Below are 113,740 nucleotides of genomic sequence, written 5' to 3' on the forward strand. Positions count from 1 at the left end.
ACAGATGAGCAAACCAGTGGTAAATATAATCTGGTAAGAGGGGTGGTGATAGAACTGGCAGGACTGGAAGGGCCAGTGCAAACTCAGGTCAGGAAGGCATCTGAACGAGCACTGCAGCTGCAAAGGCACAAAAGCCAGATCATTCTTTTCCACAATTAGTTCCCTGTGCCTTGACAATAGGGGTCAGACTGGGAGATGGGAGATGTTGAGCTGCAAAGAGAAAGGAAGGGGTCTAGAATCTACCGACTGGGCAGTGAATAACTGATGGCAGTGAAGACTTACGTGGCAAGGAAGCATCAGGGAGACTAGGCTGGAGGTTACTGTAAAAGTCCAAGTAAGATATGAAGAAGGGCCTAACCTAAGGCAGTGGGATGGAAAATGACCATGACCTGATGATTAGGAGAAGATGCTGACATGGGCAGTAGGTGGATAGTGGTGCCATTCCCCAAGATGAGGACTCATGAAGAAAAAGACTGGTGTGGCCCGACAGGGCAGGGCTTGACTGAGGTCCTTGTGGACATCCAAGTGCAGCTATCAGGTGGGCAATTATATGTATCCCCTGGTGCTCCTGGGGAGTACTGAGTTAGAGGTGGAGATGAGGAGGCATTACTGTGGAGTCTGAAGCCACAGATTCAGTTAGCCAGGAAACTGTATGGAAATACTAAAAAGGGTGGAGAGGTACTGTGGCATACAAGGAAGAATCAGCAAAGGAAACCGTGTACACAGGAGAAAGAGCCAGGAGAGACTGTTGTCCCAAGAAGCAGGAGAGGAATTTCAGGGTCAGTTTGTGACGGGCATGTGGGAAAGCACTGCCCAGGTTTGCATCCTGCCTCTACCTCTTCAAAGACAAGATTCACTGCCAAGACATGATCTTGGGCAAACCGTTCAACCAAAGGTCTCAATTTTCCAACCTGTAACTTGGGATGAGTATCTCCAACTCTGGGGGATTATTGTGAGAGTTAAGTAAAATAATGCAATCCCTGTTAAAGACCTTAGCAGAGCACGCAGGAAATGCTAACATATGTGTGTTATATCCCTTTTTCTACAGAGTCAAATGCTGCAGGTGGGGAGCATATAATTAAGAACACAAAGGTAGGGGTACCTGCCTGGTTCAGTTGGAAGAGCATGTGCCTCCTGATCTTGGGGTCATGAGTTCGAGCCCCATGTTGGGTGTGGAGATAACTTAAAAAAAAAAAAAAAAAGAAAAAAAGAAAAAACCCCAACCCACCAAGGTAGATGCTGGATTGAACTGTGCATCTCCACAGTTATTTAACTGACCAAGTCACACATCCCTTTTTAAAACCCTTATGGGCAAGAATGAATGAGACAGTCTCTGGTCTTAGCTCCCAGTGTGGTCAGGGAACTGGACACTGTGCAGGGGGTAGAGGAAACACTCGTTTTTAGAGATAAGGTTTTTTTTTTTTTTTTTTTTAAAGATTTTATTTATTTATTTGAGAATGAGAGAGAGCAAGTACATGAGAGGGGGGAGGGTCAGAGGGAGAAGCAGACTCCCCGCGGAGCAGGGAGCCCGATGCGGGACTCAATCCCGGGACTCCAGGATCATGACCTGAGCCGAAGGCAGTCGCTTAACCAACTGAGCCACCCAGGCGCCCCTAGAGATAAGGTTTTAGAGGTAAGAGGGGACTGGAGGATGGGCAAGAAATGGGATCCAGGTCAGAAAGTGGGAATGGGGGGCGCCTGGGTGGCTCAGTCGTTGGGCGTCTGCCTTCGGCTCGGGTTATGATCCCAGTGTCCCAGGATCGAGCCCCACATCGGGCTCCCTGCTCAGCGGGAAGCCTGCTTCTCCCTCTCCCTCCCCCTGCTTGTGTTCTCTCTCTCACTGTCTCTTGGTGTCAAATAAAATCTTAAAAAAAAAAAAAAAAAAAAGTGTTAGTGGGTAACCCTGTCAAGTTTCTGTTTTGTGCACCTGGAAAAGCCAAACCCATGCACTTGCCCAAACAAGACTTGGCTGCTGCACCTTTGTAGGACACCCTCATCATCTGGGCTCCCTCAGGAGGTAGACTGAGGCAGGGGTGCAGGGAGGGGGGCGTGTGCACCAGGGGCCCACTCACCAGTCAGAGGAGGCAGGAGTCCATTCATTCGTATACACAGGAGGGCCAGCTGGGCTTGCTCCACAGGCTTAGTGACCAGATGGACACACTACTCTTGACTGCAGTAACTCAGATATAGGGGAAAAAAACTTGCTAATATTTTCCTTTGCCTTCTTTTTATATTCTATTTTATAATACTCTATTGACTTTCTCTTTGTAAGCTGCCTGAAATACATTTTGGAACAAAGTGAATATAAAGTGAGTAGGGGGAAAAAAGAGGAAAGACATTATAGTCTTATTTTTTAAGAGAAAATCACATGAATCTGGATTAGGTAATAATAAATGAACTCAAAATTTATTAAGTATTGTCATAACAACAATGTGCTCTCTTCTGCTTTTAAGATGAGGAAGATGAAGGCTCAGAGAGGTTAACTGACTTGCCTAAGGTCACACAACAAATAATCTGGATTGGAACTCAGTTCAACACAAAGTCTATACTTTTAACCCAGTCCCCCTAAAGTAGAGCAAACTCCTTCACCTCTTTGAGCCTCAGTTTGTGTTCTGGTTATCTACTGGCAGAGAACAAATCAGTCCAAAACTTGGTACCTTAAAAGGATGACAATCACTGATTACTGACTGGGGTCAGCTAGGCAGTTCTTACTTGGGTTCTCAGGTCAGTGGCTGGGCGGGACTCATCTTGAAGGCTTCCTCACTCCTGTCTGACAGCGGCTGCCGCTGTCAGCTGGCACATGGGGCTGTCAGGCCTTGCCATGTGCTCTGGGCTTCTTCATAGCATGGTAGCTGGGTCTTAAGACACTGAAGTGGAAACTGCTGGTTCTTGAGAACTGTGAGACTGGCACAGCATCACCATCACCGTATTCTGCTGATCAAACAGCCAGAGTCCAGATAAAGGGGAGAGGGTATAGACACCAGCTGTCAACAGGGCCAAGTTTTAGAACCTTCACATCTATAAAATCTACAAAATGGGCACAACTATATGATGAAGACCTGTTGTTTTTGTCAGCCCAAACCTCCCTTCTTCTAGCAACAGAACTCCTGTCTTCCTTCTGGAGATTCTCCCCTCCCCCTCCACACTCAGGCCCTGTGGCCATGCTCTGCCACCACTGAGGACCTGTCTGAGAACAAGGCCCACGGAGGAAGCAAAGCTGAGGAATAGGGAAGAAGATGCCTGATGACTCCTGAACCCCTGGGTCCCACTGGGTCTGAAGGATTATCCCTGGACCTTTAAATATGCGAAACAATACACTTCCTCCTGCTTAAGCACATACGAGTTCAGTTTCTACAACTTGTAACCAAAAGTTTGTATTACATACACCTAAAAAGGTGGTTGCAGAGATTAACTAAATATACAATGTGCCTTTTACACAGCAGATATTCAGGAAGTGGTTTACTGTTATGTGGCCACAGCTGTAAGGATTTATATTTGCCCAAAGTTTAATCAGTGGCCCAACTGGAATTCAAGCCCAGGATGCCTGATCAGAATCTTTTGCCTGCTCTACCTTCTATATTTCTGTGTTCTCACCAGATGGTGAGAAGTGTAAAGTATCTACTGTAAAGTAGATAACGTCCTGATGGGACAAAAGATGACCTGGCCAGTGTTGGTTAATACTGGACACTCATATACCCACATTTTCAACTCCTCACCTATAAAAAAAATGATCAAATTACCATGTTACTATTTCTTTAAGAGTCTAAAAACTATTAAAAACTCCAAATCCTCAAACAGCACTCCAGCAGCTGCTACTAAACATTCTGAATGGCAAATGAAATAAGGTCTGAGAGGGATTAAAAACAAACCGTGGCCCTGTTCAGAAGCTCCTCAAATTAAGAGTTCGGACTTGGCCATGTGACTTGGTTTGGCCAATAGAAGCTGACAAACATGACACAAGCAGGAACTTGAAGAGCACTTGCATCTCGGGGCTTACTTGGTCTTGCCTGCTAGATGCTGGGAACATATGGCCCAGTTGCCCCGCCAACCACTTGACAAGTGGGTGAGGTTTTCTGGGACCCACGGGCCCCTAGCCGATCTGCCAGCTCACTTCAGCCACATCAAAGCCCAGATGAGAGAAGTAGAACTGCCCAGCTGAGCATAGCCCAAATTGCCAAGCCACTCAATCAGAAGCTTATGTTTATTAAAGGTACTAAATTTTGGAGTGGGTTTGTTATACAAGTTAATAACTGATATAAGGCCCATTTACTATCCCTGATCTAGGTCAACCTCTCGTATAGATGAGGAAACAAGAGACCTAGGAAGGAACAAGACTTGCCCAGGGTCACAAACCTTACGGGCAGCAGTACAGGGAGGAAAGCCTTGGCTCACAATCCAGTAAACCCACTGGCTGTAATATTCCTTCAAGACAGCTGCCAGAATCACAAATGAGGCTTCAGATCTTCAAAACACCTAGGGAATATTAGTCCTTTTGGGCAGAATGTGGGATCACATTTCTTCATCTCCTTTTGGTTTTCAGAAGTTGAACAGATTAACAAAAACTGATGAGCAATGGAATGGGGGAGGTCTTTCCTGCCCCAGACATGGGGAGGATGGGCAGGTCTGTGCAGGGTTTTTGTGGATGTGAATTTCCCACTCAAGCTTTCCCATGGGCTAAGTAGTTCAGGAGCTTTTCTGGGGTGCCAGGATGGGGATTCTCAATCTGTCTAGGATATATCCTGATGGCAGGGTGATTACACAGGGCCTCTGCATAGGGCAGATGCTTCCTACCCTGGAAGGGGTCTTCCATGCTCTTCTGCCTAACATACTACAGAGGCCCACAGCCCCTCCTGTTCTACCTGTCCCCCAAGCACTGAAAAGTGAGTGCCTCGGTCAAGCACTACTGAGTAAGGGCCTTGTAGAGTCTGAAAATGTTATTACAGTGCAATGCGCACAGAGCACTAGGCTCTTGGGACGCAGGAACCCGGTGCCAGCCCTCAGTGTGAAGTCCACCAAGGTCCAAAACCCCTTCTTTGCACTCTGCCCAAGTTCCAGTCCAGGGTGGTGTACCAGGTAGGGACATGAAGACCTGTACACGTACGCAAGTGGGTCGGCTAGAACTGGGCTCTGGCCTTCTGAGCAGCAAGGACAGACTGTGAGTTCAGGGACTAGAGGGGTATGTTCCACTGAGGGCTCTTCGGGAGAGATGGGACACTCCCAGTGGACCTAGCCCCTTCCGCTGGACACCTTCTTTAGCTCTCCAGACTGAGCCTTTTGTTTTGAGTAAGTTCCCAGCGACTGTTTTCCACCCTGGGTCTGAATCTCTCAGAGACTGATGGCCTCAGTCTCTACCCTCTCTCCCTCTGCTGCCCAGGGTCCCTGGCAGGCACACATATGGGGACTGAGATCCCCCTGGGCAGCTAAACCTCCAAAAAGGCAGAAACACTGCTCCACATCACACCAAGAGGCAATGGCCAGCAGGGATGGGGGCATTTGGCCCAGCTGTGGGTCCAGAACTCTGGCTCCCTAATGGGCTGGCTAGTCAGGCCCCTGCACAGCTTGGGAATGTAGAGCTGCACTCGGGCTTCAGACTGCTAGCCGGCAGTCAGGAGGGCTGCCCAGGGAGGGAGCCATGAGACAACAAAGACTTCCCTGGGTGATTCCATACTCAGGGTAACCTAGCCTCAGCACTGTCTCAAGCCCAGCCTCTATCCTCCACCAAAACCTGGAGCCAAAGCCCAGTGGAGGTTTGATGGAGGCTATGCTGGAGAACTGCTAGTGTGAACTGGGATTTTCAGTAAGGATTCTAGTAGGCCTGGGACCCTGAGGAACACGTAAAGATGGAGGGAGAGCCCAAACCCCTTTGTGATGATGGGACCGAATTTCCTGTCTTGGGGAAGGCTGCCTAGGAGAGAATGAACAATTTCTGAAAAGCAGTAAGCTGATACTTCTCAGAGCTGCCAACACTAGAACAGCAGCTTAAGGGTGAGTGGGTATTTCTCAGGTGGAGAAAGTAGGAGCAAGAAGAGTACGTGCTACATTTTGGAACAAAGCCCCACACCAGAGAGACCAGCCCAGGTGGCCACACATTTATCACCCAGTTCACAGGACCGGGGAAGGTACTTTTAACCTATGAGTGACTCAAAAAGATCCGCTGTGGCAGGTGATTTCTCCTGGGAATCTGAACACAGGGAAATCGCTCAACTTGTGGGGTGAAGTTAAGACAGAAGTGGAAATTTGAAAGAACGTCGCCAGTTGTCAGAGAACAGAGCAAACACCTAGAGAGGTGGCCCAAGACAGGTAGAGGGAGGCACAGATATTCTAATGCCAACCTCCTACTGCCTGAGGTCAAATGGACTGGAGCTCCATTCCTTGCCGCCTAGGAGAGTGAAGGACCTGTTTTGAGTGGGCCAGGAAAGAGAGGTGGTAACAAGGGAGAGAGGCCAGGGCATATAGGATCGTGTACAGGAGTTGGGGTTTTGTCCTGATGGTGAGCAGTCAGGTAAGGGTTTTACAGGGAAGAGACATGACTCAGATAAAGCACTGTGGTGTCTAGTGGGAAATGGGGCAGGGAGACGCTAGACACTGTGAGGCTGGTGAGAGGATAAAGCCCGAGTGAAAAAAACACAGTGTCCCAAACTAGGACAGGGAAGGAGAAGAGGTGGATTCTAGAATCATCTCAGAGCTGGGAAAAACGAGACTGAGTGAGAAGCTAAGACCTGGACCTACCACTGTCTAACCAAAGTGGGTCACAACTGCTTGACACTTTAGCCACCGAAGTAGTCTCTTGGGGACCTGGATATGTGACCCTCCCCAACAACCCTATTGGCCATTTTTATCCCCATTTTAGCTGTGGAAGCCGAGACAGACCAGTGTTATGCACCCTGGACAATGCTCCCTGGCTGGAAAGTGCAAGGGAGGAAAAAGAATGGAGTGAAACAGACCAGACCAGACTCTGGCTCAGCAGGAGGGCCCGGGGACCCTGAGAAAACACAAACCATCCCATCTCAGAGCAAGTTGGGATCCAATCTCTTTATTGTCAGGGTACCCTCCCTGGGACCCTCCCCTCTCCAAACCTATAGAAAAACCCCAAGCCTGGGAGTGTCCTGGGAGGGGAGGTAGAGTGTGGGGAAACCTCTGTGCGCTGCCCTCTGGCCTGGGTGGTGCCAACAGGGAGGGCGTGAGGGGAAGGGTGGCCAATAACTCCACCTGCAGAGGATGCAGCACTGGCTGGGATGTGTGCGGGAGGAGATGCCTGCGGCCGGCTCTCCTGGGACCCGCTGGGGGTAGTCTCCAGGGGCGGGTGCCCAGCTTTAGGCCTGGTACAGTGCACGCCCTTCTCCTGCCGGTGGCCATCGTTCCTGTCAGGCTGAGAAAGAGAGAGACAAAGGAAAGACTGAGGCTGAGAGCAAGAGCCCCTGGTACTCTTGATAACTTGGGTTGGGAAGACAAAGGGGAGAAAGGTGTTTGCCATTTGCAGACAGACACAGGCCTGCACTCTGGCTCTGGCCTTCTAATTTTCTGGCCACGCAACCTCTGGTGAGTCTCTCCCTCTCCCCCTAAGCCTCCCATTTCCTCACCTGCAAACTGGCTTCACAAGGTCAAACTTAGCCTCCTTGGTAAAACCAACCAGGAAGCTCCCAGAGGAGACCGACTACAGATCTAGAATTTCCTAAACTGTCTGGGAAGATCTTGCTGGTAGAACAGCTCACAGCATGGATGTGTCTTATGTAAAGACACGTGTGCTGTTTTGAGGCCTTCCTCCACCCAAGCCTGTCTTACCCTGAACATGGCCCCAAAGGAATGGGGCAGAGCAGGGTGGTGAACACTGGGTTGTGAGGCCACACACCACCGGACTCAAACCTAGGCTCCACCAATTACCACCTTGGGACTGGTGAGATACATGCTACCACCCTGCTCCCCCCCACCCCCCCGTGCCTCAGTTCCCCCATCCGCTAGGCTGGCACCATCACAACCTGGCAGGGCTGGGACAGTTTCCTCCGGGCAGGATCAAGTTCCAGCCCCTAAGCCCGGCACAACCGTCCCTCGCTGATGATGAACTCTCCCTGCCCACGCAGGGCTGCGACTACCGCTACTGGAGGCTCCTAGTCATCTCCCATATACCGACGCCCATCAGAGCCCCCTGTGCTGAGCTAAAGCTGTTCCCTCAGATGCCTCTCCCTCAACCCTCCACAGGCTCAACTACGTATTACCGGCTCTTCCACCACACCCCTCTCTGACCACCCGGCTCTCCAGCCCATCATCAGGCTCACACTGGTCATGGTTTGTGCCTTCTTCCATCAGACTCAGAGCTCCTCAAGGGTGGAGGAGATGGGCAACATGGCTCGGAGTGCGCCGAGGGAATCCCTGCAGGGCTGGCCTGGCTAGCCCATCCACGGCTCCTGCTCCCACAGCCTACCAAGCTCTCACCACAAAGGAGCACAGTAGAATGGCTGAGGATGGGGGAGCCTTCCTCGCTGGGCATAGCACGAACCTGCCAGGTCTGCTTCACTTCACCCCGTCCACCTGGACCCCCGTACCTGCTTACTGCAAGGCCCCATCCTCCACGTCTGTGTCCTGGCTGTGCTCCTGATAGGGAGGAGGCAACGAGAAACCACACATCACTCACTACCAACTCTGAGTCATCCCTGCGGCCCAGAGCACATCCGGAGACCAAACTCCAACAGAGGGATAGACAGCCAAGGGGAATGGTTATGGGAACAGTCTCAACACAGCTGGCTTGGAATCCTGACAGGATGATCTGGGGGCCCTCCAGAAGAGAGAAGGGACCAGTCGAGGATGTTCTAGGTCTGGCAGGGGACACATTTCTGCATAGAAAGACCTTCTCAGACTGTAGCAGGCTGAAAGCCTAGTAGGCTGGTGAGCTCCCCATCTTTGGGGCATGGTTAGGGTCTTTATGGAGACTACTATGCCTAAGAAAGTAATTGGGTCAAAAAAAGAGAGAGGAGCTGGGGGCATGAGGAGGAGGACCTCATAAGTATGGTGGCCATGGGCCCATCTGTCCTTGGGCCAGAACCCCAGCTTTGATGAAAAGGAGAAAGTTCCAAACCTGGTGAAGAAGTCTGGGCTCTAATTCTGGCTCAGCCCCTATCAGTTATAAGGCCCTGAGCAAGTTACTCTACTCCTCTGAGCCACCGTTTCCTCACTGGGTAAAAGTCGGGAAGAGTAATACTTTGCACAGTGCAAGGCTGTTGTTAAGGTTAAATGAAGTTAGAAACTACAGGGCCTGGTGCTCACTGAGTGCCTGTTAGGTAAATGGATAAGCACACAACAGTTACCTTACATACTCAAGAGTGTGGTCTACCTTCCTACTCAATATTAAGCTCCTTGCCAATGGCTTCCCACTGGCACTCTGAAGAGTTCCAGTAACAGAGAACTCCCTCCATGCCTCCCTCATGAGACAGGCTCTTGCGCACTTCGGCAGTAATGGCTTTTAGAAAGTCCTTGGGTAGGGTGGATACCCAACCTCCCTGTGGCTTCCCCAGGCAATCCCAGTCCTGCCCCCTGGAACTCTGCAGACCGCGTGTGCTCCCCTGAGCCCCTGACTCTTCTCTCCTCCAACCCACGTGGAAACCGAATCTAGAGTGGGCCCTGGACTAAAGAGAGGTCTACCTCGGTCCTCAGTGGGACTTCGGACTGGCAGCTGAAATAGGCATTCCCGTGCTCTTCCGAAAGAGGAAGGAGGGAGCTCACAGGGCCACCAGCCAGCTCAGAGGCTCCCCCTCCCCTGCTGCCCTCCTGCAAGCCCCTCCCCTGCTGGGCCCTCACCAGCTCTTCCTCACTGTGTGTCAGCAGCCCCTCCTCATCGCCGTCGTCCCGAGCCTGTGCTGCTCCCTGGGGCGTGCCTGCCTCAGAAGCCGTGTCCTCCTGGGGGGCTGGCGGCCGGCTGCTGCCACCACTACTGCCCCCACCACTGCCACTGCTGCTGTCGCCCTTCTTCTTGCCATCTTGAGGGGAAAGGAGTGGGAAGAAGGGAATAAAGAAGGCTGCCCAGGGCAGTTACCGCAGCAGAAGCTAAGCCCCTCTCTGCCTTGCGCACTGTCCTCCCCACACTCTGCCCTGTGCCCCTGCTCACTGAGCTGGGCGAGGACCCCTGGAAGCTGACCTGGGTTGGCCTTCTGCTCCTCGGCAATCTGCTCCAAGCGGCCCAGCAGAGCGTCGATGTTGGACTTGATCTGTGTCAGCTCTGTCTTGATGGCCTGCAGCTCACTGCTCTTTACTGGGAGTGAAGGGAGTACAGGGCTGTCAGCCAGGGGCTAGGAGCCTGACACTAACGTAAGACCCTAGCCCCATTCTGTCAACTACAAAGGCAGGCCAGGGGCCGGAACTGTCCTCATCTGCGGTTCTTTGGCCAGGAAAAAGGCTGGAGCTGTCCGTGGCTTCCCCCCAAGACTTCTGAAGCCATGCCTACAGTAACCAGCCCACCTTTCTGAACTTGGGACCTTCTCCCCTGACCGTTCAACTCCTGAAATGCACTGGAGATGGATAAAAATGCAGGTGCGGTGTGCACCTGAGCAAGCGTATGTGTTTCTCCTCATGTTATAGGATGATGCCCTGATTGCAGGTGTATAAACGTGGGTGTTTGACCATCAGATTTCCTGGGTGCCTGACTGCAGCATGTGTACACCAGAGGGCATGTGGAGTAGTGGGCCTGGGCAGCCTTGTCCTTACTACAGGAAAGATGACACCTTCTCCTCCCTGGGTTCCATGTCACAGCACTGGACATTTCTGTGTCCGACCCAAGCCCCTCCTCCTCAAAGGTCAGCCTTTTCCTCTTAGAAATGAATAAAAATACTCACTTGGTAGTGTTAGAGCTGCAGAACTGTGGGAGATTTGCTCCTTCATCTATTTTCCAATGTAGAAATATGTGATTCTGTTAGTTTGCTAATGAAAAAAATAAAAATGATCTAGCAAGATCTAGTCACTCACACTTGATCTTGGCTGAGCCGGCGGGAATGGCCGTGGAGCGGGCAAAGAGCTTGACAGGTATGGTGGTTTTGACGCGCCGGACCAAGGGGACCGTGACCCGGGGTCGCTTCACAGGGACTGCCCTGGGCACTGGCACAGGTGACAGGCGGCCCCGATAGTCGAAGAGCCTGTAGGGGCAAATGGGCCAGAGGCTGCAGCATGGCCTGTGGCCACCAGAGGGCACTGTGACTCTAGACCAACATGTGGCTGGTGGGCAGCCTGTACTACACACCTCTGCCTGCTCCCAACAAGCCCTGGGGGTGAAGAGAAATGGCTTTTCCGACCTTAAAAGCTTCTGGGACTCTCATTCCATCCACCTTTCCCACCAGCCAGGTTGGGTAAGGCAGGTGGTAATGGTTATAGCCCCAGTTCAAGAAAGGAGCAAACGGAGACCAGCCCAAGAAAGAAGCCTTCCCTAGATCTGCAGTATTACCTGACCTGGCTTCTGCTCAGTCAACTGCCACCCCAACCACTGGTCAGTTTGCCAATGTCCCTAAAGCAACGCAAATCGCCAGCTGGGAACAGAAAGATGTGGGAATGGATTGGAATCCCTGTCTGCCTGAGCCTCAGTTTTCCTATCTGCTTCATGATGACGACTACCCCAATTCTGTGCCAACCCCCCACCCCACCCCAAGGCTGCTGTGAGGGCAGAGAATGAAAAAACTTGGTTAAAAACACACGTGTTAAAAGGTGTGATAGGATACTGAGACTCTCAAACCAGGAGCCTAAGATTTCAGGGGCTGGGCCCCCTTTAATCATCCCAGCCCTCTTAGTCCACTTCAGAGATGGAGGGGAAGAGATCAGCAGCGTATCAAGGTTAGGCAGCTCAATCAGAACCCTGGGCTCCCAGTTTATGTACTGGCCCCAATGTCAACACACAGCCCTCTCCAAGAGGGCTTCTTTTCCTGCTCATCAGACAGAAGCTTGTAGGCTGAGTAGGGGTCTCTCACACCCCATCTGCTACTATTACCTTTCCGCAGGGAACAGAACCTTAGGGGTACACTATGGGCTCACTTTGGTGACAGCCATCACTGGGCAGTTCAGTGCCCCATGGCTTGGCACTCCTTTGTTCAGAGAGCCCCTGCCCTGGGCTGGTGATGGCTGGAGATGGAGAGTCTCTGGGAATGGATCCAGTCCCAGACCCTGCATTTCTGCCCCTAAGGGGAGGGGGTGGCTCTGGCCTTGGTCAGAATCACTGAACCACAGAATCCCAGAGCTGGAGGGGCCTTGAGGGATCACTTGGTGCAAGCCCATTTCAGAGACTGGGAGGGGATCTGCCCAAAGTCACACAATCCACTCAGTGGCAGAGCTGGGATTAGCACCCAGGTCTTCGGACTCCCAGGCTAGGGCCCATTCCACTACACCACACTGTCTCCTGAAACCATTCAGAGGTGAGATAACCGAGGCTCAGAGAGGTTCTGTTCCTCCTTCCCACAGGCTGGGGGTGGGGGGTGGGGGTGTTGGAACAGTCCCATCATGATTTCCACTCAAGAATGTGGCTGGTGCCATGGAATGGAGCCCACAGCTCAAGGCTGGGGTCTGATGAAGGGTGGGCCATAGCCTAGCAGGGACTAATTCAGACCTCCAAAGGACCGCTGGCCTCGGCTATAAATGAAAGGCCAAGGGGCTCATACTGAGCTCTGAGGTCCCTTCCACCTGGCTGAGCACCTCCAATAGGAAAGGAGACTGAACAGCAGGAGCGTGAGGGCTCAAACTCCCTGTACCTACTCCTGTAACCTGTTCTGTAATCCAACTTGCTATGTTTATACGTCCCTTGCTGACTAGTCCCGTTGAGTCCCACCCTAGGAGGAGGAAGGGCAGTCAGAGAGCAGGAGACAGTGTGGGTTGGGGGAAGCTCTGACCTGGGCACCTGCAGAACTAGACCCTAGTTCCAGCTCTGCCACCCATCTGTGGAGCAGCCTTGGGCAGATGCCTGTCCACACCTCTGGGCTCTGGTTCCCACTTGGAGGACTGAGTGGGCTGCACCAGCAATCTCTCAGGACCCTTCCAGCTTGGCTGTTTCATGCCTGGGCACGCCCCTCCCCTGCTCACCTGTCGTAGAAGTCGTCCCGGTAGTAATCATAGTCAAAGCTGTAGCCACTGGGGAAACAAAGGGGAGAGGGCCGGGGCTTAGGGACAGCCACTCAGCCCACTCTCCACAGGCCCTCATCTCCAAACGCCTCCCCAGATTCTAGGCTCGGCACACTGTCACCAACCAGTGTTCTCTCCCTCTGTGCAAAGAGGGACCAATCCCACCCAGATGGAGAGAGACAGACAAGACAGAGCGCCCCACCTGTATATGGCAGATGCTGCTCTCTTTAGCCCCTTAGGTCTGTTGGGCTTGGGCTCTCCAGCCATGTTGATATCTGTGTGGAGGGAGGAGGCACAGTCAGACGCTGGTAGCACAGCAGGGTACCCAAACACACATCACCCTCATGCACGTGAGCAGCGACTTCTACCTGCTTACATGAGGTACACATGGACTGTCCTAACTTAACCAACAGAGGTCTCCACACATTAGACTCATACCCACACATCACAGAGACAGGCCTATTTACAAATCCATGTACATTCAGACACCTGCATGCATGTTCACAGACCTATCACTCACACACACATGCCATGGAAATCACATACATGCATTCTCAAGTACTCTCACGTACGTAAATACTTCAAATACGTATCTTCACACACATGTTCATGTATCCAGGTAATCAAGTCACACACAAAAATAACACATATACTCCCAAGTACTTGACGCCGATGTCCAATATACAGAACTGCCCGCATACAGATGAGCCACTGCACATTCAAACAAATGTTCTACCGAACATCTTTATACCTAGAATGATGCTTAGCATATGACAGGATCTCAATTAATATTTTGTAAATAAATATGCATATCTGCTTACACACACTAGCATATTCTGACACACATTTTTCATATATATGTACTAAAGATGTGTCCACATGTTCTCCACATGCTTAGTTACATCCACATTTCACACAGATATCCCTTCTTGAACATACATATACACAGAAGTAGGTGCATTGTACACACTCCAAGGTAGACTGCCACATGGTCACATCATATATATACAGCACCATGGCCAAAGGCACCTGCTTCACCTTGTGCTCCCAGCCCCTCTTCCTGGCTCTCATAAAGAGTTCTAACCTAAACCATCCGTAGCCCAATGTTCTAGGCTATGCTAGTCCACTGTTCCTTTTCTCTTAGGAATCTGCATTTTAACTGGAACCATAAAGCTTGTCATTAAGAGTCACCATGAAAGCAAAGACAAGACAGAAGCAATTTTGAGAAGCTCCTAAAATACTCCCTACAGGCAAATTTTATAACTACTTAATAGTGATTAACATTTAGATAGGGGTGGTGGGTAGTAGCAAGGGAAACAGAAAGGGGCCTAAGAGAGAAGCCAGAAAGTGAAGGCTGGAACCCGCTCAGGAGAGTACGAGGAGCAGGGCCAAGGAGAGACGCTTACCCAGGGTCTGCCCGGCCAGCACCCGCCCATTCTCTCCCAGCACAGCTGCCCGGGCATGGCGCTCATTGGCGTACTGGACAAAGGCATAGCCTTTGTGCACAGAACAGCCGGCCACGCGGCCATACTTGGAGAAGATGGTCTCCACATCCGACTTCTTCACCACAGCTGTGTTGAGGTTTCCAATGAAGACCCGAGAATTGATAGACTTGGGGTCATTCTTGTTGGTTACATTGCTTGTCTGGATCTTCAAGGACATGATGGCCACCTGCAGAGAGAAAGCCACTATGAAGCTGGGTCCCCCAGTTGGGCTCAAGGGCTACCCATGGCCCACATCATGGCTAACCTGGATGGCTTTCTGCCCTGCTATACATACATCTCTACAGCATCCAGCCTCCCCTTTTTATAGCTTACTGGATTGCTGACCTCATGGCCAGGTGCTTTATATATGTTCCCTCATTTGGTACTGACATGACAAGTAGAACCAGGCCATTTCACAAGGGAGAAAATGCACATTCAGAGGTCATGATGTTAGTGAGCGACAGGGCTAAGATTTGAACCCTGGTCTGCTTGAGTCTAATTCTTTTAAACCCATTCCTTCTTTAATGCTTATGTGAAATAAGTTACCCCATGCAGGATCTAAATTTGAAGATCTTCCATCATTTTTCTTCTGTTCCTTTAATGTAGAACCATGGCAAAGAAGTCACATGGAAATTCCCAAGTAATACCTGCTCTACCACATTATGAAAACTGCTCAGTCTGATCCAGACATTGACCTAGCTTTGGCTGTCTTTACTGGTACAATCATTTTTATTTTTTTTATTTTTAAAGATTTTTATTTATTTGACAGAGAGAGCGCATAAGCAGGGGGAGCGGCAGACAGAGGGAGAGGGAGAAGCAGGCTCCCTGCTGAGCAGGGACCCTGATGTGGGACTTGATCCCAGGACCCTGGGATCATGACCTGAGCTGAAGGCAGACGCTCAACCGACTGAGCCACCCAGGTGCCCCGGTACCAACCATTTTTAAAAAGGTGAGCTAAACAAGCCTCACTGAGCACTCACTGTAGGCTAAGGGTGGCATGTAATATTGAGTAATCACAAGATCCTATAAATAGTATTACTATTGTTCATATTTTACCAAAAAACAGCCCCCAAATGTTTTTTAACTTGCCAGGAATGAGCACTCAAACCCACGTCAGCTGGTCCCTACAGCCCTTTTTCCACCCCGCCCCCCAGCTCTATCACTTTCCTTCCCAGAGCTAAAGCCAATTTAAAAACTATAGTTAAGTAAACATATTTACCTGAGAATTGTTTTTAATAAATTAATTTTTTGAGTTAGTACCACTTTTAATACTGACTCATTCAAATTTGTTTGCTTAGAGATCATATTGTACCTACTCTTTGCTCTCCACACTCTGGCAATGTCTTTTACCCCAAGGGACTGTACAAATGTCTCCTACCCCTGACCCTGGACAGGTTACATCAGAGGACAGCTCCAGAAGGAACAGAAAAGGAGGCTTGATGACAGTAGGAAAGGCCTAACATTAAGTACTGGTACTTACACTTCCTGGCCCAGCCTTCTGCTCACTGGCATGGATTTGTACAACTCCTTTTTAGAACACTCCTATTTCAATACCCCTGCTGAGAGCTACTAGAGAAGGTGCTAAAGACCCCAAGCAGTATGTATAAAAATTCTCATCAGCCTAGGCTAACGGTAAACACCTGCCTACTAACCTAGTATCTGAGGGTAGAGGGAGCTTCTTGTCAGAGAATTAGAGCAGTGCAGAGTATAAACTGGAAAAGCCTTATCTTTTGTTCCACTAGCATAAGAGACCCTTTTCTTCTTCAATCCTTCCAGCCTGGAAGCTGGCATGTTCTGACCAGCAGATGGCACGGACTGCAAGGAAACCATAGGCTGGCCCTGAGAATAATTCTGAGGAAGAAACCTACTCCTATGGTGGGCTTGCAGTAGCTCCATGGATATACTGGGGTCAAGTGTGCGCCATCCGAGGTAAAAGACAGGGGCTAAAGAAGGCACTGCCATTGATGAAGGGACTGGTGCCAGCTCTGGAAAGGGTCTGGAAGGGACAGACTCTTTTTTGTTACTCAGTTTACTTTTGCATCCAATCATCATTTATTAAGCAGTGAGGAACACAAAAGATATCACCCATGAAAACACTTAATACTGTCCATGTGCAGTAAAAAAATGCTCAATGTATGTGGGTTCCCCAGGGCCCCCCATTCCTCACAGTCCTCTCTGATAATCCCTCTCCTACCTGGATGACAAGCCAATCAAAAGTTAATCTCTTGTCCATCCATGGATATAAGAAATAAGTTTGTGGGGCTCCTCCATGGCCATCAGATAACTCTCCTGGTTGGTTCAGCTCAGAGCCATGAAGCTTTTGCTCAGGGAAGGGCCACCTACTTTGGCTGGAGGGAACCAACCACTGGCCTGGGGTGTAGACCAAGAGAGAAAGACAGGGGGATGATGGTTTAGACCTGTTGATGACTACTATCTCTGCCACTGACCTGGCAGGGACATGATAGGTGCTGGGTTCCCTCAGACCTCTGGCAGGAGCCTCTACCACCAACTGAGCAGGAAGCATTTGCTAACACCTGTGTTTAGTGATACAGCAGGGTCAGCGCTCACTCCTTAGCTGGTGAGGAGCTTCAAGTTTGGCCATACTCAGTCTTTTCTCTTGTCGCTTGGGGTCTGGGACAATGTACATAAAAAGGACTTTGCGAATTTCTTAAGAAATTTGCATGTAATTGTAGGGATGTCTTTTACCTCAAGGGACTGTACAAATATCTCCTACCCCTGACCCTGGACAGGTTACATCAGAGGACCGCTCCAGAAGGACAGGAAAGGCCTAACATTAAGTACTGGTACTTACACTTCCTGGCCCAGCCACTTCCTGGCCCACTCCCAGAAGTTCAACAAATCCATAGTTGAACTTATCTGTTCTAGTAAAACTGCCATCGATGAGGCTCATTCTAAATGACGGTCAAAGTCAGCCTGGAGCACCTTCTGAACAATGCCAAGAAAAGGCAGCCAGAAGCCATGTCACAAAAAGGCTACAACAGAGAAGAGACCAGGGAAAATGTATGCCTTGGCCATTCTGGGTGAGGCATCTGCAAGGCCACAAGAAAGGTCCACCTGAAGCCCGCTCCAGGCACCAACGCCGCCCTATACTCCCTATCTAATCAGCCCTAATCTGCTTTCAATGGCAGTCTCCAAGGGCAGTCTGTGCTGCTCTTGTGCATACTCCCTAAACCCAAAGGGATAGCTATCTGTGGAGATACAGAAAAGCTTCCGTGTTTAAACATGTTTATGAGACTCCTGAAAGTGAGGGATCAAGTTGGGGGTAGGAAATGAAAAGTGTGCCCAGACTAGCTCTTCTGGAACTGCTAGGTTCAGGTACAGAATCCCAAAGAGTCAAGATTTCTAAATTCAGACATGGTCTTCCAGGTTGTTACGAACCTTAAAATTTGTTAGCTTCACTTATAACCTTCAAATATTTAGACTTATAGTATGTAAAGTCTCCATCTGTACTCTTTGTTCAGCCCTGCAAATGTTAGAGGCAAGCCTGACGAAGCCTGGGACACAGTAAGTGGCCAATAAATATTAGGGAGGAAACAGTAAGAATAATGTCCCAGGAGCATAGCCCTACCTTAAGAGGGGGTGGTGGGGGGTGTGCACGCACCACTGGGGGCTGAGGTCCCAGGCATCTCATTAAAAGACTAGAGTCTCTGACCCAAACACCCCCCTTCCCCCGACAGACCAACCAACCCCAATTCAATCTTCCTCACACAATTCTTTCTTGGTTTTTCCAGGCTTCCCCCTAGCTTAGAGTAGGAGCCCTAGAAAATATTGACATCCTATTCAGCAGAAGCTGCTTGACTTGATAAGCTATTTCCCCCTGGGCCAAGCTCTGCCTCACAGATTAGCTGTGTAATTGAGAGCAAGGTGTCTGCAGCCCCTAGAGGCCCCATGCTTAGCAATGAGCCAAGGAGAGGTGGGTAGATGGTGGTGGAGAGAGAAGAACGAACCAGACTTATTTCCAGAGATTTCTGCAGTGTCAGATTAGCAGGGACTTCAGTGAACAAGCCCCTCGCTCTGAGTTACACAGGGGAATGGACTTGACCACAATGACCCAGCCCATGAGGAGCAGGGCCAAGAACCCCATGGGTCCTCTAAGTCTAGGATTCTTATATCCCACTTTTCCTTTTGGGCCGGTGAGAGACAACCCTCAGACAGTGAGGAGCTGGGAGGGGGCAATCCAGATATGCTTTTTTTTTAAGGAAAACTAGGGACTGGCTCCCAAGTGTCTTCACCTTTACCTGCTAGAGGAACAACTGCTGCATAAAAGCTGGGCCTTTAAGCTAATTAAAACCCACCAGAGACGCAGGCTTTGAAATGCAATTTACAGCTGGAAGGGATGGGCTCACTTCTCCAAGGTAGTAAGAACAGAGGAAATTTGGCAAAAACAAAGTTTTTCCCAGTTGAAACATTTCAGATGGAAACTGTGTTTTAGAAGCCAAGAGCCAAGCCTGAACATGTGGTAAAGTGATAGGGCTTTGTACAGGTAGAAAAACCCTAAAAGGTACGACCAACCCTGAACTCTGGGTAAATGAGACACCCCCCTCCCCCCCGAACCATCAAGGTAAGAAGAGCCTCTAATTACCAGTGTCAGACTTTACATTCCCCACCATATTTAATCCTCACAAGAGCCCTGTGAGGAGGTATTTTAAATAGGGGAAGGAAGACTGAGAGAGGCCAAGTTATTGGTTAATACAGCAAAGCCAGAACTGGAACCCAAGTCTGTTTGACTCCACAGAGCCTATTCATAGAGATGCCTTGGGTACTGCTTGCCAAGGTGAGAGAACGTGTCACCCTGAGTCAATGACAGCCTCTCCTTGGTCCTCACCCCTTCCCCTTTCTACTACAACATCTCATGTTTGCACAGGATTTTAGTGAACAAAACCAGTGTATATCCTTGATCCAGACATTGTCAATCTCATCTTACAGATGAAAAGCTGAGGATCAGCAAGGTAAGTGACTTAAGGCCATCCAGCCTAGTAAAGGGAATAGCTAGGGGACTTGAATCCAGGCTTCTACACACCGTTTCAGGAACCATCCCAGGCCTCCCACTCTGCCATGTCAGCCCTTATGCCCTCCCAATCCTGGCTATCAGGTTCAAGTCTAGTCTTCAGCATGACCTCTGAGGTACTTAGCCATCAGAATGCCCACTGCCCCAACTCTTTAGTTCCTCCCTGGCACTGGATCTCTTCTTCTTCAAACACTAATTTCAAAAGAAGAGCTGCTGCTCTTGGTCCTGATGCCCCCCAGTGACTATTTAGAGCCTCTGTCTAGGCCAGTACTGCTCAATACCTCTGGCCTTATTCTCATCTCCAGTGTACAGATGAGGGTCACACCAGCTTGTGGCTAGACCTCTGCCCTTAGATAACCCTGGAGATACTGGGTGATTTTGAAGGAAAATAGCAGTCAGTGATGGTGAGGCTATTTCTGGAGAAAGCCAAGCAATTAGACTGATCAGTGCCCGGGGCCTCCTTGGTCCAGAGGCTCCTGGTTAACAAGCGGCCAAGGATGACAGAACGTCTATTAATCTCATTAAACTCACCAGGCCCCAGCTCATTAGCATTGCCCAAATGATCATTACTGACCAGACAGGACTAATTTTCCAAGGAATGCTCTTCAGTTCCTGACAATTCCCACTCCCATGAGAAACCCCAGCTCCCAATATGTGAATACTGAGGGCACCTAGAATGGGGGGGGGGGCGGTACAGGCTATAGGTTCAGGAGACTTGGCCCCTGCTCTGCTGTGTGACCTGCAACAAGTCATACAATTTCAGAATATCATCCTTATTCTGAAAACAGGACTCTCTGTCCTGATTACCTTTCAGATCTGATATAAAATCAAATAGGTTAATCAATGTGAAAGTGCTCTGTTGCATCTATAACATACTCTGAAAGATAAGAGGAATATAGCTATTATTACCCAACTCCTATCCCCTTCACTCACTCAAACATTTCTTAAGTATTCCCCTCTGCGCTGGCCCTGTGGAGATGGTGGGCAAGAGTGCTCACAGGCCTTGTCTTCTACTTCCTTTTCAACAAAGCCCTCCTTCCAGGAACCTGTTTCTTAACTGTTTCCTAACAACAAAGGGAAAAATGCACCTAAAATAGTAGAAACAGGAGATGTAAACTTGGAACATGTCCCTTAAACTCACTTAGCCTCAGATTCTTCAACTGCAAAATGGAAATTATACCAACGCCCACAGAGATAATGGGTATAAAGTGCCTGATATAATGGCTGGGACCAGTAGGTATTTACGGAAGAAACTCAAATGCCCTGGGCCCTATGAAAACTCTAGATCATCCACATTCCAGCCCTATGTTCTTTACCCCTGTCATCTCCCAGTGCTCCATACTCTGCCTGAGAACAGGGGAGTCAGGGGGTAGACGGCCTATGTATATGCAGGGTAGGGCTGGAAAAACTCTCTCCCTTGTCCTAGTGTCTGGAACCAAACCTAGAAATTTCATAAAGGTGCCTCCAACTCATGCCTGATTTGACAGGCACTACTATAAGGAGCTGGGTGGGGTATCAGGCCTTCTGAGCCAGTGACTCACTTCTCAGCTATACCATGAGATTTCTATTCCTATACTATAACATTCTGATGTATCAGCATGTGATAAGCGGAGGAGAGACCCTAAAGCAGAGGCAGGGCTGGGGCCTCAGTCACCTTTCCCCACAGTGTAGTCTGGGTATATACGCTATCTTCCCTGTATCTTGCACCCTAACTCTACCCCGACTGTGGCCTTAGGCTGAGGCTTAGTTAGCATCTGTGACAAGCAGCCCTTCTAACTATGTGGGGACAGGCAGCAAGGACTGGGTAGGTACAGCCCTGGGCCTACAATCCCCAATACTAAATTACAATTAGGGATCTAAAAATAATTGTCAACCTCTTTATTTTTGTCAAAGGAAGTCATCCACGCACTTACCTACCCATTCAATCATAATTATAGCTATCCTAATACTCACCGAGCCAACTCATTCATCCACCAACTGGTCTGGTACCTGATCTCAAGGAATTACCAGTACATCAAGGGGACATCCTCCATGACCACAAAGCACATGTGCCCGGGGCTGAAGTCCACTGCCCCAGAAGCTGCCCAAACAAAGCAGTCCAGGATATCAGAGAATGGAAAGGAGCACTATAGAAGGTGAATTCCAACTGGGTGGTGATGTGGGGAGAGGCTATGCCTGGCGGAGAAACTGCAGTAACAATGCACAAACCATGCCCCTTTCTCCTCTCTGCTCCCTGCTCTGCCCTTCCCCCTGTAAGTATATGCAGGGTAGGGCTGGAAATAAATGTCTGAAATAAGAGAATTTCTTCAGTGCTGCCTCCTCTTCCTTGATAGCTGCATACTAATTCTTGTCTTGAGGAAGAACAAAAAGGGAATATACAATTCAAAATGCAGCAGCTTTATACCAGGCACTGTGTCAGAAGCTTTACAGGCATAATCTCTCATAATCCTGACCACAACCCAATGAGGTAAGTACTAGCCTCCTCACACTTCAGATGAAGAAACTGAAGCTCAGAGACAGCTTAAATAATTTGTCCCCAGTTACATTAAGTGGCATGCACGATTAGGATAAAAAGACCCTAAGCTTATCTGGTTCTAAAGCCTGTGCTCTTCCTACTCCACTAGATTGCTCCCACTGACCTCCCCTCTTCCCATAGGAAGACTGATCCTGGCTTTGCCGGTTGATGTGCTACATGACCTCAGGCTCTGGAGCATGTGACCACAAAGGGCCCTTTCAGGGCTAACCATGTGACTGTGATAATCATTACCAACACTTGCTGAGCACTTACTACTGCACTCAGTCTTCTGCTATGGGATAGGTGATGGTGTGTATTGTGCTCATTTCACAGATGAGGAGCCTAAAGGTTAGAGCTTAGTCTTACACAAGCCAGGAAATGGCAGAGCTGCAATCAGTCTGTTTGAGCCAGAGCTGGTGCTCTAAGCTTGGCCCAAAATGGCTTCCATGCTCAGCATACCCTGTACCTGCCAGGAGGTCAGCTTCTAACACTTTCTGATCCTTTGGGCATAAATGCGTGGGGTCTTGCTGAGGGCATACTCTCATGTCCAAGAGCCAATAAGCACTTGCTGTGAGCTTGGAGAGTGGTCCCCCTCCCCCTTCCTACACCTTAAGGGGCCGGCTCCTCACAGTGATAATGTGGCAAGATTAGTCACTGCTTGCTGTTGGTTGATTATAGCTATTCTTTTCTGTAAATGAAGTTTAAAAGTCATCAAAGGACCTGTCAGCTGTGACTTATGAGCCTCTTTCCCTCAGGGAAGTCAGGCAATGACAAATGCCCCTCTCGTTCTGCCATCCATTATGAGTCGGAAGGTGCCATGTTCCAATTACTGGAGACCCCGATGGAGCTCATGGAAAAACCCTGTTCCGTGCTGTGGCCATTATTCAGGCCTGGCAGCGCTGCCAGCAGGGTTACCCTAGGCTCAGGCCCCACTGGGTAAGATGGAGTAAGAGCAGGTTTCTGATTCTGTGAGCCAGCCCTTACTATCCCTTGTGGGTTTACCCTAGACATATTTCGCAAATGAGTAAAAACATGGGTACCATGTGGGCTGTCTCAAAGTACCCAGGATCAAGACTGCCTAAACAAACAGACATGAGGAAATAAGATCATGCTGCCAGGAGGAGGAGGTGGGGAATACGACGATGCTCAGGAGGGACAGAAGACAAGACACTGAGGATGTTCAAAGAAAGTAGTGACTGAAGGGGCCCTTATCTAGTGTGATCAATTGCCTCAGTTCTCGATACTTGTTATATGCCAAGCCCTGTCCAGCAAATGCTGAGGAACCAAAGATGAATGAAACATAGTCCCTGCTACTGAAGGTAGATGAGATAATTAAGGTCTAAAGAAGTGACTTAAAGATAAGTTAGGGTCAGTAATGGAATAAGAAAGTAGGTCTCCAGACCCCTCGTGAAACAGAAAAAGTGGAGACAGGGAGCCTCCTTATGTGCCATGCTTTTCATGCAGAACATGGCACAACAGTTCAGAGTGCCGGCTCCTGGGGCGCCCGGCTGGCTCAGAGCAGCATGCGACTCTTGATCTTGGGGTTGTGAGTTTGAGCCTCCTATGGGTGTAGAGATTACTTAAAAAAAAAAAAAAAACTTAAAAAAAGAAAGCGTGCCAGCTCTTATTCAAGTCCCACCTACACACTTACTAGAGGTTTGACTTCTGGCAAGCCCCTTAACAAAGTCTCAGAAAAATGGGATTCAGAGTTGTGGTGAGGATTAAACAAGATAATACAAGTTATGATGACAGGCACATATTAAGTATCCCAAAATATTATTTATCATCAAGTAATTCCTGAAATAATTCTTTGAGGTAGGTATTATTAATTTCATTTTACAGACAAGAAGACTGAAGCTCTTTTTCACTTTGCCACACTAAATAAGCCAGCGTTTCTCAAAACTGTGTGGTGAAGAACCACTTTTTTGTTTTGCTTTTTAAACTTCCAATCCATTACAAATACATCTGTAAAATACAATAAAAATGTCAAATTACTGGTTTCTGGGCACTTATTCTCAATTTCTAGACTTACCACGACCCTGCAACAGCTGCAGACTAGCATCCATTCAGTGGGCTATACTCTGAGAAGCACAGCTCTAGGCAACTCTTACCCACCCGTCACCCTCTATGAAAACCAAAGCAAAGAAAGAACAGTTTATTTCATTTCTTGCAAGTCCTTTTAGCCCAATTCTTTTAGACTTTGGTGTTAGGCCAATTTACAAAAACGATCCTAATCTTTTTCCCTTTTGCTTCTCTCAAGAACGAGAGAACAGGGTAAGCAGGCCAACGATTATAAGTTCGAGGACTTGCCACCAAACACTTCAGGAGGTGATTTATCTTGGTCATCTACTCTAGGTCATGCTATATCCTGCAAGGGAGGATGATCTAAGGCTGTCCAAGAATGCCACAACCTTCCTGAGACCTGGGATCTGAGAGGAGGGTATATTCCTGAAGAGGCTGGTACTTCTGGACCCTCTCTCCCTGACACTACATGACATTAGGAAACTAGCCAGGAAGGGGAGGCACGTTGTACCTTTCACAGTCTTGTATCATGGCTGCTTACACTGTAGTCTTCCCTATCCTAGGGAGGTTTTTTTTGTTGTTATGTTATGTTAATCACCATACATTACATCATTAGTTTTTGATGTAGTGTTCCATGATTCATCGTTTGCATATAACACCCAGTGCTCCATTCAGTACATGCCCTCTTTAATACCCATCACCAGGCTAACCTATCCCCCCACCCCCTCCCCCCTAGGGAGTTTCTTAAAAGTAATATGGACAGATTCATTCTCCAATACCACCATATACCCAAGAGTATGACTGGCTGAAGCAGATGAGCAGCCAAGACACAACAGTGTACCTTGAAATCTTCCAGGTGCACGGCCAAATTGTAACCACCATACAAAACTTTCTGTTCTGAGCCTATGTCGTGCTATCTTTCAGCATAAACCAAAGTAGAGTGAATCATATGATACAGTGTAGAGAGGCGTATAACCTGCTGCTGTGAGGAGGGGCCCGTCACCAAGCAGGAGCCAAAGCCTGCATGTTTATTCCCACATAAGAGGCCATGTAATCTAGTCAAGAGAGCAGCCTCTGAGGCCAAAATGCCTTCATTCTGTCACTGAGCTAGCTGTGTGACATGACCTTTGGGTAGTGTCTTAAGTTCTTAATGTTTCAGGTATCTCATCTGCAAAGTGGGGGCAGCAATAAATATCTCTGGGGTTGCTGGAAAATAAAACTTAATGTGTTATAAGAACAGTGTCTGGTACATTACAAAGTATGCAAATATTAGCAACTGCTGCCACTATCGTTATTGTTGGAGCCTACAAGAACTCTTCCTTGTGAGTATCAAAGGGAAAGTGGTGAATTCTGTGATAATGTCACCCAGAACTGAATTGTGATGAAGAACACTAGCACTGTGGATGCAATAATTTCTTCAAGTGTGTCACCAAAATTCTAGTATTTGGAAATGTGTCTTGAACATAAAAGGAAACAGAGGAGTAGGCACTCATTAAGTGTTGAATGAGGGGCGCTTGGGTGGCGCAGCTGGTTAAGCGTCAGACTCTGATTTCGGCTCAGGTCATGATCTCAGGGTCCTGGGATCAAGCCTCAAGTCAGATTCCGTGCTCAGTGTGGAATCTGCTTGAGATTCTCTCTCCCACTCCCTCTGCCCCTCCCGTTCATGCTGTCTCTCTTCAAATAAATAAATCTTTTTTTTTTCCCAAATAAATCTTAAAAAAAAAAAAGTGTTGTATGAATAAATGAGTATCTAGAGTAAAGCAGCATCCCTCCTACCCCCACTCCCCTGCGAGAGAATACAACTTGAGAAGGGGGTCAGGAAGAGGTCCCTCCCTAACTAAAGGCCTCTCTGTACCTTAAGGCCCCAGAAGGCAGGTTAAGGCTTCTCTTCTGGGCAACAGGGCCCCAGGGCCCAATACTGCAAGAAACCTCTACTTACTGCTCACTGTTCTGTGTCTCTGATGTGACCTCCACATCCTGTGGCTACCCTATTCTGAATAAGGCTGCAGAAGGCTGTGCCATGGTAGTGCATGTATCCCCATTTTCCAGCCCACCTTAGAAGAAGTAAGGGACTCTGAGGAACACAGAGGCAGGCCTAACCCCTCTCAAGATAGGGCTTGCCCTAAGTTAAAACAGCAACAGGGAATTACTAGCTTTGGATTTCTGCTTGCCTGTGGAGCCCTGGGTCCTGAATTCCACCTCTACTAGCTGTGTGAACTTGGGAAGGTACTTCACTTCCCTGAGTTCGCTGAAGGTTCCCCATCTGTAAAATGGGATAAAAATCCCTGCTCTGCCCACTTGCAATGCAGGCTGTTGTGAGGGTCAAAGGAGATAACATATGGGAGTGTACTCTTTTACATGAAATGTGCTTCATAAATATGGGCAGGAATATTGCCTGGATGGACTGCTACTGCAGGTCTTCCTAGACAGAGGGACCTGGGCAGGAAGCCAGTCGGCTGGAAGCAGGGGGTACAAGGTGCACAACTTGGCACTGCAGCCAAGCACTGTGCCCCTCAGGTGTAAGGACAGTTGATTAAAATCCTTGCATGTGGAATCAATATTTTGCTCATTACAACAATCTTTCTCCTTGAAAATATTGAATGCCACCCCTCACGGCCCCACAAAATCTTGATCCTGCAGACAGCATATGCATTGACATATATATGTTTTTCTAATTTCCTACATTCAGACAGAAAGGAATAAAGCTGACCTCTCTCCAGGGTGCCGATCTAAACGCATCTTAGAGCTCACTCTAAGCATGACCCCACAGTGCCATATGTTTGGCCCAAACGGGACGACCACTGAGAATGATGTCACAGTCATAGCCACTCTGCCTTTGTCCCTCTGGTAACAAATTAACTCCACAAACATTACTAAGCATCTGTCTCTTGAGTGATAAATCAAGTGTGTTCCTGCCACCCCCTATTTAAGATCTTCAGTGCCTTCCCACCACCAAGATTTGAGTCCAACTCCTTTAATGTGGCTTAGAAGCCCCTTCATGAGTTAAGGCTATCAAATCCATACACAACAATACTCTAAGAGGTTGTAAGTCACAGACGCACTTTACCAATGAGTAAACCCCAGTTCAGACAGGCAAAGCCAGTTGCCCATGGTCATACAGTGAGCAAGTCGACATGAACTGGGTTCTTCTGAAGGGCTGGGTATCAGATTCCAAAGACCTTTTCTTGGACAAGGCTGTATGAGACAGGTGTGGGGACAGGGCATCATTTGGCTCAGACAAACCCTTCCTTTTCAGGGAGCTGCCTAGACACTGTCCCTTGCTGGAGCCTGCCAATCTGACCTCTTCCACCCTCACAGCTGCAGCATCATTAATAAACCTAGCATAATGACCAAAATGTTCATTTGCATGTAATATGGCACATTTGCATACCTAAGCTCAAGAGGCGCTGATGCCAGGAGCATCAAATAAAAGCCAACCAACAAACCACAACAACTTGGGGGGGCGGGGAGGGAGGGGGGAGTCCAACAAAGCAAGCATAATCAATACCTAAGGAACTTCTAGTCAGTTCAACCGATCATGACAGAAGCAGCTAGGGTCTTTTCCCCCGTCATCATCTTAGAAAGAATTAACTAACCCTTTCTGGTCCCTTTTCCCCTCAAAAAAGAGACACTACACTAAACAAGTTTCTACACTCCAAGAGCCGGTAAAAAAAAAAAGTTTACCCAAAACTTTAATAGAGGTCTCAGCTGTGGGAGCAAAAGCATGGGTAATGGAACAGAAAGACCAGGACTTAAATCCAGATCAATCATTTACTTATTAGCCATGTAACCTTGGATAAGTCATGAAACTCCCCGGAGCCAATGTTCTCTACTAGTATATACTCGCCCCATATACTGAATCATCCATCCCCTCATTCACATAGTAAACCAAGGCCTGCTAATGTGGCCTCCTAAAGATTTTTAGAATGTAGCCCTGTCTCCACTCTTACTACCACTCCCCAAATTCAATAAGCCCCATTTTTTAGAACTACCGTTTTTAATAACTCAGTTTTCTCTTGAGTGAACTTATTATAGTGTAGACCAGGTGTCAGGTGGTCATTTATGCTTCTCCCAATTTCTCATGATTATAAATAACATCTAAGGTAAAGTTTATTCTATATATTTGATTATTTCCTTAGGACAGATTCCCAGAAGCAGAATTACTGTGTCAAATGTATGAACATTTTAAGGCTCTTGAGATACACTGCCTAATTGCTTTCTGAAAGTGCTGTACCAATTTACACTGCTATTACCAATGAATGCCACTTTCTTTTTCTCTTAAGATTTTATTTATTTGAGAGAGAGAGAGAGAGAGAAAGAGCAAGAGAGCATGAGGGGGGTGAGGGGCAGAGGAAGAAGCAGACTTCCCACTGAGCAGGGAGTCAGACTTGTGGCTCGATCCCAGGACCCTGAGATCAGGACCGGAGCCGAAGGCAGACGCTTAACCGACTGAGCCACCCAGGTGCCCTGTGAATGCCACTTTCAGGGCAACCTCACCAGAACTGTGTATTACAATGCCGGGGGAGTGGGGGGTTAATTAGGAGGAAAAAGGCAAATCCTCATTGTTGTTTTCATGTATATGTGAAGATAACAGTGCCCTGTGTTTATTAGTTTTTGAGTCTATAGAGTTTTAAATGTTACAAATAAGTTATTATAGGTTCCTAGGCAGAGGGTAATATGCTGAAAAAGTTATTTATCTGCTCATTTATCAGAAAATCATTTATTGGGGCACCTGGGTGGCTCAGTCATTAAGTGTCTGCCTTTGGCTCAGGTCATGATCCCAGGGTCCTGGGATCGAGCCCCGTATCGGGCTTCCTGCTCGGCGGGAGGCCTGCTTCTCCCTCTCCCACTCCCCCTCCTTGTGTTCCCTCTCTCGCTGTGTCTGTCTCTGTCAAATAAATAAATAAAATCTTTTAAAAAAAAGAAAAACAAAATCATTTATTGAGCACATATTACTGCCAAACACTGTACAAAATATAGACATGAACAAAGTACCATCTCTGCCCTGGAGGAATTCACAGTCCAGTGGTAGAAAAAAACAACTTTTATTTCATCTTGATAAGGGCTATGACAGGAAGACTTAGAAACTCAAAGGACAGGAGAGAAGAGAGAGGAGGAAGTCAGAAAGGACTCATCAAGAAGTTCTGATCCTGTCCAGAGGGATGAGGTGAAGTTAGTCCACACACAAATGAGAGGGAGAACATTTAGGAAAAAGGAACATGAGCAAAGCTGTGGAACCTAAATAGAGTTTCCACATTCAGGGAACAATAATATGTACTATGGTTTGGCTGGAATGCAAGGAAAGCAGAGGGCCTGGCAGAGGCCAGATCAGAAAGAGCCTTGCGGGCCGCTGAAGAACCTGGACTTCATGGAAGCCATGACCCACTCCTACGTCACACGCAGGACAGTGCTCAGTAAGGAGGCACTCCTAAGTCCCTACAGCTCTTGAGAGTCTGAACCACACAAGTCAACTCCCTGATCATCCCATCAGTGTTGACTCCTTTTTGTCTGTTATCAGTCTTCTCTCACCAAGCACCATAAAACTTTTGGGGTACTTTTCACATCACCTAGCATATAATTAGATACATGGCAGGAACTCCAATAATGCTCATGGATCAATTAACTAGAGCTACCTCATGCAATAATACACACAACTCATAGTGCCCTTGCTGCCCTGGCATAGCCCCTGCCAATCTCAGCAGATGCTCCGTCAGTGCCTCTCTTGGCAATTGTCCTGCCTCAGAAAGCTACCTCCCCCTTCTTGCTCATTCTGCCAGTAAAAAAATGTGCCCGGGTACAAGAAGCTATAAAGTATGTGATAACTAAGGAGCACAAAGGGTGGCCGGTGGGGGCGGGGGGGCTGAAGGACATAAATCCTTCCCCATTGTACATTCCTCAAACCAAGGACTCCCTCAGCTCTGCCGGCAGTTTTGGAACACCACCACCTCCCCCCTCATAAAAATAAAATGGGTTTTTCCAATTGAGCATGTTAAAAGTCCCGTTTGAGTAGCTGCTGACCTTTCTCTAAGGTATTACCTACTTTCTACATTAATAACAGCTGCTTTGATGACAAGGATATTAATAGGATGATTATTTCAACAATTAATATAATAGTAAGTCATTCTTACCCTGCTAGTTGTGGTATGAGTCATGGGCAGTGGAATCTGATGTGCTGGCTAATATCCATCTTACGAGACTGTATTAAAATGGTCTGTTTCTGGGGCGCCTGGGTGGCTCAGTTGGTTGGGCGACTGCCTTCGGCTCAGGTCATGATCCTGGAGTCCCGGGATCAAGTCCCACGTCGGGCTCCCTGCTCGGCGGGGAGTCTGCTTCTCCCTCTGACCCTCCTCCCTCTCATGCTCTCTGTCTCTCATTCTCTCTCTCTCAAATAAATAAAATCTTTAAAAAAAATAATAATAAAATAAAATGGTCTGTTTCTGTGTTATCTCCTTTCCTACACTGACTGTGAATTCCTGATGGCAGGGACCACACTCTTTTCATCTCCGCTTCCCCTCTGCCTTTTAGGATAGGCCCTGGCCCAGAGTGGGGAGCTCAGGGAGCATCTGCTGAAATGAACTCCATGTACCATTGCCCCTGCCACCGCCACCATCCATGCCTCTTAAAGAAGCAGGCTGTACAGAGAACACAGCCAAAAGAGACTCGGGAGAGAGAGAAAGGAGGAATTGCTGCAGGGGCCTAATTCACCCCAGCCTTTAAGAAAGTCTGTTTTATAATGTAATAAATGATCGTTATGATTTATTATGTGATGATGCACTGCTAAGTATTTTACTTCTCATTCTTACAAGTCTTTAAGGTAAGAATTATAGGAAGGTCACAAGAACCCTTTCTGAGGCCCTTTCAGAAGAATGACTCTGGAGTCAGACAACCTGGGTTCACATCCCAGCTTTGCCATAGATCAGCTCTATGATCCTGGATAAATGACTTTCTCATTTGTAAATGGAAATAGTATTAGAGTATCTTCCCCATAAGGTTTTTGTGAGAATTCAATGAGATAATGTACAAAGTTCAGCACTCGGGAATTTCCTAAATTAAAGTACTATTGGCCCCACTGTTCCAAATATCACACTCTTATCGTTGAGTAAGGTTAAGAAAGAGATTGCTTCATCAGTAAAGCAGGACCAGAGCCAATTTCTGATTTGGTGACGGAGGCTAGGGCAAGGAGGAGTTCTCTGAGCACAAATCCACTGATATGATGGCCCTGATGAAAACTCTTCAGAAAAGCCTTTGTTTCCCATCCCCCAGGCAGATCCAGTCACCCCCTCCCCTGGAACCCAGTATCCTCCACAGATCTCTACATTTGCAGCACTTTTGTATTCACACACCTGCCTCTCTCCAGGAGACTCTGAACTCCTTGAAGACACTCTTTCATTAATCTTCACAATCCAAGCCTCTGGCGCTACCCTGGAAGCCAGTAGATGCTCAGAGAATTTCTGCTAACGAACAGGTGAAAGCATCCTAGGTGAGTGCTGTTTCAGTAAATGGTTTCCCAGTGTTCCTGACAGGGCAGCTCCTTAAAAGTAAACTGTACAGCTGGTGCTCATGAGATGAGCCCAAGTTCCTCACCCATCAGTATGGCAGAAAAACAGTTAAGACAATGATGGGAGAGAAAACAAAGGAGAGACAGAGCAAGAAGCTGGGGGCCACTGTGTCTTTGTTCAGTAGACTAGAGAGAGCAGAGGCTCTAAAGAGAGGTTGAGGGGCGCCTGGCTGGCTCAGTCAGTAGAGCAACCAACTCTTAATCTCAGGGTCCAGAGTCTGAGCCCCATATTAGGTGTAGAGATTAATTTAAGAAAGAGAGAGAGGTTGAAGCTGCAGCCCAGAGACTGCTGAATCTGGGCTTTCTGTGGGGAAAGATGTACAAGGTCCTCATCAAGCAGAGAGCAGCAAAGGCTAGAAACCTCCATCCCTGTCCGCAGTCAACGCAGCAAGGGAGACCCAGCCCTCCCTCTCTGAATTATCTGGTGACCCTGAGTAAGCCCAACCACTGGGTCCCACCATCCTGGCTTGCTGGAAAAAACACTGATCAAAGAGTTTGAAGACGTGAAGTTCATTCCTGAGAATATACTAACTTTTCATCTAATAAATATTTCTTGAGGATCTATTATGTCAGGCTTGCACTGTAATACAACCATGAATATATCACTAATTTGCTGTCAAACCTTGGACAAGTCACTATCCCTTCTCTGAATCTTAGTGTCCTCATATACAGGTGGAAGATAACCTCTGTCTAGAATTGTTTTGAGTATCAGATGTGGTCTGTAAAGTCTACTGTACAACTTTGCAAATGCAAAGGTGATGTTTTTATCTAGATCTGAACTAGAAGACTTAGCAAAATGCAAGGATAGCGCCCACTAAATGTCAAGGACAACTCCCTCTGCCAGGGTCTAGATAGAAATCCAGCAGCACACTTCTACCTGCTGAATTCTGTGGTGGAGACTGCAATGGAGGAATAGAAATTTGACACATTCTCTTCAAGCCCCTCTCGGAATCCTCCCCATAGTTCCTGGTGTCAGAGTGTTCATCACTGACAACTCCACTGTGAGCCTCTCGAATGAGCCCCTGGATACAATGGAAACTTCTTAAAGCAAGAACAGACTTAAAACCTTTTGGATTAGAGGAACCTTTCCAGACACTAAGCTAATGACCCAACCCCTTGTCCTTCAACTGTTTGGAAACATTTGTTGGCTATTAAGCCTGTTGTTCCCTAATCTTTCTGTTTACTGGGATAAACACATCAAAACCGAAAGCTTTATGCTCTAACAATACTCTGATTAGTGGTTTGCAGAATCCTCTGTAATTTTATGATTTGTTGGCCAGAAGAGGAAGAATGGTGGAGTACAAATAGTAGTGTGGCCCAAGAGCGAGTCAGGCATCCTGAACTTCAAACTTGATTCTACTGTGGAGTGGCTCTGGAAACTTGGTTACAGACCTCAATCACCTCATCCAGAAAATAGAGGAACTGGATCAGCTCAGTGATGCATGAACTATTCCATGGAAGATCAGTGTTACTCAAGATGTTAAGAGTTCCTCACAAAAGGGGCTCCAAGGTCAAATACAAATAGGAAAGTTGGCATACTCCATTCTCCCCACAACACACCGCTCTACCCAGAGTCATGTGCACACTAGGCCCTGAGAAGTCAGCAGGAGAGAAATGTACTTTGCATTATTCGGTCTATCTTCTCCCAGCTTATTAACATCTCCTCTGAGAAAGACACTCTAGGACACACCTCTGGGGTCCCTATCCACTCTAACCCACTGTGATTTGTATCAGAAGTACTTAGCCAGTGTGCCCCAGCACCCCTGCTTCCAACTAATTCAGTTCTCTCAACCCAGGGAGGCACTTAAATGATACCTTGGTTAATAGAAATGTATTACATATAGCTCATTTTACGGTAATGAGAGTACTAATTTTCAAAGACTCAGAATACAAGACTTAAAACACTGAAATGGAAAATCTGCAGTTACTGAGCTTCTAATACTTGTTCTATATCCTGTTGGCATTTTTCATTCATTATACCATTTAATCCTTAGATAACCGTAAGACATAAATATTGTTATCCTCCTATTGCAGCGAAGGAAACTGAGGCTTGGAGAGGCTAAGTAACTTGCCTGGTTATGCAGCTAGCAAGTGGTGAGCACCGGATTTCAAACCCAGGACTACTGGTCTCTCAAGTCTTGGTTTGTTTAGGACTCTGCCACCATGACTATCAGACAGTCACTAAACTTCCCTGGTCTCAACTATCAAATGAGAATGCTAATCCTTGCACTGCTTCCCTCACAAAGTTTCTCTAAGACTCAAAGGCAGTAATATGCATGAAAGAGCTCTGTAATGTATAAAGATATGAATATGAGGGGCATGTGAAACACTGTGAATAAATGTTAATATTTCCTTCCATGATTTATAAGGTACCTGAGGTTATTATATGCTTTTTATCATGGAAGTCAACTGTCCCAATCTCCGTCACTCACCACCCCACAGCACTCCTTAAAATTTTCCAGTTAAGATTTTGGATAAAGAAATAATAACAACAACAACAACAACAACAACAATAATAAAATTTTAAAATGAAAAATAAAAGGACTTTGGATAAATAGGAAACATGTTAATTTCTCAGCATCGACTACTATTTAGTCTGTCGAAGTCACATTAAGCAGCCAATCTGCGTAAGGAGTCAGAAGGAAAAAACAGCAGGGTAGGTAGGAGCCTGGTAAGAGGCCTGTAGACAGAAGAGATGCCAGAATGGCTGTGGGACGAGACTCCTTAACCTCATTTTGGAACATTCCTGGGAAAAATAGGTTCAAAGGGTCATCTGGGACAGCAGGTCCTAGAAGCCTTTGTATGAAATATATCCAGGAGACCAACAATGTGGTGTATGGGGGCGAGAGGTGGCGGGGTGAAGGGAGATGGGACCTTCACTTTGGGTTGGCTGGCTTCACCTTGTTCTAGGGTAGAAAAATACCTTGGCAGGGACCTAGGCACAGAAAGAGCAGTATACGGGTGTAGTGCTCTCAACTCGTCCTCTAGCCCTGCCTGGGATAACACCCTCATGATCCACATTGCTATGGCCATCTGCTCCCTCCAGCTTCTGGCAGACTAAGGCCAAAACCAACAGCAAAGCATTCTTGAAACTAGGCCTTGGCTGGGGACAGAGAAGTAAATAATACAAGTCCCTACTCCTAAGGAAAGCACTGGACCAAGATGTTTTGAGCCTAACCAGGGGCTCTCTTGTATAGCAAAGTCTCTGGTTCATGGGTTATATTCAAGAATTGTATGAACTGAATCAAAGGAGCCTACTTTCGGGGCGCCTGGGTGGCTCAGTCATTAAGCGTCTGCCTTCGGCTCAGGTCATGATCCCAGGGTCCTGGGATCGAGCCCCGTGTCGGGCTCCCTGCTCGGCGGGAAGCCTGCTTCTCCCTCTCCCACTCCCCCTGCCTGTGTTCCCTCTCTCGCTGTGTCTCTTTCTGTCAAATAAATAAATAAAATCTTTAAAAAAAAAAAAAAAAAGGAAATTTTAAAAAAAAAATTAAAAAAAAAAAAAAAGGAGCCTACTTTCTATGATTTAAGAATACCTGTTTAGTGTCAGGAGCCCTGGATTCCAGTCCTCGTTCTGGCATGAATAATTCAGTGAACCCTTAACTTCTGTGGACCTCAGTTTACCCATTTGTACAGAAGGCTCTGTCTACCCCCATAAGGTGGTATGTGTAGCCAATTAGATAATGGTTGAGACAAACACTGTAAATGGCATGACTTGGGATAGCAGAACTGAAGGAGCACTGGGACATGTGGTCTTAAAAATTCAGAGCCCTTGGGCGCCTGGGTGGCTCAGTTGGTTAAGCGACTGCCTTCGGCTCAGGTCATGATCCTGGAGTCCCTGGATCGAGTCCCGCATCGGGCTCCCTGCACGGCGGGGAGTCTGCTTCTCCCTCTGACCCTCCCCCCTCTCATGTGCTCTCTCTCATTCTCTCTCTCTCAAATAAATAAATAAAATCTTTAAAAAAAAAAAAAAAAAAAAAAAATTCAGAGCCCAATCTGGGAAAGACCTGAAATAAGCTCCCCTTCTTTCTCCCCAACCAACTTAGGTCTACCTTTCTCACACTGGAGATGTTCTTTGCCTTTCCAGTGATGGAAGAGGGAAATGTGCCACACAAGTAGGGGATAGAAAGGTTACCACCTTTCTACTTTCAAAAGTTCATTCGGATCTACTGTACTTGGATTTATAATCCTAGCGTTTGTTAAACAAAAGCTGTGAAACCATGAACAAGCCTCAATACCTATTTTAGTTTCCTCATCTGCAAATCAGGAGGAAGTTTCCTAAGTGATGACTATAGTTAAGATAATTAACGGTGGAAAAGTATTTTGTAACCCACAAAATGCCACACAAATGCCAGTTATTACAAAGCTGTCTTCCCATCAGTTCATGAGCCACACAGAACAGTGGTTATCACCAGGTGACAGGTGAGATAATCAAAGCCCAAAGAAAATATGACAGTAACATTCAGCTCTACTCCAACTTCCTCCAGCAGAGGAATAAATTCCTTTGATTTATTATAATATTATATTATTGTAATATATTATAATAAATTCCTTTAATTTATTATAGGAGTGTTCATTAGTTTGTTTGCCTCATTAAACCGACATATCTCTGAGGCAGGGAACTACATACATCTTATGCATTTTCGTACCTCCATGCTCAGCGTGGCACACCTAAAAGATGTTAAGTAAATGTTACCTGAATGATGACCAACACTGGTAGCAGAAACACATCCAGAACCCAGGATGCCTAGTCTAGGGTTCTTATAACCAAAGAGAAAGTGGCCTACGGGCGCCTGGGTGGCTCAGATGGTAAGCGTCTGCCTTCGGCTCAGGTCATGATCCCAGCGTCCTGGGATCGAGTCCCGCATCGGGCTCCCTGCTCCTTGGGAGCCTGCTTCTCCCTCTGCCTCTCTCTCTCTCTGTCTCTCATGAATAAATAAATAAAATCTTTAAAAAAAAAAGAGAGAGAGAAAGTGGCCTAAACCTCATAGATTTGACTCAACTTCTCCTCTCTTCCTCAATTCCCCCACTCTAGCAAGACTCAACTTTCCATTCCTGGAGAGTCTTTGGGCCTTTGTGTGTGCTGGTCTCCCGGCCTTAAACACTCCTCATTGGCTTCTTTGCTGAGCTAATTCCTATTCACCCCTCAGATTTGGAGGTCTTTCTAATCTAATACTGGGTCAGGTATTCCCTCTCCTCCCATGACTGTTTTGTTTATCACAGAATCCTGCACACAGATGTGTCAAAAATATCTCCTAAAAGTTAAATACTTGAATGAATGAAATACTGCATCTGGAAATCCACAGGAGTTGCAGGGAAAGACTCCTGGCCTGGAAGTCGGGAAGCCTAAATGACTCTTAATTCTAGCTCTACCACTACTGTGCTCGGTGATCTTGGGTAAGCCCCGGTCCTTCTTTGGATGATCCATCAATGAGCTATTATTATCTATTAATCATCTCAAAAGGTCCTTTCAGGACCGACAGCATACCCAGTCTTAGACACATGCTAAGTCTAGGGGTGTGGAACTTCAGAGGCCAACTGTGTGCTCCATAACATGCGAAGCCCAACATCCCCACTCCACAAGCAGACTAGGCTGTCAGCAGCCTCCCAGCCCGTTGGTTTACTTAATTCCTCCTGATGAAGTGCCAAGAATAAATCGTAGGTGAGCCGCAGAGCGTTTTAATGAGTCCAGAGCCTAATGAATCTTTTCCTTCCTGTGTCAATTAGAATTTCAAAGCTAGGATCCCCAAGGACCAATTTATTGGGAACAGAGAGAAGCCTTTTTGTTCATCAGCTGCCACCTGAGCTACCTGCCCTGGTCTTCTATGTCTGCTATGTAACAATTCTGCTTACTCAGATATACCACCTGGGGAGACAGAGACTAGCCTGAGAGGCTCCTTCTTGCCCAACATTTCTGGGGCCAGAACTTGAGGAAGGAAAGGAGGAATCCAGGGCATTTCTGGGGGGCATGGGGGGTGGGGAGGTGGTCAGAGAATCAGAGCAGCCCTGACTTTAATGCCACCTCCTAAAGATACTGGTCTTCACAGAGCTAATCGCAAAAGATCAACCTGCTGTTTGCTCAGTAAGTATCAGGTATTGGGTGGCACCTATTTACCTAAGTATTCTGAATCCTCACAACAACCCCAAAACTGTATCAATAGCACTATCTTACAGACAGGGAAACTGAGGCTCTGAGAGGTAAACTAAGAATTAGACTAAAAAACACAATTAGTAATTGGCAGACAGGGATTTTAACTCACAGCTATGTGATTTCAGAGACTGGGCTCTATCAAACCACAGCAGCCTTTTCCAGGGGGCTAACACAAGGTCAGGGGCTGATGTCATGAATGACAGAAATGGTCTGTGGGCAGCCACAGCCATGCTGGGACACTTGCCACCAACACACTGTCTTTTGCCCAGGCACAAGCAAGGGTGGCTAGGCATTGCTGGTCCTCTCATTCAATGGAGCTGGCAATCCCCTTATTCTCAGAACATAATCCAAGCAGAGTCACCATCAACATTATACCAAGGCTCTTACCCTAGAAATCTTTTGATTTATTTGATTTGAGAGGAGTTGCCAATCCCTGATCTAATGGCTCCCAGGCACCCAGTTCTCTGCCTCCCCATCTGGTCCTCTCCAAGTCATAAGTCATATAGGGCCAGCCCAATTACTACTGCTCAGTCATCAACACATTTTCCAAAGTGAGCAGGTAAGCACGTCAGGTTTCCAAATGGTTACAGGAGGAAATATTAAGGCTCTGGTGGGAAAAACATTTAAGAGTGAGGTCAAGAATCTTATCTAAGGGACGCCTGGGTGGCTCAGATGGTTAGGCGTCTGCCTTTGGCTCGGGTCGTGATCCTGGGGTCCTGGGATCGAGCCCCACATCAGGCTCCTGGCTCAGCGGGGAGCCTGCTTCTCCCTCTCCCTCTGCCTCTCCCCCTGCTCATGCTCTATCTCTGTGTCTCAAATGAATAAATAAAATCTTTAAAAAAAAAAAAAAGTCTTATCTAAGTTTACACAGCTAGAAAACAGCAACACTAGAACGTAGGTACACACTGAATCCTAACCTGACATCTATCTACACACACAAAAGGAACACAAGTGGAAAAAATGAAATTAATGCTTTCTACAATTTTTTAACTTTGAGAGAATTGTAGACTCATGTGCCATAATTATTTTTTTAAAAGGACTTAGCACAGTGCTTGGCACACAGAAAACCCCTAAGTGTTAGCTATTAGACAATTATAAAAAAGGGAGAGCATCCAGGATGAACCATAGAGGAAGAGTAAGTTTCTCTTTATAGAATCCTTGAGGTGTACACATATAAAACCATAAATAATCTTTCCAATGACTCCATTAAGCAGGTATTAACATCCCCCATTTTATAGATAAGAAAATTGCTCTCAAGGGTCAAGTAACTTATCCAAGATTACTTTGTCCCAGTATGTGCCAAAGCTGGGATTCAAATCCAGATATAGCCAACTCCAAACCCTATACCCTTTCCACATTGCTTCTCTGGAGATAAGACTGGGGCTGGACTTCAAAGACAGGCCTGGATATAGACTGGAGGATAAGAGCAGGCTGCTTATTCAAGTGTGGGGATATCATGAACATGGATGCAGAATTTAGCAACATGCTGTCTTTGCAAAGCATGATAGTTCAAAGACACTGGCCAGAACAGTAAATTCACATGACAAAGACCAAATAAAAAAGCGAAGGTAAGAGCACACAGCAGAGCGCCATTAAATGCTAGCTGCTCTTCCCAACTACATGGGTCACAACTTGATTCCCTTTTGATGGACACTAGGAAAGGGAGGCAGCATGCAGAAAATAAAAAGCCAGAGACTGGGTGGCAAAGGAAATCAAGCTCTGCCACTAACTAGATAGGTGGCCTTAGGCAAATCACCTGCCTTCTCTGGGTTTCTAATATCAGGGGGTTGAAATAAAAGAGTGTCCAAGGACCTCTCTAGCTTTGACCTTCCAGGAAGCAAGCCATTACCAGGTCATGTGTGCAAAGGTGGGTCTGGGAAATGCTAATTATGTGATAAAGAAACGTAGCCTGAAATGAAACACCACAATGGTGTGACAGGAGCCCCGGGCACAAGAGGAGAGAAATAGAGCTGAGTGAGGGAGGGGAGAAGGGATAAAATGAGATTCAAGTTAATCTTGGGTCAAAGCCAGAAGATAGCAGGGAGGCAAAGGCAGGGAAGCTGAACCAGGGTGGTAGCAATCCTGGCCTTGCTGATAACTTGCTGTATGGCTCTGGCTATTGATTACTCAGCCTCATTTTCTCACGGGCCAAATGCACCACAGGGCCCTCTATGTTCTAGCCTCAGCTGCTCCCTCTCCAACCTGATCTCCTGCTTCTTTCCCCTTCAGGGTGCTGCTCCAGCCATACTGTCTGCCTTCTAGTTTTTCTACAAACATGCTCTTACCTTGGGGACTTTCACTTGCTCTTCTATCACCTGAAAATGATCTTCCTCAGAAAGGGGTTCCCGGCCATTTTTTCACCCTTTACTCCTGCTTATCTTTCTTCATAACACATACAAAATGATAGAATAACTAATGATTTACTCAGTTTCTGTCTCCCCCACTCCAAGTTCCATGAAGGCAGTCTGTTTTGTTCACTTGTTCACTACCATATCCCAGCTCCACGAGTAGTATCAGGCATTTGCTGAATAGAGAACTGAATGGATGAATGGATGAACTGGTCTCGAAAGTTCATTCCAATTCTAGCATGCAATGATTAACATATGGCCTGTGAACTGGAGAACATCTCAGAAGTTCAAGCCCAAGTAAGCTTAGGTCTAACCTGTCCTTCTGGTTCCATTTTTAACATTCACTTTGCCTCAGTGGATCTTCACAAATTATCTCCAAATGTAATACACACACCCTAACACACAGCTACACACATACACAAATAGACAAATACATATCACTTAATTCAAAGATAATTATCATATGCTATGTATGAAACACAACACACACACAGTATTTCCTTAACCTGGAATATCAGACCTTACACAATTTAGCCAACTTACTGTTAACCTTAACCCTAACCACACTCCATTCCTGATATCCTCTACTCTGGCTACACTGGACTGTTTATACCCTTCTCTGAGACATACACATAAGCTTCTGTGTCTTTGTCCTCAATGGTCTCACTGCTTAGAAGCTGCAGACTCCCCTTCACAATTACCAAATACTTCTTTCACAACTGTCAAATACCTCATCTTTGAAGTCCAACTCCAGTATCACCTTCTGTGAAGCCTCCCTTAGTGTCCCCCTCCTCCCTCTTCCCAAAGCACTCCACAGTAAGATCTCCACAAGTATATGCTTCCATTATAGTGATCGTCACTGTAGTCTACTTATTTTACCTGCCTGTCATCTTTAATCAACTATGGGCTCCAAAGGCCTTGACCATGCGTTTGCCTTCTCCATATCCCTAAAGACCTATATCCCTGTGCCTGCCACAAATATTTATCAAATTGGGTGTTAACATGGCACCACAACTAAGAACACTTCCTAACCTTCTTTGGTAGACTCCATCAGGCAGTTCTTCCTTCATACTGTCCAAACTGGCTTCCCTAATATTTCTACCCACAAAGGAGTATGAACTCCTTTGGAACAAAGAGCCTGAGAAAGAAGGGGATAGAGAAGCAGCTGGAAAGAGTCTTTGCAGAGCCCTGAATGACAGCCTAAGGAGATTGGATTTATTCTACTAGAGGTTTTAGAAGCAGGAAGTAATAGGAGTAAGAAATGTATTTTAAAACCTATGGAGAGAGAAAGGAGGTTACACTTCAGGAGCAAAGACTGGAGGTGGGGAGAGGAGTTAATTGACAATTAAAATAGTCCCAGTGAGAGAGGATTAAAATTTGGCCTTGGGTGGTAGCAATAATGTTCAGAGACAAAACCACATAATGAAAGCAGTTACTTACTTCACCCTAATAGAACTCTGTGCTCAAAACTAACTTCCTCCAGATGGAACTATGTAACCTCTTTGCATCCAAGATGGCCCTGAGGGAAACCAGAAGCAAGGAAAAAGCCTCCTTGGCCAGAGGAAGAAGCAAATCTAGGAAGAGCAAAGGCCAAGCTCCAAGCCAGTGAGTAGAATTGTAGGAGAGAGCTCAGGATCTTACTGATGACTGCTACCAGAAGCTTCAGCAAGGAAGTAAAGTCTGTGCCCTGAGCAGAAAGGTGCCTTCCTGGGTTGGGACAGCTCTAGCTAGCTTTAATACATACAAGAGGCTCTGATAATTTTCAGTGGTGGTAGGTTAAGGAAAATTATCCAAAACTTAGAAATAAGGCAAAAAGATGACTGGGTGACCTTTTAAAGTCATGTTAGAACATTTTTTAATATACATCTCAGAGTCATCTGATGCTCATCTGATACTTCCGGAGAATGGAATTTTGTTTAACTTACCATTAGAGCCCAAATGTTTTGAAAACTAAAACTGCAAAGTTGGAGGTTAATGTGTAGAAAACGAAGATGGTGCACTTGTAAGCAGAGGAGATAAGGCCAAGGTTTACATTTTCATTAGGACATTAATCAATTTTGAATCTAATTTACCAATCTAATTTCAGCAATCCTTTTTTCCACTAACAACATGAAATCCAGTTTCTCAGCTATTCTCTTTCTGGTTTCCATACTCATGAATCAAACAAAACTTGACACATGCTCACCGTATGTATGAGAATTATGCCCTGACAAAGTACAAACTCCCATAGGTCTGCCTATCTCAAAAGAACCAGATGCAAGGAGGCACAAGAAGCCTGACATCCAGGCACAGGATGTTAGTCAAGTGCAACAGGTGGTCACTTAGGAAAGGACATAAAGCTCAGTGTAGTAGAAAGGGCACCAGGCTGAAAGTCAGGAGACCTGCCACTGTGTGACTCTGGGCATATTACTTATTGCCCCTTACTGGGCCTCAATTTCACAATTATAAAGGGTTTCTCTGTAAACTTGATGTCTGTTAGTTAAGGTCTCTTCTCACTCTGACATCTTAAAATTCCATCATTTTATGGCAAATGATCCTGGGGAAAATGCAGAGCCAAAAATATATCCTCTTACCCTATTCCTAAAAAATATATCATTAGAAGGGGGTCTCATTAAGAAGCCCCAGCAGTTGAGTAGCAACGGGTGAGGAAGGGGACAAATAGCAAAAGGCTCAGAAAGGGCAGAGACTAAGGGTCTGCCCCTTTTGCAACTGAAGACTGGGTGGGACCCAAGACCAGGGACAGAATCCTTTGAGGAAGGGCTCAGTCTCACTGGCCTTATCAAGACTAAGGATTTGGATTCTAGCTACTGGCTCTATCACATAAAGGCAGGTGCCTTCAGTTTCCTCATAGTAAGATCTCTGCAAGTCAAGTGCTTTGTAACTGAAAAGCAAGTACAGGTCAGACGACCTATTAGAACAATCTTCTTCCTAAATCTCTCATGTGTACGTCTCTTCTGCCAGGTCCCCTGGAGGAGGCCTATCAAACTTGAGATATATAGACCCTCTCTCTTCCTTCCCTGCATTTCAGATTTGTTGTCTCACTGCTTAGAAGCTGCAGACTCCCCTTCACAATTACTAAATACTTGTTTCACAACTGTTAAATACCTCATCTTTGAAGTCCAACTCCAATATCACCTTCTGTGAAGCCTCAATGCTTGAAATATTCCCCTCATTCAATTCCGAAAATGACAAGTACACTCTTTACGAGGGATTCAGAGTACACTCTTTATGAGGGATTTAGTGTTCCATGTTGGAGATGGAAATCTGGCCTCTTGCTTAGTGCTTGGATCTCTGGGCCACACACCTGGGTCCTGGAGAAGCTGGTGTGAGGCAGGCAGAGAAGAAACTCATGGGAAAATGGCACTGAAGGCATGGAAGATATTCCCATTATGCTAAAGCCACTAAATGCCTATTCCTGGGCACTCCTGAATAGTCTACCTTCGGGGAAGGCTAAGGCCAGAGAGGCAGTATGGTACTCAGGGAAGAACTTACTATAGGATCTATGGGGTTAGGAGGACCTGAGTTTAAACCCAGCTCTTTCACAAACTAAGTATGTGACCTCAAGCAAATTCATGTACTTCCTTGAGCCTCAGCTTTTCCCTCTGGAGCTATTAATAACTTAATGAATTATAAAGATTAAGGGAGATAATCAATTTAAAGTACATATCACAGTATTTGGCACATAGTAGACACCTCAATAAATGTTACTCCCATCAAGAGGGAAAGGGCAAATAGCAAAAGACGACTGAATGTGATTCACATGACAGGTAGGGAGGACTTGGGGACAAACCCCAGTCAGCAGCAGATCAGAGCTGCGAGTTGCTCAGAATGGGAATGGGCTGATTTGGAGAGTCTGATGTGCTATTCTAAGAGCATCTGGATCCTGTACCAGCCAAAGCAAATCAAAGAGAAGTGCTTATGGAGCGCTTGTTTCTAAAACAAGTGCGGGCTGTGTTATTGACACACGCCACAGGGGAATTGAGAAGGCTGTTGGCAAATATGTTAAGAAAGCTGACATGCTTTCAGTTCTAATCTCTGCTACAACATACACATGAGTACAACTGACCTTGGCGCTAGAGAAGAAAACTCTGGACAGAGACACAAGAGACCTAGGTTCTGGTCTGAGCTGAACCCTGAGCAGGTGACTTTATCTCTCTGTCCTCAGCTTTTTCTTTCCTCCTCCAAATAAAGGTAATTCTCTTGTGCCTCCTACTCTATTGTCACTCTGTCATCATTTTCAGATGATGATACTATGGCTCTGTAAGATTAAGCTGGTACTGGTAGGAATTTGAATTCAAAGTCTGCTGTCAAAGCCTATAGTCTTTCTACTCTCCTGCATTACCTCCCAATGTTAAATGAGGGGTTAGACCAGGTGGACCAAGGCATTCCTCAACTTGAAAATTTCTGATTCTTAGTGGCCTGAAACAGTGCTTTCAAAGAGCATTCTAAATACTCTAGGGCTAGACAAAGCTTGGCTTGTTAAGGCTTCACATATAAATGAAATCCTCAACACCACAGAGACCCAGAAGAAAGTGAACAATGAAATTTTAGAGAGCCCTAAAGAAGCCCTTGGAGAATACATCACCTAATTCGTTTTATAGATGGGGATATGAAGGCTACAGAAACAGAAATAGCTTGACTGGGAACACCACGATAGAGTTAGGTAATGAAGCACAAACTGCGTCCTATGCCTCATGGTCTCTCTCATACTAGGTATCTACTCAGTCTCCAACCTTCTGGGCCATTCTGATTCGCTCTGCTATTTCTTTTCCAAATGCTGGGTGACAAGCAGGTCACTGCCCCTGAAGCAGACTCCCAGACACTTCCAACACCTGCTCATTGCAGATAATGGCTCTTTCTAACTGTCCTTGCTGTACCCTTGAACAGGACTGAAAGTGAGGATTCTTTGACCCCCTCGACTTTTTGTTTCATCTTGACTTTGATGCCTTTGAACCACAGACCCATGTGCCTTTAGAGGCACGGAACTAGAAGGGACATCAGCAATTATAGGTCAACTTTCCACCTCATTCCTTCTTTTTAGAGTGGAAGAAACTGAGGCCCTGAGAGATTAAATGCTTTCCCAAGATGGAGTTAGTAAAACAGGGTTAAGAGCCTGGGTCAGGATATTCACCTTCCATTATAATCTGACACTGAACACATGGTATCAGAATTTATTTCAATCACTAGTGACTGAACACCAAACCAGCCCAGGCATGTTTTTCATCATCTCCTATTAGCATCCCAATAACCATACAGGCATTTTTGTTCCCCATTTTGCAGATGAGGAAACTACAGCTCAGAGGTACACAAGAAAGGTGTATACCGTAGGTAACTTCTGTCTCCTGCCCTCTGCACTTAGTGCAGTAACTCTTGACATATTATCCTAATTGGGAAGATGGGGGAGGGGGAGGCACTGAGAGAAGGGGGAGGCACTGAGAGAAGGGGGGCAGTGAAGATTCAGACAATACAAAATGACAGTGCAAAAGAAGCAATTTCTGCTTTGGTGTTAACATGGGTCTTTTGTAGGATAGTTTTGTTATTCTTCTGTATCTGCCCCATTAAATTGTAAATCCCCTCAATTCATGCCCTACTCATCTCAGGGTTCTAACACCAAGTTGCTTATAGACCTTGGTTTCCTGATCTCTTGTTTCCCAGTTTCCCAGCTTGGATTTTTGATCTCTTGGCCTTATTCTTAGGCTCAGGACCCTGCCTCTCTGCCACATCCTTAGAACTGCCCTCTAGCTGATCTGACCTATAGGACCTGTCAGTCCCTCTGCTGTCTGGCTGCTGCCCCAGTGGGACAGAAAGATCCTTTTTAGTTTTAATGAAAACTAGAGAAGGAAGGAGGGAGACACAGGCCCAATATAGCCCAGAGCCCTTTACATAGTATTCCTTCCCCGCCAAGTGAGCTGGACCTTATTGCTTTCCTGTGACAGCAACCCTCAAGAAAGCCGGCTGTTTCTGGAACCAGAGTAATAGAATGTGGGGAAAGAACAGGGACAGCTGCTTCTTATAGGAGTTGCTCTGGCGGCCTCCCTCAGATTTTCTCCACATAATTCTCTAGGAGCCATCTGATTATTACACTGGCAGACAAGGAACCTCCTGTGCCTTACTAAGCTACAAAGTCCACTTTGGTCAGACCTTCATCCCACACCTTGAAGGATAATAATGCACTGCTACTGCCCCTGGACCTTCTCAGACTCTGTCCCTGGTCCCTATTGCCAGAATTACTAACATGAATAGTCCCTTACATTTGTACAGTATTTAACAGTTTTATACAGCACTTAGTTGACATGTGCCTGACACAATTCGATGGCAGAAGTTGTTATTCTTTGTTTACAGATGAGGGAACTAAAGACCACAAATAAGTAACCAACAAGCCCAGGCATTGCTCAGAGCTCTTCCACCTCAATGTTACCTAAGGGATCTGCATTTAAGCCTTATTTCTTTAGTAGAATTAAATTTCTGCTTAGAATCTCAGTCATTAACTGGCAATAGAGGTATTCTGCAAGGTCTCGAAAGCCATCTTGAAGTCTCTGAAGTCTGCGAGGCGCGCAGCTATCTCCGCCAACTCCGTGTATCAGCAAAATCTCCTTAGAAGCCGGGGGAGCTCTGGCTTTCTGTGTGTCACCTGCCCTCCTCCTACATGAAGTTCAGGCCTGACCCAAATCCTGACGTGGGACGGGCAGGACTGAGGCTGCCCAGCACTAGGGGTCTCGCCCTAGCCCCCTCCCTCCCAGTGGTAACACATACAATGTAGACAACTTGTGCACCCCATTGTTTCTGAGATAAACCCTCTCAGAAGCTCTACATACTGAAGACCACTTGTTTGGGCTGCAAAGCACCTTAAAAAACAAAACAAAACAAAAAACCCTAAGTCTTAAGAAATTAGAAAAAGAAGAGCAAACCAGCCCCTAAGAAAGCTGAAGTTAGGAAATAATAAAGATTACAGAAAGAAATCAGTGGAACAGAAAAACAACAGAACCAAAAGTTGGTTCTTTGAAAAGATCAACAAAATTGGCAAACATTAAGTAAGACTGACCAAGAAAAAAAGAGAGAAAATACAAATTGCCAAAACCAGGAATTAAAAAGGGGATACCACTACTGATCTTACAGAAGTTAAAGGGATTATAAGGGAATACTATGAGCAACTTTTATTTTATTTTTATATTTATATGTATGTATGTACGTATGTATGTATTTAAGATTGTATTTATTCAGTTGAAAGAGAGATAGAACACAAGCAGGGGGTTAGGAAGAGGGAAAGGGAGAAGCAGACTCCCTGCTGAGCCAGGAGCCAGATGCAGGGCTCAATCCCAGGATCTGGAGATCATGACCTGAGCCAAAGGCCAACACTTAACCATCTGAGCCACCAGGCACCCCCATGAACGACTTTAAACCTAGAAACTAGTCAATTTAGATGAAATGAAAACATTTCAAGAAAGGCCCAAATTATCAAACATGACTCAGAAAGAAACAGAAAATCTGAGTAGACCTACAACAAGCAAAAAAAAAAAAAAAAAAAAAAACCCAAGAAACAAAAATTAAATTAATAATTAAAAATCTTCCAAAAGAGAAAAGCCCAGGCCCACACTGGCCTCCCTGATAAATTGTATCACACAATCAAAAAGGAAGTAATACCTACCCTTCACAAACTCTTCCAGAAAACAGAGGAGGGGGAAACACTCTCCAATTCAATCTATGAGGCCAGTTATTATTACTATGATACCAAAATCAAAGACATCACAAAAAAAAACAAACAACAACAACAAAAAACAATATTCCTCATGAACATAGATGCAAAAATATTCACCAAAATAGCAATGCAAATCCCATGCCATTTAAAAAGGATCATACACTCTGACCAAGTGGGATCTACTCTGGAGTACAAGGTTGGTTTGATATCCAAAAATCAATGTAGTGCCATATTAGTAGAATAAAGAACAAAAAACATAAATCTACAAAACCCAACATCCATCCATAGTAAAACCTCTCAGTAAATTAGGAATAGAAGGGAACTTACTTAGCCTGATAAAAGTCATCTACAGAAAACTCTATAGCTAATACCATACTTTATAGTAAAAGACTGAACACTTTCTTCCTAAAATTGGGAACAAGGTAAGAGTGTCTGCTCTCACCAATTCTATTCAACATTGTGCTGGAGGTCTTAACTGGTGCAATCAGGCACAGGGATTTTTTTTTCTTTTTTAACTGGATGTCAGATTATATCACTCCTCTACTCACAACAATTTAACAGCTTCCTGTTTCACTCAGAATAAAGCCCTGCATTATCTGGGTCCCTGTCTACCCTTATGACTTCTCCATACTCCACACTCCCTCTTGCTCACTCCACTTCCAGCCACCTGGGTTCCTTTTGCTCCTCGAACACAATAAGCATGCAACGGTTTCAGGGTCTCTGAAATTGCTGAACTCTATGCCTGGAATGTTATTCCCCAAGATACACACAGAGCTCACTACTTCAGATCCTGCATATTTCTGCACAGATCTATTTTCTCACAGAGGCCTTTTTTCATTGCAATGTCCCGCTCTGTTCCCTTACCCTGCTGCTTTATTTTTCTTCATACATATTCATTTGTTTATCTGTTTTCCTCCACTAGAATCTAAACTACAAAAGAGAAAACTATCTTCTTCACTGCTATATTTCAAAGCTGTGCCTGGCACATGGTTGACAATAATACTCACTGAATGAATGTCTTAAAAAATAAAGTTTTATAGGGGCACCTGGGTGGCTCAGTTGGTTAAGCGTCTGCCTTTGGCTCAGGTCATGATCCCAGGGTCCTAGGATCGAGCCACGCATCGGGCTCCCTGCTCTGCAGGAAGCCTGCTTCTCCCTCTCTCACTCCCCCTGCTTGTGTTCCCGCTCTCGCTATGTCTCTGTCAAATAAATAAATAAAATCTTTAAAAAATAAATAAAGTTTTATACAGGAGAATGAATAAAAAGAAGGCAGGGGGAAACCAGTGGCTCAAGAGGCTGAGAATGACCAGGGTTTCAGGTCTTTATCTATAAGAAAGAGCCAATATAGGATAATAGAAAAAACTCGGTTGTCTAGAGCTGGATTCTTCTGGGTTCTAAGCTTAGCTCTTCCAATCACTGCCTGTTTGTCTCTCTCGAAGCCTCAGTAATTTCTAAAATGAGAATATCACCACCTACCTCCCAAGCTGCTACGAAAATGAAATCAACTTATGTAGAGCATTCAGTATAGCATCTGATAATATAGTAGACATTATAAATAATTTAGCGTTTTCTGATACCCCCGGTCTCAAGAGGAACCTAGAACTACCTTCAAAATTACCAACTTCACTTCACTGAAGCACACAAATGTCTGCCCCTAAACTGAATGGCCTCCATACTCATTTTAACTTCTCTTTCTTACCATTCTTCTTTCATCCTTCCCTTACTGTTAGCTCTCAGCTCTCACCTCTTGCTGCTGTTAATATAGCAGTTCCTCCTCCCTTTTTGATATGCTGCTTTGAATCTTATGGGGGTTTAGAAACCAGATTGCTAAACCTGTTACAACAACATATAAAAATAGAAATAAATTAGTGCTGTGCAAGGGCTTAAGGATGACAATGCTTTGCTTCCTTCTTTTTAGTTGAAATTTGTTTTTAGTAGAAACTTGAGTATGTTAGATAAATAAGCAAGATACTTTTTTACATGGAATCATTCATATTTTGAAACAATCAATGATGGAACTTCTTCAGAGGGCAGCTGGTACAAAAACAGTAAGGTCCAAGCTGGGCACCCAGGCCATGGGAAAGCCAGAAGCTACAGAACTTAGGTTAACCAGACAATAAGAGGTGGCAGCAAGAGCCTGGAGATTCAGAGTAGGAGGGAAGGTTGGCTAATGTGGATTCCAAGAGCACCAGGTTGGGGACAGACCCCTCTGTACACCTTCACAAAGAAGGAAGAACAAAATGTCACTGTTAGAGAATGTAAAGAGAGTGGCCTAGATCACTGGCCAAGGGCAAGAGAGAGATGGTGGGAAAACTGGATGACCATGGCCTCTGACAAGATTATGAGGCCATAGTATAAGTGCCTTTTCCACTAGTAGTTGGGAGGGTGAGGGATGGAGATGGGCAGGGTACTTAAGGCCAAAATAGGAACAGCCTTCCTCTTCTGAGAGGACAGTAGGAAACAAGGCAAGATCTATGTGGAATTAGTGAGTGCAGACACATGCTGGGGATGGGCCCTTGAAAAGTGCTTTAATATCTGTGCTAGCAGTGGCCTGGGAGCCAGGCAGTGTGAGTGCATTTAAACCTGCACTCTGCAACCCACCTGCTGCAAATCATGCTGCCTATGCTGCCTGGCTTTGTTTCTGTGCCTTGGAATCCCTTCCTTTGTGGAAAGATTGAGCTTCAGGGAGAATCTGCACAAGAGGAGGAAAAAAAGGGCATGGAAGAAGACTGACAGCACAAATTTCCAAAGCAAAACCTTCCCTTTTCCCTTTGGGGAGTGGAGTAGCAAACAGGTCAGGGACTAAGGTGCCAGGGATACTTATAATGCTTTCTTCTCACTTTCTCTCATTTCAGTCATGGTGCTTTACAATTCACAGAGCTTTCCAACATGCATTTCTCATTTGATTCTCTACAACATCCTGCAGGCTGGTATACATACAATAGACATGTGGGGGTGCGGGGAAGCATTCCAATTTTCTAAATAGGGGAGGGGAGTTTGTCCAAGGACAAATGTTGAGAAAGAAGATAAAAATCCAGGTTTCCCAACCCCAGTCCAGCTGTCTAGGTCCCTATCTCTGCTGGCCCAAGTGTTTACAGTATCTCAAGTGTTACAGGTGTTTTCTTCTCCTTCTAGTTATATTGAGCCTGGGCCTCTAACTGCTAGAAAACTCTATCAGCCTCTTGGCTCCCTCACTAGAAATGCCACTGCCTCAGAAAGGACCCCCAACTCCTGCCTGCCCTGCTGGGCCCCTCAAATAACTAGACCTCCTTCCTGAATCCCTAAGGAGGTCTGTCTTCTTGAACCTTCTAAGAAAAATCAGGATTCCAGGGAGATTAGCAGTCCAAGGAAAGCCTGCCAAGTCAGGGAGAGCAATGGTATTTACAATAGACTGACCAGATCTAACACCAGCTTTAAAGATTCTCAGATGCGGGGGCGCCTGGGTGGCTCAGTTGGTTAAGCGACTGCCTTCGGCTCAGGTCATGATCCTGAAGTCCCTGGATCGAGTCCTGCATCGGGCTCCCTGCTTGGCGGGGAGTCTGCTTCTCCCTCTGACCCTCCCCCTTCTCATGTGCTCTCTCTCTCTCATTCTCTCTCAATAAATAAAATCTTTAAAAAAAAAAGATTCTCAGATGCGAACCTCAGGCAAATTATTGGAGCTTCCGGAGCCTCAATTCCCTCAGCCATAAAATGGGGTTTTGCCTAGATTAAATGAGACCCATAACACAATTGGTACTTAATGTGTTGATCTCCCTTCCCATCTTACTATCTATGGTTTTCCCTCTAAGTTTCCCCTGACTTCCCTTTCACACAGCCCCAGCTCTTTCATTCCATCCTCACCACCATTCATAACCACATTTTCCAGGACTGATAAAACTGGTTTCTGAAGTTGACCTAGGGGCTTGGTAGGTCACAGTCAAGACTGCAATCAGGAAAATTTCTAAGGGCTATGAGGTCATGTTAAGAGAGTTTATAGGAGAATGCGCTTAGCTACCAGGTCCAAGATAACTTCCAAGACAAAGCAGCTGGCAGAAGCCAGAAGGAATTGAGCCTGCTTTGCCTTATTCACCGCAAATGATCCCAAACCATCTTATGGCAGTTCCAAGAAAGCCAAGTTCAATTCTCCCCCCAGTAGAGGAGCCTGCCTATGCTAGTCTCTCAGACATGGAGTAGGAGAGTTAACAGCCTAGAAGTTACCTGTACTAAAGATAAAAATAAGCCCCAAACTAATTACCCTGTATCTTGGCCCAAGCTTGCCCAGAGTTTGCCCAAGACCCTCACTCACCAGTACCAAGGCTGAGCTCAGCCCACAATTTTCTCTTTTGGGTCACAGGGTCAGTACCAGCTGCCTCTGGGAACAAGGTTCACCTAAAACAGAGAGAGAAGTCAGTTAGGGTCCTGACAGGCATGAACTTAGGTCAGCACAGGCATTCCAAGTTCCTGCTCTCACATGTCTCGCATCTTTGCAAAAGATAGGTTGATTGGGTGCCTGGGTGGCTCAGTCGTTAAGCGTCTGCCTTCGGCTCAGGTCATGATCCTGAAGTCCCTGGATCGAGTCCCGCATCGGGCTCCCTGCTCCGCGGGAAGCCTGCTTCTCCCTCTCCCACTCCCCCTGCTTGTGTTCCCTCTCTCGCTGGGTCTCTCTCTGTCAAATAAATAAAATCTTAAAAAAAAAAAAAAGATACGTTGATAATTAAATACATTATTTCAAGTTATGCTAAGTGCTATGAAGAAAAATAAACCAGAGTAAGAGAGGAAAGAATGACAAGGAGTGAGAATGAGGCCTATTTTAGATAAAATGATCAGGGAAACCTGGGGCACCTGGGTGGCTCAGTTGGTTAAGCATCTGTCTTCAGCTCAGGTCATGATCTCAGGGTTCTGGGATCGAGCCCCGCATGGGGCTCCCTACTCAGCAGGGAGTCTGCTTCTCCTTCTCCTTCTCCTTCTGCCCCTCCTCCCTGCTCGTGCTCTCTCTCAAATAAATAAAATTAAAAAAAAAAAAAAAAAAGATCAGGGAAACCTTCTCCAAGAGGTAACCACCAGAAAGAGACCTGAATGAAGTGAGGGAGTAAGAGCTGCAAAGATCTGAAGAAAGACTGTTTCAGAGAGGGAGAATACCAAGTACAAAGACCCCGCAGCAATCATAGGCAAGAATAAGCTTGTTATGCTTAAAGGAACAAGAAAGTCAATGTAACTAGAATGCGGTGATATAAAGAATGAGATACTAAATACATATGGAGGAATTAATTACGATCCCTATTTTACACCTGAGAAAACTGAGGCTCAGAGGTTAGGTGACTCGCCCAAGGTCAAAGTAAATCAGTGGCAGAACTGGGAATGGAGGGGCAGTTGGCTGGCTTAGTAGAGCATGCGACTCTTCATCTCGGGGTTTTGAGTTCAAGCCCCACATTGGGTGTAGAGATTACTTAAAATCTTAACAAAGAAGAACTGGGAATGGAATTCAGGTCATCTAGACAACTCTGTCTCGATCTTGGGCCAGGTTCCTCCAGCTTAGATAACCCGGACCCCAGTTGGGACAAACTCTGAAGCACTCTAAAACTGGTCTCAGGTTTCTTTACTCATCCCCTCCTCTGTTGGTGAGGATGGTTGAAAAACAGAAATGGCTAGATTTACCTGGAATGTGAAATAGAGGAGACTCCAGGGTTAAGGAGAACAGTAGTACATGCCAAGCACTGTTGTAAACCCTTTTTTATATTAACTCATTTAATCTGCACAACAATCTTATAAGGTTGCTGTGTTATTTCCCCATTTTACTACTAGAGAAATTGAGGCACAGGTAAGTAAATTTGCCCAAGTCACACAGCTAACAGAAGGCAGAGCTGAGACTTGACCCCAGAAAGTCCATCCTCTGGAGCTTGCCCTGCCCTCTTAACCATACTGTATCAACTTCTGAAAAACAAAAGAAAAAAAAGGAAACATTCTCTAGTCATAGCCAATATGGCTCAGAGCCTCAATTACCCCCAGCCTGAAATCCTCTCCATTTACTTGCAGTCCAGGCTTCCTACTGAATATCAAATGAATGACTCTTGAGTCCCTCAGTTGGGTGGTTCCACACACTTCTCTAATCTCTAGCTACTGTGAGCAGAAAGCGATGATAACCATGACAATCGCCATTTAATAGCCACTAACGATGAATGTACCCTTTGAAACAGACTAGGTACCAGGCTAAGAATCTTACATGCACTATCTTATTTCAGACAAGAGAGTGACAGTTGTTCCAAGACATGGGTGAAGGGGTCTCTGCGGGGCTCCAGGCCCGGAGGCAAAGCAGCAAATACATGGAACTGAAGGATCTTTGTAGGCCCACGTCATAGGCCAAAGGCAGAGATACTAGGAGGTGAGCAGTAAGGGGAATAGACTATGAGCACCTCCAATTCAATATGTCAACAAACTGAACTCATCTCCTCCTCTACAGTTCAGCAAATGATATAACCATTCTTCCAAGTACTGAGACTCTAAATGTTCATACTCTCCAACCTCTCCTTTCCTCATGCCCCATTCCCACAACTGCCAAGTCCTCATGCGTTTTTTCGTTATTGTTCTAAGAGCTCTACATCCAAACAGTTCTTCTTTATTCCCTACTGTGACAACTTCCTCTTGATTCAGGATCTCACTGTCTCTTGCCTGCAAGGCTGGAATATTTCTTAAAATTTACTGACATTATAAGGACAGACTGTTACAGTAGCCTCTTCTCTGGTCTTTCAGTAGTCTACCCCTATCCCTTCCTGCTCTAACCACTGAGTCCACACTGCCAGACTAATGTTCCCAATGCCACTCCCCTGCTCAGAAAAGAAAAATGAAAAAAGTCATGGCTCCCAATCACCTCAGCTTTGCTAAGTATGCCTTCATCTGGTCATCATCTGCCTTACCTCTATCATGGGCTTTCCAGCTCTCATCCTTTTGTCCATGCTGTTGTTACACTTGGAATGCCTGTCTATTTGTACATATTCAAATCCTTCTTAATCTTCCAAGGCCTAGCAAATCTATAAAGTTATCCTGAACCCTTTTTCTCACCACTCTCTGTCATATTCTTGAATCATCTCTGTGACTACACCTGGCTCTGGCCTCATCATCAGCTTAAGCCTCAAAACCAGTTCCTCTGTTCCTTCTTGTAAAGATTCCTGCTGGTTCCAGAGAATGAAGACCTACTCGGTTAAGATTTCTCTTCTCATTCTTGCTACTCTTACTTTACTCGGGATCTATCACCTAACAAGGGACCTTGGTTCTAACCTGAGCCTCAGATTTCTACAAAATGGAGATACAATCCCCATCCTGATTATAGGACAGGGATTTTGTGAGAATCATTGCAGTAACAGAAGAGGAGGTGGGGGAAGAGTTAGGATGGGAGATTCCAGGCCAGGTCTTTAATAGCTCTTTCTTTCACTGCAAAACACTGAGCATATTTATAGAAGCCTTCTAGCCAATCAATCGAAAAATACTTCCTGGGGCGCCTGGGTGGCTCAGTTGGTTAAGCGACTGCCTTCGGCTCAGGTCATGATCCTGGAGTCCCTGGATCGAGTCCCGCATCGGGCTCTCTACTCGGCAGGGAGCCTGCTTCTCCCTCTGACCCTCCCCCTTCTCATGTGCTCTCTCTCTCTCTCTCTCTCTCTCTCATTCTCTCTGTCTCAAATAAATAAATAAATAAAATCTTTAAAAAAAAAAAAACAGAAAAGAAAAATACTTCCTGGGCGTGGTTGGTCATGGTCACAGCTCTAAGTTAGGGGTTACAGATGGCACAGGGATGAATAAGAACAGTTCTTATCCTTAGGCTCCTTGCATTCCAGGGTGTGGGACTATGTGAACTTCCTGCAAAAGGACTACTACTAATATTAGGCTGGATCCAACAGTACAAAGAGTGCTCCACGTATTGTAAAAATGAAGAAATCAGGCTGACTGGAGGTGGCCTCAGAAGTTTCACAGGAGCAAGGACTTAAGCCAAGCCTTGATGCAGAATGACAGAAAGACACATGCTACTATGCACCAAGCACTGGGCTAGCTGTTATGAGGTTAACCCTCACACTACCCTGTGAAGAGGTGATGGCGTGCCCATTTGATATCCAAAGTAACTGAATATGGGCAAGGTTAATTGTACCATTTAAGGTCAAACAGCCAGTAAGTAGCAGAGCTAGGATTTGAACACAAGCCTGCTTTACTTTACTCCAAAGCCTATATACGTTTACTTACTTACTTTATGATCCAGAGGACCAGATAAACTCTAAAGTTCTTTCTACCTTAAAAATCCAATGATTTGGGGCACCCAGCTGGCTCAGTCAGAAGAGCATGAGACTCTTGAGCTCAGCGCTTGATCTCAGGGTCATGAGCTTGAGCCCCATGCTGGGTATAGAGATTACTTAAATAAGTACAACTTAGAAAAAAAAAAAATCCAGTGATTTGAATGGGGGAATAGGGGAGGAGGTCTACTGCTGCTAATGTCTTCCCCATAAGACTGTAATTTTATTGGCAGGTTTAGGGTCTTATTAACTGGAATAGCCTAAGTATCTGACACAGAGCCTGGCAGGTTATACTTAGAAGACACTGTGAGTGAATGAATGAGTGAATAAGCACCTTCCCCATGAACCTTTGTTCTGAGGTCTAGAAGTAAGGCCAAAATCTCAAGCTCCACATTATGACTCTTGGCCCCAGCATCTTTAATACCAGCTATCTACTAATCTGTTGTTTGAAGGTTCCCTTTTTCCATTCTTGTTTTCAGGAGTTAAGGGAGAGGTGGGGAGAGGTGAGGAGAGAAAAGGATAAGAAGGGAAGTTGGGCGGATAAGAGAAAAGAGAGGGAGAGGAAAAGGGTGAAAGGAGAGAAGGTAAGGAAGGAGACAAAAAGGAAGGAATTGTCTGAGGCACAGACTTTGGGAAAGGTTTCTCTTCTGGTACCAGAACCAAGGATTTGTTTGTTTGTTTTTTAAAGAGCAGCCAAAGAATTCCTCTTTATAAATTTCAAATGAAGAGAACCTGCTTGTCCAAAACCCCAGACTAAATCTACCAGGAGGAGGTACAATGAAACTCCTCAGGGTTCCAATCCTCAGTTCTTAACCACTATCCTGCCCCAGCTCAACCTTCACCTGGTTTAGGCTAAAGCTTGCAGAGGTCAGAAGACATACCAGTTCTTCTGATACTCCTCTGCCCCTCCTCCAAGGGTTATTCCAGGCTAGTGAGCCTTGGGAATCCAACCTTCCTTATGGATGAGGAGACACTGACATCCTCTGGATGCTTCGCCCCAGCTCCCTGTCATGAAAGTTTTGTTGAACCCTAAGGGAAAAAGAATTACTCCCTTTCTGCTGAGTTCCTCAAATGTGTGTGAAAAAATTGTGGTGAAGATGTGGATGAAGGCAGCAAGGTCCCTTCAGAACTCTACATCCTGAGTCCTAATACAGCTTAACCTTCTTTAGGTCTGATCTGCAAATTATACACTCATACTTCTCCTTCTTCCTAAATTAGTAGAGAAAGCACTGGGCTAAGAGTCAGAAAACCTAACAGCTAGTTCCAGCTCTACCTCTGATTCGCTGTGTGACCTTGGACAAGTCCTTTTGCCTTCCTGGACATTAGCTTCCGTATCTGTAAAATGAGGGAGCCAGCATCTACTCTTCTGAAGAATCTTTTGAGGGATCAAGAGACTGGCAAGGACAGTAAATTTATTTGGTTTTATATGAATGGTAAAGAAAGAATGAGGGGATGGTCTCTTAAGAAAGAAAGAAAAAGGGCTATACCACCTTTTAGTTGAAGGGCCTGCTCTGACTGAAAGGATTAGGAAGAACTGTGGCAGACAGGCCACTGTCCGTACCTCCATCAAATGAGAGGCGCCAACCAAGACTTAAAACAACTCATGAACCACATGCATGTAAATCCCAACAGGTCCAAGTACAGAGAAAACAAGAACCACTAGAAGTCACATATTGCTCAGGAAAAGAACAAGTAGTAATAATCAATTCAGTGGTGAAGAGCTCAGACTCTAGAATCAGACACCTGGATTTGAATCCTACTCTGTCTCTTAACTACCTTTGTGTCCTTAGGCAAGGTACTGACCTTCTGTGCCTCAGTTTCCTTCATTTATTAAAAATGGTTCCTGCTTTGGGGCGCCTGGGTGGCTCAGTTGGTTAAGTGCCTTCAGCTCAGGTCATGATCCCAGGGTCCTGGGATCAGAGCCCCACGTCAGGCTCTCTGCTCAGCAGGGAGCCTGCTTCTCCCTCTCCCTCTGCCTGCCGCTCCCCCTGCTTGTGCTCTCTCTCTCTGTCAAATAAATAAAATAAAATAAATTTTTTAAAAAATGGTTCCTGTTTCATAAATGTTTTATTGGGAAAAATAAATGAGACAGCATGGGAAAGCCCACACCTAAGAGCCTGGCAAAAGTGACTCAATGATAGGTATTGTTATTCCATTGTTATTCCATGTAAGTACCACAAAAGGATGAATCAGAAGCAATAAAAAGGCCTAGGAGGAAAAAAAAGAAATGCACATTTGCCATTACCTATTACGTATCATGCCCTATGCCCAAAGCCTTAATTATTTTCATTTATTCCTAATAACCTTTTGAGGTCAATAAAATGATCCCTATCTTACAAGAGGAAACTGAGCCTCGGAGAAATAACTTGTCTAATACCACACAGCTAGGAAACAGAACTTACTGTAACCAAGGTCTGACTCCAAAGACTGTGTTCTTTCTACTATATACCTTGTACTTTCTCATGCTTAAAAATAAGAAGACCCTGCCACTACATATAGGCACCAATAATAAAATTTTAGGAAATGGACAAATTCTCCCATTTTGTACGTGATGAAGCAACTACTGGTTTTGCATGCCTGGGAAAAAGATGGGCAGGGGTCGAATGCAAGCGTACCATCAAGATCCAGACTTGCAGGACTTGGCTTACCAGACCTTCCCAAGGGGCTCTCAGCCAGTTGTTGCAGTAAGAGAGGAGAGAGGGACTATTCCCAGACTGGATACCATACCCAAAAGGATAATGTTCTAAGACTATATCAAACAGTCAAGAAGCCATGAGAGGTTCAGCCTGGGCTGAACTCAAATACCTGATCAAAACACCTAAAACTGGGAGGGAACACAATGCTAGGAACACCTTTACAAGACTCAGTATGTACTGTGTCCTGCATGTGCAAATTGTCTCTATTTCTGGGAAGCACTTTATTATGGCCCAGATGACCACAAGTCAGTATGAAAAGAAGCACTCATTCCCTTAGGTCAGGCCATTATTTTGGAGCATTCCAACAACAACAACAACAACAACAACAACATCACCACCACCACCACCACCACCACCACCACCACCACCACCACCACCACCATCATCATCATCATCATCATCATCATCATCATCATCCAGAACAAGTTCTACAGGAGTACACAGAAACCAGGAACTACAGCTTGCAACTAGGGGAAAGGAGCCAGGAAATGAATTAAGAGAAGATCTGGGGAAGAAGTGAGTCCTAGACATCAAAGGCTTTTGGGAGGGTGGGGAACCAAGCAAAAGGCCTGGGACAAGAAAAGGGAGTGCTTCAGGGGGCTAAGGAAAGATTTTGATAGAAGAAATCATCTCCTACATTTGTAAACCAAAAAAAAAATTTTTTTTTAAACAGCATGTCCCTATCGAACCCTTGCTGTTTAAAGAAGACTCTCCAAGACCTACCGGAAGACTGAAAAAAAAGTGGTATTTTCCTCTGGAGAGGGGAAGGAAAATAGAAGTTGGGTTCTCTAGGACTCTGGGGTGGCAACCAAGGCAAGAATGAGCAGCACCAGGAAATAATCATAGGATAACAGCTCCAAGTACAATCAGACAGGGCTCACCTGCAGGTGGCCTCAAACCCACTTCTGCTCTGATCAGCACTTGAGGGTGCACAACTGCCCACATCCAGCAGGGAATATAAGATTAGCCACTGAGCAAAAAGCCTTTGTCCTAGGAGCCATGCTTGTCAATTTATTTGTTAGTTCTTTTCCAGCTACACCCTAACCTCTTGGCCTCAAAATGAACTGCCTCAATCCTTGTGAGGCCTGCTTTTCCCCGCTTGACCAAACCCATGGTCTTCTTTTTTTTTTTTTTTTTTTTAAGATTTTATTTATTTATTTGACAGAGACACAGCGAGAGAGGGAACACAAGCAGGGGGAGTGGGAGAGGGAGAAGCAGGCTTCCCTCAGAGCAAGGAGCCCGATGCGGCGCTCGATCCCAGGACCCCGGGATCATGACCTGAGCCGAAGGCAGACGCTTAACGACTGAGCCACCCAGGCGCCCCTAAACCCACGGTCTTACAGTTCTACCAGACTCCTCCCACTCACAAGGATACCTGACCTTGACTCTTGTGACTGACTCTATTGTGTGGCTGCTTATGCCCAGGCATAATTAACCAACTGGCTGTGGTTTCCATTGGGGCTAAAAAGATGACTCACAATATCATAAAAATGCAGCCAGGTCACAAAATAGCTCAGTAAAACCCTCCTCTACTCCCCAGCAAAGACAGGTGTCAGGATGCTCAGCATATCACAAAAGGAGGCCCTCAAGGGCAGCTGGTTTCTTACTGACAGGTGACGTTAGGGCTCTTGAGCTTAGTCCATGTCCGTGTATGAGAACATTATTTATGCCATAAATAGATGAAACTCAATCCAGGCAGTCTCTAGGCTGCCTGGAGGAATGTCCAGAGAATACAACAGATGCGCAAGACAATCATTTCTTGCCTCTGAATTTTCTTAACAGCTAACAGCACTTCTCCTTCCTCAGCTGAAGCTGTCTCCAGTTTCCCCCTCCTCCTTCCCTAGAAGAACCAACCCTGCAGGAATCATCAAGGGAGGCACCAGTAATTACTGTTTTCTTTTCTCCACGCTAATGAGACAGTTGGATGGTTCCCCTCCCCACCTCCCTAGCTGGAAGGGAGAATCTAAGGTTTTATAATCTGTAACCCACACACCAAAGCTTGGGCCAGACAGTGCCTCTGCAACTGAACTGTGTAGACGATGGCTTTCTGTCCCCGATGAGACCAGAGCTGGAAAAGGCCCCACCATTTTAGAAAAGGCAGACCAGAGTGGCAAGAGGATCTGTCCAAAGTCACAGAAGGAAGTCCATGAAAGGGCCAGATTCCTACTCCCAATCAGGACACTTCCCACATCATCCAGACTTCTACAGTACAGAATGACTTTGGAAGTGTCCTCAATGTGGAGCCAGGAACTCCAAGTATCAAGTTCACATACTGGTTTTGTTTTTTGTTTTGTTTTTACAGAAAGAACATATGCAAGCATCTGAGTGGGGGTGAGGGCGGGGGAGAGGAAGAGAGAATCTTAAGCAGGCTCCAAGGTCCGTGTGGAGCCAGACACAGGGCTCAATCTCACGACCCCGACATCATGACCTGAGCAGAAATCAAGAGTCAGATGCTTATCCAACTGAGCCACCCAGGCACCCCTACACATAATGGTTTTGAATAGGTACTTAAAAAGCAACAACAGGGACGCCTGGGTGGCTCAGTCGGTAAAGGGGGCTGCCTTCGTCTCAGATCGTGATCCCAGGGTCCTGGGATCGAGTCCCGCATCGGGCTCCTTGCTTGGCGGGAGTCTGCTTCTCCCTCTGCCTGCTCTGCCTGCCATTCCCCCTGCTTGTGCTCTCTCTCTCTGACAACTAAATAAATAAAATCTTTAAAAAAAAAAAAAAAGGCAACAACAATGTTCTGTAGATAGGGACTCAGCCCCAAGAATCTCAGTTCTGGGATGGAAAGGCAGGATCCCAGCACCAATGCCAATTTTACCCCAGATATAATGCCAATTTTACCCCAAAATTAAAATCTCAAGTAGGTGGTCAGGCAAAAAAAGAATCTGTACATTTGGGGGCTCCTGGATGGCTCAGTCGTTAAGCGTCTGCCTTCGGCTTAGGTCATGATTCCAGGGTCCTGGGATCGAGTCCCACATCGGACTCCCTGCTCGGCGGGAAGCCTGCTTCTCCCACTCCCCCTGCTTGCGTTCCCTCTCTCGCTGTCTCTCTCTCTCTGTCAAAAAATTTTAAAGAATTTTAAAATCTAAAAAAAAAAAAAAAAGAATCTGTACATTTTAGCTGGGATTCAGTTCAGTTACGTGCAGACTACAAATACCAAGGGTGGGATCCAAAGTTAGCCTTAAAAATGAACTTCTGGTCTGGTGGCTAAAGGAGGTCCTGAGGATAGTACACTTGGACCTCAGTCTTGCTAGTCCAATCCTCGTATGTCACAGATGAAGAAACTGAATCTAGGAAGCTTCAGAGGAGAGGACCCATGGTGAAGCAGCAGGAGTGAAGGATGTTACAGCCTAGAGCTAGCCACGGCCTGCCTGGATAGCCCCGGTCAAAAAAAAAGGAAGACAGGGTCTCTGGGAAGAGCCAGCACTTGCAAGGGCTGCATTGAGAAGAAAACGGCTCAAGGTTTTAGGCTGGAATAATTTGTAGAATCTAACAAGGCTTATTTTTTCAGCCTGAAAACCAGCTCCTGTCAGCCTCTAAAACCTCTTTCCTTTCCCTCTCACTGTCTATCCTAGCTCTATCATTTCAAGTAGGAATCAGCAACTCCAATCCAGTCCTTGAACTAATTCTGACTCCAGGCAGGAAATATTTAAATCAGTCTTAGCTGCAACCTCCATCCCCTACCCACAGGGCCTGGATATCAACGCCTTCTCCCTATTTGCTACCACAGAGTTGACACTGGGCTCCCTGTGCTATTCCAGGCCACTGCCAGTGCTGACCACCAGACTTCACCTTCTAGAGGTCACAAAATCATGTGACTATTCTATAAATGGGCCTAAGTCCATGTGGTAACCCCTGCCTTAGTCACCTAACAACTCAGGCCCTCCAAGGACTAAAGCCTAGCTCTGAATCCCAGGCCAGATTTCCCCATCGGTTGCCACTCTCCAGACACTGCCTAGGAACCTGAACCTGCACTTGAGTTTGCTGCCCCCCCTACCCTTCGGCAGGGAAGGCAGCATGGTACGGTGGAAATAGCATGCAGACAGACCTGGGTTTGAGCCCTGGCTCTGTCACCTACACTGCATATCCTTAGGCACTGCTCCTTAACTGCTCTTGTGTATCCTCTTAGAGCTCTCATCACTGTTTACCTGTCTCTGTCCTCTATCACTCTCCCCTACTTGGGAACAAGGAATATTTGTTTCCCCATAACTTCGATGAGTCAGTCACTGTCTACTGAATGATCCTCTAAAACTAAGTTCCCACTGTCTGTAAAATAGGGATAATATCGCCGATCTCAGAGTTGTGAGATAAATAGGAAAAAGTCCATAAATTGCCTGGATCAGCACCTTCCTCTACTGTATCATGGATGCCCAGGGCCAAGTGTTTGCCTGTACTGAACTAGACTGCCCATCCTAGAGACACCATGCCTTGCTGAACCTCTAGGACCACATGGACCTGACCTCCAGAGCCTGTTCCACTCCGGTAATTAGACTGAGTGCCAGGTCCTGGGACCTGCCAGTAAAAACAGCTAGAGATAGGACTACTTTCCTCACAGTCAAAGGCAATGAATTTCAAGTAGATGAAGTGTGGGAATATACTAATATTTTAGATTGCAAGGAGGGAGGGAACATGGGGGAGGGGGGTGAGGGAAGGTGTGCTCTGAAGTTGGGGTCTTAGAGAAGAAATCTCAAATTCCAAGAAGTGGCTAAAGTCATCTGTACTGGAGCCTACAGAAGGTCCAGAGACATGAAACAAAGGGGCCGAGGTCACATAGTAAGCTAAAGGGAAGTAAGTCTGGAACCCACCACTGCAGTCTCCCCATCTAGTGTTTTTTTCTATCCTATAGAGCAGATGCACAATGTTCTAGAAAAAGGGGAGGCATAGGGGATACAGTGTAGTGACAGGGAGCAACTCATAAGGGATGTCAAGTGGTACTTATGCAGTTTCTGGCTGGGAGAGGGAACTGAGAAATAAATCTAGCCTTTGGTTTTACAGAGGCCTAATATGCTCTGGAAGCTGAAGGGCAGAAGTTCAATGTGGCTAAAACAAGTGTGAGCAGTTAAGGAAGAAAAAGGGTAAACAGTGTCCTCAAAGAATCATGAGCCCCTCTCCCACAAAAGCAGCTACTCTGGGTGATCAAAACCCTCTTGCCCACCCATCCCCAACTTCTCAACTCAAACTATGTTCCAGATTTGAGGATATGTGTCTTTTCCATTAGAGGGAGCTCAGACTTATAAACTGCAAGTGAAGCACAGAGAAGTGGCAGAGCTCTGCACCAAGTGGAAGAATTCTTTGTCCTATTTACCATATTCACCTGAACTTCTGACAAGTTAAGTGATTTGTCCAAGGTCACACAGCTAATAAGGGCAAACCAGGACTTGTTGGTATCCTGTGTCCTTTTGTGACCATGGTAACTTTCAGCAAATTTGACCTTTATAAAGTTTTGAGAGGTGGGCAGGGCTAGTGACTTCTGCTAAATCATGCCGTCCCTTCTGAAAAGTCTCATTTGGGAAACCTCCAATTCATTTCAGGCCTAGTCTCTTACAGAACTTTCATAATTACCTTCTAACTCAGAGGCCAGCGAACTTTTTCTGTATCGGGCCAGATAGTAAATATTTTAGGTTTTGTGGGCTACAGCAGTCTCTGTAGTATTCCAACTTTGCCACTGTACTATGAAAACACTCAGAGAGGAACAAACAAGTGTGCTGTACCGCAGTACAATTTTATGCAAAGAGGCAGCAGACTGGATTCAGCCCACAGGCCATGGTTTGCTGACACCTGTTCTAACTAATCTACTGTCTCTAATCAACCTGTCTCCCAATCCATCATGCACACTCATATGGCAAGCCCTGTACCATGGATCCCCTTTGCCTACAAGATAAAGTTTAAACTCTACCCCCACCCTCTACCATATCATTCCCCTGCACATTGTACTCCAATTACAGCAGACTATCACCCGGCAACTTCCTACCTTTCCCCCCTGCTATTCCCTGACACCCGCAATGCCCTCCATTCCTCTGTCAATAATACCTATTCAGGGACAAGTTCAAATGGCAACACCTGTGAAAAGTCCTTGCTTGCCTTAATTAGCCCTCTGTATATGGCTGTCCCTCACCCACCACCGCCTCCCCACTCCCCCACAACTGTCAGCCTCATAGGGGCAAGCACTGTGTCATAGTCAACTCTGTATCCTTTGCAGTACCTAACATAGCACCCAGTCTCCGCTGACTGAACAGGCTTGGTTTCTAGGCCCTTTTAAGGTCACTAGAACATGGGGACCTTTGTTTCTAACAGAATACTCACAGCATCAACAGAGCCTTCAGTCGGCTTCAAGAACTGCCCCCCACCTCCCTTTTGTATTCCTTGGGATTGGCCAGGTAACTGGTTAAGACCAAACATTTTACTAGGTGGTTCTAGCCTGTGCTCAGATATGTGAAAAGAGGGATCTTATTTTCAAACCTCTGCCCCTGACCTCAAACTGTATCCTTAATATCAGCCATAAACTGATCCCAGACACATATTTAGCCCTAGATCAGGAGACAGCCTTCTAACAAGCACAGATCCCTGGTCCTGAAGGCAGGGGATTTCACCCAGGGAAAGGCTCAGGGCATGCAGTCCAACCTCAAATGAAGAGGAAACTCAAAATATGTGGTAAGAATCATCAGGAGCATCACCTCTGCAAAGGGATCTCTACTGAGACTAAAGGTCCTGGGCAAGCCTATAGCCCACAAGTATGGCTATCCTAGCTCGGGGAAGCTATGAGGTCAAAGACTAAATTGCTGATGGGAAAAAAACAAAACAAATACACAAAGAATTTTTCTCCTAAGCCCAGAACGGAACAACATTCCATCTGGGTAAGTGAGCTTGTCACAGGCATGGGGTACTTAGCATATCTGCCATTCCAGGATTACTGCTGTCAAATTTTAATTAGGGTAATTAGAGTTAAAAATGTAATTTCATTTCAGGGGTATTTTGAACAGATTCCATTAATTTCTTTTTTTGAAAGAACACAGAAAGGAGGGGCAGGCTGAGTGGAGCAAAGGATTTTGCCATGGGAGAAGTGAAGCCATGTGCCTGGGCCAGATGAGCTTTCAAAACACTGCCCAGAACGCTGAGCACACACCTGTGCAGGCTTGGCCCGGAGGACAGAGAAAGCTCTTCAGCTCTCTTCCTTAGTTCCCTCCCTGAAACTAAGTTTCAGTCAGCATCTGCTAATAAATCTACCTCCTTCTCCCCAACTCCTGCTCCTGTATTACTGCCATTCAGCAGCTACTATTACAGCCCCAAGTCTGGCAAGGGGCACGAGCTTAGGGCTGACAATCTGATTTGCTACATGTTAGGGAATGCATTAATGTCAGGAGTTCCTGGTCACATTTTTATGCTTTTCTCTGTGCTAATTCCCTAGTCTAGAGCGACCCTCCTTGCCTTGCCTGCCTCAACTTTTCCTCTTCCTTCAAAGCACAAATCAAAGTTATCTTCCCCAGGAAAGCTCTCCTTCGTGCCTGTAATCCCAGATTCCCTTGCACATGCCTCCATTAAGGCATACACAGAATACTGTGGTTTGTTTCCTTGTTTGACTCTTGATGCTAGATTGTGAAGTCTTTCATGGCAGAGACTGGATCTTCATATGGGAATCCTTAGGCACTAGCACAAGCCCTGACACGTCGGAAATACTCAATAAATACTTGCTGAATGACCAACAACAGGGGCAATTGGGTCTGACCACAACTGGTAGCTAAGCATGTTAAGCCCTCACGGACTACAATGCCTACAAATACCCAGTCACGAGTTCCTTCCCCCTCCTTGCACAGGGCCAGTTTAGAAACCTGACTTTGCACTCCATGCAGGAGGAAGTCCTCCCATTGATCCCAAATGATGATTGATCTCTCCCATGAGAGCCTGCTTATTCCTTAAGGACCTTGGAAAGGAGATGAGAAAGCAAAAGCAAGCAGAGCATCTCCCCCCATCCTCTTCATCAATGATTTTAAAGAATTTCCTCCAGTCTTTGAAGAGCTCCAGGGAGAGGGCCTGAGCTCCAGTTCAATCTGCGGAAAGATAAAGGATGGCCCTGGTAGAAAGCACTTCATCAGCTTGGAATCTGTGCTGCAAATGCTCAGAAATGTTGTAATGTAGTACAATAAAGAACATGCAATGTGACATAGAACAGCCAAGTCATTTCACTTCTCTGAGCTTCAGCTTCCTTTTCAGACCTATCCCAGTAGGTTACAGTAGGAGAAACATACAAAGGGGCTTTAAACCAGTATTTAACACTCAGTAGGTATTCAATAAATGACTTTTCCATCTGAAGAAGGCACCTGTACTATGTACCTAGCATCATATTATGTTTGTAAGTTGACAGAGGTGAGGAAAAGACATCAAAGGGGGATACAAGGTAACCATTTCTGTTTGCTCAGGGCAGCCCTGCCTGCCTGGTCCAGGGGAAGAGGGACTGTTGTGTCGACCAGTATAACCAGAGCCACTTCATGGGAATCAGATTCTCCTTCGCTAGGAGCACTCCTATAGCCTCCTCCCAGGCTCCCCAGGCCTGGCTGCAGGCCCATTATCGATCCATTTCTAATTAGGACCTGTGTCAGTGCTTCTGACAGAAGGTCAGGGCCTAGGCTGCCTCTGCTGGCCTCTGGCCAAAGCCTGAAATGCTCTGCCCAGGGTAGACCCAGAGAACCACCACTTCTGTGGTAGAAAAGAATACCAGACTGAACTCATCATAAAGCAGCATAAAATTTTAGAGCTGAAAGGGTCCTTTACGAGCATGAGCTTTGTTGTATTATAGGTGAGAAAGCTGAGGTCCAGAAAAGAATCTGTCCAATATGGTACAAAAAAGATCTTGATAATTGCTTCCCAACCTGGCTACACAACAGAAGGACTCTGGGAACTTGTTAAAAATATAGTTTTCTAGGCCCCACCCCAGAGAACCTGATATGGAACATATGCAGTGGCTCTGTCTCTTTTGCTAAGTAGATGATCATCTTCCAATAAAAGTGAACCCTGAAATCACAGGACCAGTTTGCAGCTAGGTTCAAATCCACCTTGCGTCATAATAGTGCCATTTAGAAGCAACCCTCTGTTGTCTGACCCAACCATAACAAGGTTATTCTAGAGGCCTCAGAAGTATCTGTCATAAATGGTTCAGACTTCTAACGGTCCACTAGTGTGGCTGTCGGCAAAGACATTTCCTTTCAAAACTAGTTTGAAACTAAAATGTCTCTTATGAAGATTAGAAATACCCAAGGAGGGGATAGCAGGGAATTGTGGGAAATGGTGTGGTACTGAGTTTGAGACATGGGGCATGCGGAGATGTTGTCTGTGTACAGGGGAGGCCTTGTGTGGATATGTAAGGAAACTGTGGTGTCTGAGGCTTGCAGGTACCTCCGTAACACATACAATTCTGAGCACCTGGTTAGAGAAGAGTGGACAGGGAATATTGGAGGATAAATGTGTGGGTACATGGCAGGAGGAGGAAGTAGATAACCTGAAGATGTAAGGGAGATAATACGGATTTGTATGGAAAGGAAGCAATGTGTGCACCTTTGTGACTCAATTTTGTGTCTATGTATTGCAAAACATATGAACTTGTAGGGACAGGAGGGAGTGTGTGTGGCCTAGACACTTGTATGCATAAGAAAACAGATCCATGAGTATATCTGACTCATCCAGCCCTAGCTTTGCCTGAAGGCTCGTACCACTCAAGGGCAGGCCTGTCTGCAGAAATTTCTCATTAAAAATGACATTATGACAACTACTAAAAAAAAAAAGAAAAATGGTAACACGCCCCCCAGCATCGTGGCAGGTTAAAAAAAAGTCAATGCCAATAAAACACGACAGACATATAAGAAGCAATTATGCCACGATTATTTCTCAGCTTCACAAGGGGAGGTGTTTATTTGGAGTTAAATATTGTATAGCTGATTCACATCTCAACTCAAAGGACTGGATTTCCTGGGTAACTTGGGAAAGAGGGCAAGAAAGAATAAAGTAGGTAGAGAAAGGTAAACAACAAAGTTTAAAAAAGGGGGGGAGGACTGGAGAAATGGGAAGATGAAAGAGAAAAGGTTGGGGAAAAAAACAAAAATAAAAGGCAAGTAGGTTACAAGAGATAGGGAGAAGGGAAGGAAAGAAGAAAGAAAAAAGGTAGAAAAGACAGGAGAGATTTCCTTTAGGCTGGCACTTAGCACGCTCTATAGCAGGATTTCTAGCCAAGGGGATGATGGGTGGAGCAGGTGGTAGGGCCTGATCTCTATACTTCCTCATTGCTTTTAGTTGAGATTTTATCCTTTCCAACCTGGGGTGAGGTGGAGAAGAGGGCGCTGTTTTAAAATGTTTAATCTCCTTTTTTTAGTTGCCCTACTTTAGAGCAAGTCCCCTCAAAAACCCTGGAAACAGGTCCAATCCCAGGCTCTGCCTACTACAGAAGCATTATAAGAATTTCCCACGGAGGAGAAGGGCAGGCGACAGTCAGAAAAATAAGGAATAAAAGGGTGGGGATTAGCGGTGGGGGAAAGTGATGCAAAAGGGAGGGCAGTAGGGCTCAAGGAGAAAGGAGCTGGAGGGGAGGAAACAGAAGAAGCAGAGACGGATCTTTGCGCTGAGGTTCCTTGTTGCTGAGCTGTCCTCTACATCTTTCTAGGTAGAAAAAATAAGGTCAATCTGATGCTAGCGACAGAAAGACCGTTTGTGCTGAGACTGAGCACGTTTACTAACTGCCACCTCAACCCTCCCTTTGCACAAGATGATAGAGCTGTGCCAAGAAATGGAGTTTGCTCCAGCTCTACCAACCACCCCAAAGTAGCCAAAACCCCTTGCCCCATGCCCTAAGAGTGCGTGAGGCAGGAGCACCAAACAAAGGTCTGGAGTTTGAAGCAGGGCCTGCCCAGGACCCCAGAAAAGCTCTGCTTCCTTCCCGGGACCTCAATTTCATCTGCAAAACAAGGGGAGTAAAGGTGAAGCTCTCTTAGAGGCTGCATAGTCTATGAATTTATAGAAGCTGCCTCCCACAGAGGGTGAGATGTAATGTGGGAATTTTCCTAACCTATCAAGTCATAACTTCATTCTTTCCACTCTGAGTTATGGCCAGTTTGAAGCCAAGGAGAAGTCAGACCCAGAATGGCAGCTGTCCCTGACACTACTATCCATTTGGCCCTGTCCAAAATTTAGTCCCTTGCCCAGACCTGTTTATCTCCTAGGTCACAAACAGATGCTCAGGCCCAAGAATTGTTTTGTCTGACCCACATAAATTTGTTTAAAAACCTCTGAATTGGGGCGCCTGGGTGGCTCAGTCAGTTAATCGTCTGCCTTCGGCTCAGGTCATGATCCCAGGGTCCTGGGATTGAGCCCCACATCAGGCTCCCTGCTCAGCAGGGAGCCTGCTTCTCCCTCTCTCTGCCTACTTGTGTTCTCTGTGTCAAATAAATAAAATCTTTAAAAAAAACCCTCTGAATTAACTGCTAACATTTCAAATCAGATCTCGTGTTTTTAGAAAATTTTCCAGCTTCTCAAAAATATGAGCTCTCAGGGCACCTGGGTGGCTCTGGCAGTTGAGCATCTGACTCTTGGTCTTGGCTCAGGTCGTGATCTTGGGCTCCCAGCATCAGGCTCCTCACTCAGCGGGAAGTCTGCTGGAGATTTCTCTCCCTCTGCCCCTGCCCACATGTGCGTGCTCTCTCTCTCAAATAAATTAAATCTTAAAAAAAAAAAAAAAATCAAGAGTTCTGGCAACCCTAGAGCCCGTGGGGTAAAGGTCAAAGGGCCTACTGTAATCCTATAATTTATCTGATACCTTCTCATCTAAAAAAAAAAATTCCATACTAACATGATTTAATATGAGTAAGCTTTTCAATTACTAGTTATAATATTTAAACTAATTCAACTCCAAAAAATCTGAGTACACTGACACTTCAGGAAGGTATGTTTTATCCAGTGATTTCATATATGCAGCCATGTGTCCCAGTTTGAGAAACTCCAACATAGTTTATCTACTCACTCAAAACATACTCGGGTCCTATGGTAAGCACTGGGAAAACAGTAATTAACAAGACAGGCATGGTTCCTACCTTTGTGGAGCTCATGGTCCAGTAGGATATAATGGGGAAAAAGCTATAGAGAGTAGGGAGCACAAAGAAACACTAAGCTAAGGATCTCAAATAGGGACTTGCCTGTAAAAGGAAAAGGTTTAATTAGGCCTTTGTTGCTGAAAAGTCCTTTCCAGCTCAAAATTCTACCAGCATCACAAGAACTTAGCCCAATATCCTTTTCGAGTTCCTAATACTTATTAGCTTCCTCCCTTTATCTGGGAAATCATGATCAGTTATCATGGAAATTACCATGGTGCTCCACATACAAGATGATTTTACAGTAATTACAGAAGCCAAAGGGAAAAGGCAACAAGAAGAGTCACTCAGAAAAAGTCACCTACTTTCCACACATAGGAGCTGCTGCTCATTGCAGCTAGGTGGGGAGAAAGACCAGGGACTAATTCCTAAGTAAAATAGTTTTATATTAGATGTCATGGTTTCTTTCATGAGGCATTGGGACCCACCTTCCATACCCCCACCCCCGCCAAACTTGTGTCAGAGACTGTGAAAAATGCTAATTTTATAAGGACAAGGTTCACTGAGCCTTGACTAGTTGTTGTCCTTGTGAAATCCTAAGACAAGCCAAAACACAGATTTTTTTTTTTTTTAAAGATTTTATTTATTTATTTGAGAGAGAGAATGAGAGAGCATGAGAGGGGTGAGGGTCAGAGGGAGAAGCAGACTCCCCGCTGAGCAGGGAGCCCGATGCGGGACTCAATCCCGGGACTCCAGGATCATGACCTGAGCCGAAGGCAGTCGCTTAACCAACTGAGCCACCCAGGCGCCCCAAAACACAGATTTAATAGCCAACAGGGACACCAGAGTTTCTAATAAAATGAAGATAATTCATCTAGTCCCAGGGGACTAAGAGCACTGTAACTGGGCAAAGTCCCTTCAATATTAGAGTTCCAAACAGAGCGGGGTTGGCCCAAACGGACCAAGCAAGTAGCAAAAATAAGTACAGCTGACCAAGTGTTTCGAAGAAAAAAGTGCCAGTCTGGTGATAAATGGCAACTGGCACTGGATCACAGAGACAACAGGAAATGGTGAGGGCTCTGACAAACTTGAGAACAAATATGTCCTATCTAAAGAAGCCAGCCAATAAGGAAACAGTATGTGAAATGAACAGAAATGAAGAACGTGATTCTTTAAACAAAAGCATTTTGCCAAACTAAGCTGGTAATGCAGACTTGTCCAAAGATCAGAATCATATCCCTGTGCCAAAGACCAAAAAAAAAGCCAAGCTACAAGCTTCTTAAACCTGGACAGGCCAGTGCACAAGGAGTCACAATACACGGAGTCCCTGGTAGAGAGCTCAGGAAGTGAAGCCTTCCACAAAATCGCTGGGGGCTATTCCCACGTCTGTGAATACGAAAATTGTTCCAGCCCCTGAAACTTCCTCAAAAAATCCTCCTCCCTCTTCAGGAGAAATCAGTCACCCTCACAACCCACATGCCAGGACCTCTGATCTCATACAAAGTATCTCCACTGAAAGGCAGCCCCAATATCCCCAGGCTGGCGTCCAACTCAAAACAAAACAGAAAAACACTGCAGGTCAAGTCAAACAAAATATGTATGCAGGCCAGAAACACCCCAAGGGGCTGCCAGTTTGCAATCCCTGATCTAGAGGAGAAGATCCTCTGACTAGTTCTAAACAGGAAGGATTTAGGAGTCCCCTAAGGACGCCTAACTTCTGCCAGAGGAACTGCTTTTCCAAGGAGCTATCCAGGGTCCTACACCACTTGGCTCCTGAGCTTTAGAACCCATGATTCCACCTCCTTCTTTTGCTTAATCCACTGTCAAAAGTATTTTTTTAAAAGAAAGATTTAAAGATATTAGGTACCTATTACATACAAGGCACTCTAGGGATACAAATGCCCTGAACCTTACTTCTCTGGACTTTTGACTTTACTACTTATAGTTCTATGTCGTCCTGGACCCAGTGCTGACTGTCTGCCACCCGAATTACTAGAGATCCAAACCACTTCTCTATATACCACATTCAATCCTATATACCATATTGATTTTAATGGCTTGGCTAGCCAGTAAAATGAAGGCTCAGCAGCTTGGTCCCCCTAAAAGGGTTATCTTTAAAACTCCTGTCCCTGAACTCTAACAACTAAAAGCTGTTTTCTTTGCAGAAGAGCACAACTGCCCCATTACAGTCAGATGTCCTTGGGAGTGAACAGTACAATGCTAAATTAAATGTATGCTCTCCCCTGAATCAAGATGGCATTCCCATGCTTTACTCCATTATGACTCTCATCTCCAGATTTCCTCAGCATTTCCATAAAAGCAGTAACATCTTTGTCAAACAGAAAAGAAGACTAGCTGCCCTTGAAATAGTAACTCAATCCAAGGAGGGAAGGTTTATTGCTGGAAAAATTTTGTTTCTTATTTACCAAGTCCTTCAAACTAGATTTATGAGCAGGGGAGAACACAACAAAAATGGTTTTTAGAAAAAGGCATCTGGCAGCAGGGAGGAGCATGGCATGGAAGAGGGCAAGAAAGGATGCAGGGAGGCTAGTTAGGAAGCTCCTATAGTCCCGCCATGGCCAAAACAGGCTCCATGTCTGAAAGAGGGTATGGTCCTACAGTCCCTAGCTGACTACCTGCTCACTGAAGACAGTCTCATTCATCTGAGTATCACCCAGCATCTAGTACCATGCCATTACATGGTAGGCACTCAAAGGTCATAGACCCATAAACCACCACTCCTGTGGGAGTTCTCAGTGTACATATCAAAGAAACTACGGCCCAGAGAACTTAAAGTGATTTGCCCAAGCTCACAGAATGGGTGAGTGGTAAAAAGCAAAGAACGAGGGCTTTGGAGGCAAGAAGGTCTATGTTCACATCCAAGGTTGCTGTGAGGCCTTGGGCAAACCACCCAACTCAACCTTTCTCCGTCTGTTTTCTCAGCTGCAAAATAAGAATACCTATTTTTGGGGGCACCTGGGTGGCTCAGTCGTTAAGCATCTGCCTTCGGCTCACGTCATGATCCCAGGGTCCTGGGATAGAGCCCCGCATCGGGCTCCCTGCTCAGCGGGAAGCCTGCTTCTCCCTCTCCCACTCCCCCTGCTTATGTTCCCTCTCACTGTGTCTCTGTCAAATAAATAAATAAAATCTTTAAAAAAAAAAAAAAAAAAAGAATACCTATTTTTTGTAGAGTTGCCATGAGGATTAAGACATACACTGTCCCCTAGATACAACCACCAATTTACAGGAAATTCAGAACACGGAAAACCCTACAGGAAAAACCCAGTTACTTCAACAAATAAAGGTAACAACAACAAAAATAGAAGTGAAATTACAAAATTAAGGGACTTAAGATATGTAACAACCAATTAAAATGTGTGGATCTTATATGAATCCTAAGTCAAACAAACTGTAAAAATAAGATTGTGACATTTATGAGATAATTGGAAATTTGAACACAATCTGGATTTTGATAGTATTAAGGTAATTGTTAAATTTTATAAGGTATGAAAATGGCATTGTGGTTGTGTTTCATGTTTTTTAAATAAACTTTACCCCAACATAGGGTTGGAACTCACAACCCTGAGATCAAGAGTCACATGCTCTCTTGACTGACCCAGCCAGTTGCCCCTGTGGTTGTTTTAAAGTCTTCCTTTAGAAATATATTGTGGAATAGTTAAGGGCAAAATAGAACAGTGGAGATTTTCTTCAAAGCGCAGGATGAGGAGAAGTAGGTAGGGGTATAAACAAAATATGATTGTGAATTGAAGCTGAGTGATAGGTATATCATGCTTCATTAACCTACTCTGTCTACTTTGTATATGTTTAAAATTTTCCATATTAAAAATAATTGGTTAGGTTTAAATCCTGGCAACTCCATTTACTAGCAGTGTTGACTATAGGCGTATTTCTTAACCTCCTAGTGTCTCAGTTTCCCATCTATGAGGATCAACAGAACCTACTTCTTAGGGTTGAGGTGAGAATAAATATGGTTTTTATATATACAGATTTTTTTTAAAGAAATCTTTTTTTTTTAAGATTTTATTTATTTGACAGAGAGAGAGAGAGACAGCACAAGTAGGCAGAGAGGCAGGCAGAGGGAGAGAGAGAAGCAGGCTCTCCACTGAGCAGGGAGCCCGACGTGGGGCTCGATCCCAGGACTCTGGGATCATGACCTGAGCCGAAGGCAGCCACTTAACCAACTGAGCCACCCATATTTGACATATAAAATTATATAACACGTAAATGATATAAATGTACAAATATAAGTCTTATAATACATCATTTATAAAGATTTCTATATACAGAAAGAACTTAGCACATAGTAACTTCCAATAAACATCAGCCCTGTTAGTATGAACACAAGGTACCAGGCATGGTATCTCAACGGAGTGGGCACCCAACACATGGCAGCAATTATTAATATGAAACACAGACTTAGGTTTAGAACCTAGGTCAGATTTTTAATCAAGTACTCAACTAGTCTCCTCGACAGAAAGCCGAAATACCCTCTGGCAAAAATGTTCCCAGTGGCAGCTCTAACATCCCCAGTCTCTCCTGACAAATATCCCAGGACCTGACACAGGATCAGGACCTGACTAATGTTTAACATGGAAGTGCTGCTCTCTGGGAACAGGCAGGGCCACCTTATTTCCCCCAACCAGATAATTTAGGGTACATTTTCTAATATTTGCTGACAGAACAAAGAGGAAAGGCTCTAAGAAATGATCAATGTTCATGCCAGTCTTCAAAGTGATTTGGTAAAACTACAGAAAATAAACACCCAGCTAGGGTCGACCCAGCAGGATAAAAGCTGACAAAGAAATGGCAATTTTTCCCTGAGCAAATATACAAGTAATAGATGAGCTCAGAGAGACTAAGCTCTTTAGGTTTTGGCATTCCCATCTTGCCCCCTCCTCCTTCTTTTAAGAGAAGACAAACTCTCAACATACTTCAAGTAGGACTGTTCACTGGATTAATTTATTCCCTGAAATGATGTAATTATAGGCAAAGAGTCATTCTCATCCTTCTATCCAGTTTAAATACAAATTGGCTTGGGAACAGACCTTTTCCACCTGCTCCAGAAGGCTATGAGAAGGCATCCCACCCTTAAAGTATGAGACACATCCTCCCCCCTCCACCTCAGCTCATTAGCAGGAATAGGGATGCCACTCAATTTAGTCACTCGTGTGCTTCTGTTCAAGATGTTCCCGTCACATACAGAATGTCCTCTATCTCTACAGCCTAAAATCTCCTGTGACCATACTTTCTGGGAAAAAAGGGAGGAGAAGGGACAGGGGCACAGCAACTGAGAAGGGATATCTGGGTGTTGCCTCTGAGTAGTCTGGGAGATATAGTCCAAACACAGAAATACTGGTTCACACACACACACAAATGTGTGTATATATATATGTGTGTGTGTGTATATATATATATATATATATATACACACACACACTTATAGAAAAGAAATATCGGTTCACAATTTATAAGCACAGACAGAATACAAAAAACGGAAGTGGTCCCAGATAATATACAGTCACTATCTTTATCCTACAAAACCCAGTGAAATGCTCACACCTCCATAAATGTTCCCTGGGTACCACCCCCCCCAAAAATGCAGCAGTCTCTCCCTCCTCTGAAATCCCAGTCTCTTTTCCTTTTTATGGTACTGCTGAGAATTCATATTATGGTTCTTAAAATTCACTTCGGTAACTATGCACCAATCAGCATGACTTAAAATGAAAAATATAGACAATGCTAAGTGTTGACACGGACATGGAGCAACAGGAATTCTCTCATATACCACTGATGGCAGTGTGATCTGGGATGCCTCTGAAAAGTGTTTGGCAGTAACTACTAAAGCTGAACATACACCTACCCTGTGGCTTGAGGTTGGAGAACACTAACTGCTCCCCCCTGACCCCCTGAAGTTTTTCCTAGCCTTCTGCCACATCACTGCCCCTGTCTAAATACTTCCATCATTCTTTTCTCCAATCCTAGAGGCTGATTCAGACCACTCTTCCTGGTCACTCCAGCCCAAAGGGATCTCCTCTTCTATGGAAAACTCTGCCATTTACCTATTAACTCTGACAAATGGCCCATGTATTCTTCACATATAAATTTCATCATCTGGTTTTATAATGTACTTTTTTACTTTTAGTAACATTATCTAACTTGCTCCTCACAATAACACTGTGAGGAAGTTAAGATAAGGAGTATTAATCCCCTTTTATAGATGACAAAAAGGAGGTTCCAAGAGGAAAAATGACTTATTTCCGTTTACCTGGCCAAATTAGTGCCAGGGAACAAGAGTAGACCTTAGTCTTCCAAACCAAGCTATCTACACCAAACTGCCTTACTGTCAGATACATATTCATGATAATCTTATCTCCCCAAAGAGACCATGGGTTTCCTGAAGGCAACAATATGCTATACATGTTTACATCCCTCACAGCACCAAGAAGGCACTAGGTGGGCTCCATACAGTTTGGATGACTGATTTCAATATTGTCCACAATCTTCGAGATCAGGCACAGACATATTTCCTCTTCTTCTAGACCTCATAGGCAATGCTAAATTAATTGCTGGAAGAAATTATGAACACAACACAGCATCCCAAAGAACTTTTTTGAGTGTAGAGACCAGGAAAGAGGAAGACCCCTTCAAGATCAGGGTAAGTTCAACAGTCCCTCCATTTCCTAAGGGATCTGTGCTGCAAAGAGTCAAAGGCGGCTGGTACAGACAGTGGCAGTGGGCTTCAAGAACCACAATTTAATCACAACTAGTAAGTCACAAATTGAGCAAATGCCAGAAACCACACCTAAAATAATTCACTTGCAAGCAAAATAGAGAACTATCTTATTTCAAAACTGAGTATAATAAAATAATTCAATATAAAACTTAATTTTCTTCCTTCCTAAATAAGAACCTAGACAATATCAAATCTTTCTGGAAGCCAGCCAGAGAATTGATGTGAAGAAAACAGGGAAAGCACTAGGCAGATGTCTGGACACCCAAACCTGAAGGACAATGTTGTCCCCTACCCTCACATTCTTCACTTTATAAAACACTGCATGTGGGACACCTCAGCAACAGAGGATAAAGGGAGGGAAAATAAAGGTAGGGAGGGCACACCTGGGTGGCTCAGTTGGTTAAGCACCCGGCTCTTGATTTTGGGGCTCTTGATTTTGGCTCAGGTCATAATCTCGGCTCAGGTCATGATCTCAGGGTCTAAGCCCCATGTTGGGCTCCTGCTCAGTGGGGAGTCTGCTTCAAGATTCTTTCTCTCCCTCTGCCCCTCCCCCTGCTCGAGTGAGCCTGTGTGTGTGTGCGTGCGTGCGCTCTCTCTAAAATAAGTTAACTCTTTCTAAACATTGGAAGTCACATTCAAACAGGTCTCCTTGCCTAGTGATACATCCATCAATTCTATTTCTAGTCTGAACCCTCAACCCAAATATCTGGGCCAAGGAAGCAGGAATAAGCAGCAGCTAGGATCTACTGTACTTCTCTGTCTCCCTCTCAACACTGAAAATAATTTGAGGGCAGGAATTATGTCCTGCTTGCTTTTATGTTCTCCATAGAGAGAATACAGCAGGTACTCCAAATACCTGGAAATGAATGACTGAACTTTGGGATGGAAAGCAGGTACCCAAGCATAAGCATGCTACAGCAGCTAGGTAACCTACTTAGCATGGTAACTCCACCAAGACCCTAATTTTAGTCTTTTAATTGGTGTGAAAATCAATTTAGGGTGAGTCTTTAAGGTCTGAAGAAAAGATATTCTTGTGTTCAACTGATTCAGGCGTAGCTGTAATTATTATATTGACAAAACCGTCATTCAGTGTCAGCTTACAGCTATCTGGAAGAACAAAGTCCCAAAGCCTTAAAATGGTCTGTGTAAGCAGGGAACAACATTTGACTTCTCAGTGTAGCATGATCATACTTCCAGAAAGGAAACCCAGACCTAGAGAAATAATGAGTTATGGAAATGATTCTTTTAAATCTACTGCTGAGCTTGCTTTCACTGGCACAAATAATTACAAAAGAAACTAGACAAACAGATCAACAGACACCATGCAAACAATACCTTTAACTAGGCTTAGTAAAATCCTTAATAAAACAAACAGGAGACTGCTAAATACCAGATAAATGCCTCTGGAATGAAGAAAACCTGGCCAATAATATTAAGCTTATAAGCCTGGCCTTCTAAAAGAGAATACTTACTTGGAATAAAGCAATGATTCTTACCTTGACAAATAAACAGAACTATTCACTCTCTACAGAGGGCATTTCAAGGGCCAGGTAACCTCAGCAGAGGTATCTACCTCATAAAGCTAAAGCTCTAAGGAAATGCAAATTTCTGGTCTAGTGTTTTTTCCAGCCCTAGTACTGTTTGGGTATCTTATAGTGTTTTTTTAATGTTCTCTTTATTCTATGATTTTAAACAGTTTGCTACATATTTAAATATAATTTTTTATAGTCTTAGACTCCAAGTTTGTCCATGGGACAACAGCTCCAAGTTTATAATGGAACTCGGCAGACAATTTGATAAATTCTTCTCACAAGCAATTTTTCAGCAATCTGTCCACTCTAAAAAGCAATATCCATCTGTTTATATACCGAAAGGTATCTGTGAACCCAGAATTTAGCCCTCTGACATACTCTCAATGCTCCTTCTAGAGACGAATTCTCAAGCCACTTACAGCTTGAGAACCGTAATTCATACTATTAAGAGGTAAAAATATCATTCAAGATTATCTAGTCCAACCCTGTTGTTTTAGACAGAAAGACTGAGATCCCAGAGAATATCAGGTAATTATAATTACATGTCTTTGGCAAGCATCAAATGCCTGCTATTTCCGCCAGTAGAACCACACTGGGCATGTGGGGAGAATGGCCAGACTTGCACTTCAGTCAGTGGAGCACTCCAAATACATGTGTCTGAGCCTCAGAAAAATCTACATATTTAACCACAATCTCCCTACCCTTACCCCTGCATGGAGAGCAGGGGGCAGTGGACAGCCTAAATGACCTTTTGGGAATATAAACTAGAACCCAGTGATAATATTCCATCCTCCCCCCCTCCTCTGATGAGGTACAGCCCACTTATTCACATCAAGTCCATTATGAAGTAAAAGAGACACTAAAACCAAAGAAAAAGAAGGGGCTGTGGAAACAAAAGATAATAGGGTGTCTGAGTGGCTCAGTCAGTTAAGCATCTGCCTTTGGCTCAGGTCATGACCCCAGGGTCTTGGGATGGAAGTCCCACATTGGGCTCCCTGCTCAGCAGGGAGCCTGCTTCTCCCTCTCCGTCTACCGCTCTGCCTACTTGTGCTCTCTCTCTCTCTGTGTCAAATAAATAAAATCTTAAAAAAAAAAAAAATCTTTAAAAATAAATAAATAGGTAACTAATTAATACTTGGGTAGATGCCTATCTCTAGTTATTCACGTAAGCAGGGAGACAAAAATGAGTAGAGAAGGACCTCCAAACCTTTTTCTCTCTGGCTCCCACCCTTTTGGTCTTTTACAAAATTTAAGGGAGGTCTTAGACTATTTTATGATGAAATGAGGCCGGCCAGAGAAGGAAAGGAGTTGGCCAAGCCCACAGACTGAGTTAGTAGCAGGAACCAGACAGAATGATCCTCAGGCTCATGACTGGGTTTCCCAGTTTATCCCACTGCCCCCCTCTCTCTAATCCTCAGAGTCTAGGAGCTGTACGCCACCTCGGGTCTAAAACTTTCCTTACAGAACCTAGTGGGAAGTTGTAGGTCAGCAGGCTAACATTACTAGTCATCTCCCCTTCCAATTATACATTTTATACATGAAGCTAAAAGAGAAAAAAAAAAAACAAAACTAGGTTTTTATAGACATTCATGTCTATATACCCCTTCCCCCTACCACTGCCTAAGAAAAAAAAGGGAAGAGAGAAAGGAGGAAAGAAAATGCCTCTCCAAGAGATATACTATCTAAATCATGATCTAGAATCATAAAATGTGGGCGCCTGGGTGGCTCAGTTGGTTAAGCGACTGCCTTCGGCTCAGGTCATGATCCCGGAGTCCCAGGATCGAGTCCCGCATCGGGCTTCCTGCTCAGCAGGGAGTCTGCTTCTCCCTCTGACCCTCCCCCCTCTCATGTACTCGCTCTCTCTCATTCTCTCTCTCTCAAATAAATAAAATCTTTAAAAAAAAAAAAAAATAGAATCATAAAATGTTATTGCTAGAAGGGACCCTCATAGTCATCTAGTCATTATTTTCTATCATTATTCAGATGAATAAACCGGGACCTTCGCCACCTGACAAAAAGACTTGGAGTACAGAGCAGGGTCTCCTGACTCCTGTCCCAACAAAAATCCCTCATGGTCCCTCCCCATCCTGTCCCACCCTGACCTGCCCCATCCCACCCTCTGCCTCCACCACTGTTATCTAAGCTACTGAGATCTGCTGCCTTTCTGGATGCAAGCTCCGGAACCTACAGCTTACTTACCTTTGTTTTCCCAGTGCCTAGCAGGTAGTAAACACAGGTGACTTACAGAGGGCCACATAAGCAGATGGAGAGTCTCAGCACCAAAGGCGTTGTCTAGAAAAAATGTAAGCCTTCCTTGGCTTAACATAAGCAGTCTTCAGGGCTATGCAGGGCCTAAATGTCTGGGATCTAATATTTCCTCCTTTTCTAAACTGATGTTTACATCATCCAGTTTAGCCAGGAATAGTTACCAGATGTGTTGTGCAATACTGTCCCTCACCCATGCTTCCCACCCCCAACCCTCCCCTTGGAGAACTAGGATCAATAACTAGAAGGTAAATGAAAGCAGACGTAAGATGAACCTGCATGAGAAATCCACCTCCTCTCTTATGTCTTCACCTCAATAATCAGCAACCCCATCTATATAACTGCACCAGATAGAAATCTAGAAGTCATCCTTGATGACTCTCCACACCAGTAATCTTTGTGTCTCACTGCTCAAGTCCTTCTACACATACACATCCTTCATTGGAAACACCATCATCTCCTACCTGTATTACCACAACAGCCTCCTTCTAACTGGTCTTTTTGCCCATGGTGCTCTAGACCTCCAAACCACTCCCCAAACAGGTAGCTAGAGATATCCTTCTAAAATGCCCATAGGAGCATGGCCCCCCTTTCACCTCGAAATGAAGTCCAAACTCGTCAACCGGGACAACAAGGCCCTTTCATGACTTGGCTTCTGCTCTACCTACCTTACCAGTCTCATCTCATCTCTTGCCATACACCCCCATCTTTTGCTTTATGCTCCACCCAGAAATCTTGAGAAACGTGAGAGATGTATTTACCCCTCTGGGTTAAATGCAACCCCTCACCTACAGGATGGGAATAACAATAGTATGTACTTTTCGGGGTGGTTATAGGAAAAAATTAACACATGTTAAATGCTTAGAGTAGCACCTGATATAGGAAATGGCCAAAAGTCTCAACTATCACCACCACCATCAATAGACTTGCTATTCCTTCTGCCTAGTCTTATCTTTGTCTCAACTCTCCAAATCTCTTCTTTTCCTCCTGCCTTATGTCTCTGTTTTTCTTGAGATCTGGGCTTAGCCAACTTCTCTGAAGAAACCTCCAAGGCTTGGTTAGTTATCATTCCTCTATGCTGTAATATTGTTTATCCCTATTCACAACACTTCTCACATTGCCTGTTTACTTGCCTGCCTTCCCCACGAGGCTGTACAGACTCAAATCCCCAAGCTTAGGACTGCGCATGGCAGATGCTTAATAATTTCTCTGTAAACGGAAAACTTTCTAATAATTAAGTGTCCAATGAAACCGAATCTCAGCAAGTAGCCAATTCAAACGTTGGCCAGATGGCTGGCTGGTCGACAGGACTTTAAAAGCCCTTCAACTACAAGATTCTATCCAATAAACAATTCAACACATTCAAACCTCACTTTGCACTCAGGGGTTTGGACTTAATACCTAGGCAATGTTAGGCCATCAGATCTTTAAGGAAGGTGCAACATGTTCAGATCTGTTTGCTGCCCCATTATCCATCTCTGGAACACCTCCCACCCCCACCCCCTGTTGGTATCAGGACAAAATTCCAACTACCCTTCAAAAACACCATATTCCACCACCTTCCAAACATACAGAAACAGAAGCAGTCAAACCTAAAGGAGTTTTGAAAGGCTAAATGCATTTAACTCCATCTTAACCACCTGCAAGCAATGAGTATTCATAAACACCCTCTAGGAACCCAAAACTAATCCTACTTGTGTGACTTTATGGAAAGAGGAGGGCAGAGAGAATGCATTTCATAAAGGTAATCCATTTAATCATCCTCTGAGTAGTTTTGATCCGAGCTGCTGTCATAGCACTGCTATTCTTGATCACTGCAGCCCGATATTCCCAAACCCCGGATAGTCGGAAAAGCAAGTGCAAAGAAGCAAGGGTGGAGAGTCCTCTGGGTTCTATTTCAAGGGTAGGAGGTCCCTTTCGAAGACACAAAAGGGGCCAGCACAGATCTCCAGAAAAGGCTTCGGTGATAAGGAACTTCAATCCACAGAGCAGAGGAAAAGGGGGGGAAAGAGCTTAGCCAGAGGTACAACCAGGCCTCTGTTCCTGCTGTGGGGCTGCATGCCACACCCTACTGCAGAGGACTAACCATTTTGCACTTACAAAGCACCTTGAGTTCAAGGGAGGCACTAGAAGTGCCAGCTTTGGCAGTCCCTAAAGGACAAAAGAATGTAGGATTCCACTTATATGAGGTACCTAAAGTAGTCAAATTCAGAGACAGAAAATAAAATGGTGGTCGTCAGGGGCTGAGGGGAGAGGGGAATAGGGAGTTAGTGTTTAAGGGCAACAGAGTTTCAGTTGCGGAAAATGAAAAAGTTCTTGACAACAATGGTTAGTGGTGATGGTTGGACAATAGTGTGAATGTATTTAATGCCAGAAAACTGTCCGTTTAAAAGTGGTTAAAATGGCAAATTTTGGGGCGCCTGGGTGGCTCAGTTGGTTAAGCGGCTGCCTTCAGCTCAGGTCATGATCCCAGGGTCCTGGGATCGAGCCCCGCGTTGGGCTCCCCGCTCAGCGGGGAGCCTGCTTCTCCCTCTCCCTGCCTCTCTGCCTACTTGTACTCTCTCTCTGTCAAATAAATAAATAAAAATCTTTAAAAAATAATAAAAATAAATAAATTAAATAAATAAAAAATAAAATGGCAAATTTTACCTCATGTATATTTTTACCAAAAAACAAAAAACAAACCCACACCGGCTGTAAAGTTATACTGTCTGCAGTTATCAATTACATGATCCTGAGCAAGTCATATAACCTCTCTAAGCCTGTTTCTTTCTTCCTCTGTAAAACAGGGATAATAACTAATTCATACATTCGGCTCTGAGGAATAAATGAGACACCCCACAGAAAGTCCTTAGTCCAAGAACTGGTACCTGGTAAGTACTTAATAAATGTTAGTTATTATTTCTACTACTACAATAGACTTTCACAGCCATTTTTCACAGTCCCCACACAAACAGGTTCACAGAGCCACAATGAGTGGCTCAGTTAATGATGCTACATCAAATCCTCTGCCCAGGAAAGGTGTTCTGTCCCCACCACTTGTTAATTTGGTGACCTAAGTAAGGCAAGTGCCCTAACCTTGCTGTGTCTCAATTCTCAATTACACCTGTAAAAAGGAGATGTAAAGCAAACTCTAAGAACTCCCCCACAGAACTGGGTTAGAAATCAGATGATTCCAGAAGAGTACTATAAACCATAAAGTACCATACGATAAAAGTAATGACTAATGAGAACTGGGTACACCTGTGCACAAAATCTGACCTTTTAATGCTAAACCTAAGGCATGGAGAGTGGCTGGAACTAAACAACTTTCTCAAGATTTCAATTTACTCAGGATTCCTGTTCTGTTAAGGCCTGAATAAGTAATTTAGTGCCCCTTCAAGAGGTGGCAAGGGATGGCAGAAATAAAACTATTACTGGACTGCCAAGCAGAAGACTGGGAGTTCTAATTCTGTCACTAAGGCAGTCTGTGAATTTAGACAACGTACTTGCCCTTTCCAGTGTTAACAGGATAGGGGGAACAAGGCAGAAAAAAAAGCTAGACCAGATGGTAAGACCCCTTCCAGGTCCTACCTATCGCAACTCCTAAATCCAGAATTTTGGAAAGAGAGCACAACAGACCTCCAGACTCCAAAGAACTAATGCAAACATTAGGAGACTCCTTCAAGATGTGGCCTAGGAACTCTATCTGATTTTTAGACACTCCCCACAATAGGGATCAAACACACTGGAAAACTAGAAACTTGCCAAAGTTAATTTTAGTTCACTTTTACCCCTCTTGATCTTATCTGAAATGGGAAAAATAAAACCCTATTTGAAGGCAGGGAGTTGAAGCAGTTGACTTGAGCCACTCCTGCTTCTCCTCCCCCAAGTAGGAGCTATAAATCTAAACACTATAGAGAACATGCAAAGTTGGGGGGGGGGCGGGGAAAGAATATGCCGTAAATAAAACAGAGATCTCACTGTTACAATGACTTAAGCCTTCCAAGAGCCAAAACCCCAGAGAACTTCAATTGTGCTTGAGATCTGGAGTCCGCCACATTCATCAAATTCTAACGGGCAATACTAACAAGAAATTCATAGTAATTTCCTTCCCCTCGGACCTCCCCTATCCACAGAATGGGATTTCATCCATAGTATAGTGGACACTAGCCTAGGAGTCAGGGAAAACGGAGTGACCCAAGGATAAGTCAAAATCCTCTCTGCACTAAGAGATTACACAAGCTGACACTAAGAAATAAATAACAAGTACTAGTACCACAGCTTTACACTCTGTGGCTACTGTGATTTGAAGCAAATTATTTTAACTCTCTGCGCCTTGACTTCTGCTTCTGTAAAGGGGGATAATCCCCAGAAGGCCGTCCTGAGAATTAAATGAAATAAAGCTTACGAAGTTCCTAGTCAAGTCCATTAAATGTTACCTGTTGGTATTAAACACTTCTCTCACATACTAGTTCCCTAAATCCACAAACATCCTGCGAAGCGACTTTCTTTCCCCCATCTTACAGAGGGGCAAACTGAAGCTCCGCCGCACAGGGGGATGCGTGAAGTGCGGAACACCGCCCCAGCTCTAGGGCGCGTTGTTGCTCCTCTCCGAGCCCCAAGGAGTGCAACGAGCCCAGCAACGGCAGCGGTGGGGGCCGAGGCGGCGCTCAAGCCCGCGGGGAGCGAGGCAGGGCCAGTTCTGTGCGCCTCGGGGAGCCGGCAGACCCAGCCCGGGAGGGAGAGCCGGAAGAAGCCCGGGCCGGGGCTAGAGCCCGGGACGGGCCCGCCCAGGCCTTCCCGGCGCGGCCTCCACTCCCCTCCCTCCTCCCCTCGCGGGGCGGGGCGGGGCGCGAGCACAAAGACTCTAACTTCCGAGCGGACGCCGGCCCACCCCGCCAACTCCTGGCCCAGGCCCGGCCCGCGAAGAGGAAGCGGCCAGGGAACGCCAGACGGCCGGGGGCAGGCGCGGATGGGCTGGGCCAGCGACACGGGGTTTGGAGGGGGGGGTGCGGGGTGAGGGGGCCGGGAGTTAGTCCCGTTCCCGGGACGCCCAGAATGGCCGAAAAAAGAGTTTCTAAAAATAGGCAGCAACCCGTGCGAAGAGGTGGGCGGCCGAAAAGGAACAAGGAACACTCCCCCGCACCCCCAAGGAGACGCCCGTGGCCCCCACTCACCCGCGCCGAGAGGTCTGGAGGAAGCCGCGCGGCGCAGAAGGAGGCGGTGCCGCCGCACTCGGGGGCGGAAGGGAGGGAGAGAAGGAGGAAGAAGGCGGCCCCGGCCGCGGCGTGAGGAGCTGAACACACGCGCGGGAGTCGCCCCCGCCGCCGCCCCCTCAGCTTCTCTCGGCTGTGCCCGCCCTGAGCCCGCGCCGCTCGCGCGCCCCGCCGCACTGACAGCGGCGCGAGCCCCGCAGCCGCCGAGTCCTTCCCTCGGCCGGCACCACTGAAGCGCGCGGGGGTGGGGGCGCCCTGAACGGCTTTCCTCAGCTTGGCCCCGCCCGCCGCTCCGGGCCCGGGCCCTCCCTCCACACCCCCGACTCTGCCTCCAGAGAAGGACACAGTGACACAAGCGCTAGGAGTCCTCAGCCCCACCCTGACACAGTCCGACTTCCCGAGCGCGTGGGTTCTCCCCACCCCCTCAGCCTCGCTTTGGAAAGGTCCAGAGCTTCGGCGGGGAGGAAGAGGAAGGCGGGGCCAGGGCGGGGCCTGACAGGGAGGAGGGACTGAGGAGGTAGCCTGGGGAGGCGGGGCTGAGGTCGGGAAAAAGAGAGAGAGAGGGACTCCCCTACACCAATAAGCGAGCCGAAGGCGGGGCAGGGCTGACAGGGTGGTGATGCCAGAGACGAGAGAAGCGCAAGGCAGGTATGGAAGACCGTGGAGGCCGCGCGGAGCCAGGAGCCAGGGCTGCGCTTGAAAGGAGGGGCTGTGGGTGGGGCTAAACGGAGGCCGTGCCCGTAGGAGGAGTTAAGGGTAGAGGGAGACAGAGGCGAAACTGGGAGAAGCGAAGCCCTTAGAGGAGGGGGCGGGAGATGGGGCCGAAGAGAGATCCAGAAGGGAGGAAAAATTGAAGCGGGACAGAAGGCGGCGGGCCCGGAAGCAGAACAGGGAGGAGCGGGCGCAAAGGTGGCCACTCTGGGGATGAGCCGGAAGGAGGCGTGACCCAAAGGTGGGTCGCGCGGTTGGTGCTGGAGGTGGGCGGGGCCTGGAGATGGGACCCAAACACGTTGGCGGGGGGCGGTGCCCGAGGAGTGCGTGAGGGACGCAGTAGGAAGGAGCTGCAGGTCTTTTCACTTTCAGGGAACCAGGTGCGTGGATTGGGCGAGGATAGCTCCTCGCAGGCTAGGCTAGGACTGGGCGGAGAGGCCGCGGTTGGGTTGGGTTTGCGGAGGACGTGGCACTCCCACCTACAAAGAAGGTTAAATTCAAGTACCTTTACCTTTCTATGGTGCGGGAAATGTTTTATAACCCGATCTAGGTGGTGGTCCTCTCTACTGAATATTTCTCTTGTCGGAAACTCACCCAAATCAGTGTTCCAGGCTCCACGAACAGCCGGAGGGGTCTTCCAAGAGTACTCAAAGACCGTTGCCCTTCAGTCCTCAGCTATAGACTTCCTTGAGGGCTGGGAACTGTCCAAATTCTCCATGCAGCCGACCTGTGATTTCATGATTGTATTTTTCACATTGCTACCTCCAGAACCTGCCTAAGAGACGCGAGTCCTAAAAACCGCAGAGTCTGAATGGAATCCTGGCCTTGCCAGACCAACAGTTACAACTCTGCTTGTGTTGTTTGATGACCTCCGTGTCTCCCTTCAGAGGACGAGAAATCAAATTAGATAGTGACACTGAGACCAAGGCCAGGAACGTTCTTCCCCTAACTCTTCTAACTCTGGTTCCTTCTTATGCCTCAAGTCTCTATTTAAATATCACCTCAGAGAGGATTTTCCTGAACACCCCACCTAAAGATGTTCTCTAGTTTGGCCTCTTGTTCATTTCCTTCATGGCATTTCTTAGTCTTGTCATTTTTTGGTCTGTTTATGTGTTTTTGTCTGTGTCCCCACTAGAAGGTAAGTTCCATGAGACCAAAAATCTTTGGTTGTGAGTCCATCACTGTTACCAGACCTGGTGCAATGGCTGGTATAGACCTAACGTTCAGTAAACACTTGAGTGAATGAATCAGCCAATCAACCAATTAAGGAATAGGTCCCTGCCAATCTCCTCTGCTCTATTTCTGGCCACTCCTGGATACTGGCCTCCCTCCCTTTGTACCAGCCTTAAAACCATGTGTACTTGAATACACCCCAGTCTCTCAGCACCCTCTGCTATAGCATTCTCTACTTGGACTGCTCCTCCCCTTCTGCCTAGATGCCTCCTGTTAATCCTTCAAAACTCAGCTCAGGAACTACCTCCTCCGAGAGGCTTTCTCTGACCTCCCATCGGCCCCACCACCAGGTGTTCACCCCTCCCTGTTCATAGCCTTGATTATAAAACCTGCCTATGCAGGTGATAATCCTCTTCCTGCTGGCACTGAGGATTATATTCATAGCTTCAAAGGTCCTGATCTGCCCTCCGCTACCGTTCTGACCTTATCCCCTATTGTATTGCTTTCACCTCCTCTTACTCTTTTCCAGCCACATTGGCCTTGCTGTTCTTCTGACATGCCAAGCATACTGCTAACTTCAGGGCCTCTGCATTTGCTGTTGTGTCTGCCTCAAATGCTCTCCTCCCAGATGTGGGCATGGCTCACTCCTTCAGGTTTCCACTCAAATGCCACTTCCTCAGAGAGGCCTCCCCTGACCCACATTTAAAATAGCAACACCATGGGGCGCCTGGGTGGCCCAGTCGGTTAAGCATCTGCCTTCAGCTCAGGTCATGATCCAGGGATTGAGCCCTTCTCAGGCTCCTTGCTCAGCCTGTTTCTCCCTCTCCCTCAGCCTGCTGTTCCCCCTGCTTGTGCTTGCTCTCTCTCTGTCAAATAAAATCTTTTTTAAAAATTAAAAAATAAATAAAATAGTAACACCCTGTGGAGTGCCTGGGTGGCTTAGTTAGTTGAGCATCCAACTCTTGGTTTCAGCTCAGGTCATGATCTCAGGATCCTGAGATTGAGCCCCATATCTCACTCTGTGCTCAGGGTGGAGTCTGCTTGAGATTCTCTCTCTCCCTCCCCCTCTGCTGCTCCTGCTCACTCACTCACTCTCCTAAAAATAAATAAATCTTTAAAAAATAAAATAGCAATACCCTACTTCTCTGTACCCTTTCCTGCTGGATTTTTCTCCATAGCACTTATTACCACCTGAAATACTATTTGTTCATTTGTTTGTTGTCTCTTTCCTGTCCCCACCTTCTACTACACTTTTTGTGATCTTCACAAAGACAGGATTTTGTCTGTTTTGCTCATTCCTTGTCCCTAGAATGAATATTTGTTGAATGAATGACTATGAATTAAACAGAGAAGTGTTAGGAATATTCTGTGTTGTCCAGAAGAATCCCTGAAGATTAAAGCATGAAGGAAGATGATCTGGGGTCTTGAGATCAAGCCCCACATTGGGCTCCATGCTCAGGGTGGAGTCGGCCTGGGATTCTCTCCCCCTCTCCCTGCCCCTCCCGCTTGTGTGCACATTCTCTCTCTCTCTCTTTCTCTCAAAAAAATAAATCTTTAAAAAATTTTTAAAAGAATAGATGGATAGGAATTGGCTCACCTGGTTATAGAGGCCAAGAAGTCCCATGATCTGCCATCTGCAAGCTAGAGAACCAGCAAAGCTAGTGGTATAATTCAGTCCAAGTCCAAAAGCCCAAGAACCAGGAGCAGTGATGTCCAATGTCCTGGGCAAGAGAAGACGGATGTTAGTTCAAGCAAAGAGCAAATTTGCCTTTTTATTCTAATCTGTCTTCAACAGATTGGATGACACCCACCTGCATTGGTGAGGGTGATCTTAGTGTACCAATTCAAATGCTAATCTCTTCCAGAAACACCCAGAAATGTTTTACCACCTATCTGGGTATGCCTTAGCCCAGTCAACTTGACACATAAAATTGACTATCACAGCCACCACGAGGGAAAGCCAGCCAGAGAAATAAAGCCATTACATGGAGGAGGGCAGGATTAAGAAAACATTATAGAAAAAATGAGCCAGAGACCTGATAAAACCTGAAGCTTGACCCACCTCTGGACTTTTCCATGAACCAATATGTCTTTATGGTTTGAGTAGCTTTAGTTGGGGTTTTTGTAACTTGCAATGAAAACAAATTTCCTAACAGATGAGTAGGGTTCAACAGGTGGAGGTATAATGCCTCACATTTTTATGGGGAGTTTGTTTACAGAATGCTGAAGGGTATTCCAGATAGGGGGAATAGCAAGTATAAAGGCAGGAATGTAAGAACTAGCACAAGGTATGAGCTGAGTTGGGAAAGATGAGATATAAAAGATAGGCTAGAACTAGTATCTAGAGGAACTGGTTTCTACACTTGGTAGATAGTGGGAATCACTGAAAAGTTTTGAGCAGAGGTTGCTTGAATGATAAAGTGTCAAGGTCAGAACTAACTTTAGAAGTAATCTGATTCAACTTTGAGTTGTTTTGTCTTCATTTCAATGTGACACTGCCGGTGCCTCACAGATGGGAGGCAAAGGAATCTGATTTGAACCCAGGGCCAGCTGAGCCCCAAGGCATACATTCAACCTCTTCCTCTCCCCACCACTAATTCTGCCCTGTGAGCCCACCCTGAATGGGTGAATCTCTCTTCAAAGATTTGACCATGAGGTTTGTAGAGCTACCTGAGCTAGGATGAGGAAGATGGATGTGAAAGATAGGAGAGTAGAAGGCCCCAGCAGGTGTCTTCGTTGGAGGCAAGGAATGAGGGCAGATGAGGAAGGCAGGTGAATAAGGAGGAAGGGACAAATGAGGGAGAAGGTGGTAAGGGAGAATCAGCAGGATGTGGAGAAGGAGCAAATGGAAATGGAGGGATATAAGAAGTCATTGAGGAAGACACAGGCTTGTCATTAGAACAGGGGTTGAAAAATCAGATGCCTCAGGGCCAGGCAGGGACCATAAATGAGCAAAGTGGGTAAGATAATAAAGAGTAAAGGAGTCTGTAGTAAGCTGGGGAGCTCATGCTCCTTCTAGAGGAGGCAACTACTACACAAGTCATGTGGGATAGAGATGCCCAGGATTATTGCCAGTTGCCAGGTGTTAAAAAAACAAAAACAATTTAAAAAAAACCCTGCAAGTCCAGATTTTTATATGAAATCATCTGGTTTTTAAGTGCTGGCACCTAATTCAAATTAAAAGAGCACTGTCCTGGCCAAAAGACTCACACCTTAGGGCTGAGTTCGGCCTGTGAGCTGCTAGTTTGTGCCTGCTAATCAATTTTGGTCCAAACCCCCTTCACTACTTACCAGCTGTGTGCTCTTGAGCAAATGGCTTCACCTCTGAAGTCAGGTTCTTTTTTTTTTTAAGAGAGATTTTTCTTAATTTATTTGAGACAGAGAACATGCGTGCACAAGCAGGGGGTTAGGGGGGTGGCAGAGGAAGAGGAAGAAGCAGACTCCCTGCTGAGCAGGGAGCCCAACGTGGGGCTCAATCCCAGGACCCCGGGATCATGACCTGAGCCAAAGGCAGACGCTTAACCGACTGAACCACCCCGGTGCCGCGGAAGTCCCAGGTTCTTATCTGCAAAATGGGGACAATTAATTCCGCACATTAGAGGGTTGCTGTAAGGATTTTTAAAAATAAATGTATGTAAACCACTTAGCACAGTACCTGACCAAGGGCAAGCAAACATTCAAAATAATTTTATCATCAGTGTGAAGGTTATTTTTTTTCCTGTAACCCATGAAATCATGAACTAGATAAACTAGAAAGGTCTTCAAAGACATCTCATCCAGGGGGTTTCAAACCAATTAAGCTATAGAACCCTCTTTTAAGCCAGACCTTTCACAGAAAGGCAGTGAATAAAACAGATGGGGGAGGGAGGTGGCTCTGAGTAAGGGAGGGAAACCCAGAGTCTGGCCTACTAGGCCTTCCCAGCCCCCCAGCCACAAACCACCCTCCTTAAGCTGTAGTCCCTCCACAAAATTCCAGGGTGTTACAGAACACAGTTTGAGAATCATCATTATATTCCAGGTCCCATTTTACAAATATGGAAACTAAGGCTCAGGAAGGCATAGAAATTTGCCTAAGTTTCAGTGACAGGAAGGGATTCCTGCCTTCCATGCTAATGCAGTTTCCATTAGGAATGGCGCTCCCTCCTTCCTGTCCACCAGGTTGAGAATAAACTCTCTTTTGGTGATTCCCTGATTGGGGTAAGAAGTAGCCCCCCTAGCATTAACCCAAAGCCCCAGGATATAGCCAGGGTTGATGGTGGCCAAGTAGTGGGGGTGGGGAATGAACTCAGGCTTACAGAAGTAGAAAAGGAATTTATCTGGAGGGTACTGGGATCTCAGAGAGCAGAAGTGCCAGGACCAGGGACACAGATGTTGCTAGAACTCCCCAGTCCTTGTCTTTCCTTCTCTCTGCATGTAAGCTTTTCTGCTCAAGGCTGGACACAGCTGCCACAGCTCTCAGCACTCGCAACTCTCAGCTGCTCCATCAGACAGCCTGAAGCTTTCTGCTTCCAGTCTTAATGACAGAATTTTAAGCAAGGACTTTGGCCCAACATGAGTAGGTGCTCATCCTGAGACCAATTATCCACTGCTGGTGGGGTCAGGTACTGTGACTGGCCCAGCTTGAGCAAGGTGCCCACTCTGTAACCAATCATTGTCAATAGGGATGTGAGACGGATAAAAAGATGGCAGCCCCCATTAGAACCACATGGTCAGAGAAGGGGAGGAGCATTTCTCTCCTCAGTGAGGCTTACCTCATCACCTCTGCCATGCACTCTTGCCACTAGCTAAGTTTAAATGAAAGGTTCCACTCTCCAAGCTTTGTTGCCCTTTATAACTATTAGAGAACACACATCCAGCTTACCTAGAGAATGGAGGCATGTCTTGTCAATCTTTGTATCCTTGCAACACAGTCAAACAAGAAGCCCCCCTAAGTGCTGTCAGATTGGATTGGACTGAACTGATCCTTGGAGGTGTTTAGTCCAACTCACCCATTTTACAGATAGAGAAATGAGACCTAGAGAGGGTAACTCACATGTCATGAACGCTGAAAGCTGTCCATCAGAAGAGTTGCAGAACCAGGGCTGGAGACCGCTCATCTTGACTTCTAGTCCAGGGCAGATTAAACTCTGTGTTTAATCCTTGCCCATAGGGACATCTGAAAAGAATAGAAGGGATATCTCATTTTGGATGCACCCATTGGCAAATCTTAGCCAGGAGCCCAAACCTCCCTAGTGTTCAGTAATTGATGACATCAGAGCCAGATAGAGCCAGATATCAAATGAACAGGCCTCGGTTCCAACCCCAACACTGCCTCTTACTGGACAAGTTTCTCAGGTTCTCTAAGCCCCCAATTTTCTTCTCTGTAAAATGGGTAAAAATTACATTTACCTTAAAAGTTGGGAAGACTAGCAATAATGTGTATAGTGTCCCTGACACATAGAAGGTCCTCAAGAAATAGTAAGTTCTTCTAATGATTGTTGATGATAAAGAGGATGAAAAAAACAAGAGCTCTGGAAAAAAAAAAAAAAAAAGAGCTCTGATTTTTCAAAGGAAAAAGAATTGTTCCTGAGGCTCTTCTCTTGGAGAACATAAATCCGTATCTTTCCTGAACAAAGGAACTCCCTTTGTTAGAAAGGAAGAGGAGGAGAGAAAGTGGGCAAGCTGTGACAGTGTCCACCTTCCCCTGAACTTTGCTCTGCCATCTCTACCCCATCTGCTCCATCCCACTGCAGTGCTGAGCTCAGGTCACATCCATGCTGTTGTGAGACCACCAGCTTTGGGCCATCCTAGCTGGGAGGGAGGAGGTGCATGTGGCAGAATCAGAAGGCCCCCCCCATGACAGCAAATAGCAGGGCTGGAGCATATGGTCCCCACCCCTGCTACTGGTGGCTCAAGGTTATGGGGAAGCTCTCATATAGGTTAATGGAAGGTTGTTTGTCTCTCATTCCTCACTGGCTCAGTCCTAGAGCCCTATCTCTCCTCTCTGCCTTACTACTAGGTCTCCAAATTTATCAAACAGTAGACAGGCTGGCATCTTTAAAGTATGATCTTCACTATATAAAATCTTGGGGTGCCTGGGTGGCTCAGTTGGTTAAGCGTCTGCCTTCGGCTCAGCTCATGATCCCAGGGTCCTGGGATTGAGCCCCACATCAGGCTCTCTGCTCAGCGGGGAGCCTGCTTCTCCCTCTCCCTCTGCCTCTCCCCCTGCTCATGCTCTCTCTCTCTGTATCTCTGTGTCTCAAATGAATAAATAAAAAATCTTAAAAAAAAAAAAAATCAGGGCGCCTGGGTGGCTCAGTTGGTTAAGCGACTGCCTTCGGCTCAGGTCATGATCCTGGAGTCCTGGGATCGAGTCCCGCATCGGGCTCCCTGCTCAGCAGGGAGTCTGCTTCTCCCTCTGACCCTCCTCCCTCTCCTGCTTTCTGTCTCTCATTCTCTCTCTCTCAAATAAATAAATAAAATCTTTAAAAAAAAAAAAATCAGACAGACTGGATTTGAATCCTGGCTCTGCCCTTTACTAGCTGTGTGAAACCTGGGAACGTTCCTTAATGTCTCTGTGCCTCATACAAGAAATACAGAGAATAATATCTACTTCACAGAGTTCTTGGGAGGATTATATGAGTTAATTCACTTAAAGTATTTAGAAGAGTACTTGACGCACAGTAAACACTCACTAAATGTCATCTCCTATTAATATTACTATTATTAGTTCAGAATGGGCTAACCCCATTCCCCTGGCTCTGGTGATGGCACCTGACCCTGGCCTGAACATTCTGTCCCCATGCTCACTATGGAATCCTTCTCCACACATGGCAACCATATCAATTATTTGAATTGGTACCATGGGTTGAAAACTAATTTGGTTTCTGAAAGCCTAGTCTTGCCAGGCCAAAGCTGCAAAGCAAAGGTAACATCAGATTCTAGGCCAATGTCAGTCCTAAGAGGGAAGTATATAGCACTACAAGCCTTTCTCAAGAAACAAGAAAGTTCTCAAATACACAACCTAAACCTACACCTAAAGGAGCTGGAGAAAGAACAGCAAATAAAGTCTAAACCCAGAAGGAGAAGAGAAATTATAATAAAGATTAGAGCAGAAATCAATGAAATAGAAACCAAAAGAACAGTAGAACAGATCAACGAAACTAGGAGCTGGTTCTTTGAAAGAATTAATAAGATTGATTAACCCCTGGCCAGACTTATCAAAAAGAAAAGAGAAAGGACCCAAATAAATAAAATCATGAATGAAAGAGGAGAGATAACAACCAACACCAAAGAAATATAAACAATTATAAGAACATATTATGAACAACTATATGCCAACAAAGTAGACAATCTGGAAGAAATGGATGCATTCCTAGAGACATATAAATGACCAAAACTGAACCAGGAAGAAATAGAAAACTTGAACAGACCCATAACCAGCAAGGAAATTGAAGCAATAATCAAAAATCTCCCAACAAACAAGAGCCCAGGGCCAGATGGCTTCCCAGAGGAATTCTACCAAACATTTAAAGAAGAATTAATATCTATTCTTCTGAAGCTGCTTTAAGAAATCAAAATGGAAGGAAAACTTCCAAACTCTTTTTATGAAGCCAGCATTACCTTGATCCCCAAACCAAAGACCTCACCAAAAAGGAGAATTACCAATATCCCTGATGAACATGGATGCAAAAATTCTCACCAAAATACTAGCCAATAGGATCCAACAGTACATTAAAAGGATTATTCACCACGACCAAGTGGGATTTATTCCTGGGCTGCAAGGTTGGTTGAACATCCAACAAATCAATCAGTGTGATACATTACATAAATAAAAGAAAGGACAAGAACCATATGATCCTCTCAATAGATGCAGAAAAAGCATTTGACAAAGTACAGCATCCTTTCTTGATTAAAACTCTTCACAGTGTAGGGATAGAGGGTACATACCTCAATATCATAAAAGCCATCTATGAAAAACCCACAGCGAAGGGGCACCCGGGTGCTCAGCAGGTAAGCATATGCCTTCGGCTCAGGTCGTGATCCCAGGGTCCTGGGATTGAGCCCCGCATTGGGCTCTCTACTAGGCGGGAGGCCTGCTTCTCCCTCTCCCACTCCCCCTGCTTGTGTTCCCTCTCTCTCTCTCTCTCTCTCTCTCTCTCTCTCTCAAATAAATAAAATCTTTAAAAATATATATTAAAAAAAAAAAAAGAAAAACCCACAGCGAATGTCATTCTCAGTGGGGAAAAACTGAGAGCTTTCCCCCTAAGGCCAGGAACATGGCAGGGATGTCCACTATTACCACTGCTGTTCAACATAGTACTAGAAGTCCTAGCCTCAGCAATCAGACAACAAAAAGGAATAAAAGGCATCCAAATCAGCAAAGAAGAAGTCAAACTCTCACTCTGCAGATGACATGATACTCTATGTGGAAAACCCAAAAGACTCCACCCAGAAATTGCTAGAACTCGTACAGGAATTCAATAAAGTGGCAGGATATAAAATCAATGCACAGAAATCAGTTGCATTTCTATACACCAACAATGAGACAGAAGAAAGAGAAATTAAGGAGTTGATTTCATTTACAATTGTACCCAAAACCATAAGATACCTAGGAATAAACGTAACCAAAGAGGCAAAGGATCTGTACTCAGAAAACTATAGAATACTCATGAAAGAAATTAAAGACACAAAGAAATGTAAAAATGTTCCATGCTCATGGATTGGAAGAACAAGTATTGTTAAAATGTCTATGCTACCTAGAGCAATCTACACATTCAATGCAATCGCTATCAAAATACCATCAACCTTTTTCACAGAACTGGAACAAATAATCCTAAAATTTGTATGGAACCAGAGAAGACCCTGAATAGCCAAAGGAATGTTAAAAAGAAAACCCAAACTGGTGGCATCATAATTCCGGACTTCAAGCTCTATTACAAAGCTGTAATCATCAAGGCAGTATGGTATTGGCACAAAAACAGACACATAGATCAATGGAACAGAGAACCCAGAAATGGACCCTCAACTCTATGGTCAACTAATCTTCGACAAAGCAGGAAAGAATATCCAATGGAAAAAAGACAGTCTCTTCAACAAATGGTGTTGAGAAATTGGACAGTCACATGCAGAAGAATGAAACTGGACCATTTCCTTACACCACACACAAAAATAGACTCAAAATGGATGAAAGACCTAAATGTGAGATAGGGATCCATCAAAATCCTAGAGAAGAACACAGGCAGCAACCTCTGTGACCTCGGCTGCAGCAACTTCTGGCTAGACACGTCTCCAAAGGCAAGGGAAACAAAGGCAAAAATGAGCTATTGGGACTTCATCAGGATAAAAAGCTTTTGCACGGTAAAGGAAACAGTTGACAAAACCAAAGACAGCTGACAAAATGGGAGAAGATATTTGCAAATGACATATCAGATAAAGGGCTAGTATCCAAAATCTATAAAGAATTTATCAAACTCAACACCCAAAGAACAAATAATCCAGTCAAGAAATGGGCAGAAGACATGAACAGACATTTCTCCAAAGAAGTCATCCAAATGGCCAACAGGCACATGAAAAAGTGCTCAACATCACTTGGTATCAGGGAAATACAAATCAAAACCACAATAAGATACCACCTCACACCAGTCAGAATGGCTACAATCAACAAGTCAGGAAATGACAGATGTTGGCGAGGATGTGGAGAAAGGAGAACCCTCCTACACTGTTGGTGGGAACGCAAGCTGGTGCAGCCACTCTGGAAAACAGTATGGAGGTTCCTCAAAAAGTTGAAAATAGAGCTACCCAGGCAACCCTATTGGGACCCCTCTCACTCCTGAGAGCTTTTTCAGTATCCTTACTTAATAAACTTCTATCGCTTTACTCACTCTCCTTTGCGAGATTCATTCTTCGACTCCATGAGACAAGAACCTTGCTCTCCCACATCATCGGCAGCTTTGTACGATCACTTTACTATTGCTCAATAAACCTTGCTTTGCTGCCCACCAAAAAAAAAAGAAAGAAAGAAAGAAAGAAAATAGAGCTACTCTACAACCCAGCAATAGCACTCCTGGGTATGTACCCCAAAGATACAAATGTAGTGATCCAAAGGGGCACCTGCACCCCAATGTTTATAGCAGCAATGTCCACAGTGGCCAAACTATGGAAAGAGCCCAGATGTCCAACGACAGATGAAGGGATAAAGAAGATGTGGTATATATATACAATGGAATATTACTCAGCCATCAAAAAAATGAAATCTTGCCATTTGCAACAATGTGGATGGAACTAGAGGGTATTATGCCAAGCAAAATAAGTCAATCAGAGAAAGACAAGTATCATATGATCTCACTGATATGTAGAATTTAAGAAACAAGGCAGAGGATCATAGGGGAAGAGAGGAAAAAATGAAACAAGACGAAACCAGAGAGGGAGACAAACCATAAGAGACTCTTAATCTCAGGAAACAAACTGAGGGTTGCTGGAACAGAGAGGGATAAGGGGGTGGGGTAAATGGGTGATGGACATTGGGGAGGGTATGTGTTGTAATGAGCACTAGGTATTATATAAGACTGATGAATCATAGACCTGTACCCCTGAAACAAATAATACATTATATGTTAATTAATTGCATTTAAATTTTAAAAACCCAAAAAAACAAAACAAAACCAAAAAACCCAGTCATGCTCTAAAACAATGTAAAAAAGCTGGCAATCTTCTTATATAAAGATTTTGGGTTTGAAGGTATTTTTTTTTTTTTAAAGATTTTATTTATTTATTTGACAGAGAGACACAGCGAGAGAGGGAACACAAGCAGGGGGAATGGGAGAGGGAGAAGCAAGCTTCCCGTGGAGCAGGGAGCCCGATGTGGGGCTCGATCCCAGGACCCTGGGATCATGACCTGAGCTGAAGGCAGTCGCTTAACCAACTGAGCCACCCAGGCGCCCTGAAGGTATTTTTTAAATAAAGATTTATTAAGAATAAAAAAAAGATTCTAGGCCAATTTATCAGGAGGGAGAATTTCGAGTGGGGAGATTCATGGACCATCAAATTTCATGCTGCAGGTAAAAGCGCACTCTCCCTATTCTAGCCATTGGTCAGACACCATGAAATAATTATGCTAGGCCATTACTTTGATGGTCCCCAATGAGCCACACTTCCCAATAGTCACTCTTATATAGTCTTTTCCCATATTGACAGTGGGCTTGGCCATGTGATAAACTTTAGCCAATGGGACATTAGTAAGGACAGTGCAAGCAGAGACTTAATAAATGCTTTCACACTGGCTTATCCTCTTGGAATGCTCGTTCCTTTGCGCCCTGAACAACAATGTAAGAATGACTAGAGAGACCAAATGAGGAGAGTCAGAATCCTAGCCATTAACCAATCTGCCCCCTGATTACAACCACCAGAGTGATCACCAGCAAGATCAGTGAAAAAACCACCTACCTGAGCCAAACCTAAACTGCATAGTCATGAAAAAATAAAATGGTTGTTTTTAACTATTAAGTTGGGGTGCTTTTTTTACATAGCAATAGACAATCAAATCAGCAATAATGTTTAATAACCTTTCTTAGCTCCACAAAATTCTCAAAACCTTCCCACACCTAAGAGAGTGGGAGTGTTAATAACCTCATTTTACAGATGGGAAAGCTGAGGCCCAAAAAAGGGAAATAATATCCCCAGCCACGCAGAAAGTGAGCTGCCCCACTCATACACTTTTTTTTTTTAAAGATTTTATTTATTTATTTGACAAAGACAGCGAGAGCAGGAACACAAGCAGGGGGAGTGGGAGAGGGAAAAGCAGGCTTTCCTCTGAGCAGGGAGCCCGATGTGGGACTCGATCCCAGGACTCTGGGATCATGACCTGAGCCGAAGTCAGCCGCTTAACGACTGAGCCACCCAGGCGACCCCACTCATACACTTCTGAGTCAGCTCCTTCCACTGCATTTCCCACTGCAATAACTTCTATCCAAATGGATAAATGTATTAACAGCAGCAGAAGGAGGTGTCATATAGAAGAAGCACTGGACTGGGAGTCACAGTGGCCCAGTCTGAAGTTGACAATTGCTTGGCTGTATGAGCTTAGACAATTCAAATCACTTCCCTGTCTAAGCTTCAGTCTTTCCAATGTTTCAGTGACGGGGAAAACTCAGAAGCTCATAGGAACCAGGCAAATCACAGACAAGGGAAGCAGGCCAGGCTGGGGCTGTGGTGGTCGGTGAGCACACATACCAGCTCCAGCAGTGTTACCATATGGAATCTGGGCCCGGTGTGGCAGATTGCCTGATTTCTTTTCCCCTTGGAGAGATAGGAAATATCTATGGATATTTGCAGAGCCCAATGCAGGTTATAATGTGAAGTTTCCCAATGTTAAAATATTACGGATTCATTTGAATTAAAAAAAATATACATGGAACAACAACAAAAAAATTATATTCATTTAGTCTTTGGGCTGTTCTTTTGAAACCTTTTGACCACTTTACTTCAAAATGCCCTGCCAGGGGCACCTGGGTGGCTCAGTCAGTTAAATGTCTGCCTTCAGCTCAGGTCATGATCCCAGGGTCCTGGGATCAAGCCCCACGGCAGGCTCCCTGCTCAGCAAAGAGTGTGCTTCTCAGTCTCCCTTTGCCCCTCTCCCCTACTCATGCTCTCTCTCTCTCGCTCTCTCTCAAATAAATAAATAAAATCTTAAAAAAAAAAAACCAACCCAAAATGCCCTGCCAGAGTTTACACGATCATCAAATAAAGATGCCTACCTGTCCTACTTCTGCCCTACACACACATAACATTTCCATCTATCCCGCTTGCGTCATAGAGCCTGAAGAGCAAGAAAGCCTTGGGTGTGGCCACCATGTTCTTCCATGGAGTCCAGCCTGCCCATACTTCTGCTGCAGGGAAAGAGGTGCAAAGGCCTAGCCTCCAAAGCCTAAAATGGGTAGAACCTCAGTAGAGGGCTAGGAGTAGAAGGAAATAACATCTCCTCAGTACTTAACTGTGTGCTAGGCATTACAGCAGACGCTCGGCAGCATCAAAAATGGTGACGAGCCCAGACCTTCACACCCAAACAGACCTGGGTTTGAATCCTGACTCTGCCACTTGTGAATTATGTATCCTTGGGCTTATCCCTTGCCTCTCCTGGCCTCAGTTTACTCTTTTTTTACAACAGAAATCTTAACGTTTCCAGTCTCTCAAGGCTTTGGTGCGAATTAAACAGAAAAATTATATGTGGCACATATGGTGAGCTGGCTACCCCCAAATTGTTTACAGCCTCCCTTGCCAGGAAGGTTGCCTTGATTTCCTAGGGTCCCTAGGAGGTAGGGTTGCCCATACAACCTAGGTGACAGAGTTCTGGCTAGTGATATGTAAGTGAAAGTTGCGTGGTGTTACTTATCCGATAAGTATTTTTTTAATTCAAGGATAATTAACATACAGCGTTATATTAGTTTCAAGTGCACAATATAATGATTCAACAGATCTATACATTAGTCAGTGCTCATCACGAAAAGTGTACTTCCAGAAAAGTTGTGGGTTTTTTTTTTAGAGCCAGACAACTGGCATTCTTCAGCCTTTCATACTGACCCTGTGTTCTGCCTAGAACACAGGTGTGATGCAGAGGTACAGAAGCTATCCTGAAATCTTGAGAACAAAGACTGACTTGATAAGAACGATAAAGCAGAAAAACAGAAAGAGCCTGGGTTCCTCCAGACTTCTTATGCGAGATAAATGAAGCCCGATATATTCATGCCACTGTTACTTCTGATTTTTGCTTCTTGCAACAAAGCACTTCTGACTCAGCATAGCTGGTTCATTGTAGTACTCAATAAACACTACCTTTGTTATTTTGCCTATGTTACTTTTCATAATCATAACCACCTATGCTGTATTATTTTTTAAGATTTTATTTATTTTTTTGAGAGAGAGAGAGTGCGAGTGGGAGGGACAGAGACTCTAAAGCAGACTCCGCCCTGAGCGCAGAGCCCAGTGCAGAGCTCAATCTCACAACCCTGAGATCATGACCTGAGCCAAAACCAACAGTCGGATGCTCAACCGACTGAGCCATCCAGTCACCTCTATGCTGTGAGTATTATTACCCTCAGTTTAGAAGGGAGAAAGTCAGACCTCTTCCCAGAGTGGGTTATGAAGTTTCAATGAAATGGGTAGCCATAATAACAGCAAACATTTATCAGCATTTGCTATGTTCCTGGCACAGTTCTAAGTGCTTCACAAGTATTAACTCACTCCTTACAGCATCCCTGGAGGAAAATGTTATTATTATTCCCACCTAACAGATGAGGAAACTGAGAGCAAAGAGGTTAAGAGACTTGCCCAAGGTCATACAGCTAGCTAGCAAGGAGCAGATCCAGGACTTGAACTCAGCAGTTTTAGGGCAGTGCCTGGCATCTGGGGATGTGTGTGTGTGGGGGGGGTGTGCATGTGTGTGTGTGTGTGTTTTAATTAGAAAAAAAGAATGTAGCTCATACAAGTTGTGACTTGTCTCAAGCCACACAGCTAGGAGGAGGTGGTAAATTTGAATCCAGGATTTGGACCCATGTCTGGATGACTCCAGACCCACATCATTAAGGGGATCCCTGTGGGTGAAGAGGTGTGTGGCCTGTAATGTTGAAGAGTCACATATATTTCCATCATGATGAGAGGCTATGCAAAGAAAAAAGCCTTGAACCATCCTCAAGGTTGCTGCCCCATCCAGATGAAGAACCCAAGGCTCAGAGAGGGAACATGACTCGCCCAAGGTCATCCAACTAGAAAGGGGCAGGGCTGGGCCTGGGATCCATGGAGCTCTACTCCATAACTATGGGGACATAGAGGCTGGAGGAAGGCTGTTCATCCCTGATCATAATGAGCCTTGAAGACAGAAATGTAGTGGCAGCAAGTGACAACCCAGCCATTATTTATATTAATTAAGGGGGCATTAAATTGAAGGGACACACATAGCTCTTCAGTTACCAGCCAGTGCTCTGACAGCCTCACTCTTCTCTGTAAGTCCAACTATGCTTGCGTGGGGTGCAGAGAGCAGCCCCTCACACTGACTCTCTACTAAAGAGCTTAATTGTCCGAGAGAAAATACCAGCAGTCCTGCCCAGCTCTGGGCAAAACTGCAATAAACTAATTGAAATTAAATGGCTTGGATCTCAGAAGGCAATGGGACACCGGTAGGGAAATATAGAGTATCTATTCATTCAACAAATATTTAATTAGCATTTTTATGTGCCAGCCACAGTGCCATAAACTATAAATATGGCAAAGGCCAAAGCAGGTAAAGGCCCTGCCTTCATGGAGATTATATTTGTAGGAGGATTGAAATCTACCCTCTACAACTCATAGGCACACACACACACAAAGTATATGTTGCTTTTTATAAGTGACTTAATTTTTTTCTTGTGTCTCCCCTATTATTAAGAGAGAAATATAGAAACTTGGTTATTAACAGTACCTTAGTCTCTGCCAGTTGAAAACAGTCTCATGTAAGTATTTAGTATCTTTTGAGTTAAGGGCTCATCTTTCTTTTGACGCCTACCCCTTCCTCAACTCAAGGTGGCATATGGGTGTCAGCCAGTCCATACATGGATCCTTGTGCTATCCTCTGGGACAGTTACCTAAGAGGTTGGGAGACAGTATGTGGACCCATATGTGGCCCATCCTCCCCTCCCCACTGATTCAGTGGGAGGGTGGGAAACCCCAGGATACCAGGGCATAGAGGAAGGAAGACCCATCCGTAGCCAAAAGCCAGAGCCCTCCCATATCTCCTCAGTATTCACCTCCATAGTCCAAGATGATTACTACAGCTATGACCCAAAAGACTCAGTTACAGGAGCACGCTTGGCCCACGCACCAGATAATGCAGCATTACTGGTGATGATGCCCAATATCCTTCAACCAATTACAGATGGGAAGTTGATGGCTACCAGCATCCTCACCCATCATGTGGGACAACTCAGAAGGGTGTTCTTGTCTCCCAGAGTTCCCCAGTGGGATTAGCTCCAGTTGCCCACAGTGGTAAATTACATGATCACACATAATTCATTGGCAGCCTTTCCTTCGCTGTCTTGCTCCCCACCCTACCAACAGTGTTTCTTGAGATCATTCCCCAAATTAACCACTTGGTCTCAAATTCTTGTCCCAAGGTCTACAATGAGCAAACCCTAAGGCACCATCCATTTAATTGCTTTTAAGTGTCATATTAGGTGATGACAGATAATAAGCCAATATAGCAGAAGCCCCTTTATCTCATGCTGTCAAGACAGATATTTGAGGGGCGCCTGGGTGGCTCAGTTGGTTGGGCAGCTGCCTTCGGCTCGGGTCGTGATCCTGGAGTCCCGGGATCGAGTCCCGCGTTGGGCACCCTGCTCGGCGGGGAGTCTGCTTCTCCCTCTGACCCTCCTCCCTCTCATGCTCTCTGTCTCTCATTCTCTCTCAAATAAATAAATAAAATCTTTAAAAAAAAAAAAAGACATATTTGATCAGTGCATCAAAAATATTAGTCCAAATGTGGATTAATTATAACATATACATATATACCTCAAACATTTTCATTTGGTTTAAAATAAATAAATGTACAGATGACAATCTTTTTTTTTTAAAGATTTTATTTATTTATTTGACAGAGAGAGAGACAGCGAGAGCAGGAACACAAGCAGGGGGAGCAGGAGAAGGAGAAGCAGACTCCTGCTGAGCAGGGAGCCCAATGCGGGGCTTGACCTGAGCCGAAGGCAGACGCTTAATGACTGAGCCACCCAGGTGCCCCAGATGCCAATCTTTTGACAGAGGACCAATCTTCAGAAAATTCAGCATTAGTGCTCGCTTTGGCCGCACATATACTAAAATTGGAACAATACAGAGAAGATTAGCATGGCCGCTGCACAAGGATGACACACAAAATCGTGAAGCGTTCCATATTTTTGTGCAAGACTAATGAACCACAGACCTGTACCCCTGAAACAAATAATACATTATATGTTAATAAAAAAATTTTTAAAAAGAAAATTCAACATTACTCACGAAGGCTTCAGGGTGAGTAGAGATATACCTGGAGAGAACTTGAAGAGGCAAGGGGATGACAGAAGGGAATTAACTGGCAGCATGGCAGAGCCAGCTCTAGGACTCAAGGCTGTGAGTTCCAACCCTCATGTTAAGGTCGAAATGACCCCAAGCTTCAAGCAGTCACGATTACAGGGAAGCTGCCCAGGAACGAGCCCTCCCAGGGGCCCAGGGACAGTGGGCAACCATATTTCCCAGCACCACTACCCCAAAGAAGTGGGCAATTACTGTCCAGTCCAGTTTCACATCCCAGGACAGCTACCCTGGTGGTGTTTAACCTGCCCCAGCCAGTGACCCACAGAGATCAAATACAGAGGGCCCTCAAAGAGAGTGTGAGCTGGCACTGCCTTCCAGAATAGTGTGTTATTTTATAAGAGGGTCACAGGACATCCATACCGGAAGTCTTCCAGACCACCTCACCCCCTGCCAGTGTATAGATGGCTTCCCAAGGTACAGATTAAGGAAAGGGCTTGTTACCAACTTTACAGTTCTCATAAGGAGCTCTATAGTTCATGCAAACTAAAGTGGTTTCACGGTTCCCTATGGTTTCCCCAGTGGCCATGCAGTGCTCCCCACCTTTATTCTTTTTTTTTTTAAAGATTTTATTTATTTGACAGAGATAGCGAGAGCAGGAACACAAGCAGGGGGAGTGGGAGAGGGAGAAGCAGGCTTCCTGCCGAGCAGGGAGCCTGATGTGGGACTTGATCCCGGGACCCCGGGATCATGACCTGAGCCGAAGGCAGACGCTTAACGACTGAGCCACCCAGGCGCCCTCCCCACCTTTATTCTGGAAATGAAGTCCTGGTGGTTAGTCCAGGCCATGAGCATGTGACTCAAAGCATGCCAGTTAGGGGGCACCTGGGTGGCACAGTCATTTAGGCACCGGACTCTGGGTTTCCGCTGGGGTTGTGATCTCAGGGTCTTGAGATCCAAACCCGCGTTGGGCCCCATGCTTAGCACGGAGTCTGCTTGAGATTCTCTCTCCCTCCGCCCCCCCCAAAATAAATAAATGTTTAAAAAAAACAAAAGGGGGGTTCACCTGGGTGGCACAGTTAAGCATCCGACTCTTGGTTTTGGCTCAGGTTGTGAGATCGGGCCCCAAGTTCTCTCTCCCTCTCCCTGCCCCTCCCCCTGTGTGCTCTCTCTCTCTTTCTAAAATAAATAAATATATCTTAAAACAAACAAACAAACAAAAAACAGGCCAGTTAGAGACATCTCCTGGAATTGCTTACACCAGAGCTAAGGGAGAGACTTTATCCTCCATGAGCTGCTGAAGCTGAAAGGCTGCGATTCTAGAGTTGCTAGAGGCCACATTCCCCTCCCTGGGGAGAAAGCCCATCTGTGATAAGCAACAATGGCCCCAACAAGCATAGAGCAGCGGAGAAAAGTGAGGGAGAGAAGAGCCTGACAGCATTTGGATATCTGAATCCGCTCATCACTAGATCAGCTCTACCCTGTGCTGTCCATAGTTTGGTCATGTGAGCCAATAAATCCCCTTTTGTGCTCAAACTAGTTAGAGTTGGGTTCCTACCACTTCCAACAAAGACTCTTTGACTAATATAGACATCCCTAGCAATGGAGAAGATGAGGAGCCTTCAGGTGGCCTCCCAGGCAACAGAAGTTCACAGTCAGGGGCTAGGATAACAGAGGGGCCAGATAGAGATGACTGCCAATGGCTAGTCTTTAAGCATATAGGAAATACCTGCTGGGGAATATACATAATTCTTTTCACACACACACCGTCACACACATGTGCACACACACCAGGGATAAAGGGGGAAAAGAGCTTTAAGGAAAAGGTACCGCCATAACAGAATACTCTGAGTCAGGTACTTACTCACCCCCTTGTAAAGCCCAGCTCCTAGGTATGTTCCAACTATATAAGGCAGCAGAAAAACTAGACACATTAGCTATTGTTGTGACTCTTATTCTCTCTCTCTTTTCTGAAGCATTTCTAAATTAATGTATTCCCTTTTATAACTTTAAATAGCCATAAAAACTAGAACAGATCCATTCTTTATGAAGAACTACACAATGTGTATGTATCTCCTCTCAAACAGAAGGCCTTGTGTGCATGTGAAAGCTTGAACATAAAGCAATGGGGTTATTTGTCAATTCCTTCAGGAGCAGGCCCCAGCCTGGTGGGCAGAGGAGGGCGCTTAGAAGCATAAACTTGGCACCAATGTTTTATTTCTTTTTTATTATTGGGAAGAAATGTTGGTTAATTGAGAAAAGTGAATGTAAGTGTTTTTAAAGCCCGTTCAGGAAGGTGGGGGAGGAAGCCACTGTGTGAATGTTTATTGTCTGAGGCTTAATTGTATGCTGATACTTTGGGATTGAAGGGAAAATATGGGGAAGGCTTTGCAAAGGGGGCTTGAGGTCCTGTGTGAGTAAAAAACAACAAGAGGAACCATGGGCTTTTGACAGATGATAGATTAGATTGTTGTCAGAATATCTCCTCCCTTGCCCTCTACCTCCGTGGGTGGAGTATACCTCCTCACCTCCTGACTTTGTGCTTGGCCGTTAAACGTCCTTCGGCTAATAGGCTTAAAATATACTTGTGTAGTTGGGCATGGTCTCTTACAATTCAGAAGGAAGGAAATATGTTCTGGTTAGCCCCCTGGATTTAGGGGAAGGATGAGAGACACATGGGAGTAGAGCCACCCAAGCCAACTTGTTGAGTGAAAGGGAGCCATTCAGCTGATCAGGAAACCCAAAACTAAAAACCAAATGTCATATGCCACTGAGTGTTTGAGGCTGATTGTTCTGTGGCGTTACTATAACAAGAGCTAACTGATGCAAGACATTAATGTGATTTCCCTTGAACATGCAAACTGGTGAACCCAGGTAACATTTGGGTTATCTTACTAACATAAGTTAAAATCCTAAAGTCAGTGAACCTTTTACCTTTTATTATAACTGATTTTATTATTACTGATCAGGACTCAAGGTGAGCACTATAATATAATCACCTGCCCCTGCCCCCGCTACCTGCTGACCTTATGCTATGGTTTCAGAAATTGGAGAAAGAATGGTGGAGTTTCAGCTTTAGGAAGTGGGACCTCACAACACTTCCTAACCTATCTGATCTGGGTCATGGGGCTTGTAACTGCGATATCCATGGGTGCGATTTTTTGGAAGAGGCAATCCACCATGAGCCCTGAGCACTCATGAATGCTCTTACTGGATATGTCAAGAATGTAGGCCCTGATTACCCTTTATCCAGGTCATTTTCAGGGTTGTGTTTAAGACAAGCAACCTTGGGGCACCTGGGTGGCTCAGTTGGTTAAGCGACTGCCTTCGGCTCAGGTCATGATCCTGGAGTCCCTGGATCAAGTCCCGCATCCGGCTCCCTGCTCGGCGGGGAGTCTGCTTCTCCCTCTGCCCCTCCCCCCTCTCATGTGCTCTCTCTCATTCTCTCTCTCTGAAATAAATAAATAAAAAATCTTTAAAAAAAAGACAAGCAACCTTGAAGGATAAAATAACGTTTTCCCCTCCAATAAAAGGCAGACCTGTTACTGCTCACTGTAAAAGCAGTAAATCCTCCAAGCTCAGTGTTGTCTTATAAACATAACTCACTGTTGTGTGCAGGCCCATCTGTATCATCTCCTGGGCACCTCGGAGACATGGGGAATCAGTAGAAGCCTGACATTCTGGCTACACCTTGTCCCTGTCTCTGCCCTGGGAGCCTGTCTTCTGCCAGCCCCCATGAAGCAGAATAGCTTCTCAGCTTGTAAGTAGGGGAAAGTCTCAGTCCCTTCCCAGCTCCTGACATGGGTCACCTCCCATGAATGTTAACTGTCCTGTGCACTGCACAGGAATGAAGTCTGTGAACTCCTCCAGAGAGCAGGGACCCCCGGGGGCAACGTGAAGCACCAACCTGGGAAAGGGAACTTCATAAAATTCTGAAAGGTAAGGTTAGAAGGAACCCTTGTGATCAGAAGAAAAGCTTAGTGCAGTGGTTCCTAGAAAGTGGGCTGTATCCCTGGTGGGTCACAAGAGGATTTGAGATGATATGTGGAAGAGCATGATTTCAAATTTTAGTGGCAATTATTTCTAATACGTGTTAGAAAAAAAGGTTTTCCTTTTTCTTTCTTTTTTTTTTAATGTTTTATTTATTTATTCATGAAAGTCAGAGAGAGAGAGAGAGGCAGAGGCAGAGGGAGAAGCAGGCCTAGCAGGGAGCCCGATGCGGGACTCGATCCCAGGACCCTGGGATCATGACCTGAGCCGAAGGCAGACGCTTAACCATCTGAGCCACCCAGGTGCCCCAAAAGGTTTTCCTTTTTGAAGACATATTTAAAGAACAAGAATAGGCTAACTTAAAAATATACTTAAACAAGGGACGCCTGGGTGGCTGAGTTGGTTAAGCGTCTGCCTTCAGCTCAGGTCATGATCTCAGGGTCCTGGGATCAAGTCCCACATCGGACTCCTTGCTCAGCAGGGACCCTGCTTCTCTCTCTCCCTCTGCCCCTCTCTCCTGCTCTCACTCTGTCAAATAAATAAATAAAATCTTTAAAATATATATACATGTACTTAAACAAGACTACAAGTGTGGATAAGTTAGATGTGATTAACTGGAACTAAGAAAAAAATAATCTTTATAATGACTTAAACCCTAAGAACCAAATGTGTTGATCTCACATAATGGAAAGTCTGGATGTTCCAGTTTTCTACTGCTATATAACAAAGCTTCCCACCTAGTGACTTATGTTCACAGATTTTGAGGATCAGGAATCCAGACAGGGCACAGAGGGGATGACTTCTCTCAGAGAGAGGGAGAACCCAATGTTTAAGGCTTTATCAAGGAAGACTAACTGCTGGAGGTGACTCAACTGGCAGAAACTGGAATGATCTGAAGACCCCTCTCCTCATGTGTTTGGCACCTAGGCTGGCATGACTCAAAGGCTGAACTCATTAGGGGCTGTCGAACCCAGACCTACATGTGGCTCCTCTATGCGGCTTGGGCTTCCTTATAGCATGGCAGACTCAGGGCAGTCAACTTCTCACATAGTGGCTCAGGGTGTCAAGAGCAAGGGTTCTAGGGAATAAGGCAGCAGCTACATGGTCTTTTGTGATCCAGACTCTAAAATCACATTGAATCACTTCTGCTGTACTTTCTTTTTTTTTAAAGATTTTATTTATCTATTTAGAGAGAGACAGAGAGTGGGGGAAGGGGCAGAGGGAGAGAGAGAAGCCCAAGCAGACCCCAAGCCAAGCACAGAACCTGACACAGGGCTCGATCCCACGACCCCGAGACCAAGACCTGAGCCGACATCAAGAGTCAGACGCCCAACCGACTGAGCCACCCAGGCACCCCTCTGCTGTACGCTTAAAACAGCCACAAGCCCACCAGGCTGGCTCAAAAAGGACATAGACATGACCTCCTAATGGAGGGTATGTCAAAGAATTACAAGAATTTACAGAGTTAGCAAACACTTAAATTCCAAAAGACCTGTAGCTGGTGGCTTTAAATATATCATTTTTATTTTATTTTTTATTTTTGTTTTTGGGGTTGTTTTTTTTTTCTTTAGATTTTATCCATTTAACAGAGAGAGAGAATACAAGCAAGGGGAGTGGCAGAGGGAGAGGGAGAAGCAGAACCAATGAACAGAGAGCCCGATGTGGGGCTTAATCCTATGACCCCTATGACTCCAGGATCATGACTGGAGCCAAAGGCAGATGCTCCACCGACTGAGCCACACAGATGCCCCTATTTTTATTTTTGTTAAAGATTACTTATTTAGAGAGAGAGAGAGCACAAGCAGGGGGAGGACAGAGGGAGAGAAAGAATCTCAAGCAGTTGCCATGCTGAGCATGGAGCCTGATGCAGGGCTCCATCTCACGACCCTGAGATTATGTATGACATGAGCTGAAATGAAGAGTCTGATGCTTAACCAACTGAGCCACCCAGGCACCCCTAAAGATATAGTTTTTTAAAAGAAATTAGAGGTGTCTATACTTAAGATGCTGCCTGACATACTCTAAAGTGTTCAGTAATTTTGCTTATTATTACTTGATTCTTCCAGATTTTTCCCCACATATACCAACATATATAAATATGTAAGTATCATGGCATGCAGATAAAACAGTATACATACAATTCTGTAAGTTTAAAAAACCATAATGTGGATATCTCTTCACATCTGTGTCTATAAAATAATCTCTTTTAAAAAAACTTTTTATTGTGGAAAATTTCAAACATATACAAAAGTAGAAGCAATCTTGTAACAAAATCCCATGTGTCCATCACCCAACTCCAATGATTATCAACTTATGGACAGTCTAGTTTCATTTCTGCCAATATCTACCTCCTTTCCTTTCATATTATTTTGAAGGAAAACTCAGACATCATATCATTCCATTAGCAAATATTTTAGTATATATTAGAGCTATCCCTTTAAAAAAATTTTTTTATTTATCTGAGAGAGAGAGAGAGAGAGAGAGACAGCGTGGGGGAGGGGCAGAGGAAGAGGGAGAGAATCTCAAGCAGACTCCCTGCTGAGCATGGAGCAGATGCGAGCTGATCTCATGACCCAGAGATCATAACCTGAGCCAAAAATCAAGAGTTGGACGCTTAACCAACTGAGCCACCCAGGCATCCCAGAGCTATTCCTTCCTTTCTTTTTTTTTTTTTTTAAGATTTTATTTATTTATTTGTCAGAGAGAGAGAACACAAGCAGGGGGAGTGGCAGGCAGAGGGAGAGGGAGAAGCAGGCTCCCCGCTGAGCAAGAAGCCCAATGTGGGGCTCCATCCCTGGACCCTGGGATCATGACCTGAGACGAAGGCGGATGCTTAACCAACTGAGCCACCCAGGCGTCCCTAGATCTCTTTTTCTATGTACATACTAATATATTTCAGTACTTAAAAAAAAATTAAAACAGACACATTTGGTACATTGTTTTATAACATAAATGTTTTATTTAGCAATATATCTTGGCCATATATTTATTGCACCAAAGGTTCTGGGTATTTCTGCTGAACTCTCCCTGTTTTAAGACCCTGGAAAGGTGGGGCAAGTTCCAGTGTGAAAACTTTAGGCAGAAGCCACCATGCAAAAGCAAGAAAGCCAGCATTTCAACCCTTCCTCTCCTCCCGTCCCCACTAAATTAGATTTTTACTTAAATTGGTTCAGTACAATGTGCACACATTTTGTCTGGGTTTTGAGAGGTAGTTTGGAGTTGGCTATTTGAGGAGCAGCAGTTAGGGTGAGTTAGAGGCAAACGGGGACTTCACTTGGGAGGCTTCACAGTAAACTGTAAATGAACTTGGACTGAGATTCCAGACACCTGAACTCCTTACCTTGACTACATTTTGTATGCTTTATTATGGCTAAACTTTTGAGATATCTCTTTCCTAGATGGATTACAAGGGTAGAGAACTGAGGTATCTTTTTATTAGGACATCTTATTGGGCATAAATTTGGAAAAGAGTAAATAAACCTATCATTATTTGGAGAAAAGGAGTATGTAACTGAAAACACCAAGAGAATCAACTGAGAAAATGTTGCAAACAGTAAAAGGATTCTGTAGAATAACATGGTAAAGAACTAATAAACATCATCAACTGCTATCATATATGCAAACATCAACCAGGTAGAAGACTTAATGGAATAAAATATCCCATTTACAACAGCAACAAAAAGGTGCTAAAGGATTCAAGTTGTAAAGAAATTTAATCATTTCTTTACAAAATACCTGGGAATTAAGATACAATAACTATATGCAGAAAACTTTAAAATATTACCAAAGAACATCAAAGATTTGAACAACTAGGAAAACATGTACTTGGATGAAATGACTCAATAACCCAGAAATGTCATTTTCACTATGTTTATACATACATTTATCCTAATGCCAATAGAAATACCAACAGTTATTTTTTAAAGTAAACAACGTGATTCTAAATTCCGTAAGAAAAATAAACAAACAAGAATACCTGGGAAAAGGGACGCCTGGGTGGCTCAGTCGGTTAAGTGGCTGCCTTCGGCTCAGGTCATGATCCCAGGGTCCTGGGATCGAGTCCCACATGGGGTTCCTTGCTCAGCGGAGAGCCTGCTTCTCCCTCTCCCTCTGCCTGCCTGCCGCTTCCCCGCTTGTGCTCTCTCTATCACCCTCTCTCTGTGTCAAATAAATAAAATCTTAAAAAAAAAAAAAATACAGGGTGCCTGGGTGGC

At 45.4% G+C, this 113,740-nt stretch overlaps 1 protein-coding gene, 1 long non-coding RNA gene and 1 other non-coding gene across 14 annotated transcripts; 1 reads left to right on the forward strand and 2 right to left on the reverse strand.

Moving 5' to 3' along the window:
• Positions 1-6,954: 6,954 nt before the first annotated feature.
• On the reverse strand, positions 6,955-86,992 carry RALY (RALY heterogeneous nuclear ribonucleoprotein). 12 transcript variants are annotated; one of them, XM_081832967.1, is made up of 10 exons: positions 86,607-86,992; positions 52,166-52,248; positions 50,482-50,572; positions 14,487-14,751; positions 13,283-13,355; positions 13,042-13,089; positions 10,951-11,153; positions 10,127-10,240; positions 8,541-8,589; positions 6,955-7,369 (listed from the first exon to the last, which is right to left on the reverse strand). In XM_081832967.1, exons 4-10 carry the CDS (start codon positions 14,740-14,742, stop codon positions 6,961-6,963), a joined length of 1,152 nt encoding a protein of 383 aa, XP_081689093.1. In that variant the 5' UTR covers positions 14,743-14,751; positions 50,482-50,572; positions 52,166-52,248; positions 86,607-86,992; the 3' UTR covers positions 6,955-6,960. The 12 variants fall into 12 exon arrangements, with proteins under 12 accessions (XP_081689093.1, XP_081689095.1, XP_081689090.1 ...); XM_081832969.1 differs by lacking the exon at positions 86,607-86,992 and adding an exon at positions 85,869-86,178; XM_081832964.1 differs by lacking the exon at positions 50,482-50,572 and having other exon boundaries at positions 86,607-86,975.
• On the reverse strand, positions 27,818-35,460 carry LOC145723809 (uncharacterized). The gene is made up of 2 exons (XR_014149113.1): positions 35,198-35,460; positions 27,818-34,942 (listed from the first exon to the last, which is right to left on the reverse strand). It is a non-coding gene; the product is annotated as an uncharacterized LOC145723809 (long non-coding RNA).
• An 18,327-nt stretch (positions 86,993-105,319) lies between the features above and the next one.
• On the forward strand, positions 105,320-105,426 carry LOC115941511 (U6 spliceosomal RNA). Its single transcript, XR_004076257.1, has one exon. It is a non-coding gene; the product is annotated as a U6 spliceosomal RNA (small nuclear RNA).
• Positions 105,427-113,740: the final 8,314 nt, after the last annotated feature.

Source organism: Leptonychotes weddellii, chromosome 10 (genome assembly GCF_054177405.1).
Source record: "Leptonychotes weddellii isolate Sample4059 chromosome 10, ASM5417740v2, whole genome shotgun sequence".
Taxonomy (NCBI): domain Eukaryota; kingdom Metazoa; phylum Chordata; class Mammalia; order Carnivora; family Phocidae; genus Leptonychotes; species Leptonychotes weddellii.

Bases quoted from the DNA above. Each gene is read 5' to 3' on its own strand.
- RALY (XM_081832960.1), bottom strand. From the start codon at position 14,742: ATGTCCTTGAAGATCCAGACAAGCAATGTAACCAACAAGAATGACCCC. The intron at 11,154-13,041 runs GTGAGCAGGGGA...TGGTGGCCACAG, and splicing joins CGGGACGACTTCTACGACAG to GCCATGCTGCAGCCTCTGGC. The intron at 10,241-10,950 runs GTGAGTGACTAG...CTTCACTCCCAG, and splicing joins CGGCTCAGCCAAGATCAAGT to TAAAGAGCAGTGAGCTGCAG.